Source organism: Atractosteus spatula, chromosome 3 (genome assembly GCF_055471065.1).
Source record: "Atractosteus spatula isolate fAtrSpa1 chromosome 3, fAtrSpa1.hap1, whole genome shotgun sequence".
Taxonomy (NCBI): Eukaryota; Metazoa; Chordata; class Actinopteri; order Semionotiformes; family Lepisosteidae; genus Atractosteus; species Atractosteus spatula.
The window spans coordinates 68751422-68856814 of NC_142708.1; the positions used below are offsets into that span (position 1 = coordinate 68751422).

A 105393-nucleotide genomic window follows, 5' to 3' on the forward strand; every position below is an offset into this window, starting at 1 on the left:
CAAGTGTGGCAGTCTTGTAGTGAATTACTACTGGCAGTAGTGATAGCCAGAAGTGGGCTGCTGTCTAATTAACCGGTTGGCTTTTCATACTGAGAAAGTGGACCTAGATTAATGCCACCTGCTACAACAATTCAGGACTCAGATTAGTTCCCTCACTCCATCACCTTAAACCAGTGGTTCTCAAAGTTCTTTGACCAAGTACCACCCCTCATCAAACCAAAGCATCCAGCTACCCCCCATGAGTCATTTCCTCATAGGAACCACAAATCTCAAAGACCAACATGAGCGCGTGTGCACATGCGTGTATAATATAAACAGCACTGGGCACTTACCGTTTCAGTGAGAGGGGTGAGCCTTGATACAATTCACAACAGTCGAACAGATCTTAAATCCTCAGGCAGTTTGACTGCCAAGGCCTCGTGGTAAATGCTGCAGTGCGTCCACTTCATATCTGGAGCAATGTCTCTAATTCGTGCAACTCCACCGCTGTGTCTGCCTGTTATCGCTCTAGCGCCGTCTGTGCAAACTCTGATGCATTTGTTCCAGTCGATGCCATTCTCTTTGATAAATTCATTCAGAACTGAAATATTTACTCTCCTATAGTTCTTGTTGGTAGTAGCTTATAGAACAGAAAGTGCTCATGGGCTGTGCCCTCAAACTCATGCCTATCATGAACTAGCAAATTGGCCAAACCAACGACATCTACAGAGTCCTCTAATTGCGGTGAAAAGCATCTGCTCCTTTTGACGTGCTCCATCAGCGTACTTTTGACATCCGCCATATCAAGAATTCTACGAGTGACTGTGTCATTTGAAAGAGGCAGCTTTTTCTCCACATGTAATACGTGTCCGCTCCTTTGCCAACGATAAACAAAGGTTCTTCACAAATAATGTGGGGCTTACCTGCCTGAGCACTCCGCAAGCTTGCGTTTTCCCCGTTTCCATTTCAGAACTTAAAAGAAGTTATGTATTTTTCTCAAATAAACCTAGAAGTGTCCTTAAGTATTTTTCTGCTGCCTATCACGCTTTCCTGTGCTCACAAGCCTGGCAGTGTTCCAAAATCACGCACATTCTCCTCTCTCCCTGTTTGCTGGTCATATAATTTTTAAATACAATTGCCTGAAATTCAGACCAGCCCCCCTATTTAATGTTTTACCACAAGGGCAAAGTTTAAGGCTGTCAGCGCATCGTGTCTCATCTCATTTTGTAAAAACAAAATGCCTGTGCTGAACGCTGGGGGCACGAATTTCTGTGCATCACTTCCAACAATGATCATTGTTGGTGGTATCGGAAATTCATTGTTTCATCGGACTATTTACAAAAAACAAGCACTTCCTTCCAATATTTACTACAATAGACTGGTGTCCCATCCTGGGTGTACCCCACTCTGGGCCTCGATGGATTATCTATGGATGGATTAGACAATTCCTATTACACTACAGATGTAGCTTTTGTGTGTAAAATACAGGTTTAAGCAAGTAAAGTTGGAGATTCACAGATCAGTTTGACAAGAAAAGCTGCGTTTACCCAGCTGTCCAAACACAGAGCCCAACAGAGAGTGGAGACCAGCCGGTTCCTAACCCAACACACAATGGACCATCAGATGTGGGGGGGGGGAGTAGCTAGTTCGGCTGGTTCACCGTGACAGCACGTACAGTATTTGGATGGTGGGGTGAAAATGGAGAGCTTGCAAACTCCCCCAGAAGAAAGCCCACCACGAATCGAACCCAGGACCCCAGAGCTGCAACAAAGCCATGCTAACAGAGAAGCATGCGTGCAGCCCGTTTTTAATCCGTTGCAAACGATCAAGCGCGGCTGCTAATGGAAAGAGCAGCAACGCCAGGCGCCTGTTTCGCTCCTGGATCGGAAGGTGTGAGAACAGTTGTCTGCGCTCCGCGCGCGTCCGACATTTTCGCTGGGACAAAGCGTGTCTGCACTGCACGCAGATCCGGAGAAGGAAATATCACGTCGAGTTTCTCCCTTTTCACCCCGGGGACATAGTTAAAACACGAAAGATGTCGTTTTAGGCTTTTAATTCTTGAAATCGTTCACCCAGCGCTTTTCCTCCAAATTGACCGGCGAAGCAGAAGAACATTCGAACGAAAACAAAGAAGGAGTTTTATCATTTACAAGACTGTAACTATACAATGGTCATTTTGGCAGAAGGAGACATTCACAGTTTTAATTCAATAATAATCTTATAGTCGATGTGAATTCAGACGTGTCGGGACTAGCGCTTATCTTATTCATTTTTTACATCTTGCCAGTAGCAACAGCTGTAACAGGAAATTTTAGATACCGTGACCGCAAAATATAGCGAAGATCCTAGTTTCTAATATTCATTGTAAACAATCAGCAGTCTACTCAGGAGAAATTAGTCTTCACTATTGGCAATAGACACTCTTCAGATCAGTCCACCTCTCTAAATCGACTTCAAATGACAATGTGTGTGTGCTATCGTCAAGACTTAAAGTAAAGCCATTCGTGTTTTCAACTGTAGAAGACTGACTCCAGCAGTCCCCACAACCAACATTTCCACTGGGACACAGCTGGGGGACAAAACACGTGTCGTCACTGCACACAGATCTGGAGAAGGAAATACTGTATCACTACGAGTTTGTCTTTTCACTAGAGGGACACATTCAATCCACGAAATATCTCATTTTCGGCAAATTCATTGAAATCATTTGTGCAAACCTTTCCTACATATCAACCGCCACAAAGGAGAAACACTCCGACGAAAATAAACGAGGAAGTGGAGTTCGCTGATTTAGAAGGTTTTAGAAATACAATTTGTAAGGAATAATAGCAGGCATATCCTAATAAGACATTTAAGTAAGAAGTCAATAATGAGATCTTATGATGTACTGTATGTAAAGTGAGACGTTTTCGGACCAGGTCTTATCTTTTCTCACTAGTTCACCTCTGATCAGATCATTCTCAACATCTGGTGGTCAGCAGGCAAAAGCTCTAACAGGAAATATTAGATGTACGTACCACAAAATACAGCCAGCGTCCTAGGGTAACTGACCGGGGTAAAGTTAGCTTGAAGTTCGAAAACGGTTTTGGCACGCCTGTATCGCTTTCACGAAACCTCCTAGGGTTACGAAAACACTTGCTTTGTGTATAAAGTACATTGTGACTGTTTTAACAGCCTTCATATTGTCGTTTTTATCACTTTTTCTGACCACGCACGAATATTCTTTTGTCCATATCTTCGCAATGGAAGCACAGAACGCCTTCAAACCAAATGCATTTTAAAGAGCACGACTTGTGGAAATTTCCACAGCCTCTACATCAAACTATCAGTGAGCTAATGATCTTTTTTGATAAAAAAGTTTTTTGAAACTGCTCAATAAGGCTTCGTGCGAAAAACCCGTATATCACCATAGGAAGCAGAGCAGCGCAGTCTCCAATTACCCAGACTGTAAGCACGGGAATAAAGTTTGGTTTGATTTCTGAAACCCTTTCTTTATGTCCTGTTTTCACTCAGGTAAGGGTCAACTATATTCACAATACCGACAGCAGAAAGATTCCAATATTCTTTACTCAGCAGCTTATTAAAAACAGCTCCCATGATTTTCAAACCGATTTTTGACACAGAAGACCGACACAGCTTTGCGTTCTGACTCTCTTTTTCTCGTGCTTCTATTTAATGTGGCACTATGCACTGGGATAGGGGAGTGCTGTTCACAAGCCAATAGCTCGGTGACCTAAGAGGTGTCGTGAAAACGCTACAGGCGTGCCAAAATCGTCTTCTAACTTCAAGCTAACTTTACCCCGGTGTTTAACCGTAAGTATTCACTGTAAACAATGACCCGTCTTTTCAGGAGAAATTAGTCTCCATGATCCTCCTTCACTTGAACTATAACGGCTTTTCCACGGGGTTGATTCAATATCCTGTCCTCCTGCGTGTGAGCTGACAGAGTTCGGGTCCTCGTGAAAATCTTCACTCTGCGAACCTGAACGTCATCACGTGCGAAAGTCTCGGTGGCTTTAAAAGGAAGGAGCTCGCAAACAGCAGGTATCGTGGTTTTGCGAGGTGTTTTCATTTCGAGATGGGGTTTTCTAGTGGTCTTTCCTTTCGGCTGTTGACCTTGCTGTTCCTCGCAGTTCTGTGTGACGCTGCGCAATGGCGCGCCCGCGCTAACGTCCAATCCGGCATCAGGCGCAAGGGGGTCGCCTTTCTGGACTCGCCTCTGCTGCCGCGGCAGCAGAAGCAGCAGGTTATCCGGGCTGTGTCGGCGCAGTGCGGGGAGAGTACGATCGTGGTGCAGGTCAAGACGGACCTGTTCGGCACGGGGCAGCTGATCAACGCCTCGGATCTCAGCCTGGGAGACTGTGCGGTCACCCGGCAGGACACCGCGGCGCAGCTCCTGATCTTCGAGGCTGAGCTGCAGGCGTGTCGCAGTGTGCTGACGGTAAGTGGTTCTGCGGTTGGGCTGCTTTTGGTTCTCGGCTGTTGGGTGACTGGATCTGTGATCTGTCTAGACCGTGGATGAGCAACTGGTGTACGGCTTCTCTCTCCACTACACCCCGAAGCCGGTGGCCAACACCCCCATAGTGAGAACGAATGGCGCTGTTGTGGGTATCGAGTGTCACTACATGAGGTGAGTCCTGGAGGAGCAGCAGGGCTGACTGCCTGGAGCTTGACTCCCTGCTGACACCTGCCTCCTGTCTGCTAGGCTCTACAATGTGAGCAGCAATGCCCTGAAGCCCACCTGGGTCCCCTACACCTCCACCAAGTCTGCTGAGGATCTGCTGGACTTCTCCCTGAGCCTCATGAGTGGTAGGTCTCCCCCTGAGACGAGTCACGGTGTAGTTGGGTCAATGGGATGTGTGCTTGAGATTGGGGTTCCCTTCTCATCCAGATGACTGGAGCTCCCGGAGGTCCTCCAATGTGTTCTACCTGGGGGACGTCCTGAACATCGAAGCCTCCGTCACCCAGGCCAACCACCAACCCCTGCGGCTCTTTGTGGACAGCTGTGTGGCCACCTTGGTCCCTGACCAGACCTCCACTCCCAGCTACTCCTTCATTGCGAACTATGGGTGGGTGTGACCTCGGGTGGCTTGAGCTAGTGAACACTGCCTGCCGTCTCTCCAGTTCTACACTGCCTTCTCTCCTTTCAGGTGCCTGACTGATGCCAAATCCACAGGCTCCAGCTCGCGGTTCATGCCAAGAACCCAGGACACCAAGCTGCAGATGAAGCTGGATGCCTTCAGGTTCTATCAGGATGCCAGGAGCTCAGTGAGTACTTGATCCTGATCCCTTCTGCTTTCATGGGTTTGTGCCGGTTGTGAGAACAGCATGTCCATTACAAGCCCAAGATGGAGGCCTGGGTGTAGCTTGATCCACTCGTGCTCTTGGCAGATCTACATCACCTGCCACCTGAAGGTGACTCCTGCTTCCCAGAGTGTGGACCCCCTGAACAAGGACTGCTACACTGAGGGCAGCAGGTCAGTGAGGAGGCAGGGAGCTGCTGTGTCCAGCTGGTGCTCAGTTGAGGGAGCTGCTCTGACCCTGTGTCCCTGCTGTAGGTGGAGATCAGTGGATGGGAGTGACCAGGTCTGCAGCTGCTGTGACTCCAGCTGTGTGCCTACTGTACGATCCAGGTATTGGGGTGGCAGGAGCAGGAGGGACCTGGCTTCTACAGGGGGTAAGGCACCCTTCCTCTGCCACTCATGGCATGGATCTCCTCAGGGTAGTGGGGGTCAAGAAGTGGTCTACAGCCAGGCTTGTCCTGCTCTTGTTGCAGCTCCTGAGTGGGGAGCTGATGCCACTGTTGGTCCCGTGCTTGTGCTGCAAGAGCAGGTTGCTGAGAGGCCAGTGGAGGCAGAAGGCCAGAGCTCCCAGCTAAGAGCAGAGGAGGACAAAGCCGCAGGTACTGGCAGGAGGTGCTGTCATGTCAGCTGGCCCCTCTCTGTGGCAGTGCCCACTTGCTGAGGCTCCTCTGTGCTTTCTTTCCAGGCCTGCCTGTGGAGGCTGTGATCCTGGCTGGTGTGGTGACTGCTGTGGGGCTGGTCTGTGCTGCTCTGCTGGGGACAGTCCTGCACAGGAGGAAGCAACACAAACCCATGAACTGACTTGATGTGAATGAGGAATAAACTGGTTTGCAAAGTGTCTCTTGTACGGAGCTGCTTCTTTCCTAAGGGGAGTTTTGGGGACTGGTGAAGTTGGGTGGGAATGCAGTACTGTCTAGGATTCCTGCTTCTGCACACTGAGGGTGGTCAGCTGCTCAAGCAAGCAGTTGGGTAGAAAGTGTCAGTTCGGTATTGCTTCTCCCAGACTGTAGCATAGCAACTGAAATCACTAGTAAAAATACCCTGGGAGTGACCGAGTCCAGTGTCTGCGTTCTTCCCGGGAAAAGCAGGGCTCTCTTCAGGAAACGGGAGCAGCCTGAGCCGTGACGTATCGGATCGTACAGGTTTTAAAACGGCGCCACAGGCAGGAGTTCTTTGATGTCGGCTGCCAGAACGAGAGCCCCTCCATGCCTTTAAGGCAATGGATGAATTTATCAACTCTCGCATCTCCGAAGGTCCCCTATTCCGCGAAGAGGAGAAACGGGCACCGCCAATACTTCGTTGGGAAAGCAGTATGTGAACTCGACGTAAAAGGCTTCAGCATATGTACCCAGCATCCTAAATCAAGCGTGTTGTACTTGCGCTGTACGTTAGTTGGACATAAATCCTATTTTAAAGATGAACAGGTTTATAGGCTTTTAAAACGGCCAAGGAAAAGATTACAGGATCTAAACACGTGCATTATTAGTCCACCACACCATGGCCTTTTCCCTATTGCCGTAATTAACGGTGCCCTTTAATGAAGTTTGGTCTTTTCCTCGACGTGTTTGTTTAAAGCGCAAAATGTCTGGGTTTTTCTTGCTCAACATAACGGTCCAAAAGGGGCCGTATCGCCGGCTTAACGGCAAAGGCCAATTTCCAGTGGCCGATGAGCAATACTGTGTTTAAAACAATCTGAAAGTACCGCTATTCTAAAGCGCCTCATAAAAGTGAATACAGACATTAATCGCGAACTAGACATGTGATGCTCCATGTGGACGGAATCGCTAAAACGATAAAGCCCTTTACATCCCTAAAACCAAAATGTGCTCCGTTCATTTGAAATTGATCATTTGAAGCTGCTGTCCACCACAGTAGTTTTTGAGTAGAACATTCGTTTATATTTTTGTTAGCTAAAATATTGTAATTGATCAAACGTGAACGCTAACGTAGTGTATTAACAGCACATATTTGTAAGCTAGACTTCTGCTCTTTCAGGGGGAAATTGCAAAACTTCGCTGGTTTCAGTGTTTAGGGAAAAACTGTAGAATACGAATGACACAAGGCAGAAAAACTCAACTGTACCGAACAGCTCGTCTGTCTCGGTCACAATCTCCGTAACTCACTAATTTGAACGTGCCAGCAAAACGTCTTTGGAGTGTAATGCTTCTGCCTCTGCGTGCTTGTTTTTCCAAGACAATGCAAGAGACTCCTCGTTTGGATGACTGTAAGAGCAGCTGTATGCCCCTTTTATTATTTACATCTGTACATGAATATCACTGCCAACGATGAAGCTAGTGTGCATTGGTATTTCTATCAGTTAAAAACTGAAAACCGGATTTTTTTTGGCATATAACCAGAAAGTGAACCAACCGAAAATATCCCAAACTGCACATCTCTGTTTATACCGCTCCTCTGTACCGTCAGTTCTTCTCTGAATCGGCTGATGGCACAGAGCGCTTAGAGACGGATGCAGCTCTTTACTCGATAAGAGGTCAAACACATCGTGTTGAGATATTAGTCTAACCCGCATGAGAGCTCGTTCCAGTCGAACAGGACGCTCCGTGATGAATCAGCTGACTCGGGTGTCGCTCTGAGTGTCCGAAGTCCTCGTGCGCGCGCTACAGCCCTCCAATCGCCGCCCTCAGCCAATCAGGGCGCAGCGAGTATTTCAGGAGCTGAGCGCCGCTTGTCTGCAGTTCCTCGGCGAGTTTCACGATGGAGAAGTCAATGAGCAGAGGGAGGATGGGGTTGTACATTGTGTTGTTTTTGCTATCGTTGGATTGTTCTTTAGCTCAGGTTCAGAAGTGCCTGGTTAATGACAGTGACAAGATAGCATGTGGTGACTTGACTATCGGTAAAAGTGACTGTGAAGCTAAAAATTGCTGCTTTGATCCGTCCAGCCAAAATCGCTGTTACTATGGGAATGAAGGTGGGTTTTTGGATCTTGAGCGTCTTCTATGATGAGCTTAACGGGCTTGGTTTACCAGCTCTTGCTTTCCTCCAGTGACTGTCCAGTGCACCAGGGATGGCCAGTTTGTGGTGGTCGTGTCCAGGAATGCCACCAGCCCTCAGCTGAGCCTGGATTCAGTCAGCCTGCAGGGGGGCAGGAGTGCCCCCTGTGGCCCTGTTGGCACCACTGCTGGCTTTGCCATGTTCCAGTTCCCAGTCAGTGCCTGTGGCACCAGCATGAAGGTGAGGGGCTTGATCCTTCAGCTGAGGATGTTGTTCCTGTGGGGATTCCTGACCTTGTTCATGTGTCCTTCCTCCAGATTGAAGGTGGTGCCGTGGTGTATGAGAACATGATGTCCTCAACCTTTGCTGTGATTGGGGGACCTGCTGGCTCCATCACAAGGGACAGTTTCTACAAGTGAGTGAGCGGCTGCTGCTTCCCAGAGTGCTCTGGTCTTGCTGGATCCCATGACTGCCTGCTTCTCTCTCTCCAGGCTGTTCTTCCAGTGCAGGTATGCAGACGATGACCTTGTTCCAGTGCAGGCTGTGGTCTACACGGTCTCCCCGCCCCCTCCGGCAGTGTCTCCAGGACCTCTCCGTGTGGAGCTCAGGATTGCAAGAGGTAGCTGTCAGGCCTTGGGCTGTGTGAGCCGAGTGTGTGGGGCTCCTGCTGAACCCCGCTGCTGCTCTCGTCCTCAGGAGAGCTGTATGACTCCTACTACAGTGACCTGGACTACCCTGTGACCAAGGTGCTGCGGGATCCTGTGTATGTGGAGGTCCACATCTTGAACAGGACTGACCCCAACATTGTCCTGACCCTGGGGGACTGCTGGGCCACTTCCACTCCCAGTCCTCTCAGCCAGCCCAGCTGGAGCCTTCTGGTTGCTGGGTAACCTGACCCCTGTGGCTCCGACTGGCTTGTCTCTGTAGTGTCCCCTTGTGGAAGAGCTCACCCTCCCTGTTGCTGTCCTTGCAGGTGTCCCTACAGAGGTGACAACTACCGGACCACCTTGATCCCTGTGGGTGGCTCCTCAGGGCTGCCGTACCCAACGCACTACCAGCGCTTCATGATTCAGATGTTCACTTTTGTGGATCCTGCCTCTCAGGTGCCTCTGATGGAGAAGGTAGGGAGCAGCTTGTGGGGAAGGAGGTGGTGGCTGGTCCTGGGCTGTGCAGTGACCCTTGCTCTGCTCTCTCCAGGTGTTCATCCACTGTAGTGCAGCAGTGTGCCAGCCGACTGCTACTGAGCGCTGTGTGCCCACCTGTGGCAGGAGGAGTGAGTTCTGTCGGGACGGGGCGGTTGTGTGCCAGTCAGCTGTGTGTATCCTTTCCTGATGCTGTTGTCCTGTCCTCTTGCAGGAAGAGCTGTTGCTCGCGTGGCAGAGGACTCCTCCAGAGAAACTGTGCTGGTGTCCAGTGGGGAAGTGATCCTGGTTGGATCTGAGCTTCCAGCTCTGGATCAGCTGGATTCCCATCCTGAAGGTGAGGGAGGGGGATGGAGGCTGAGTGTCTGATCCTGTTCCCTGTGTCTGACCCCTCACTAAAGCTCTTCTCTCCACAGCACCCCGGTTCCTGAGCTATGGGCTGCCGGTAGTAGCTGCCTCCACTGTGCTTGTGGTCTCTTCTCTGGTGTTGGTGGCTGTGTGGAGATCTAGACCTCGCATCCAGAATACCAAGCTGAATCTGGAGTATGAATAAAGGCCTTGTTCTGAACTCCCTTGTGTACTGTTTTGGATGCTTCCCTCTTCCGTCAGCATGAAGTGCTGTAGTTCAGTGTCTATGTGAAGATGTCCCTGTAAGCCTCTTCAATGGCAGTGTTTTTCCATCTTTCATAGACAAGTACTTGCACTAGTTCTTGGCCAATGCTTTTTCTTGGAGGCTGTGGTCTTAATGATATTCCTTCAACGGGCCTGGGTTCTAATTGACTGCACTTTGGAAGACCAAAGTGGGGGGGGGGCTCATCAGGGCTATAGGGCTCATAAACAATTCCTCTTTCATTCTCAGCCCCGTGCGCAAGTTGACAAACTAGCTCCCGCTCCCATTCCCTTCTGAGTGAGTTCAGCCCACGCCCTCCTGTTCTACTTCTTTAGAACAACACACCAGGACCCAGCCAGCCAAACATTTCTAGTTTGATTACAATTAGTTTTTCCTTCAGCTACCTGTCAAAGCAAAAATTAAACCATGATTTAACTTGGGGACTAGTGCTGTGCATGAACAAAATGGTTGTAACTTTCACCCACTTCTCTACAGCCTGAGTCCAATAAAAGTGGTGGAGATGAGCCAGTTCCTAGCATAACTGAACATGCAAACTCCCCCGGAATGTACACTAGTCAGGAGTCCAACCCAATAGACACTCTTCAGATCAGTCCAGCTCTCTAAATCGACTTCAAATGACAATGTGTGTGTGCTATCGTCAAGACTTAAAGTAAAGCCATTTACTCCAGTAGTCCCCACAACCAACATTTCCACTGGGACACAGCTGGGGGACAAAACACGTGTCGTCACTGCACACAGATCTGGAGAAGGAAATACTGTATCACTACGAGTTTGTCTTTTCACTAGAGCGACACATTCAATCCACGAAATATCTCATTTTCGGCAAATTCATTGAAATCATTTGTGCAAACCTTTCCTACATATCAACCGCCACAAAGGAGAAACACTTCGACGAAAATAAACGAGGAAGTAGAGTTCGCTGATTTAGAAGGTTTTAGAAATACAATTTGTAAGGAATAACAGCAGGCATATCCTAATAAGACATTTAAGTAAGAAGTCAATAATGAGATCTTATGATGTACTGTATGTAAAGTGAGACGTTTTCGGACCAGGTCTTATCTTTTCTCACTAGTTCACCTCTGATCAGATCATTCTCAACATCTGGTGGTCAGCAGGCAAAAGCTCTAACAGGAAATATTAGATGTACGTACCACAAAATACAGCCAGCGTCCTAGGGTAACTGACCGGGGTAAAGTTAGCTTGAAGTTCGAAAACGGTTTTGGCACGCCTGTATCGCTTTCACGAAACCTCCTAGGGTTACGAAAACACTTGCTTTGTGTATAAAGTACATTGTGACTGTTTTAACAGCCTTCATATTGTCGTTTTTATCACTTTTTCTGACCACGCACGAATATTCTTTTGTCCATATCTTCGCAATGGAAGCACAGAACGCCTTCAAACCAAATGCATTTTAAAGAGCACGACTTGTGGAAATTTCCACAGCCTCTACATCAAACTATCAGTGAGCTAATGATCTTTTTTGATAAAAAAGTTTTTTGAAACTGCTCAATACGGCTTCGTGCGAAAAACCCGTATATCACCATAGGAAGCAGAGCAGCGCAGTCTCCAATTACCCAGACTGTAAGCACGGGAATAAAGTTTGGTTTGATTTCTGAAACCCTTTCTTTATGTCCTGTTTTCACTCAGGTAAGGGTCAACTATATTCACAATACCGACAGCAGAAAGATTCCAATATTCTTTACTCAGCAGCTTATTAAAAACAGCTCCCATGATTTTCAAACCGATTTTTGACACAGAAGACCGACACAGCTTTGCGTTCTGACTCTCTTTTTCTCGTGCTTCTATTTAATGTGGCACTATGCACTGGGATAGGGGAGTGCTGTTCACAAGCCAATAGCTCGGTGACCTAAGAGGTGTCGTGAAAACGCTACAGGCGTGCCAAAATCGTCTTCGAACTTCAAGCTAACTTTACCCCGGTGTTTAACCGTAAGTATTCACTGTAAACAATGACCCGTCTTTTCAGGAGAAATTAGTCTCCATGATCCTCCTTCACTTGAACTATAACGGCTTTTCCACGGGGTTGATTCAATATCCTGTCCTCCTGCGTGTGAGCGGACAGAGTTCGGGTCCTCGTGAAAATCTTCACTCTGCGAACCTGAACGTCATCACGTGCGAAAGTCTCGGTGGCTTTAAAAGGAAGGAGCTCGCAAACAGCAGGTATCGTGGTTTTGCGAGGTGTTTTCATTTCGAGATGGGGTTTTCTAGTGGTCTTTCCTTTCGGCTGTTGACCTTGCTGTTCCTCGCAGTTCTGTGTGACGCTGCGCAATGGCGCGCCCGCGCTAACGTCCAATCCGGCATCAGGCGCAAGGGGGTCGCCTTTCTGGACTCGCCTCTGCTGCCGCGGCAGCAGAAGCAGCAGGTTATCCGGGCTGTGTCGGCGCAGTGCGGGGAGAGTACGATCGTGGTGCAGGTCAAGACGGACCTGTTCGGCACGGGGCAGCTGATCAACGCCTCGGATCTCAGCCTGGGAGACTGTGCGGTCACCCGGCAGGACACCGCGGCGCAGCTCCTGATCTTCGAGGCTGAGCTGCAGGCGTGTCGCAGTGTGCTGACGGTAAGTGGTTCTGCGGTTGGGCTGCTTTTGGTTCTCGGCTGTTGGGTGACTGGATCTGTGATCTGTCTAGACCGTGGATGAGCAACTGGTGTACGGCTTCTCTCTCCACTACACCCCGAAGCCAGTGGCCAACACCCCCATAGTGAGAACGAATGGCGCTGTTGTGGGTATCGAGTGTCACTACATGAGGTGAGTCCTGGAGGAGCAGCAGGGCTGACTGCCTGGAGCTTGACTCCCTGCTGACACCTGCCTCCTGTCTGCTAGGCTCTACAATGTGAGCAGCAATGCCCTGAAGCCCACCTGGGTCCCCTACACCTCCACCAAGTCTGCTGAGGATCTGCTGGACTTCTCCCTGAGCCTCATGAGTGGTAGGTCTCCCCCTGAGACGAGTCACGGTGTAGTTGGGTCAATGGGATGTGTGCTTGAGATTGGGGTTCCCTTCTCATCCAGATGACTGGAGCTCCCGGAGGTCCTCCAATGTGTTCTACCTGGGGGACGTCCTGAACATCGAAGCCTCCGTCACCCAGGCCAACCACCAACCCCTGCGGCTCTTTGTGGACAGCTGTGTGGCCACCTTGGTCCCTGACCAGACCTCCACTCCCAGCTACTCCTTCATTGCGAACTATGGGTGGGTGTGACCTCGGGTGGCTTGAGCTAGTGAACACTGCCTGCCGTCTCTCCAGTTCTACACTGCCTTCTCTCCTTTCAGGTGCCTGACTGATGCCAAATCCACAGGCTCCAGCTCGCGGTTCATGCCAAGAACCCAGGACACCAAGCTGCAGATGAAGCTGGATGCCTTCAGGTTCTATCAGGATGCCAGGAGCTCAGTGAGTACTTGATCCTGATCCCTTCTGCTTTCATGGGTTTGTGCCGGTTGTGAGAACAGCATGTCCATTACAAGCCCAAGATGGAGGCCTGGGTGTAGCTTGATCCACTCGTGCTCTTGGCAGATCTACATCACCTGCCACCTGAAGGTGACTCCTGCTTCCCAGAGTGTGGACCCCCTGAACAAGGACTGCTACACTGAGGGCAGCAGGTCAGTGAGGAGGCAGGGAGCTGCTGTGTCCAGCTGGTGCTCAGTTGAGGGAGCTGCTCTGACCCTGTGTCCCTGCTGTAGGTGGAGATCAGTGGATGGGAGTGACCAGGTCTGCAGCTGCTGTGACTCCAGCTGTGTGCCTACTGTACGATCCAGGTATTGGGGTGGCAGGAGCAGGAGGGACCTGGCTTCTACAGGGGGTAAGGCACCCTTCCTCTGCCACTCATGGCATGGATCTCCTCAGGGTAGTGGGGGTCAAGAAGTGGTCTACAGCCAGGCTTGTCCTGCTCTTGTTGCAGCTCCTGAGTGGGGAGCTGATGCCACTGTTGGTCCCGTGCTTGTGCTGCAAGAGCAGGTTGCTGAGAGGCCAGTGGAGGCAGAAGGCCAGAGCTCCCAGCTAAGAGCAGAGGAGGACAAAGCCGCAGGTACTGGCAGGAGGTGCTGTCATGTCAGCTGGCCCCTCTCTGTGGCAGTGCCCACTTGCTGAGGCTCCTCTGTGCTTTCTTTCCAGGCCTGCCTGTGGAGGCTGTGATCCTGGCTGGTGTGGTGACTGCTGTGGGGCTGGTCTGTGCTGCTCTGCTGGGGACAGTCCTGCACAGGAGGAAGCAACACAAACCCATGAACTGACTTGATGTGAATGAGGAATAAACTGGTTTGCAAAGTGTCTCTTGTACGGAGCTGCTTCTTTCCTAAGGGGAGTTTTGGGGACTGGTGAAGTTGGGTGGGAATGCAGTACTGTCTAGGATTCCTGCTTCTGCACACTGAGGGTGGTCAGCTGCTCAAGCAAGCAGTTGGGTAGAAAGTGTCAGTTCGGTATTGCTTCTCCCAGACTGTAGCATAGCAACTGAAATCACTAGTAAAAATACCCTGGGAGTGACCGAGTCCAGTGTCTGCGTTCTTCCCGGGAAAAGCAGGGCTCTCTTCAGGAAACGGGAGCAGCCTGAGCCGTGACGTATCGGATCGTACAGGTTTTAAAACGGCGCCACAGGCAGGAGTTCTTTGATGTCGGCTGCCAGAACGAGAGCCCCTCCATGCCTTTAAGGCAATGGATGAATTTATCAACTCTCGCATCTCCGAAGGTCCCCTATTCCGCGAAGAGGAGAAACGGGCACCGCCAATACTTCGTTGGGAAAGCAGTATGTGAACTCGACGTAAAAGGCTTCAGCATATGTACCCAGCATCCTAAATCAAGCGTGTTGTACTTGCGCTGTACGTTAGTTGGACATAAATCCTATTTTAAAGATGAACAGGTTTATAGGCTTTTAAAACGGCCAAGGAAAAGATTACAGGATCTAAACACGTGCATTATTAGTCCACCACACCATGGCCTTTTCCCTATTGCCGTAATTAACGGTGCCCTTTAATGAAGTTTGGTCTTTTCCTCGACGTGTTTGTTTAAAGCGCAAAATGTCTGGGTTTTTCTTGCTCAACATAACGGTCCAAAAGGGGCCGTATCGCCGGCTTAACGGCAAAGGCCAATTTCCAGTGGCCGATGAGCAATACTGTGTTTAAAACAATCTGAAAGTACCGCTATTCTAAAGCGCCTCATAAAAGTGAATACAGACATTAATCGCGAACTAGACATGTGATGCTCCATGTGGACGGAATCGCTAAAACGATAAAGCCCTTTACATCCCTAAAACCAAAATGTGCTCCGTTCATTTGAAATTGATCATTTGAAGCTGCTGTCCACCACAGTAGTTTTTGAGTAGAACATTCGTTTATATTTTTGTTAGCTAAAATATTGTAATTGATCAAACGTGAACGCTAACGTAGTGTATTAACAGCACATATTTGTAAGCTAGACTTCTGCTCTTTCAGGGGGAAATTGCAAAACTTCGCTGGTTTCAGTGTTTAGGGAAAAACTGTAGAATACGAATGACACAAGGCAGAAAAACTCAACTGTACCGAACAGCTCGTCTGTCTCGGTCACAATCTCCGTAACTCACTAATTTGAACGTGCCAGCAAAACGTCTTTGGAGTGTAATGCTTCTGCCTCTGCGTGCTTGTTTTTCCAAGACAATGCAAGAGACTCCTCGTTTGGATGACTGTAAGAGCAGCTGTATGCCCCTTTTATTATTTACATCTGTACATGAATATCACTGCCAACGATGAAGCTAGTGTGCATTGGTATTTCTATCAGTTAAAAACTGAAAACCGGATTTTTTTTGGCATATAACCAGAAAGTGAACCAACCGAAAATATCCCAAACTGCACATCTCTGTTTATACCGCTCCTCTGTACCGTCAGTTCTTCTCTGAATCGGCTGATGGCACAGAGCGCTTAGAGACGGATGCAGCTCTTTACTCGATAAGAGGTCAAACACATCGTGTTGAGATATTAGTCTAAGCCTCGCGATAGCTCGTTCCAGTCGAACAGGACGCTCCGTGATGAATCAGCTGACTCGGGTGTCGCTCTGAGTGTCCGAAGTCCTCGTGCGCGCGCTACAGCCCTCCAATCGCCGCCCTCAGCCAATCAGGGCGCAGCGAGTATTTCAGGAGCTGAGCGCCGCTTGTCTGCAGTTCCTCGGCGAGTTTCACGATGGAGAAGTCAATGAGCAGAGGGAGGATGGGGTTGTACATTGTGTTGTTTTTGCTATCGTTGGATTGTTCTTTAGCTCAGGTTCAGAAGTGCCTGGTTAATGACAGTGACAAGATAGCATGTGGTGACTTGACTATCGGTAAAAGTGACTGTGAAGCTAAAAATTGCTGCTTTGATCCGTCCAGCCAAAATCGCTGTTACTATGGGAATGAAGGTGGGTTTTTGGATCTTGAGCATCTTCTATGATGAGCTTAACGGGCTTGGTTTACCAGCTCTTGCTTTCCTCCAGTGACTGTCCAGTGCACCAGGGATGGCCAGTTTGTGGTGGTCGTGTCCAGGAATGCCACCAGCCCTCAGCTGAGCCTGGATTCAGTCAGCCTGCAGGGGGGCAGGAGTGCCCCCTGTGGCCCTGTTGGCACCACTGCTGGCTTTGCCATGTTCCAGTTCCCAGTCAGTGCCTGTGGCACCAGCATGAAGGTGAGGGGCTTGATCCTTCAGCTGAGGATGTTGTTCCTGTGGGGATTCCTGACCTTGTTCATGTGTCCTTCCTCCAGATTGAAGGTGGTGCCGTGGTGTATGAGAACATGATGTCCTCAACCTTTGCTGTGATTGGGGGACCTGCTGGCTCCATCACAAGGGACAGTTTCTACAAGTGAGTGAGCGGCTGCTGCTTCCCAGAGTGCTCTGGTCTTGCTGGATCCCATGACTGCCTGCTTCTCTCTCTCCAGGCTGTTCTTCCAGTGCAGGTATGCAGACGATGACCTTGTTCCAGTGCAGGCTGTGGTCTACACGGTCTCCCCGCCCCCTCCGGCAGTGTCTCCAGGACCTCTCCGTGTGGAGCTCAGGATTGCAAGAGGTAGCTGTCAGGCCTTGGGCTGTGTGAGCCGAGTGTGTGGGGCTCCTGCTGAACCCCGCTGCTGCTCTCGTCCTCAGGAGAGCTGTATGACTCCTACTACAGTGACCTGGACTACCCTGTGACCAAGGTGCTGCGGGATCCTGTGTATGTGGAGGTCCACATCTTGAACAGGACTGACCCCAACATTGTCCTGACCCTGGGGGACTGCTGGGCCACTTCCACTCCCAGTCCTCTCAGCCAGCCCAGCTGGAGCCTTCTGGTTGCTGGGTAACCTGACCCCTGTGGCTCCGACTGGCTTGTCTCTGTAGTGTCCCCTTGTGGAAGAGCTCACCCTCCCTGTTGCTGTCCTTGCAGGTGTCCCTACAGAGGTGACAACTACCGGACCACCTTGATCCCTGTGGGTGGCTCCTCAGGGCTGCCGTACCCAACGCACTACCAGCGCTTCATGATTCAGATGTTCACTTTTGTGGATCCTGCCTCTCAGGTGCCTCTGATGGAGAAGGTAGGGAGCAGCTTGTGGGGAAGGAGGTGGTGGCTGGTCCTGGGCTGTGCAGTGACCCTTGCTCTGCTCTCTCCAGGTGTTCATCCACTGTAGTGCAGCAGTGTGCCAGCCGACTGCTACTGAGCGCTGTGTGCCCACCTGTGGCAGGAGGAGTGAGTTCTGTCGGGACGGGGCGGTTGTGTGCCAGTCAGCTGTGTGTATCCTTTCCTGATGCTGTTGTCCTGTCCTCTTGCAGGAAGAGCTGTTGCTCGCGTGGCAGAGGACTCCTCCAGAGAAACTGTGCTGGTGTCCAGTGGGGAAGTGATCCTGGTTGGATCTGAGCTTCCAGCTCTGGATCAGCTGGATTCCCATCCTGAAGGTGAGGGAGGGGGATGGAGGCTGAGTGTCTGATCCTGTTCCCTGTGTCTGACCCCTCACTAAAGCTCTTCTCTCCACAGCACCCCGGTTCCTGAGCTATGGGCTGCCGGTAGTAGCTGCCTCCACTGTGCTTGTGGTCTCTTCTCTGGTGTTGGTGGCTGTGTGGAGATCTAGACCTCGCATCCAGAATACCAAGCTGAATCTGGAGTATGAATAAAGGCCTTGTTCTGAACTCCCTTGTGTACTGTTTTGGATGCTTCCCTCTTCCGTCAGCATGAAGTGCTGTAGTTCAGTGTCTATGTGAAGATGTCCCTGTAAGCCTCTTCAATGGCAGTGTTTTTCCATCTTTCATAGACAAGTACTTGCACTAGTCCTTGGCCAATGCTTTTTCTTGGAGGCTGTGGTCTTAATGATATTCCTTCAACGGGCCTGGGTTCTAATTGACTGCACTTTGGAAGACCAAAGTGGGGGGGGGGCTCATCAGGGCTATAGGGCTCATAAACAATTCCTCTTTCATTCTCAGCCCCGTGCGCAAGTTGACAAACTAGCTCCCGCTCCCATTCCCTTCTGAGTGAGTTCAGCCCACGCCCTCCTGTTCTACTTCTTTAGAACAACACACCAGGACCCAGCCAGCCAAACATTTCTAGTTTGATTACAATTAGTTTTTCCTTCAGCTACCTGTCAAAGCAAAAATTAAACCATGATTTAACTTGGGGACTAGTGCTGTGCATGAACAAAATGGTTGTAACTTTCACCCACTTCTCTACAGCCTGAGTCCAATAAAAGTGGTGGAGATGAGCCAGTTCCTAGCATAACTGAACATGCAAACTCCCCCGGAATGTACACTAGTCAGGAGTCCAACCCAATAGACACTCTTCAGATCAGTCCAGCTCTCTAAATCGACTTCAAATGACAATGTGTGTGTGCTATCGTCAAGACTTAAAGTAAAGCCATTTACTCCAGTAGTCCCCACAACCAACATTTCCACTGGGACACAGCTGGGGGACAAAACACGTGTCGTCACTGCACACAGATCTGGAGAAGGAAATACTGTATCACTACGAGTTTGTCTTTTCACTAGAGCGACACATTCAATCCACGAAATATCTCATTTTCGGCAAATTCATTGAAATCATTTGTGCAAACCTTTCCTACATATCAACCGCCACAAAGGAGAAACACTCCGACGAAAATAAACGAGGAAGTAGAGTTCGCTGATTTAGAAGGTTTTAGAAATACAATTTGTAAGGAATAACAGCAGGCATATCCTAATAAGACATTTAAGTAAGAAGTCAATAATGAGATCTTATGATGTACTGTATGTAAAGTGAGACGTTTTCGGACCAGGTCTTATCTTTTCTCACTAGTTCACCTCTGATCAGATCATTCTCAACATCTGGTGGTCAGCAGGCAAAAGCTCTAACAGGAAATATTAGATGTACGTACCACAAAATACAGCCAGCGTCCTAGGGTAACTGACCGGGGTAAAGTTAGCTTGAAGTTCGAAAACGGTTTTGGCACGCCTGTATCGCTTTCACGAAACCTCCTAGGGTTACGAAAACACTTGCTTTGTGTATAAAGTACATTGTGACTGTTTTAACAGCCTTCATATTGTCGTTTTTATCACTTTTTCTGACCACGCACGAATATTCTTTTGTCCATATCTTCGCAATGGAAGCACAGAACGCCTTCAAACCAAATGCATTTTAAAGAGCACGACTTGTGGAAATTTCCACAGCCTCTACATCAAACTATCAGTGAGCTAATGATCTTTTTTGATAAAAAAGTTTTTTGAAACTGCTCAATACGGCTTCGTGCGAAAAACCCGTATATCACCATAGGAAGCAGAGCAGCGCAGTCTCCAATTACCCAGACTGTAAGCACGGGAATAAAGTTTGGTTTGATTTCTGAAACCCTTTCTTTATGTCCTGTTTTCACTCAGGTAAGGGTCAACTATATTCACAATACCGACAGCAGAAAGATTCCAATATTCTTTACTCAGCAGCTTATTAAAAACAGCTCCCATGATTTTCAAACCGATTTTTGACACAGAAGACCGACACAGCTTTGCGTTCTGACTCTCTTTTTCTCGTGCTTCTATTTAATGTGGCACTATGCACTGGGATAGGGGAGTGCTGTTCACAAGCCAATAGCTCGGTGACCTAAGAGGTGTCGTGAAAACGCTACAGGCGTGCCAAAATCGTCTTCGAACTTCAAGCTAACTTTACCCCGGTGTTTAACCGTAAGTATTCACTGTAAACAATGACCCGTCTTTTCAGGAGAAATTAGTCTCCATGATCCTCCTTCACTTGAACTATAACGGCTTTTCCACGGGGTTGATTCAATATCCTGTCCTCCTGCGTGTGAGCTGACAGAGTTCGGGTCCTCGTGAAAATCTTCACTCTGCGAACCTGAACGTCATCACGTGCGAAAGTCTCGGTGGCTTTAAAAGGAAGGAGCTCGCAAACAGCAGGTATCGTGGTTTTGCGAGGTGTTTTCATTTCGAGATGGGGTTTTCTAGTGGTCTTTCCTTTCGGCTGTTGACCTTGCTGTTCCTCGCAGTTCTGTGTGACGCTGCGCAATGGCGCGCCCGCGCTAACGTCCAATCCGGCATCAGGCGCAAGGGGGTCGCCTTTCTGGACTCGCCTCTGCTGCCGCGGCAGCAGAAGCAGCAGGTTATCCGGGCTGTGTCGGCGCAGTGCGGGGAGAGTACGACCGTGGTGCAGGTCAAGACGGACCTGTTCGGTACGGGGCAGCTGATCAACGCCTCGGATCTCAGCCTGGGAGACTGTGCGGTCACCCGGCAGGACACCGCGGCGCAGCTCCTGATCTTCGAGGCTGAGCTGCAGGCGTGTCGCAGTGTGCTGACGGTAAGTGGTTCTGCGGTTGGGCTGCTTTTGGTTCTCGGCTGTTGGGTGACTGGATCTGTGATCTGTCTAGACCGTGGATGAGCAACTGGTGTACGGCTTCTCTCTCCACTACACCCCGAAGCCGGTGGCCAACACCCCCATAGTGAGAACGAATGGCGCTGTTGTGGGTATCGAGTGTCACTACATGAGGTGAGTCCTGGAGGAGCAGCAGGGCTGACTGCCTGGAGCTTGACTCCCTGCTGACACCTGCCTCCTGTCTGCTAGGCTCTACAATGTGAGCAGCAATGCCCTGAAGCCCACCTGGGTCCCCTACACCTCCACCAAGTCTGCTGAGGATCTGCTGGACTTCTCCCTGAGCCTCATGAGTGGTAGGTCTCCCCCTGAGACGAGTCACGGTGTAGTTGGGTCAATGGGATGTGTGCTTGAGATTGGGGTTCCCTTCTCATCCAGATGACTGGAGCTCCCGGAGGTCCTCCAATGTGTTCTACCTGGGGGACGTCCTGAACATCGAAGCCTCCGTCACCCAGGCCAACCACCAACCCCTGCGGCTCTTTGTGGACAGCTGTGTGGCCACCTTGGTCCCTGACCAGACCTCCACTCCCAGCTACTCCTTCATTGCGAACTATGGGTGGGTGTGACCTCGGGTGGCTTGAGCTAGTGAACACTGCCTGCCGTCTCTCCAGTTCTACACTGCCTTCTCTCCTTTCAGGTGCCTGACTGATGCCAAATCCACAGGCTCCAGCTCGCGGTTCATGCCAAGAACCCAGGACACCAAGCTGCAGATGAAGCTGGATGCCTTCAGGTTCTATCAGGATGCCAGGAGCTCAGTGAGTACTTGATCCTGATCCCTTCTGCTTTCATGGGTTTGTGCCGGTTGTGAGAACAGCATGTCCATTACAAGCCCAAGATGGAGGCCTGGGTGTAGCTTGATCCACTCGTGCTCTTGGCAGATCTACATCACCTGCCACCTGAAGGTGACTCCTGCTTCCCAGAGTGTGGACCCCCTGAACAAGGACTGCTACACTGAGGGCAGCAGGTCAGTGAGGAGGCAGGGAGCTGCTGTGTCCAGCTGGTGCTCAGTTGAGGGAGCTGCTCTGACCCTGTGTCCCTGCTGTAGGTGGAGATCAGTGGATGGGAGTGACCAGGTCTGCAGCTGCTGTGACTCCAGCTGTGTGCCTACTGTACGATCCAGGTATTGGGGTGGCAGGAGCAGGAGGGACCTGGCTTCTACAGGGGGTAAGGCACCCTTCCTCTGCCACTCATGGCATGGATCTCCTCAGGGTAGTGGGGGTCAAGAAGTGGTCTACAGCCAGGCTTGTCCTGCTCTTGTTGCAGCTCCTGAGTGGGGAGCTGATGCCACTGTTGGTCCCGTGCTTGTGCTGCAAGAGCAGGTTGCTGAGAGGCCAGTGGAGGCAGAAGGCCAGAGCTCCCAGCTAAGAGCAGAGGAGGACAAAGCCGCAGGTACTGGCAGGAGGTGCTGTCATGTCAGCTGGCCCCTCTCTGTGGCAGTGCCCACTTGCTGAGGCTCCTCTGTGCTTTCTTTCCAGGCCTGCCTGTGGAGGCTGTGATCCTGGCTGGTGTGGTGACTGCTGTGGGGCTGGTCTGTGCTGCTCTGCTGGGGACAGTCCTGCACAGGAGGAAGCAACACAAACCCATGAACTGACTTGATGTGAATGAGGAATAAACTGGTTTGCAAAGTGTCTCTTGTACGGAGCTGCTTCTTTCCTAAGGGGAGTTTTGGGGACTGGTGAAGTTGGGTGGGAATGCAGTACTGTCTAGGATTCCTGCTTCTGCACACTGAGGGTGGTCAGCTGCTCAAGCAAGCAGTTGGGTAGAAAGTGTCAGTTCGGTATTGCTTCTCCCAGACTGTAGCATAGCAACTGAAATCACTAGTAAAAATACCCTGGGAGTGACCGAGTCCAGTGTCTGCGTTCTTCCCGGGAAAAGCAGGGCTCTCTTCAGGAAACGGGAGCAGCCTGAGCCGTGACGTATCGGATCGTACAGGTTTTAAAACGGCGCCACAGGCAGGAGTTCTTTGATGTCGGCTGCCAGAACGAGAGCCCCTCCATGCCTTTAAGGCAATGGATGAATTTATCAACTCTCGCATCTCCGAAGGTCCCCTATTCCGCGAAGAGGAGAAACGGGCACCGCCAATACTTCGTTGGGAAAGCAGTATGTGAACTCAACGTAAAAGGCTTCAGCATATGTACCCAGCATCCTAAATCAAGCGTGTTGTACTTGCGCTGTACGTTAGTTGGACATAAATCCTATTTTAAAGATGAACAGGTTTATAGGCTTTTAAAACGGCCAAGGAAAAGATTACAGGATCTAAACACGTGCATTATTAGTCCACCACACCATGGCCTTTTCCCTATTGCCGTAATTAACGGTGCCCTTTAATGAAGTTTGGTCTTTTCCTCGACGTGTTTGTTTAAAGCGCAAAATGTCTGGGTTTTTCTTGCTCAACATAACGGTCCAAAAGGGGCCGTATCGCCGGCTTAACGGCAAAGGCCAATTTCCAGTGGCCGATGAGCAATACTGTGTTTAAAACAATCTGAAAGTACCGCTATTCTAAAGCGCCTCATAAAAGTGAATACAGACATTAATCGCGAACTAGACATGTGATGCTCCATGTGGACGGAATCGCTAAAACGATAAAGCCCTTTACATCCCTAAAACCAAAATGTGCTCCGTTCATTTGAAATTGATCATTTGAAGCTGCTGTCCACCACAGTAGTTTTTGAGTAGAACATTCGTTTATATTTTTGTTAGCTAAAATATTGTAATTGATCAAACGTGAACGCTAACGTAGTGTATTAACAGCACATATTTGTAAGCTAGACTTCTGCTCTTTCAGGGGGAAATTGCAAAACTTCGCTGGTTTCAGTGTTTAGGGAAAAACTGTAGAATACGAATGACACAAGGCAGAAAAACTCAACTGTACCGAACAGCTCGTCTGTCTCGGTCACAATCTCCGTAACTCACTAATTTGAACGTGCCAGCAAAACGTCTTTGGAGTGTAATGCTTCTGCCTCTGCGTGCTTGTTTTTCCAAGACAATGCAAGAGACTCCTCGTTTGGATGACTGTAAGAGCAGCTGTATGCCCCTTTTATTATTTACATCTGTACATGAATATCACTGCCAACGATGAAGCTAGTGTGCATTGGTATTTCTATCAGTTAAAAACTGAAAACCGGATTTTTTTTGGCATATAACCAGAAAGTGAACCAACCGAAAATATCCCAAACTGCACATCTCTGTTTATACCGCTCCTCTGTACCGTCAGTTCTTCTCTGAATCGGCTGATGGCACAGAGCGCTTAGAGACGGATGCAGCTCTTTACTCGATAAGAGGTCAAACACATCGTGTTGAGATATTAGTCTAAGCCTCGCGATAGCTCGTTCCAGTCGAACAGGACGCTCCGTGATGAATCAGCTGACTCGGGTGTCGCTCTGAGTGTCCGAAGTCCTCGTGCGCGCGCTACAGCCCTCCAATCGCCGCCCTCAGCCAATCAGGGCGCAGCGAGTATTTCAGGAGCTGAGCGCCGCTTGTCTGCAGTTCCTCGGCGAGTTTCACGATGGAGAAGTCAATGAGCAGAGGGAGGATGGGGTTGTACATTGTGTTGTTTTTGCTATCGTTGGATTGTTCTTTAGCTCAGGTTCAGAAGTGCCTGGTTAATGACAGTGACAAGATAGCATGTGGTGACTTGACTATCGGTAAAAGTGACTGTGAAGCTAAAAATTGCTGCTTTGATCCGTCCAGCCAAAATCGCTGTTACTATGGGAATGAAGGTGGGTTTTTGGATCTTGAGCGTCTTCTATGATGAGCTTAACGGGCTTGGTTTACCAGCTCTTGCTTTCCTCCAGTGACTGTCCAGTGCACCAGGGATGGCCAGTTTGTGGTGGTCGTGTCCAGGAATGCCACCAGCCCTCAGCTGAGCCTGGATTCAGTCAGCCTGCAGGGGGGCAGGAGTGCCCCCTGTGGCCCTGTTGGCACCACTGCTGGCTTTGCCATGTTCCAGTTCCCAGTCAGTGCCTGTGGCACCAGCATGAAGGTGAGGGGCTTGATCCTTCAGCTGAGGATGTTGTTCCTGTGGGGATTCCTGACCTTGTTCATGTGTCCTTCCTCCAGATTGAAGGTGGTGCCGTGGTGTATGAGAACATGATGTCCTCAACCTTTGCTGTGATTGGGGGACCTGCTGGCTCCATCACAAGGGACAGTTTCTACAAGTGAGTGAGCGGCTGCTGCTTCCCAGAGTGCTCTGGTCTTGCTGGATCCCATGACTGCCTGCTTCTCTCTCTCCAGGCTGTTCTTCCAGTGCAGGTATGCAGACGATGACCTTGTTCCAGTGCAGGCTGTGGTCTACACGGTCTCCCCGCCCCCTCCGGCAGTGTCTCCAGGACCTCTCCGTGTGGAGCTCAGGATTGCAAGAGGTAGCTGTCAGGCCTTGGGCTGTGTGAGCCGAGTGTGTGGGGCTCCTGCTGAACCCCGCTGCTGCTCTCGTCCTCAGGAGAGCTGTATGACTCCTACTACAGTGACCTGGACTACCCTGTGACCAAGGTGCTGCGGGATCCTGTGTATGTGGAGGTCCACATCTTGAACAGGACTGACCCCAACATTGTCCTGACCCTGGGGGACTGCTGGGCCACTTCCACTCCCAGTCCTCTCAGCCAGCCCAGCTGGAGCCTTCTGGTTGCTGGGTAACCTGACCCCTGTGGCTCCGACTGGCTTGTCTCTGTAGTGTCCCCTTGTGGAAGAGCTCACCCTCCCTGTTGCTGTCCTTGCAGGTGTCCCTACAGAGGTGACAACTACCGGACCACCTTGATCCCTGTGGGTGGCTCCTCAGGGCTGCCGTACCCAACGCACTACCAGCGCTTCATGATTCAGATGTTCACTTTTGTGGATCCTGCCTCTCAGGTGCCTCTGATGGAGAAGGTAGGGAGCAGCTTGTGGGGAAGGAGGTGGTGGCTGGTCCTGGGCTGTGCAGTGACCCTTGCTCTGCTCTCTCCAGGTGTTCATCCACTGTAGTGCAGCAGTGTGCCAGCCGACTGCTACTGAGCGCTGTGTGCCCACCTGTGGCAGGAGGAGTGAGTTCTGTCGGGACGGGGCGGTTGTGTGCCAGTCAGCTGTGTGTATCCTTTCCTGATGCTGTTGTCCTGTCCTCTTGCAGGAAGAGCTGTTGCTCGCGTGGCAGAGGACTCCTCCAGAGAAACTGTGCTGGTGTCCAGTGGGGAAGTGATCCTGGTTGGATCTGAGCTTCCAGCTCTGGATCAGCTGGATTCCCATCCTGAAGGTGAGGGAGGGGGGTGGAGGCTGAGTGTCTGATCCTGTTCCCTGTGTCTGACCCCTCACTAAAGCTCTTCTCTCCACAGCACCCCGGTTCCTGAGCTATGGGCTGCCGGTAGTAGCTGCCTCCACTGTGCTTGTGGTCTCTTCTCTGGTGTTGGTGGCTGTGTGGAGATCTAGACCTCGCATCCAGAATACCAAGCTGAATCTGGAGTATGAATAAAGGCCTTGTTCTGAACTCCCTTGTGTACTGTTTTGGATGCTTCCCTCTTCCGTCAGCATGAAGTGCTGTAGTTCAGTGTCTATGTGAAGATGTCCCTGTAAGCCTCTTCAATGGCAGTGTTTTTCCATCTTTCATAGACAAGTACTTGCACTAGTTCTTGGCCAATGCTTTTTCTTGGAGGCTGTGGTCTTAATGATATTCCTTCAACGGGCCTGGGTTCTAATTGACTGCACTTTGGAAGACCAAAGTGGGGGGGGGGCTCATCAGGGCTATAGGGCTCATAAACAATTCCTCTTTCATTCTCAGCCCCGTGCGCAAGTTGACAAACTAGCTCCCGCTCCCATTCCCTTCTGAGTGAGTTCAGCCCACGCCCTCCTGTTCTACTTCTTTAGAACAACACACCAGGACCCAGCCAGCCAAACATTTCTAGTTTGATTACAATTAGTTTTTCCTTCAGCTACCTGTCAAAGCAAAAATTAAACCATGATTTAACTTGGGGACTAGTGCTGTGCATGAACAAAATGGTTGTAACTTTCACCCACTTCTCTACAGCCTGAGTCCAATAAAAGTGGTGGAGATGAGCCAGTTCCTAGCATAACTGAACATGCAAACTCCCCCGGAATGTACACTAGTCAGGAGTCCAACCCAATAGACACTCTTCAGATCAGTCCAGCTTTCTAAATCGACTTCAAATGACAATGTGTGTGTGCTATCGTCAAGACTTAAAGTAAAGCCATTTACTCCAGTAGTCCCCACAACCAACATTTCCACTGGGACACAGCTGGGGGACAAAACACGTGTCGTCACTGCACACAGATCTGGAGAAGGAAATACTGTATCACTACGAGTTTGTCTTTTCACTAGAGCGACACATTCAATCCACGAAATATCTCATTTTCGGCAAATTCATTGAAATCATTTGTGCAAACCTTTCCTACATATCAACCGCCACAAAGGAGAAACACTTCGACGAAAATAAACGAGGAAGTAGAGTTCGCTGATTTAGAAGGTTTTAGAAATACAATTTGTAAGGAATAACAGCAGGCATATCCTAATAAGACATTTAAGTAAGAAGTCAATAATGAGATCTTATGATGTACTGTATGTAAAGTGAGACGTTTTCGGACCAGGTCTTATCTTTTCTCACTAGTTCACCTCTGATCAGATCATTCTCAACATCTGGTGGTCAGCAGGCAAAAGCTCTAACAGGAAATATTAGATGTACGTACCACAAAATACAGCCAGCGTCCTAGGGTAACTGACCGGGGTAAAGTTAGCTTGAAGTTCGAAAACGGTTTTGGCACGCCTGTATCGCTTTCACGAAACCTCCTAGGGTTACGAAAACACTTGCTTTGTGTATAAAGTACATTGTGACTGTTTTAACAGCCTTCATATTGTCGTTTTTATCACTTTTTCTGACCACGCACGAATATTCTTTTGTCCATATCTTCGCAATGGAAGCACAGAACGCCTTCAAACCAAATGCATTTTAAAGAGCACGACTTGTGGAAATTTCCACAGCCTCTACATCAAACTATCAGTGAGCTAATGATCTTTTTTGATAAAAAAGTTTTTTGAAACTGCTCAATACGGCTTCGTGCGAAAAACCCGTATATCACCATAGGAAGCAGAGCAGCGCAGTCTCCAATTACCCAGACTGTAAGCACGGGAATAAAGTTTGGTTTGATTTCTGAAACCCTTTCTTTATGTCCTGTTTTCACTCAGGTAAGGGTCAACTATATTCACAATACCGACAGCAGAAAGATTCCAATATTCTTTACTCAGCAGCTTATTAAAAACAGCTCCCATGATTTTCAAACCGATTTTTGACACAGAAGACCGACACAGCTTTGCGTTCTGACTCTCTTTTTCTCGTGCTTCTATTTAATGTGGCACTATGCACTGGGATAGGGGAGTGCTGTTCACAAGCCAATAGCTCGGTGACCTAAGAGGTGTCGTGAAAACGCTACAGGCGTGCCAAAATCGTCTTCGAACTTCAAGCTAACTTTACCCCGGTGTTTAACCGTAAGTATTCACTGTAAACAATGACCCGTCTTTTCAGGAGAAATTAGTCTCCATGATCCTCCTTCACTTGAACTATAACGGCTTTTCCACGGGGTTGATTCAATATCCTGTCCTCCTGCGTGTGAGCTGACAGAGTTCGGGTCCTCGTGAAAATCTTCACTCTGCGAACCTGAACGTCATCACGTGCGAAAGTCTCGGTGGCTTTAAAAGGAAGGAGCTCGCAAACAGCAGGTATCGTGGTTTTGCGAGGTGTTTTCATTTCGAGATGGGGTTTTCTAGTGGTCTTTCCTTTCGGCTGTTGACCTTGCTGTTCCTCGCAGTTCTGTGTGACGCTGCGCAATGGCGCGCCCGCGCTAACGTCCAATCCGGCATCAGGCGCAAGGGGGTCGCCTTTCTGGACTCGCCTCTGCTGCCGCGGCAGCAGAAGCAGCAGGTTATCCGGGCTGTGTCGGCGCAGTGCGGGGAGAGTACGATCGTGGTGCAGGTCAAGACGGACCTGTTCGGCACGGGGCAGCTGATCAACGCCTCGGATCTCAGCCTGGGAGACTGTGCGGTCACCCGGCAGGACACCGCGGCGCAGCTCCTGATCTTCGAGGCTGAGCTGCAGGCGTGTCGCAGTGTGCTGACGGTAAGTGGTTCTGCGGTTGGGCTGCTTTTGGTTCTCGGCTGTTGGGTGACTGGATCTGTGATCTGTCTAGACCGTGGATGAGCAACTGGTGTACGGCTTCTCTCTCCACTACACCCCGAAGCCGGTGGCCAACACCCCCATAGTGAGAACGAATGGCGCTGTTGTGGGTATCGAGTGTCACTACATGAGGTGAGTCCTGGAGGAGCAGCAGGGCTGACTGCCTGGAGCTTGACTCCCTGCTGACACCTGCCTCCTGTCTGCTAGGCTCTACAATGTGAGCAGCAATGCCCTGAAGCCCACCTGGGTCCCCTACACCTCCACCAAGTCTGCTGAGGATCTGCTGGACTTCTCCCTGAGCCTCATGAGTGGTAGGTCTCCCCCTGAGACGAGTCACGGTGTAGTTGGGTCAATGGGATGTGTGCTTGAGATTGGGGTTCCCTTCTCATCCAGATGACTGGAGCTCCCGGAGGTCCTCCAATGTGTTCTACCTGGGGGACGTCCTGAACATCGAAGCCTCCGTCACCCAGGCCAACCACCAACCCCTGCGGCTCTTTGTGGACAGCTGTGTGGCCACCTTGGTCCCTGACCAGACCTCCACTCCCAGCTACTCCTTCATTGCGAACTATGGGTGGGTGTGACCTCGGGTGGCTTGAGCTAGTGAACACTGCCTGCCGTCTCTCCAGTTCTACACTGCCTTCTCTCCTTTCAGGTGCCTGACTGATGCCAAATCCACAGGCTCCAGCTCGCGGTTCATGCCAAGAACCCAGGACACCAAGCTGCAGATGAAGCTGGATGCCTTCAGGTTCTATCAGGATGCCAGGAGCTCAGTGAGTACTTGATCCTGATCCCTTCTGCTTTCATGGGTTTGTGCCGGTTGTGAGAACAGCATGTCCATTACAAGCCCAAGATGGAGGCCTGGGTGTAGCTTGATCCACTCGTGCTCTTGGCAGATCTACATCACCTGCCACCTGAAGGTGACTCCTGCTTCCCAGAGTGTGGACCCCCTGAACAAGGACTGCTACACTGAGGGCAGCAGGTCAGTGAGGAGGCAGGGAGCTGCTGTGTCCAGCTGGTGCTCAGTTGAGGGAGCTGCTCTGACCCTGTGTCCCTGCTGTAGGTGGAGATCAGTGGATGGGAGTGACCAGGTCTGCAGCTGCTGTGACTCCAGCTGTGTGCCTACTGTACGATCCAGGTATTGGGGTGGCAGGAGCAGGAGGGACCTGGCTTCTACAGGGGGTAAGGCACCCTTCCTCTGCCACTCATGGGATGGATCTCCTCAGGGTAGTGGGGGTCAAGAAGTGGTCTACAGCCAGGCTTGTCCTGCTCTTGTTGCAGCTCCTGAGTGGGGAGCTGATGCCACTGTTGGTCCCGTGCTTGTGCTGCAAGAGCAGGTTGCTGAGAGGCCAGTGGAGGCAGAAGGCCAGAGCTCCCAGCTAAGAGCAGAGGAGGACAAAGCCGCAGGTACTGGCAGGAGGTGCTGTCATGTCAGCTGGCCCCTCTCTGTGGCAGTGCCCACTTGCTGAGGCTCCTCTGTGCTTTCTTTCCAGGCCTGCCTGTGGAGGCTGTGATCCTGGCTGGTGTGGTGACTGCTGTGGGGCTGGTCTGTGCTGCTCTGCTGGGGACAGTCCTGCACAGGAGGAAGCAACACAAACCCATGAACTGACTTGATGTGAATGAGGAATAAACTGGTTTGCAAAGTGTCTCTTGTACGGAGCTGCTTCTTTCCTAAGGGGAGTTTTGGGGACTGGTGAAGTTGGGTGGGAATGCAGTACTGTCTAGGATTCCTGCTTCTGCACACTGAGGGTGGTCAGCTGCTCAAGCAAGCAGTTGGGTAGAAAGTGTCAGTTCGGTATTGCTTCTCCCAGACTGTAGCATAGCAACTGAAATCACTAGTAAAAATACCCTGGGAGTGACCGAGTCCAGTGTCTGCGTTCTTCCCGGGAAAAGCAGGGCTCTCTTCAGGAAACGGGAGCAGCCTGAGCCGTGACGTATCGGATCGTACAGGTTTTAAAACGGCGCCACAGGCAGGAGTTCTTTGATGTCGGCTGCCAGAACGAGAGCCCCTCCATGCCTTTAAGGCAATGGATGAATTTATCAACTCTCGCATCTCCGAAGGTCCCCTATTCCGCGAAGAGGAGAAACGGGCACCGCCAATACTTCGTTGGGAAAGCAGTATGTGAACTCAACGTAAAAGGCTTCAGCATATGTACCCAGCATCCTAAATCAAGCGTGTTGTACTTGCGCTGTACGTTAGTTGGACATAAATCCTATTTTAAAGATGAACAGGTTTATAGGCTTTTAAAACGGCCAAGGAAAAGATTACAGGATCTAAACACGTGCATTATTAGTCCACCACACCATGGCCTTTTCCCTATTGCCGTAATTAACGGTGCCCTTTAATGAAGTTTGGTCTTTTCCTCGACGTGTTTGTTTAAAGCGCAAAATGTCTGGGTTTTTCTTGCTCAACATAACGGTCCAAAAGGGGCCGTATCGCCGGCTTAACGGCAAAGGCCAATTTCCAGTGGCCGATGAGCAATACTGTGTTTAAAACAATCTGAAAGTACCGCTATTCTAAAGCGCCTCATAAAAGTGAATACAGACATTAATCGCGAACTAGACATGTGATGCTCCATGTGGACGGAATCGCTAAAACGATAAAGCCCTTTACATCCCTAAAACCAAAATGTGCTCCGTTCATTTGAAATTGATCATTTGAAGCTGCTGTCCACCACAGTAGTTTTTGAGTAGAACATTCGTTTATATTTTTGTTAGCTAAAATATTGTAATTGATCAAACGTGAACGCTAACGTAGTGTATTAACAGCACATATTTGTAAGCTAGACTTCTGCTCTTTCAGGGGGAAATTGCAAAACTTCGCTGGTTTCAGTGTTTAGGGAAAAACTGTAGAATACGAATGACACAAGGCAGAAAAACTCAACTGTACCGAACAGCTCGTCTGTCTCGGTCACAATCTCCGTAACTCACTAATTTGAACGTGCCAGCAAAACGTCTTTGGAGTGTAATGCTTCTGCCTCTGCGTGCTTGTTTTTCCAAGACAATGCAAGAGACTCCTCGTTTGGATGACTGTAAGAGCAGCTGTATGCCCCTTTTATTATTTACATCTGTACATGAATATCACTGCCAACGATGAAGCTAGTGTGCATTGGTATTTCTATCAGTTAAAAACTGAAAACCGGATTTTTTTTGGCATATAACCAGAAAGTGAACCAACCGAAAATATCCCAAACTGCACATCTCTGTTTATACCGCTCCTCTGTACCGTCAGTTCTTCTCTGAATCGGCTGATGGCACAGAGCGCTTAGAGACGGATGCAGCTCTTTACTCGATAAGAGGTCAAACACATCGTGTTGAGATATTAGTCTAAGCCTCGCGATAGCTCGTTCCAGTCGAACAGGACGCTCCGTGATGAATCAGCTGACTCGGGTGTCGCTCTGAGTGTCCGAAGTCCTCGTGCGCGCGCTACAGCCCTCCAATCGCCGCCCTCAGCCAATCAGGGCGCAGCGAGTATTTCAGGAGCTGAGCGCCGCTTGTCTGCAGTTCCTCGGCGAGTTTCACGATGGAGAAGTCAATGAGCAGAGGGAGGATGGGGTTGTACATTGTGTTGTTTTTGCTATCGTTGGATTGTTCTTTAGCTCAGGTTCAGAAGTGCCTGGTTAATGACAGTGACAAGATAGCATGTGGTGACTTGACTATCGGTAAAAGTGACTGTGAAGCTAAAAATTGCTGCTTTGATCCGTCCAGCCAAAATCGCTGTTACTATGGGAATGAAGGTGGGTTTTTGGATCTTGAGCGTCTTCTATGATGAGCTTAACGGGCTTGGTTTACCAGCTCTTGCTTTCCTCCAGTGACTGTCCAGTGCACCAGGGATGGCCAGTTTGTGGTGGTCGTGTCCAGGAATGCCACCAGCCCTCAGCTGAGCCTGGATTCAGTCAGCCTGCAGGGGGGCAGGAGTGCCCCCTGTGGCCCTGTTGGCACCACTGCTGGCTTTGCCATGTTCCAGTTCCCAGTCAGTGCCTGTGGCACCAGCATGAAGGTGAGGGGCTTGATCCTTCAGCTGAGGATGTTGTTCCTGTGGGGATTCCTGACCTTGTTCATGTGTCCTTCCTCCAGATTGAAGGTGGTGCCGTGGTGTATGAGAACATGATGTCCTCAACCTTTGCTGTGATTGGGGGACCTGCTGGCTCCATCACAAGGGACAGTTTCTACAAGTGAGTGAGCGGCTGCTGCTTCCCAGAGTGCTCTGGTCTTGCTGGATCCCATGACTGCCTGCTTCTCTCTCTCCAGGCTGTTCTTCCAGTGCAGGTATGCAGACGATGACCTTGTTCCAGTGCAGGCTGTGGTCTACACGGTCTCCCCGCCCCCTCCGGCAGTGTCTCCAGGACCTCTCCGTGTGGAGCTCAGGATTGCAAGAGGTAGCTGTCAGGCCTTGGGCTGTGTGAGCCGAGTGTGTGGGGCTCCTGCTGAACCCCGCTGCTGCTCTCGTCCTCAGGAGAGCTGTATGACTCCTACTACAGTGACCTGGACTACCCTGTGACCAAGGTGCTGCGGGATCCTGTGTATGTGGAGGTCCACATCTTGAACAGGACTGACCCCAACATTGTCCTGACCCTGGGGGACTGCTGGGCCACTTCCACTCCCAGTCCTCTCAGCCAGCCCAGCTGGAGCCTTCTGGTTGCTGGGTAACCTGACCCCTGTGGCTCCGACTGGCTTGTCTCTGTAGTGTCCCCTTGTGGAAGAGCTCACCCTCCCTGTTGCTGTCCTTGCAGGTGTCCCTACAGAGGTGACAACTACCGGACCACCTTGATCCCTGTGGGTGGCTCCTCAGGGCTGCCGTACCCAACGCACTACCAGCGCTTCATGATTCAGATGTTCACTTTTGTGGATCCTGCCTCTCAGGTGCCTCTGATGGAGAAGGTAGGGAGCAGCTTGTGGGGAAGGAGGTGGTGGCTGGTCCTGGGCTGTGCAGTGACCCTTGCTCTGCTCTCTCCAGGTGTTCATCCACTGTAGTGCAGCAGTGTGCCAGCCGACTGCTACTGAGCGCTGTGTGCCCACCTGTGGCAGGAGGAGTGAGTTCTGTCGGGACGGGGCGGTTGTGTGCCAGTCAGCTGTGTGTATCCTTTCCTGATGCTGTTGTCCTGTCCTCTTGCAGGAAGAGCTGTTGCTCGCGTGGCAGAGGACTCCTCCAGAGAAACTGTGCTGGTGTCCAGTGGGGAAGTGATCCTGGTTGGATCTGAGCTTCCAGCTCTGGATCAGCTGGATTCCCATCCTGAAGGTGAGGGAGGGGGGTGGAGGCTGAGTGTCTGATCCTGTTCCCTGTGTCTGACCCCTTACTAAAGCTCTTCTCTCCACAGCACCCCGGTTCCTGAGCTATGGGCTGCCGGTAGTAGCTGCCTCCACTGTGCTTGTGGTCTCTGTTCTGGTGCTGATGGCTGTGTGGAGATCTAGACCTCGGTTACAGATGGTCAAACTGTGATCTCGTGTAATAAAGAGGTTTTGTATGCAACTCCAGTCCCTGCTGTCTGTTAAGACTAACTTTCTTTTCCTAGTATCTAAAACCTAAAGCAGAGCTAGCAATTGTCTAAATGTAAAACCTAGTTATATGGAGGGGGTGGGATGCCTTTCTCCTGCTCCAGTTGCATGTGGCTCACGGGTGGACCTGGTACAAGTAATCTGGGTTTCCCCTAATGCTTTGTGTGAAGCTTGATCAGTTCAAACTGTTGCATCCTGTTTTCCTTGTAGGGTGATGTTCTGAGTGAGGTCTTTTAAGTCAAGTTCCTGTTTGTCATTACACTCATACAGGTATATGGTATTATCAAATGCTATTTAGCTATCTCTCGGACGATAAGTAGTACAAAGAAAAACAACACTACAATTGTATAACAAAAAGACGGAGACAACAGGCAGTGTGCAAAACAACAAAAAGGTAATAGATAATTTGCATCAACAGAATGAAATTATAGGGAGTGAGCTTTTTGACATGTAAGGCAGAGGTAGATTTCAATGTGTGTTTGAGTCTTTGGTAAGAAAGAAGGCACTGTGAGGTTCAGATCATAGGTGAGAGAGGCTGGGAGTTTGATAGTTCGGGGGTAAAAACTGTCTCTGAGGTTGGTAGTCTGGGACCGAATGCTGCGGTACCGTTTTCCAGATGGTAGAGGGTCATACAGTCTGTAGCTGGGGTGTGTGGGGTCTTTGATGCTAAGAGCTTTCCTCAAGCATTGTCCGTTATAAATGTCCTGTATAGATGGGAGGGCAACCCCAGTGATGGAATGTTTTCACCACCCGCTGTAGGGCTTTGCGGTCAGCAGTACTGCAGTTGCCATACCACACTGTGATGCAGCCTGTCGGTGTGCTTTCTGTACTGCATCTGTAAATGTTAGTGAGGATCTGGGGACATATCTTAGCCTTCTTCCTCCATCTTAGGAGGTACAGGTGCCGTTGTGCTTTCTTGATCAGACAGGTGGTGTTGAGAGACCATGTGAGGTCCTCGGTGATATGGACGACAAGGAATTGAAAGTTACTGACCCTTTCCACTATAGTCCCGTTGCTGTGGATAGGGGCATGTCCGTTTTGCAGTTTCCTGAAAGCAATGATCGGCTCCTCGGATTTGCTGACATTGAGGGTGAGGTTGTTGTCCTCACACCACGTTGTAAGGAGATTGACCTTGTTGTAATGGAAAGAATAAGGTTCTGGATCCCGAGATGGAGTCAAACGGATGACTTTATTGCATGCAAGGAACAATAAAGCTGAAATCTTGTTTCCCGCAAGAAATGACAAAACGGAAGTGTTGTTCAAAGTGCCGGTACAAACTTTAGGCTTATATAGTCCTTCCTTGCTTCTCTGATTCGTCATTCGTTATTATGGTAAAGGGGGGAGGTCACGTGTTTGACCAGTTTACAGCTTTTTGGCCAAATGGTCAGGGATTAGTCTCCAGGGGTTCCCTAGCTCGCATCTGGAATCCTTATCAGTTAACCCCCTTCCTGCCATAAACTCCAGCCTTAGAAGTCTAATCTTCATGCAGAAAGGACTTAAAATTAACCCCATCTTCACATCTTACTTTAACCTCCTCTCTGTAGGCCCTCTCATCATTGTCATCAGACCTACAACTGTGGTGTCATCGGCAAACTTGATGATGGGGTTGGTGTTATGTTTGGCCTTACAGTCGTGGGTGTAGAGGGAGTAGAGTAATGGACTAAGCACACACCCCTGGGGGCCCCCAGTGTTCAGGGTTAGTGTGCCGGAGGTGTGGTTTCCAAGCCTGACAGCCTGAGGTCTGCCTGTCAGAAAGTCCCAAATCCAGTTGCAGAGGGTGGTGTTGAGACCCAGTGCACTGAGTTTCTTGACTAGCTTCTCTGGAATGATAGTGTTAAAAGCTGAGCTGAAGTCGATGAATAGTCTTGCGTATGTGTTCTTTTTGTCCAGATGGGATAGGGCAGTGTGTATGGCAGTGAAGATTGCGTCATCTGTGGATCTTTTGAGCTGGTAGGCAAACGGGTACGGGTCCAGTGTGTTTGGAATGGTGTCCTTAATGTGCTTCATGACCAGCCTCTCAAAGCACTTCATGATGACAGATGTTAGTGCCACTGGTCGGTAGTCATTAAGACAAGTCACTGTGGTTTTCTTTGGTATTGGGATGATGGTGGTTGTCTTGAAGCAGGTGGGGACTATGGCTTGGGCCAGAGACATGTTGAAAATGTCTGTGAATACACCCGCCAGTTGATTGGTGCAGGCTCTGAGGATGCGACTGGGTCCTTTTTAGCAGAGATCTCCTCACCTCATCTGCAGATAGTGAGAGCAGCTGGTCAGCTGCGGAGGGTGCAGCTCTGTTGACTGGTTCTGTGTTGGCTTCAAACCGAGCATAGAAGGTGTTGAGCTCGTTAGGCAGGGAGGCATCATGGGGAGGTGCACAGATGTTCTTCCTCTTGTAGTCTGTGAGGGCCTGTATACCTTGCCACATGCGCCTTGGGCCATTAGTGGTGAAGTGTTTCTCTAATTCCTGTTTGAGCGTGTTTTTTGCATGTTTAATACCATTGTTTAGATTGATCCTGGCTGCCTTAGTTCTGATTTATTGCTCGATTAAGCTTCATTTCTCATCCAATATCTGAAAGACAACCTGTGTGTAAGCCCAAGGTTAATTCTGTGCATTTCACACTTGGATACAACTGCCTTCCCTTCATAGGATCTTCCTGGGCTCTATGCGGACTCCAATTTCAGGGGCAGTGGGACAGTAACCATTCTAACACCTAGGTAGATAATTCAATGTTTACTTGCACACTCCTCTGTTTAACCATTTTGTAATCAAAATGCCTGTATTTCCTTGCTACTGAAATGTATCAACATTGACAGGTGCATACATAGGAGTATCTGGTTCTTGTCAAACTGTAGCTTGCTGGGGTGTGCTTGGGCTCTCTTCTCGAGTTCCATCTGGACTACACCCCTGCTCCCAGCTGTATTGTTTTGCCTGTCTGGTATTACTGGTTGTCCAATAGACAACAGGTTTATCAATTTGTAACGAGTTGTCTGTTTAGTGCCTGCTCACAAATTGAGTCACAAGTGTGGCAGTCTTGTAGTGAATTACTACTGGCAGTAGTGATAGCCAGAAGTGGGCTGCTGTCTAATTAACCGGTTGGCTTTTCATACTGAGAAAGTGGACCTAGATTAATGCCACCTGCTACAACAATTCAGGACTCAGATTAGTTCCCTCACTCCATCACCTTAAACCAGTGGTTCTCAAAGTTCTTTGACCAAGTACCACCCCTCATCAAACCAAAGCATCCAGCTACCCCCCATGAGTCATTTCCTCATAGGAACCACAAATCTCAAAGACCAACATGAGCGCGTGTGCACATGCGTGTATAATATAAACAGCACTGGGCACTTACCGTTTCAGTGAGAGGGGTGAGCCTTGATACAATTCACAACAGTCGAACAGATCTTAAATCCTCAGGCAGTTTGACTGCCAAGGCCTCGTGGTAAATGCTGCAGTGCGTCCACTTCATATCTGGAGCAATGTCTCTAATTCGTGCAACTCCACCGCTGTGTCTGCCTGTTATCGCTCTAGCGCCGTCTGTGCAAACTCTGATGCATTTGTTCCAGTCGATGCCATTCTCTTTGATAAATTCATTCAGAACTGAAATATTTACTCTCCTATAGTTCTTGTTGGTAGTAGCTTATAGAACAGAAAGTGCTCATGGGCTGTGCCCTCAAACTCATGCCTATCATGAACTAGCAAATTGGCCAAACCAACGACATCTACAGAGTCCTCTAATTGCGGTGAAAAGCATCTGCTCCTTTTGACGTGCTCCATCAGCGTACTTTTGACATCCGCCATATCAAGAATTCTACGAGTGACTGTGTCATTTGAAAGAGGCAGCTTTTTCTCCACATGTAATACGTGTCCGCTCCTTTGCCAACGATAAACAAAGGTTCTTCACAAATAATGTGGGGCTTACCTGCCTGAGCACTCCGCAAGCTTGCGTTTTCCCCGTTTCCATTTCAGAACTTAAAAGAAGTTATGTATTTTTCTCAAATAAACCTAGAAGTGTCCTTAAGTATTTTTCTGCTGCCTATCACGCTTTCCTGTGCTCACAAGCCTGGCAGTGTTCCAAAATCACGCACATTCTCCTCTCTCCCTGTTTGCTGGTCATATAATTTTTAAATACAATTGCCTGAAATTCAGACCAGCCCCCCTATTTAATGTTTTACCACAAGGGCAAAGTTTAAGGCTGTCAGCGCATCGTGTCTCATCTCATTTTGTAAAAACAAAATGCCTGTGCTGAACGCTGGGGGCACGAATTTCTGTGCATCACTTCCAACAATGATCATTGTTGGTGGTATCGGAAATTCATTGTTTCATCGGACTATTTACAAAAAACAAGCACTTCCTTCCAATATTTACTACAATAGACTGGTGTCCCATCCTGGGTGTACCCCACTCTGGGCCTCGATGGATTATCTATGGATGGATTAGACAATTCCTATTACACTACAGATGTAGCTTTTGTGTGTAAAATACAGGTTTAAGCAAGTAAAGTTGGAGATTCACAGATCAGTTTGACAAGAAAAGCTGCGTTTACCCAGCTGTCCAAACACAGAGCCCAACAGAGAGTGGAGACCAGCCGGTTCCTAACCCAACACACAATGGACCATCAGATGTGGGGGGGGGGAGTAGCTAGTTCGGCTGGTTCACCGTGACAGCACGTACAGTATTTGGATGGTGGGGTGAAAATGGAGAGCTTGCAAACTCCCCCAGAAGAAAGCCCACCACGAATCGAACCCAGGACCCCAGAGCTGCAACAAAGCCATGCTAACAGAGAAGCATGCGTGCAGCCCGTTTTTAATCCGTTGCAAACGATCAAGCGCGGCTGCTAATGGAAAGAGCAGCAACGCCAGGCGCCTGTTTCGCTCCTGGATCGGAAGGTGTGAGAACAGTTGTCTGCGCTCCGCGCGCGTCCGACATTTTCGCTGGGACAAAGCGTGTCTGCACTGCACGCAGATCCGGAGAAGGAAATATCACGTCGAGTTTCTCCCTTTTCACCCCGGGGACATAGTTAAAACACGAAAGATGTCGTTTTAGGCTTTTAATTCTTGAAATCGTTCACCCAGCGCTTTTCCTCCAAATTGACCGGCGAAGCAGAAGAACATTCGAACGAAAACAAAGAAGGAGTTTTATCATTTACAAGACTGTAACTATACAATGGTCATTTTGGCAGAAGGAGACATTCACAGTTTTAATTCAATAATAATCTTATAGTCGATGTGAATTCAGACGTGTCGGGACTAGCGCTTATCTTATTCATTTTTTACATCTTGCCAGTAGCAACAGCTGTAACAGGAAATTTTAGATACCGTGACCGCAAAATATAGCGAAGATCCTAGTTTCTAATATTCATTGTAAACAATCAGCAGTCTACTCAGGAGAAATTAGTCTTCACTATTGGCAATAGACACTCTTCAGATCAGTCCACCTCTCTAAATCGACTTCAAATGACAATGTGTGTGTGCTATCGTCAAGACTTAAAGTAAAGCCATTCGTGTTTTCAACTGTAGAAGACTGACTCCAGCAGTCCCCACAACCAACATTTCCACTGGGACACAGCTGGGGGACAAAACACGTGTCGTCACTGCACACAGATCTGGAGAAGGAAATACTGTATCACTACGAGTTTGTCTTTTCACTAGAGGGACACATTCAATCCACGAAATATCTCATTTTCGGCAAATTCATTGAAATCATTTGTGCAAACCTTTCCTACATATCAACCGCCACAAAGGAGAAACACTCCGACGAAAATAAACGAGGAAGTGGAGTTCGCTGATTTAGAAGGTTTTAGAAATACAATTTGTAAGGAATAATAGCAGGCATATCCTAATAAGACATTTAAGTAAGAAGTCAATAATGAGATCTTATGATGTACTGTATGTAAAGTGAGACGTTTTCGGACCAGGTCTTATCTTTTCTCACTAGTTCACCTCTGATCAGATCATTCTCAACATCTGGTGGTCAGCAGGCAAAAGCTCTAACAGGAAATATTAGATGTACGTACCACAAAATACAGCCAGCGTCCTAGGGTAACTGACCGGGGTAAAGTTAGCTTGAAGTTCGAAAACGGTTTTGGCACGCCTGTATCGCTTTCACGAAACCTCCTAGGGTTACGAAAACACTTGCTTTGTGTATAAAGTACATTGTGACTGTTTTAACAGCCTTCATATTGTCGTTTTTATCACTTTTTCTGACCACGCACGAATATTCTTTTGTCCATATCTTCGCAATGGAAGCACAGAACGCCTTCAAACCAAATGCATTTTAAAGAGCACGACTTGTGGAAATTTCCACAGCCTCTACATCAAACTATCAGTGAGCTAATGATCTTTTTTGATAAAAAAGTTTTTTGAAACTGCTCAATAAGGCTTCGTGCGAAAAACCCGTATATCACCATAGGAAGCAGAGCAGCGCAGTCTCCAATTACCCAGACTGTAAGCACGGGAATAAAGTTTGGTTTGATTTCTGAAACCCTTTCTTTATGTCCTGTTTTCACTCAGGTAAGGGTCAACTATATTCACAATACCGACAGCAGAAAGATTCCAATATTCTTTACTCAGCAGCTTATTAAAAACAGCTCCCATGATTTTCAAACCGATTTTTGACACAGAAGACCGACACAGCTTTGCGTTCTGACTCTCTTTTTCTCGTGCTTCTATTTAATGTGGCACTATGCACTGGGATAGGGGAGTGCTGTTCACAAGCCAATAGCTCGGTGACCTAAGAGGTGTCGTGAAAACGCTACAGGCGTGCCAAAATCGTCTTCTAACTTCAAGCTAACTTTACCCCGGTGTTTAACCGTAAGTATTCACTGTAAACAATGACCCGTCTTTTCAGGAGAAATTAGTCTCCATGATCCTCCTTCACTTGAACTATAACGGCTTTTCCACGGGGTTGATTCAATATCCTGTCCTCCTGCGTGTGAGCTGACAGAGTTCGGGTCCTCGTGAAAATCTTCACTCTGCGAACCTGAACGTCATCACGTGCGAAAGTCTCGGTGGCTTTAAAAGGAAGGAGCTCGCAAACAGCAGGTATCGTGGTTTTGCGAGGTGTTTTCATTTCGAGATGGGGTTTTCTAGTGGTCTTTCCTTTCGGCTGTTGACCTTGCTGTTCCTCGCAGTTCTGTGTGACGCTGCGCAATGGCGCGCCCGCGCTAACGTCCAATCCGGCATCAGGCGCAAGGGGGTCGCCTTTCTGGACTCGCCTCTGCTGCCGCGGCAGCAGAAGCAGCAGGTTATCCGGGCTGTGTCGGCGCAGTGCGGGGAGAGTACGATCGTGGTGCAGGTCAAGACGGACCTGTTCGGCACGGGGCAGCTGATCAACGCCTCGGATCTCAGCCTGGGAGACTGTGCGGTCACCCGGCAGGACACCGCGGCGCAGCTCCTGATCTTCGAGGCTGAGCTGCAGGCGTGTCGCAGTGTGCTGACGGTAAGTGGTTCTGCGGTTGGGCTGCTTTTGGTTCTCGGCTGTTGGGTGACTGGATCTGTGATCTGTCTAGACCGTGGATGAGCAACTGGTGTACGGCTTCTCTCTCCACTACACCCCGAAGCCGGTGGCCAACACCCCCATAGTGAGAACGAATGGCGCTGTTGTGGGTATCGAGTGTCACTACATGAGGTGAGTCCTGGAGGAGCAGCAGGGCTGACTGCCTGGAGCTTGACTCCCTGCTGACACCTGCCTCCTGTCTGCTAGGCTCTACAATGTGAGCAGCAATGCCCTGAAGCCCACCTGGGTCCCCTACACCTCCACCAAGTCTGCTGAGGATCTGCTGGACTTCTCCCTGAGCCTCATGAGTGGTAGGTCTCCCCCTGAGACGAGTCACGGTGTAGTTGGGTCAATGGGATGTGTGCTTGAGATTGGGGTTCCCTTCTCATCCAGATGACTGGAGCTCCCGGAGGTCCTCCAATGTGTTCTACCTGGGGGACGTCCTGAACATCGAAGCCTCCGTCACCCAGGCCAACCACCAACCCCTGCGGCTCTTTGTGGACAGCTGTGTGGCCACCTTGGTCCCTGACCAGACCTCCACTCCCAGCTACTCCTTCATTGCGAACTATGGGTGGGTGTGACCTCGGGTGGCTTGAGCTAGTGAACACTGCCTGCCGTCTCTCCAGTTCTACACTGCCTTCTCTCCTTTCAGGTGCCTGACTGATGCCAAATCCACAGGCTCCAGCTCGCGGTTCATGCCAAGAACCCAGGACACCAAGCTGCAGATGAAGCTGGATGCCTTCAGGTTCTATCAGGATGCCAGGAGCTCAGTGAGTACTTGATCCTGATCCCTTCTGCTTTCATGGGTTTGTGCCGGTTGTGAGAACAGCATGTCCATTACAAGCCCAAGATGGAGGCCTGGGTGTAGCTTGATCCACTCGTGCTCTTGGCAGATCTACATCACCTGCCACCTGAAGGTGACTCCTGCTTCCCAGAGTGTGGACCCCCTGAACAAGGACTGCTACACTGAGGGCAGCAGGTCAGTGAGGAGGCAGGGAGCTGCTGTGTCCAGCTGGTGCTCAGTTGAGGGAGCTGCTCTGACCCTGTGTCCCTGCTGTAGGTGGAGATCAGTGGATGGGAGTGACCAGGTCTGCAGCTGCTGTGACTCCAGCTGTGTGCCTACTGTACGATCCAGGTATTGGGGTGGCAGGAGCAGGAGGGACCTGGCTTCTACAGGGGGTAAGGCACCCTTCCTCTGCCACTCATGGCATGGATCTCCTCAGGGTAGTGGGGGTCAAGAAGTGGTCTACAGCCAGGCTTGTCCTGCTCTTGTTGCAGCTCCTGAGTGGGGAGCTGATGCCACTGTTGGTCCCGTGCTTGTGCTGCAAGAGCAGGTTGCTGAGAGGCCAGTGGAGGCAGAAGGCCAGAGCTCCCAGCTAAGAGCAGAGGAGGACAAAGCCGCAGGTACTGGCAGGAGGTGCTGTCATGTCAGCTGGCCCCTCTCTGTGGCAGTGCCCACTTGCTGAGGCTCCTCTGTGCTTTCTTTCCAGGCCTGCCTGTGGAGGCTGTGATCCTGGCTGGTGTGGTGACTGCTGTGGGGCTGGTCTGTGCTGCTCTGCTGGGGACAGTCCTGCACAGGAGGAAGCAACACAAACCCATGAACTGACTTGATGTGAATGAGGAATAAACTGGTTTGCAAAGTGTCTCTTGTACGGAGCTGCTTCTTTCCTAAGGGGAGTTTTGGGGACTGGTGAAGTTGGGTGGGAATGCAGTACTGTCTAGGATTCCTGCTTCTGCACACTGAGGGTGGTCAGCTGCTCAAGCAAGCAGTTGGGTAGAAAGTGTCAGTTCGGTATTGCTTCTCCCAGACTGTAGCATAGCAACTGAAATCACTAGTAAAAATACCCTGGGAGTGACCGAGTCCAGTGTCTGCGTTCTTCCCGGGAAAAGCAGGGCTCTCTTCAGGAAACGGGAGCAGCCTGAGCCGTGACGTATCGGATCGTACAGGTTTTAAAACGGCGCCACAGGCAGGAGTTCTTTGATGTCGGCTGCCAGAACGAGAGCCCCTCCATGCCTTTAAGGCAATGGATGAATTTATCAACTCTCGCATCTCCGAAGGTCCCCTATTCCGCGAAGAGGAGAAACGGGCACCGCCAATACTTCGTTGGGAAAGCAGTATGTGAACTCGACGTAAAAGGCTTCAGCATATGTACCCAGCATCCTAAATCAAGCGTGTTGTACTTGCGCTGTACGTTAGTTGGACATAAATCCTATTTTAAAGATGAACAGGTTTATAGGCTTTTAAAACGGCCAAGGAAAAGATTACAGGATCTAAACACGTGCATTATTAGTCCACCACACCATGGCCTTTTCCCTATTGCCGTAATTAACGGTGCCCTTTAATGAAGTTTGGTCTTTTCCTCGACGTGTTTGTTTAAAGCGCAAAATGTCTGGGTTTTTCTTGCTCAACATAACGGTCCAAAAGGGGCCGTATCGCCGGCTTAACGGCAAAGGCCAATTTCCAGTGGCCGATGAGCAATACTGTGTTTAAAACAATCTGAAAGTACCGCTATTCTAAAGCGCCTCATAAAAGTGAATACAGACATTAATCGCGAACTAGACATGTGATGCTCCATGTGGACGGAATCGCTAAAACGATAAAGCCCTTTACATCCCTAAAACCAAAATGTGCTCCGTTCATTTGAAATTGATCATTTGAAGCTGCTGTCCACCACAGTAGTTTTTGAGTAGAACATTCGTTTATATTTTTGTTAGCTAAAATATTGTAATTGATCAAACGTGAACGCTAACGTAGTGTATTAACAGCACATATTTGTAAGCTAGACTTCTGCTCTTTCAGGGGGAAATTGCAAAACTTCGCTGGTTTCAGTGTTTAGGGAAAAACTGTAGAATACGAATGACACAAGGCAGAAAAACTCAACTGTACCGAACAGCTCGTCTGTCTCGGTCACAATCTCCGTAACTCACTAATTTGAACGTGCCAGCAAAACGTCTTTGGAGTGTAATGCTTCTGCCTCTGCGTGCTTGTTTTTCCAAGACAATGCAAGAGACTCCTCGTTTGGATGACTGTAAGAGCAGCTGTATGCCCCTTTTATTATTTACATCTGTACATGAATATCACTGCCAACGATGAAGCTAGTGTGCATTGGTATTTCTATCAGTTAAAAACTGAAAACCGGATTTTTTTTGGCATATAACCAGAAAGTGAACCAACCGAAAATATCCCAAACTGCACATCTCTGTTTATACCGCTCCTCTGTACCGTCAGTTCTTCTCTGAATCGGCTGATGGCACAGAGCGCTTAGAGACGGATGCAGCTCTTTACTCGATAAGAGGTCAAACACATCGTGTTGAGATATTAGTCTAACCCGCATGAGAGCTCGTTCCAGTCGAACAGGACGCTCCGTGATGAATCAGCTGACTCGGGTGTCGCTCTGAGTGTCCGAAGTCCTCGTGCGCGCGCTACAGCCCTCCAATCGCCGCCCTCAGCCAATCAGGGCGCAGCGAGTATTTCAGGAGCTGAGCGCCGCTTGTCTGCAGTTCCTCGGCGAGTTTCACGATGGAGAAGTCAATGAGCAGAGGGAGGATGGGGTTGTACATTGTGTTGTTTTTGCTATCGTTGGATTGTTCTTTAGCTCAGGTTCAGAAGTGCCTGGTTAATGACAGTGACAAGATAGCATGTGGTGACTTGACTATCGGTAAAAGTGACTGTGAAGCTAAAAATTGCTGCTTTGATCCGTCCAGCCAAAATCGCTGTTACTATGGGAATGAAGGTGGGTTTTTGGATCTTGAGCGTCTTCTATGATGAGCTTAACGGGCTTGGTTTACCAGCTCTTGCTTTCCTCCAGTGACTGTCCAGTGCACCAGGGATGGCCAGTTTGTGGTGGTCGTGTCCAGGAATGCCACCAGCCCTCAGCTGAGCCTGGATTCAGTCAGCCTGCAGGGGGGCAGGAGTGCCCCCTGTGGCCCTGTTGGCACCACTGCTGGCTTTGCCATGTTCCAGTTCCCAGTCAGTGCCTGTGGCACCAGCATGAAGGTGAGGGGCTTGATCCTTCAGCTGAGGATGTTGTTCCTGTGGGGATTCCTGACCTTGTTCATGTGTCCTTCCTCCAGATTGAAGGTGGTGCCGTGGTGTATGAGAACATGATGTCCTCAACCTTTGCTGTGATTGGGGGACCTGCTGGCTCCATCACAAGGGACAGTTTCTACAAGTGAGTGAGCGGCTGCTGCTTCCCAGAGTGCTCTGGTCTTGCTGGATCCCATGACTGCCTGCTTCTCTCTCTCCAGGCTGTTCTTCCAGTGCAGGTATGCAGACGATGACCTTGTTCCAGTGCAGGCTGTGGTCTACACGGTCTCCCCGCCCCCTCCGGCAGTGTCTCCAGGACCTCTCCGTGTGGAGCTCAGGATTGCAAGAGGTAGCTGTCAGGCCTTGGGCTGTGTGAGCCGAGTGTGTGGGGCTCCTGCTGAACCCCGCTGCTGCTCTCGTCCTCAGGAGAGCTGTATGACTCCTACTACAGTGACCTGGACTACCCTGTGACCAAGGTGCTGCGGGATCCTGTGTATGTGGAGGTCCACATCTTGAACAGGACTGACCCCAACATTGTCCTGACCCTGGGGGACTGCTGGGCCACTTCCACTCCCAGTCCTCTCAGCCAGCCCAGCTGGAGCCTTCTGGTTGCTGGGTAACCTGACCCCTGTGGCTCCGACTGGCTTGTCTCTGTAGTGTCCCCTTGTGGAAGAGCTCACCCTCCCTGTTGCTGTCCTTGCAGGTGTCCCTACAGAGGTGACAACTACCGGACCACCTTGATCCCTGTGGGTGGCTCCTCAGGGCTGCCGTACCCAACGCACTACCAGCGCTTCATGATTCAGATGTTCACTTTTGTGGATCCTGCCTCTCAGGTGCCTCTGATGGAGAAGGTAGGGAGCAGCTTGTGGGGAAGGAGGTGGTGGCTGGTCCTGGGCTGTGCAGTGACCCTTGCTCTGCTCTCTCCAGGTGTTCATCCACTGTAGTGCAGCAGTGTGCCAGCCGACTGCTACTGAGCGCTGTGTGCCCACCTGTGGCAGGAGGAGTGAGTTCTGTCGGGACGGGGCGGTTGTGTGCCAGTCAGCTGTGTGTATCCTTTCCTGATGCTGTTGTCCTGTCCTCTTGCAGGAAGAGCTGTTGCTCGCGTGGCAGAGGACTCCTCCAGAGAAACTGTGCTGGTGTCCAGTGGGGAAGTGATCCTGGTTGGATCTGAGCTTCCAGCTCTGGATCAGCTGGATTCCCATCCTGAAGGTGAGGGAGGGGGATGGAGGCTGAGTGTCTGATCCTGTTCCCTGTGTCTGACCCCTCACTAAAGCTCTTCTCTCCACAGCACCCCGGTTCCTGAGCTATGGGCTGCCGGTAGTAGCTGCCTCCACTGTGCTTGTGGTCTCTTCTCTGGTGTTGGTGGCTGTGTGGAGATCTAGACCTCGCATCCAGAATACCAAGCTGAATCTGGAGTATGAATAAAGGCCTTGTTCTGAACTCCCTTGTGTACTGTTTTGGATGCTTCCCTCTTCCGTCAGCATGAAGTGCTGTAGTTCAGTGTCTATGTGAAGATGTCCCTGTAAGCCTCTTCAATGGCAGTGTTTTTCCATCTTTCATAGACAAGTACTTGCACTAGTTCTTGGCCAATGCTTTTTCTTGGAGGCTGTGGTCTTAATGATATTCCTTCAACGGGCCTGGGTTCTAATTGACTGCACTTTGGAAGACCAAAGTGGGGGGGGGGCTCATCAGGGCTATAGGGCTCATAAACAATTCCTCTTTCATTCTCAGCCCCGTGCGCAAGTTGACAAACTAGCTCCCGCTCCCATTCCCTTCTGAGTGAGTTCAGCCCACGCCCTCCTGTTCTACTTCTTTAGAACAACACACCAGGACCCAGCCAGCCAAACATTTCTAGTTTGATTACAATTAGTTTTTCCTTCAGCTACCTGTCAAAGCAAAAATTAAACCATGATTTAACTTGGGGACTAGTGCTGTGCATGAACAAAATGGTTGTAACTTTCACCCACTTCTCTACAGCCTGAGTCCAATAAAAGTGGTGGAGATGAGCCAGTTCCTAGCATAACTGAACATGCAAACTCCCCCGGAATGTACACTAGTCAGGAGTCCAACCCAATAGACACTCTTCAGATCAGTCCAGCTCTCTAAATCGACTTCAAATGACAATGTGTGTGTGCTATCGTCAAGACTTAAAGTAAAGCCATTTACTCCAGTAGTCCCCACAACCAACATTTCCACTGGGACACAGCTGGGGGACAAAACACGTGTCGTCACTGCACACAGATCTGGAGAAGGAAATACTGTATCACTACGAGTTTGTCTTTTCACTAGAGCGACACATTCAATCCACGAAATATCTCATTTTCGGCAAATTCATTGAAATCATTTGTGCAAACCTTTCCTACATATCAACCGCCACAAAGGAGAAACACTTCGACGAAAATAAACGAGGAAGTAGAGTTCGCTGATTTAGAAGGTTTTAGAAATACAATTTGTAAGGAATAACAGCAGGCATATCCTAATAAGACATTTAAGTAAGAAGTCAATAATGAGATCTTATGATGTACTGTATGTAAAGTGAGACGTTTTCGGACCAGGTCTTATCTTTTCTCACTAGTTCACCTCTGATCAGATCATTCTCAACATCTGGTGGTCAGCAGGCAAAAGCTCTAACAGGAAATATTAGATGTACGTACCACAAAATACAGCCAGCGTCCTAGGGTAACTGACCGGGGTAAAGTTAGCTTGAAGTTCGAAAACGGTTTTGGCACGCCTGTATCGCTTTCACGAAACCTCCTAGGGTTACGAAAACACTTGCTTTGTGTATAAAGTACATTGTGACTGTTTTAACAGCCTTCATATTGTCGTTTTTATCACTTTTTCTGACCACGCACGAATATTCTTTTGTCCATATCTTCGCAATGGAAGCACAGAACGCCTTCAAACCAAATGCATTTTAAAGAGCACGACTTGTGGAAATTTCCACAGCCTCTACATCAAACTATCAGTGAGCTAATGATCTTTTTTGATAAAAAAGTTTTTTGAAACTGCTCAATACGGCTTCGTGCGAAAAACCCGTATATCACCATAGGAAGCAGAGCAGCGCAGTCTCCAATTACCCAGACTGTAAGCACGGGAATAAAGTTTGGTTTGATTTCTGAAACCCTTTCTTTATGTCCTGTTTTCACTCAGGTAAGGGTCAACTATATTCACAATACCGACAGCAGAAAGATTCCAATATTCTTTACTCAGCAGCTTATTAAAAACAGCTCCCATGATTTTCAAACCGATTTTTGACACAGAAGACCGACACAGCTTTGCGTTCTGACTCTCTTTTTCTCGTGCTTCTATTTAATGTGGCACTATGCACTGGGATAGGGGAGTGCTGTTCACAAGCCAATAGCTCGGTGACCTAAGAGGTGTCGTGAAAACGCTACAGGCGTGCCAAAATCGTCTTCGAACTTCAAGCTAACTTTACCCCGGTGTTTAACCGTAAGTATTCACTGTAAACAATGACCCGTCTTTTCAGGAGAAATTAGTCTCCATGATCCTCCTTCACTTGAACTATAACGGCTTTTCCACGGGGTTGATTCAATATCCTGTCCTCCTGCGTGTGAGCGGACAGAGTTCGGGTCCTCGTGAAAATCTTCACTCTGCGAACCTGAACGTCATCACGTGCGAAAGTCTCGGTGGCTTTAAAAGGAAGGAGCTCGCAAACAGCAGGTATCGTGGTTTTGCGAGGTGTTTTCATTTCGAGATGGGGTTTTCTAGTGGTCTTTCCTTTCGGCTGTTGACCTTGCTGTTCCTCGCAGTTCTGTGTGACGCTGCGCAATGGCGCGCCCGCGCTAACGTCCAATCCGGCATCAGGCGCAAGGGGGTCGCCTTTCTGGACTCGCCTCTGCTGCCGCGGCAGCAGAAGCAGCAGGTTATCCGGGCTGTGTCGGCGCAGTGCGGGGAGAGTACGATCGTGGTGCAGGTCAAGACGGACCTGTTCGGCACGGGGCAGCTGATCAACGCCTCGGATCTCAGCCTGGGAGACTGTGCGGTCACCCGGCAGGACACCGCGGCGCAGCTCCTGATCTTCGAGGCTGAGCTGCAGGCGTGTCGCAGTGTGCTGACGGTAAGTGGTTCTGCGGTTGGGCTGCTTTTGGTTCTCGGCTGTTGGGTGACTGGATCTGTGATCTGTCTAGACCGTGGATGAGCAACTGGTGTACGGCTTCTCTCTCCACTACACCCCGAAGCCAGTGGCCAACACCCCCATAGTGAGAACGAATGGCGCTGTTGTGGGTATCGAGTGTCACTACATGAGGTGAGTCCTGGAGGAGCAGCAGGGCTGACTGCCTGGAGCTTGACTCCCTGCTGACACCTGCCTCCTGTCTGCTAGGCTCTACAATGTGAGCAGCAATGCCCTGAAGCCCACCTGGGTCCCCTACACCTCCACCAAGTCTGCTGAGGATCTGCTGGACTTCTCCCTGAGCCTCATGAGTGGTAGGTCTCCCCCTGAGACGAGTCACGGTGTAGTTGGGTCAATGGGATGTGTGCTTGAGATTGGGGTTCCCTTCTCATCCAGATGACTGGAGCTCCCGGAGGTCCTCCAATGTGTTCTACCTGGGGGACGTCCTGAACATCGAAGCCTCCGTCACCCAGGCCAACCACCAACCCCTGCGGCTCTTTGTGGACAGCTGTGTGGCCACCTTGGTCCCTGACCAGACCTCCACTCCCAGCTACTCCTTCATTGCGAACTATGGGTGGGTGTGACCTCGGGTGGCTTGAGCTAGTGAACACTGCCTGCCGTCTCTCCAGTTCTACACTGCCTTCTCTCCTTTCAGGTGCCTGACTGATGCCAAATCCACAGGCTCCAGCTCGCGGTTCATGCCAAGAACCCAGGACACCAAGCTGCAGATGAAGCTGGATGCCTTCAGGTTCTATCAGGATGCCAGGAGCTCAGTGAGTACTTGATCCTGATCCCTTCTGCTTTCATGGGTTTGTGCCGGTTGTGAGAACAGCATGTCCATTACAAGCCCAAGATGGAGGCCTGGGTGTAGCTTGATCCACTCGTGCTCTTGGCAGATCTACATCACCTGCCACCTGAAGGTGACTCCTGCTTCCCAGAGTGTGGACCCCCTGAACAAGGACTGCTACACTGAGGGCAGCAGGTCAGTGAGGAGGCAGGGAGCTGCTGTGTCCAGCTGGTGCTCAGTTGAGGGAGCTGCTCTGACCCTGTGTCCCTGCTGTAGGTGGAGATCAGTGGATGGGAGTGACCAGGTCTGCAGCTGCTGTGACTCCAGCTGTGTGCCTACTGTACGATCCAGGTATTGGGGTGGCAGGAGCAGGAGGGACCTGGCTTCTACAGGGGGTAAGGCACCCTTCCTCTGCCACTCATGGCATGGATCTCCTCAGGGTAGTGGGGGTCAAGAAGTGGTCTACAGCCAGGCTTGTCCTGCTCTTGTTGCAGCTCCTGAGTGGGGAGCTGATGCCACTGTTGGTCCCGTGCTTGTGCTGCAAGAGCAGGTTGCTGAGAGGCCAGTGGAGGCAGAAGGCCAGAGCTCCCAGCTAAGAGCAGAGGAGGACAAAGCCGCAGGTACTGGCAGGAGGTGCTGTCATGTCAGCTGGCCCCTCTCTGTGGCAGTGCCCACTTGCTGAGGCTCCTCTGTGCTTTCTTTCCAGGCCTGCCTGTGGAGGCTGTGATCCTGGCTGGTGTGGTGACTGCTGTGGGGCTGGTCTGTGCTGCTCTGCTGGGGACAGTCCTGCACAGGAGGAAGCAACACAAACCCATGAACTGACTTGATGTGAATGAGGAATAAACTGGTTTGCAAAGTGTCTCTTGTACGGAGCTGCTTCTTTCCTAAGGGGAGTTTTGGGGACTGGTGAAGTTGGGTGGGAATGCAGTACTGTCTAGGATTCCTGCTTCTGCACACTGAGGGTGGTCAGCTGCTCAAGCAAGCAGTTGGGTAGAAAGTGTCAGTTCGGTATTGCTTCTCCCAGACTGTAGCATAGCAACTGAAATCACTAGTAAAAATACCCTGGGAGTGACCGAGTCCAGTGTCTGCGTTCTTCCCGGGAAAAGCAGGGCTCTCTTCAGGAAACGGGAGCAGCCTGAGCCGTGACGTATCGGATCGTACAGGTTTTAAAACGGCGCCACAGGCAGGAGTTCTTTGATGTCGGCTGCCAGAACGAGAGCCCCTCCATGCCTTTAAGGCAATGGATGAATTTATCAACTCTCGCATCTCCGAAGGTCCCCTATTCCGCGAAGAGGAGAAACGGGCACCGCCAATACTTCGTTGGGAAAGCAGTATGTGAACTCGACGTAAAAGGCTTCAGCATATGTACCCAGCATCCTAAATCAAGCGTGTTGTACTTGCGCTGTACGTTAGTTGGACATAAATCCTATTTTAAAGATGAACAGGTTTATAGGCTTTTAAAACGGCCAAGGAAAAGATTACAGGATCTAAACACGTGCATTATTAGTCCACCACACCATGGCCTTTTCCCTATTGCCGTAATTAACGGTGCCCTTTAATGAAGTTTGGTCTTTTCCTCGACGTGTTTGTTTAAAGCGCAAAATGTCTGGGTTTTTCTTGCTCAACATAACGGTCCAAAAGGGGCCGTATCGCCGGCTTAACGGCAAAGGCCAATTTCCAGTGGCCGATGAGCAATACTGTGTTTAAAACAATCTGAAAGTACCGCTATTCTAAAGCGCCTCATAAAAGTGAATACAGACATTAATCGCGAACTAGACATGTGATGCTCCATGTGGACGGAATCGCTAAAACGATAAAGCCCTTTACATCCCTAAAACCAAAATGTGCTCCGTTCATTTGAAATTGATCATTTGAAGCTGCTGTCCACCACAGTAGTTTTTGAGTAGAACATTCGTTTATATTTTTGTTAGCTAAAATATTGTAATTGATCAAACGTGAACGCTAACGTAGTGTATTAACAGCACATATTTGTAAGCTAGACTTCTGCTCTTTCAGGGGGAAATTGCAAAACTTCGCTGGTTTCAGTGTTTAGGGAAAAACTGTAGAATACGAATGACACAAGGCAGAAAAACTCAACTGTACCGAACAGCTCGTCTGTCTCGGTCACAATCTCCGTAACTCACTAATTTGAACGTGCCAGCAAAACGTCTTTGGAGTGTAATGCTTCTGCCTCTGCGTGCTTGTTTTTCCAAGACAATGCAAGAGACTCCTCGTTTGGATGACTGTAAGAGCAGCTGTATGCCCCTTTTATTATTTACATCTGTACATGAATATCACTGCCAACGATGAAGCTAGTGTGCATTGGTATTTCTATCAGTTAAAAACTGAAAACCGGATTTTTTTTGGCATATAACCAGAAAGTGAACCAACCGAAAATATCCCAAACTGCACATCTCTGTTTATACCGCTCCTCTGTACCGTCAGTTCTTCTCTGAATCGGCTGATGGCACAGAGCGCTTAGAGACGGATGCAGCTCTTTACTCGATAAGAGGTCAAACACATCGTGTTGAGATATTAGTCTAAGCCTCGCGATAGCTCGTTCCAGTCGAACAGGACGCTCCGTGATGAATCAGCTGACTCGGGTGTCGCTCTGAGTGTCCGAAGTCCTCGTGCGCGCGCTACAGCCCTCCAATCGCCGCCCTCAGCCAATCAGGGCGCAGCGAGTATTTCAGGAGCTGAGCGCCGCTTGTCTGCAGTTCCTCGGCGAGTTTCACGATGGAGAAGTCAATGAGCAGAGGGAGGATGGGGTTGTACATTGTGTTGTTTTTGCTATCGTTGGATTGTTCTTTAGCTCAGGTTCAGAAGTGCCTGGTTAATGACAGTGACAAGATAGCATGTGGTGACTTGACTATCGGTAAAAGTGACTGTGAAGCTAAAAATTGCTGCTTTGATCCGTCCAGCCAAAATCGCTGTTACTATGGGAATGAAGGTGGGTTTTTGGATCTTGAGCATCTTCTATGATGAGCTTAACGGGCTTGGTTTACCAGCTCTTGCTTTCCTCCAGTGACTGTCCAGTGCACCAGGGATGGCCAGTTTGTGGTGGTCGTGTCCAGGAATGCCACCAGCCCTCAGCTGAGCCTGGATTCAGTCAGCCTGCAGGGGGGCAGGAGTGCCCCCTGTGGCCCTGTTGGCACCACTGCTGGCTTTGCCATGTTCCAGTTCCCAGTCAGTGCCTGTGGCACCAGCATGAAGGTGAGGGGCTTGATCCTTCAGCTGAGGATGTTGTTCCTGTGGGGATTCCTGACCTTGTTCATGTGTCCTTCCTCCAGATTGAAGGTGGTGCCGTGGTGTATGAGAACATGATGTCCTCAACCTTTGCTGTGATTGGGGGACCTGCTGGCTCCATCACAAGGGACAGTTTCTACAAGTGAGTGAGCGGCTGCTGCTTCCCAGAGTGCTCTGGTCTTGCTGGATCCCATGACTGCCTGCTTCTCTCTCTCCAGGCTGTTCTTCCAGTGCAGGTATGCAGACGATGACCTTGTTCCAGTGCAGGCTGTGGTCTACACGGTCTCCCCGCCCCCTCCGGCAGTGTCTCCAGGACCTCTCCGTGTGGAGCTCAGGATTGCAAGAGGTAGCTGTCAGGCCTTGGGCTGTGTGAGCCGAGTGTGTGGGGCTCCTGCTGAACCCCGCTGCTGCTCTCGTCCTCAGGAGAGCTGTATGACTCCTACTACAGTGACCTGGACTACCCTGTGACCAAGGTGCTGCGGGATCCTGTGTATGTGGAGGTCCACATCTTGAACAGGACTGACCCCAACATTGTCCTGACCCTGGGGGACTGCTGGGCCACTTCCACTCCCAGTCCTCTCAGCCAGCCCAGCTGGAGCCTTCTGGTTGCTGGGTAACCTGACCCCTGTGGCTCCGACTGGCTTGTCTCTGTAGTGTCCCCTTGTGGAAGAGCTCACCCTCCCTGTTGCTGTCCTTGCAGGTGTCCCTACAGAGGTGACAACTACCGGACCACCTTGATCCCTGTGGGTGGCTCCTCAGGGCTGCCGTACCCAACGCACTACCAGCGCTTCATGATTCAGATGTTCACTTTTGTGGATCCTGCCTCTCAGGTGCCTCTGATGGAGAAGGTAGGGAGCAGCTTGTGGGGAAGGAGGTGGTGGCTGGTCCTGGGCTGTGCAGTGACCCTTGCTCTGCTCTCTCCAGGTGTTCATCCACTGTAGTGCAGCAGTGTGCCAGCCGACTGCTACTGAGCGCTGTGTGCCCACCTGTGGCAGGAGGAGTGAGTTCTGTCGGGACGGGGCGGTTGTGTGCCAGTCAGCTGTGTGTATCCTTTCCTGATGCTGTTGTCCTGTCCTCTTGCAGGAAGAGCTGTTGCTCGCGTGGCAGAGGACTCCTCCAGAGAAACTGTGCTGGTGTCCAGTGGGGAAGTGATCCTGGTTGGATCTGAGCTTCCAGCTCTGGATCAGCTGGATTCCCATCCTGAAGGTGAGGGAGGGGGATGGAGGCTGAGTGTCTGATCCTGTTCCCTGTGTCTGACCCCTCACTAAAGCTCTTCTCTCCACAGCACCCCGGTTCCTGAGCTATGGGCTGCCGGTAGTAGCTGCCTCCACTGTGCTTGTGGTCTCTTCTCTGGTGTTGGTGGCTGTGTGGAGATCTAGACCTCGCATCCAGAATACCAAGCTGAATCTGGAGTATGAATAAAGGCCTTGTTCTGAACTCCCTTGTGTACTGTTTTGGATGCTTCCCTCTTCCGTCAGCATGAAGTGCTGTAGTTCAGTGTCTATGTGAAGATGTCCCTGTAAGCCTCTTCAATGGCAGTGTTTTTCCATCTTTCATAGACAAGTACTTGCACTAGTCCTTGGCCAATGCTTTTTCTTGGAGGCTGTGGTCTTAATGATATTCCTTCAACGGGCCTGGGTTCTAATTGACTGCACTTTGGAAGACCAAAGTGGGGGGGGGGCTCATCAGGGCTATAGGGCTCATAAACAATTCCTCTTTCATTCTCAGCCCCGTGCGCAAGTTGACAAACTAGCTCCCGCTCCCATTCCCTTCTGAGTGAGTTCAGCCCACGCCCTCCTGTTCTACTTCTTTAGAACAACACACCAGGACCCAGCCAGCCAAACATTTCTAGTTTGATTACAATTAGTTTTTCCTTCAGCTACCTGTCAAAGCAAAAATTAAACCATGATTTAACTTGGGGACTAGTGCTGTGCATGAACAAAATGGTTGTAACTTTCACCCACTTCTCTACAGCCTGAGTCCAATAAAAGTGGTGGAGATGAGCCAGTTCCTAGCATAACTGAACATGCAAACTCCCCCGGAATGTACACTAGTCAGGAGTCCAACCCAATAGACACTCTTCAGATCAGTCCAGCTCTCTAAATCGACTTCAAATGACAATGTGTGTGTGCTATCGTCAAGACTTAAAGTAAAGCCATTTACTCCAGTAGTCCCCACAACCAACATTTCCACTGGGACACAGCTGGGGGACAAAACACGTGTCGTCACTGCACACAGATCTGGAGAAGGAAATACTGTATCACTACGAGTTTGTCTTTTCACTAGAGCGACACATTCAATCCACGAAATATCTCATTTTCGGCAAATTCATTGAAATCATTTGTGCAAACCTTTCCTACATATCAACCGCCACAAAGGAGAAACACTCCGACGAAAATAAACGAGGAAGTAGAGTTCGCTGATTTAGAAGGTTTTAGAAATACAATTTGTAAGGAATAACAGCAGGCATATCCTAATAAGACATTTAAGTAAGAAGTCAATAATGAGATCTTATGATGTACTGTATGTAAAGTGAGACGTTTTCGGACCAGGTCTTATCTTTTCTCACTAGTTCACCTCTGATCAGATCATTCTCAACATCTGGTGGTCAGCAGGCAAAAGCTCTAACAGGAAATATTAGATGTACGTACCACAAAATACAGCCAGCGTCCTAGGGTAACTGACCGGGGTAAAGTTAGCTTGAAGTTCGAAAACGGTTTTGGCACGCCTGTATCGCTTTCACGAAACCTCCTAGGGTTACGAAAACACTTGCTTTGTGTATAAAGTACATTGTGACTGTTTTAACAGCCTTCATATTGTCGTTTTTATCACTTTTTCTGACCACGCACGAATATTCTTTTGTCCATATCTTCGCAATGGAAGCACAGAACGCCTTCAAACCAAATGCATTTTAAAGAGCACGACTTGTGGAAATTTCCACAGCCTCTACATCAAACTATCAGTGAGCTAATGATCTTTTTTGATAAAAAAGTTTTTTGAAACTGCTCAATACGGCTTCGTGCGAAAAACCCGTATATCACCATAGGAAGCAGAGCAGCGCAGTCTCCAATTACCCAGACTGTAAGCACGGGAATAAAGTTTGGTTTGATTTCTGAAACCCTTTCTTTATGTCCTGTTTTCACTCAGGTAAGGGTCAACTATATTCACAATACCGACAGCAGAAAGATTCCAATATTCTTTACTCAGCAGCTTATTAAAAACAGCTCCCATGATTTTCAAACCGATTTTTGACACAGAAGACCGACACAGCTTTGCGTTCTGACTCTCTTTTTCTCGTGCTTCTATTTAATGTGGCACTATGCACTGGGATAGGGGAGTGCTGTTCACAAGCCAATAGCTCGGTGACCTAAGAGGTGTCGTGAAAACGCTACAGGCGTGCCAAAATCGTCTTCGAACTTCAAGCTAACTTTACCCCGGTGTTTAACCGTAAGTATTCACTGTAAACAATGACCCGTCTTTTCAGGAGAAATTAGTCTCCATGATCCTCCTTCACTTGAACTATAACGGCTTTTCCACGGGGTTGATTCAATATCCTGTCCTCCTGCGTGTGAGCTGACAGAGTTCGGGTCCTCGTGAAAATCTTCACTCTGCGAACCTGAACGTCATCACGTGCGAAAGTCTCGGTGGCTTTAAAAGGAAGGAGCTCGCAAACAGCAGGTATCGTGGTTTTGCGAGGTGTTTTCATTTCGAGATGGGGTTTTCTAGTGGTCTTTCCTTTCGGCTGTTGACCTTGCTGTTCCTCGCAGTTCTGTGTGACGCTGCGCAATGGCGCGCCCGCGCTAACGTCCAATCCGGCATCAGGCGCAAGGGGGTCGCCTTTCTGGACTCGCCTCTGCTGCCGCGGCAGCAGAAGCAGCAGGTTATCCGGGCTGTGTCGGCGCAGTGCGGGGAGAGTACGACCGTGGTGCAGGTCAAGACGGACCTGTTCGGTACGGGGCAGCTGATCAACGCCTCGGATCTCAGCCTGGGAGACTGTGCGGTCACCCGGCAGGACACCGCGGCGCAGCTCCTGATCTTCGAGGCTGAGCTGCAGGCGTGTCGCAGTGTGCTGACGGTAAGTGGTTCTGCGGTTGGGCTGCTTTTGGTTCTCGGCTGTTGGGTGACTGGATCTGTGATCTGTCTAGACCGTGGATGAGCAACTGGTGTACGGCTTCTCTCTCCACTACACCCCGAAGCCGGTGGCCAACACCCCCATAGTGAGAACGAATGGCGCTGTTGTGGGTATCGAGTGTCACTACATGAGGTGAGTCCTGGAGGAGCAGCAGGGCTGACTGCCTGGAGCTTGACTCCCTGCTGACACCTGCCTCCTGTCTGCTAGGCTCTACAATGTGAGCAGCAATGCCCTGAAGCCCACCTGGGTCCCCTACACCTCCACCAAGTCTGCTGAGGATCTGCTGGACTTCTCCCTGAGCCTCATGAGTGGTAGGTCTCCCCCTGAGACGAGTCACGGTGTAGTTGGGTCAATGGGATGTGTGCTTGAGATTGGGGTTCCCTTCTCATCCAGATGACTGGAGCTCCCGGAGGTCCTCCAATGTGTTCTACCTGGGGGACGTCCTGAACATCGAAGCCTCCGTCACCCAGGCCAACCACCAACCCCTGCGGCTCTTTGTGGACAGCTGTGTGGCCACCTTGGTCCCTGACCAGACCTCCACTCCCAGCTACTCCTTCATTGCGAACTATGGGTGGGTGTGACCTCGGGTGGCTTGAGCTAGTGAACACTGCCTGCCGTCTCTCCAGTTCTACACTGCCTTCTCTCCTTTCAGGTGCCTGACTGATGCCAAATCCACAGGCTCCAGCTCGCGGTTCATGCCAAGAACCCAGGACACCAAGCTGCAGATGAAGCTGGATGCCTTCAGGTTCTATCAGGATGCCAGGAGCTCAGTGAGTACTTGATCCTGATCCCTTCTGCTTTCATGGGTTTGTGCCGGTTGTGAGAACAGCATGTCCATTACAAGCCCAAGATGGAGGCCTGGGTGTAGCTTGATCCACTCGTGCTCTTGGCAGATCTACATCACCTGCCACCTGAAGGTGACTCCTGCTTCCCAGAGTGTGGACCCCCTGAACAAGGACTGCTACACTGAGGGCAGCAGGTCAGTGAGGAGGCAGGGAGCTGCTGTGTCCAGCTGGTGCTCAGTTGAGGGAGCTGCTCTGACCCTGTGTCCCTGCTGTAGGTGGAGATCAGTGGATGGGAGTGACCAGGTCTGCAGCTGCTGTGACTCCAGCTGTGTGCCTACTGTACGATCCAGGTATTGGGGTGGCAGGAGCAGGAGGGACCTGGCTTCTACAGGGGGTAAGGCACCCTTCCTCTGCCACTCATGGCATGGATCTCCTCAGGGTAGTGGGGGTCAAGAAGTGGTCTACAGCCAGGCTTGTCCTGCTCTTGTTGCAGCTCCTGAGTGGGGAGCTGATGCCACTGTTGGTCCCGTGCTTGTGCTGCAAGAGCAGGTTGCTGAGAGGCCAGTGGAGGCAGAAGGCCAGAGCTCCCAGCTAAGAGCAGAGGAGGACAAAGCCGCAGGTACTGGCAGGAGGTGCTGTCATGTCAGCTGGCCCCTCTCTGTGGCAGTGCCCACTTGCTGAGGCTCCTCTGTGCTTTCTTTCCAGGCCTGCCTGTGGAGGCTGTGATCCTGGCTGGTGTGGTGACTGCTGTGGGGCTGGTCTGTGCTGCTCTGCTGGGGACAGTCCTGCACAGGAGGAAGCAACACAAACCCATGAACTGACTTGATGTGAATGAGGAATAAACTGGTTTGCAAAGTGTCTCTTGTACGGAGCTGCTTCTTTCCTAAGGGGAGTTTTGGGGACTGGTGAAGTTGGGTGGGAATGCAGTACTGTCTAGGATTCCTGCTTCTGCACACTGAGGGTGGTCAGCTGCTCAAGCAAGCAGTTGGGTAGAAAGTGTCAGTTCGGTATTGCTTCTCCCAGACTGTAGCATAGCAACTGAAATCACTAGTAAAAATACCCTGGGAGTGACCGAGTCCAGTGTCTGCGTTCTTCCCGGGAAAAGCAGGGCTCTCTTCAGGAAACGGGAGCAGCCTGAGCCGTGACGTATCGGATCGTACAGGTTTTAAAACGGCGCCACAGGCAGGAGTTCTTTGATGTCGGCTGCCAGAACGAGAGCCCCTCCATGCCTTTAAGGCAATGGATGAATTTATCAACTCTCGCATCTCCGAAGGTCCCCTATTCCGCGAAGAGGAGAAACGGGCACCGCCAATACTTCGTTGGGAAAGCAGTATGTGAACTCAACGTAAAAGGCTTCAGCATATGTACCCAGCATCCTAAATCAAGCGTGTTGTACTTGCGCTGTACGTTAGTTGGACATAAATCCTATTTTAAAGATGAACAGGTTTATAGGCTTTTAAAACGGCCAAGGAAAAGATTACAGGATCTAAACACGTGCATTATTAGTCCACCACACCATGGCCTTTTCCCTATTGCCGTAATTAACGGTGCCCTTTAATGAAGTTTGGTCTTTTCCTCGACGTGTTTGTTTAAAGCGCAAAATGTCTGGGTTTTTCTTGCTCAACATAACGGTCCAAAAGGGGCCGTATCGCCGGCTTAACGGCAAAGGCCAATTTCCAGTGGCCGATGAGCAATACTGTGTTTAAAACAATCTGAAAGTACCGCTATTCTAAAGCGCCTCATAAAAGTGAATACAGACATTAATCGCGAACTAGACATGTGATGCTCCATGTGGACGGAATCGCTAAAACGATAAAGCCCTTTACATCCCTAAAACCAAAATGTGCTCCGTTCATTTGAAATTGATCATTTGAAGCTGCTGTCCACCACAGTAGTTTTTGAGTAGAACATTCGTTTATATTTTTGTTAGCTAAAATATTGTAATTGATCAAACGTGAACGCTAACGTAGTGTATTAACAGCACATATTTGTAAGCTAGACTTCTGCTCTTTCAGGGGGAAATTGCAAAACTTCGCTGGTTTCAGTGTTTAGGGAAAAACTGTAGAATACGAATGACACAAGGCAGAAAAACTCAACTGTACCGAACAGCTCGTCTGTCTCGGTCACAATCTCCGTAACTCACTAATTTGAACGTGCCAGCAAAACGTCTTTGGAGTGTAATGCTTCTGCCTCTGCGTGCTTGTTTTTCCAAGACAATGCAAGAGACTCCTCGTTTGGATGACTGTAAGAGCAGCTGTATGCCCCTTTTATTATTTACATCTGTACATGAATATCACTGCCAACGATGAAGCTAGTGTGCATTGGTATTTCTATCAGTTAAAAACTGAAAACCGGATTTTTTTTGGCATATAACCAGAAAGTGAACCAACCGAAAATATCCCAAACTGCACATCTCTGTTTATACCGCTCCTCTGTACCGTCAGTTCTTCTCTGAATCGGCTGATGGCACAGAGCGCTTAGAGACGGATGCAGCTCTTTACTCGATAAGAGGTCAAACACATCGTGTTGAGATATTAGTCTAAGCCTCGCGATAGCTCGTTCCAGTCGAACAGGACGCTCCGTGATGAATCAGCTGACTCGGGTGTCGCTCTGAGTGTCCGAAGTCCTCGTGCGCGCGCTACAGCCCTCCAATCGCCGCCCTCAGCCAATCAGGGCGCAGCGAGTATTTCAGGAGCTGAGCGCCGCTTGTCTGCAGTTCCTCGGCGAGTTTCACGATGGAGAAGTCAATGAGCAGAGGGAGGATGGGGTTGTACATTGTGTTGTTTTTGCTATCGTTGGATTGTTCTTTAGCTCAGGTTCAGAAGTGCCTGGTTAATGACAGTGACAAGATAGCATGTGGTGACTTGACTATCGGTAAAAGTGACTGTGAAGCTAAAAATTGCTGCTTTGATCCGTCCAGCCAAAATCGCTGTTACTATGGGAATGAAGGTGGGTTTTTGGATCTTGAGCGTCTTCTATGATGAGCTTAACGGGCTTGGTTTACCAGCTCTTGCTTTCCTCCAGTGACTGTCCAGTGCACCAGGGATGGCCAGTTTGTGGTGGTCGTGTCCAGGAATGCCACCAGCCCTCAGCTGAGCCTGGATTCAGTCAGCCTGCAGGGGGGCAGGAGTGCCCCCTGTGGCCCTGTTGGCACCACTGCTGGCTTTGCCATGTTCCAGTTCCCAGTCAGTGCCTGTGGCACCAGCATGAAGGTGAGGGGCTTGATCCTTCAGCTGAGGATGTTGTTCCTGTGGGGATTCCTGACCTTGTTCATGTGTCCTTCCTCCAGATTGAAGGTGGTGCCGTGGTGTATGAGAACATGATGTCCTCAACCTTTGCTGTGATTGGGGGACCTGCTGGCTCCATCACAAGGGACAGTTTCTACAAGTGAGTGAGCGGCTGCTGCTTCCCAGAGTGCTCTGGTCTTGCTGGATCCCATGACTGCCTGCTTCTCTCTCTCCAGGCTGTTCTTCCAGTGCAGGTATGCAGACGATGACCTTGTTCCAGTGCAGGCTGTGGTCTACACGGTCTCCCCGCCCCCTCCGGCAGTGTCTCCAGGACCTCTCCGTGTGGAGCTCAGGATTGCAAGAGGTAGCTGTCAGGCCTTGGGCTGTGTGAGCCGAGTGTGTGGGGCTCCTGCTGAACCCCGCTGCTGCTCTCGTCCTCAGGAGAGCTGTATGACTCCTACTACAGTGACCTGGACTACCCTGTGACCAAGGTGCTGCGGGATCCTGTGTATGTGGAGGTCCACATCTTGAACAGGACTGACCCCAACATTGTCCTGACCCTGGGGGACTGCTGGGCCACTTCCACTCCCAGTCCTCTCAGCCAGCCCAGCTGGAGCCTTCTGGTTGCTGGGTAACCTGACCCCTGTGGCTCCGACTGGCTTGTCTCTGTAGTGTCCCCTTGTGGAAGAGCTCACCCTCCCTGTTGCTGTCCTTGCAGGTGTCCCTACAGAGGTGACAACTACCGGACCACCTTGATCCCTGTGGGTGGCTCCTCAGGGCTGCCGTACCCAACGCACTACCAGCGCTTCATGATTCAGATGTTCACTTTTGTGGATCCTGCCTCTCAGGTGCCTCTGATGGAGAAGGTAGGGAGCAGCTTGTGGGGAAGGAGGTGGTGGCTGGTCCTGGGCTGTGCAGTGACCCTTGCTCTGCTCTCTCCAGGTGTTCATCCACTGTAGTGCAGCAGTGTGCCAGCCGACTGCTACTGAGCGCTGTGTGCCCACCTGTGGCAGGAGGAGTGAGTTCTGTCGGGACGGGGCGGTTGTGTGCCAGTCAGCTGTGTGTATCCTTTCCTGATGCTGTTGTCCTGTCCTCTTGCAGGAAGAGCTGTTGCTCGCGTGGCAGAGGACTCCTCCAGAGAAACTGTGCTGGTGTCCAGTGGGGAAGTGATCCTGGTTGGATCTGAGCTTCCAGCTCTGGATCAGCTGGATTCCCATCCTGAAGGTGAGGGAGGGGGGTGGAGGCTGAGTGTCTGATCCTGTTCCCTGTGTCTGACCCCTCACTAAAGCTCTTCTCTCCACAGCACCCCGGTTCCTGAGCTATGGGCTGCCGGTAGTAGCTGCCTCCACTGTGCTTGTGGTCTCTTCTCTGGTGTTGGTGGCTGTGTGGAGATCTAGACCTCGCATCCAGAATACCAAGCTGAATCTGGAGTATGAATAAAGGCCTTGTTCTGAACTCCCTTGTGTACTGTTTTGGATGCTTCCCTCTTCCGTCAGCATGAAGTGCTGTAGTTCAGTGTCTATGTGAAGATGTCCCTGTAAGCCTCTTCAATGGCAGTGTTTTTCCATCTTTCATAGACAAGTACTTGCACTAGTTCTTGGCCAATGCTTTTTCTTGGAGGCTGTGGTCTTAATGATATTCCTTCAACGGGCCTGGGTTCTAATTGACTGCACTTTGGAAGACCAAAGTGGGGGGGGGGCTCATCAGGGCTATAGGGCTCATAAACAATTCCTCTTTCATTCTCAGCCCCGTGCGCAAGTTGACAAACTAGCTCCCGCTCCCATTCCCTTCTGAGTGAGTTCAGCCCACGCCCTCCTGTTCTACTTCTTTAGAACAACACACCAGGACCCAGCCAGCCAAACATTTCTAGTTTGATTACAATTAGTTTTTCCTTCAGCTACCTGTCAAAGCAAAAATTAAACCATGATTTAACTTGGGGACTAGTGCTGTGCATGAACAAAATGGTTGTAACTTTCACCCACTTCTCTACAGCCTGAGTCCAATAAAAGTGGTGGAGATGAGCCAGTTCCTAGCATAACTGAACATGCAAACTCCCCCGGAATGTACACTAGTCAGGAGTCCAACCCAATAGACACTCTTCAGATCAGTCCAGCTTTCTAAATCGACTTCAAATGACAATGTGTGTGTGCTATCGTCAAGACTTAAAGTAAAGCCATTTACTCCAGTAGTCCCCACAACCAACATTTCCACTGGGACACAGCTGGGGGACAAAACACGTGTCGTCACTGCACACAGATCTGGAGAAGGAAATACTGTATCACTACGAGTTTGTCTTTTCACTAGAGCGACACATTCAATCCACGAAATATCTCATTTTCGGCAAATTCATTGAAATCATTTGTGCAAACCTTTCCTACATATCAACCGCCACAAAGGAGAAACACTTCGACGAAAATAAACGAGGAAGTAGAGTTCGCTGATTTAGAAGGTTTTAGAAATACAATTTGTAAGGAATAACAGCAGGCATATCCTAATAAGACATTTAAGTAAGAAGTCAATAATGAGATCTTATGATGTACTGTATGTAAAGTGAGACGTTTTCGGACCAGGTCTTATCTTTTCTCACTAGTTCACCTCTGATCAGATCATTCTCAACATCTGGTGGTCAGCAGGCAAAAGCTCTAACAGGAAATATTAGATGTACGTACCACAAAATACAGCCAGCGTCCTAGGGTAACTGACCGGGGTAAAGTTAGCTTGAAGTTCGAAAACGGTTTTGGCACGCCTGTATCGCTTTCACGAAACCTCCTAGGGTTACGAAAACACTTGCTTTGTGTATAAAGTACATTGTGACTGTTTTAACAGCCTTCATATTGTCGTTTTTATCACTTTTTCTGACCACGCACGAATATTCTTTTGTCCATATCTTCGCAATGGAAGCACAGAACGCCTTCAAACCAAATGCATTTTAAAGAGCACGACTTGTGGAAATTTCCACAGCCTCTACATCAAACTATCAGTGAGCTAATGATCTTTTTTGATAAAAAAGTTTTTTGAAACTGCTCAATACGGCTTCGTGCGAAAAACCCGTATATCACCATAGGAAGCAGAGCAGCGCAGTCTCCAATTACCCAGACTGTAAGCACGGGAATAAAGTTTGGTTTGATTTCTGAAACCCTTTCTTTATGTCCTGTTTTCACTCAGGTAAGGGTCAACTATATTCACAATACCGACAGCAGAAAGATTCCAATATTCTTTACTCAGCAGCTTATTAAAAACAGCTCCCATGATTTTCAAACCGATTTTTGACACAGAAGACCGACACAGCTTTGCGTTCTGACTCTCTTTTTCTCGTGCTTCTATTTAATGTGGCACTATGCACTGGGATAGGGGAGTGCTGTTCACAAGCCAATAGCTCGGTGACCTAAGAGGTGTCGTGAAAACGCTACAGGCGTGCCAAAATCGTCTTCGAACTTCAAGCTAACTTTACCCCGGTGTTTAACCGTAAGTATTCACTGTAAACAATGACCCGTCTTTTCAGGAGAAATTAGTCTCCATGATCCTCCTTCACTTGAACTATAACGGCTTTTCCACGGGGTTGATTCAATATCCTGTCCTCCTGCGTGTGAGCTGACAGAGTTCGGGTCCTCGTGAAAATCTTCACTCTGCGAACCTGAACGTCATCACGTGCGAAAGTCTCGGTGGCTTTAAAAGGAAGGAGCTCGCAAACAGCAGGTATCGTGGTTTTGCGAGGTGTTTTCATTTCGAGATGGGGTTTTCTAGTGGTCTTTCCTTTCGGCTGTTGACCTTGCTGTTCCTCGCAGTTCTGTGTGACGCTGCGCAATGGCGCGCCCGCGCTAACGTCCAATCCGGCATCAGGCGCAAGGGGGTCGCCTTTCTGGACTCGCCTCTGCTGCCGCGGCAGCAGAAGCAGCAGGTTATCCGGGCTGTGTCGGCGCAGTGCGGGGAGAGTACGATCGTGGTGCAGGTCAAGACGGACCTGTTCGGCACGGGGCAGCTGATCAACGCCTCGGATCTCAGCCTGGGAGACTGTGCGGTCACCCGGCAGGACACCGCGGCGCAGCTCCTGATCTTCGAGGCTGAGCTGCAGGCGTGTCGCAGTGTGCTGACGGTAAGTGGTTCTGCGGTTGGGCTGCTTTTGGTTCTCGGCTGTTGGGTGACTGGATCTGTGATCTGTCTAGACCGTGGATGAGCAACTGGTGTACGGCTTCTCTCTCCACTACACCCCGAAGCCGGTGGCCAACACCCCCATAGTGAGAACGAATGGCGCTGTTGTGGGTATCGAGTGTCACTACATGAGGTGAGTCCTGGAGGAGCAGCAGGGCTGACTGCCTGGAGCTTGACTCCCTGCTGACACCTGCCTCCTGTCTGCTAGGCTCTACAATGTGAGCAGCAATGCCCTGAAGCCCACCTGGGTCCCCTACACCTCCACCAAGTCTGCTGAGGATCTGCTGGACTTCTCCCTGAGCCTCATGAGTGGTAGGTCTCCCCCTGAGACGAGTCACGGTGTAGTTGGGTCAATGGGATGTGTGCTTGAGATTGGGGTTCCCTTCTCATCCAGATGACTGGAGCTCCCGGAGGTCCTCCAATGTGTTCTACCTGGGGGACGTCCTGAACATCGAAGCCTCCGTCACCCAGGCCAACCACCAACCCCTGCGGCTCTTTGTGGACAGCTGTGTGGCCACCTTGGTCCCTGACCAGACCTCCACTCCCAGCTACTCCTTCATTGCGAACTATGGGTGGGTGTGACCTCGGGTGGCTTGAGCTAGTGAACACTGCCTGCCGTCTCTCCAGTTCTACACTGCCTTCTCTCCTTTCAGGTGCCTGACTGATGCCAAATCCACAGGCTCCAGCTCGCGGTTCATGCCAAGAACCCAGGACACCAAGCTGCAGATGAAGCTGGATGCCTTCAGGTTCTATCAGGATGCCAGGAGCTCAGTGAGTACTTGATCCTGATCCCTTCTGCTTTCATGGGTTTGTGCCGGTTGTGAGAACAGCATGTCCATTACAAGCCCAAGATGGAGGCCTGGGTGTAGCTTGATCCACTCGTGCTCTTGGCAGATCTACATCACCTGCCACCTGAAGGTGACTCCTGCTTCCCAGAGTGTGGACCCCCTGAACAAGGACTGCTACACTGAGGGCAGCAGGTCAGTGAGGAGGCAGGGAGCTGCTGTGTCCAGCTGGTGCTCAGTTGAGGGAGCTGCTCTGACCCTGTGTCCCTGCTGTAGGTGGAGATCAGTGGATGGGAGTGACCAGGTCTGCAGCTGCTGTGACTCCAGCTGTGTGCCTACTGTACGATCCAGGTATTGGGGTGGCAGGAGCAGGAGGGACCTGGCTTCTACAGGGGGTAAGGCACCCTTCCTCTGCCACTCATGGGATGGATCTCCTCAGGGTAGTGGGGGTCAAGAAGTGGTCTACAGCCAGGCTTGTCCTGCTCTTGTTGCAGCTCCTGAGTGGGGAGCTGATGCCACTGTTGGTCCCGTGCTTGTGCTGCAAGAGCAGGTTGCTGAGAGGCCAGTGGAGGCAGAAGGCCAGAGCTCCCAGCTAAGAGCAGAGGAGGACAAAGCCGCAGGTACTGGCAGGAGGTGCTGTCATGTCAGCTGGCCCCTCTCTGTGGCAGTGCCCACTTGCTGAGGCTCCTCTGTGCTTTCTTTCCAGGCCTGCCTGTGGAGGCTGTGATCCTGGCTGGTGTGGTGACTGCTGTGGGGCTGGTCTGTGCTGCTCTGCTGGGGACAGTCCTGCACAGGAGGAAGCAACACAAACCCATGAACTGACTTGATGTGAATGAGGAATAAACTGGTTTGCAAAGTGTCTCTTGTACGGAGCTGCTTCTTTCCTAAGGGGAGTTTTGGGGACTGGTGAAGTTGGGTGGGAATGCAGTACTGTCTAGGATTCCTGCTTCTGCACACTGAGGGTGGTCAGCTGCTCAAGCAAGCAGTTGGGTAGAAAGTGTCAGTTCGGTATTGCTTCTCCCAGACTGTAGCATAGCAACTGAAATCACTAGTAAAAATACCCTGGGAGTGACCGAGTCCAGTGTCTGCGTTCTTCCCGGGAAAAGCAGGGCTCTCTTCAGGAAACGGGAGCAGCCTGAGCCGTGACGTATCGGATCGTACAGGTTTTAAAACGGCGCCACAGGCAGGAGTTCTTTGATGTCGGCTGCCAGAACGAGAGCCCCTCCATGCCTTTAAGGCAATGGATGAATTTATCAACTCTCGCATCTCCGAAGGTCCCCTATTCCGCGAAGAGGAGAAACGGGCACCGCCAATACTTCGTTGGGAAAGCAGTATGTGAACTCAACGTAAAAGGCTTCAGCATATGTACCCAGCATCCTAAATCAAGCGTGTTGTACTTGCGCTGTACGTTAGTTGGACATAAATCCTATTTTAAAGATGAACAGGTTTATAGGCTTTTAAAACGGCCAAGGAAAAGATTACAGGATCTAAACACGTGCATTATTAGTCCACCACACCATGGCCTTTTCCCTATTGCCGTAATTAACGGTGCCCTTTAATGAAGTTTGGTCTTTTCCTCGACGTGTTTGTTTAAAGCGCAAAATGTCTGGGTTTTTCTTGCTCAACATAACGGTCCAAAAGGGGCCGTATCGCCGGCTTAACGGCAAAGGCCAATTTCCAGTGGCCGATGAGCAATACTGTGTTTAAAACAATCTGAAAGTACCGCTATTCTAAAGCGCCTCATAAAAGTGAATACAGACATTAATCGCGAACTAGACATGTGATGCTCCATGTGGACGGAATCGCTAAAACGATAAAGCCCTTTACATCCCTAAAACCAAAATGTGCTCCGTTCATTTGAAATTGATCATTTGAAGCTGCTGTCCACCACAGTAGTTTTTGAGTAGAACATTCGTTTATATTTTTGTTAGCTAAAATATTGTAATTGATCAAACGTGAACGCTAACGTAGTGTATTAACAGCACATATTTGTAAGCTAGACTTCTGCTCTTTCAGGGGGAAATTGCAAAACTTCGCTGGTTTCAGTGTTTAGGGAAAAACTGTAGAATACGAATGACACAAGGCAGAAAAACTCAACTGTACCGAACAGCTCGTCTGTCTCGGTCACAATCTCCGTAACTCACTAATTTGAACGTGCCAGCAAAACGTCTTTGGAGTGTAATGCTTCTGCCTCTGCGTGCTTGTTTTTCCAAGACAATGCAAGAGACTCCTCGTTTGGATGACTGTAAGAGCAGCTGTATGCCCCTTTTATTATTTACATCTGTACATGAATATCACTGCCAACGATGAAGCTAGTGTGCATTGGTATTTCTATCAGTTAAAAACTGAAAACCGGATTTTTTTTGGCATATAACCAGAAAGTGAACCAACCGAAAATATCCCAAACTGCACATCTCTGTTTATACCGCTCCTCTGTACCGTCAGTTCTTCTCTGAATCGGCTGATGGCACAGAGCGCTTAGAGACGGATGCAGCTCTTTACTCGATAAGAGGTCAAACACATCGTGTTGAGATATTAGTCTAAGCCTCGCGATAGCTCGTTCCAGTCGAACAGGACGCTCCGTGATGAATCAGCTGACTCGGGTGTCGCTCTGAGTGTCCGAAGTCCTCGTGCGCGCGCTACAGCCCTCCAATCGCCGCCCTCAGCCAATCAGGGCGCAGCGAGTATTTCAGGAGCTGAGCGCCGCTTGTCTGCAGTTCCTCGGCGAGTTTCACGATGGAGAAGTCAATGAGCAGAGGGAGGATGGGGTTGTACATTGTGTTGTTTTTGCTATCGTTGGATTGTTCTTTAGCTCAGGTTCAGAAGTGCCTGGTTAATGACAGTGACAAGATAGCATGTGGTGACTTGACTATCGGTAAAAGTGACTGTGAAGCTAAAAATTGCTGCTTTGATCCGTCCAGCCAAAATCGCTGTTACTATGGGAATGAAGGTGGGTTTTTGGATCTTGAGCGTCTTCTATGATGAGCTTAACGGGCTTGGTTTACCAGCTCTTGCTTTCCTCCAGTGACTGTCCAGTGCACCAGGGATGGCCAGTTTGTGGTGGTCGTGTCCAGGAATGCCACCAGCCCTCAGCTGAGCCTGGATTCAGTCAGCCTGCAGGGGGGCAGGAGTGCCCCCTGTGGCCCTGTTGGCACCACTGCTGGCTTTGCCATGTTCCAGTTCCCAGTCAGTGCCTGTGGCACCAGCATGAAGGTGAGGGGCTTGATCCTTCAGCTGAGGATGTTGTTCCTGTGGGGATTCCTGACCTTGTTCATGTGTCCTTCCTCCAGATTGAAGGTGGTGCCGTGGTGTATGAGAACATGATGTCCTCAACCTTTGCTGTGATTGGGGGACCTGCTGGCTCCATCACAAGGGACAGTTTCTACAAGTGAGTGAGCGGCTGCTGCTTCCCAGAGTGCTCTGGTCTTGCTGGATCCCATGACTGCCTGCTTCTCTCTCTCCAGGCTGTTCTTCCAGTGCAGGTATGCAGACGATGACCTTGTTCCAGTGCAGGCTGTGGTCTACACGGTCTCCCCGCCCCCTCCGGCAGTGTCTCCAGGACCTCTCCGTGTGGAGCTCAGGATTGCAAGAGGTAGCTGTCAGGCCTTGGGCTGTGTGAGCCGAGTGTGTGGGGCTCCTGCTGAACCCCGCTGCTGCTCTCGTCCTCAGGAGAGCTGTATGACTCCTACTACAGTGACCTGGACTACCCTGTGACCAAGGTGCTGCGGGATCCTGTGTATGTGGAGGTCCACATCTTGAACAGGACTGACCCCAACATTGTCCTGACCCTGGGGGACTGCTGGGCCACTTCCACTCCCAGTCCTCTCAGCCAGCCCAGCTGGAGCCTTCTGGTTGCTGGGTAACCTGACCCCTGTGGCTCCGACTGGCTTGTCTCTGTAGTGTCCCCTTGTGGAAGAGCTCACCCTCCCTGTTGCTGTCCTTGCAGGTGTCCCTACAGAGGTGACAACTACCGGACCACCTTGATCCCTGTGGGTGGCTCCTCAGGGCTGCCGTACCCAACGCACTACCAGCGCTTCATGATTCAGATGTTCACTTTTGTGGATCCTGCCTCTCAGGTGCCTCTGATGGAGAAGGTAGGGAGCAGCTTGTGGGGAAGGAGGTGGTGGCTGGTCCTGGGCTGTGCAGTGACCCTTGCTCTGCTCTCTCCAGGTGTTCATCCACTGTAGTGCAGCAGTGTGCCAGCCGACTGCTACTGAGCGCTGTGTGCCCACCTGTGGCAGGAGGAGTGAGTTCTGTCGGGACGGGGCGGTTGTGTGCCAGTCAGCTGTGTGTATCCTTTCCTGATGCTGTTGTCCTGTCCTCTTGCAGGAAGAGCTGTTGCTCGCGTGGCAGAGGACTCCTCCAGAGAAACTGTGCTGGTGTCCAGTGGGGAAGTGATCCTGGTTGGATCTGAGCTTCCAGCTCTGGATCAGCTGGATTCCCATCCTGAAGGTGAGGGAGGGGGGTGGAGGCTGAGTGTCTGATCCTGTTCCCTGTGTCTGACCCCTTACTAAAGCTCTTCTCTCCACAGCACCCCGGTTCCTGAGCTATGGGCTGCCGGTAGTAGCTGCCTCCACTGTGCTTGTGGTCTCTGTTCTGGTGCTGATGGCTGTGTGGAGATCTAGACCTCGGTTACAGATGGTCAAACTGTGATCTCGTGTAATAAAGAGGTTTTGTATGCAACTCCAGTCCCTGCTGTCTGTTAAGACTAACTTTCTTTTCCTAGTATCTAAAACCTAAAGCAGAGCTAGCAATTGTCTAAATGTAAAACCTAGTTATATGGAGGGGGTGGGATGCCTTTCTCCTGCTCCAGTTGCATGTGGCTCACGGGTGGACCTGGTACAAGTAATCTGGGTTTCCCCTAATGCTTTGTGTGAAGCTTGATCAGTTCAAACTGTTGCATCCTGTTTTCCTTGTAGGGTGATGTTCTGAGTGAGGTCTTTTAAGTCAAGTTCCTGTTTGTCATTACACTCATACAGGTATATGGTATTATCAAATGCTATTTAGCTATCTCTCGGACGATAAGTAGTACAAAGAAAAACAACACTACAATTGTATAACAAAAAGACGGAGACAACAGGCAGTGTGCAAAACAACAAAAAGGTAATAGATAATTTGCATCAACAGAATGAAATTATAGGGAGTGAGCTTTTTGACATGTAAGGCAGAGGTAGATTTCAATGTGTGTTTGAGTCTTTGGTAAGAAAGAAGGCACTGTGAGGTTCAGATCATAGGTGAGAGAGGCTGGGAGTTTGATAGTTCGGGGGTAAAAACTGTCTCTGAGGTTGGTAGTCTGGGACCGAATGCTGCGGTACCGTTTTCCAGATGGTAGAGGGTCATACAGTCTGTAGCTGGGGTGTGTGGGGTCTTTGATGCTAAGAGCTTTCCTCAAGCATTGTCCGTTATAAATGTCCTGTATAGATGGGAGGGCAACCCCAGTGATGGAATGTTTTCACCACCCGCTGTAGGGCTTTGCGGTCAGCAGTACTGCAGTTGCCATACCACACTGTGATGCAGCCTGTCGGTGTGCTTTCTGTACTGCATCTGTAAATGTTAGTGAGGATCTGGGGACATATCTTAGCCTTCTTCCTCCATCTTAGGAGGTACAGGTGCCGTTGTGCTTTCTTGATCAGACAGGTGGTGTTGAGAGACCATGTGAGGTCCTCGGTGATATGGACGACAAGGAATTGAAAGTTACTGACCCTTTCCACTATAGTCCCGTTGCTGTGGATAGGGGCATGTCCGTTTTGCAGTTTCCTGAAAGCAATGATCGGCTCCTCGGATTTGCTGACATTGAGGGTGAGGTTGTTGTCCTCACACCACGTTGTAAGGAGATTGACCTTGTTGTAATGGAAAGAATAAGGTTCTGGATCCCGAGATGGAGTCAAACGGATGACTTTATTGCATGCAAGGAACAATAAAGCTGAAATCTTGTTTCCCGCAAGAAATGACAAAACGGAAGTGTTGTTCAAAGTGCCGGTACAAACTTTAGGCTTATATAGTCCTTCCTTGCTTCTCTGATTCGTCATTCGTTATTATGGTAAAGGGGGGAGGTCACGTGTTTGACCAGTTTACAGCTTTTTGGCCAAATGGTCAGGGATTAGTCTCCAGGGGTTCCCTAGCTCGCATCTGGAATCCTTATCAGTTAACCCCCTTCCTGCCATAAACTCCAGCCTTAGAAGTCTAATCTTCATGCAGAAAGGACTTAAAATTAACCCCATCTTCACATCTTACTTTAACCTCCTCTCTGTAGGCCCTCTCATCATTGTCATCAGACCTACAACTGTGGTGTCATCGGCAAACTTGATGATGGGGTTGGTGTTATGTTTGGCCTTACAGTCGTGGGTGTAGAGGGAGTAGAGTAATGGACTAAGCACACACCCCTGGGGGCCCCCAGTGTTCAGGGTTAGTGTGCCGGAGGTGTGGTTTCCAAGCCTGACAGCCTGAGGTCTGCCTGTCAGAAAGTCCCAAATCCAGTTGCAGAGGGTGGTGTTGAGACCCAGTGCACTGAGTTTCTTGACTAGCTTCTCTGGAATGATAGTGTTAAAAGCTGAGCTGAAGTCGATGAATAGTCTTGCGTATGTGTTCTTTTTGTCCAGATGGGATAGGGCAGTGTGTATGGCAGTGAAGATTGCGTCATCTGTGGATCTTTTGAGCTGGTAGGCAAACGGGTACGGGTCCAGTGTGTTTGGAATGGTGTCCTTAATGTGCTTCATGACCAGCCTCTCAAAGCACTTCATGATGACAGATGTTAGTGCCACTGGTCGGTAGTCATTAAGACAAGTCACTGTGGTTTTCTTTGGTATTGGGATGATGGTGGTTGTCTTGAAGCAGGTGGGGACTATGGCTTGGGCCAGAGACATGTTGAAAATGTCTGTGAATACACCCGCCAGTTGATTGGTGCAGGCTCTGAGGATGCGACTGGGTCCTTTTTAGCAGAGATCTCCTCACCTCATCTGCAGATAGTGAGAGCAGCTGGTCAGCTGCGGAGGGTGCAGCTCTGTTGACTGGTTCTGTGTTGGCTTCAAACCGAGCATAGAAGGTGTTGAGCTCGTTAGGCAGGGAGGCATCATGGGGAGGTGCACAGATGTTCTTCCTCTTGTAGTCTGTGAGGGCCTGTATACCTTGCCACATGCGCCTTGGGCCATTAGTGGTGAAGTGTTTCTCTAATTCCTGTTTGAGCGTGTTTTTTGCATGTTTAATACCATTGTTTAGATTGATCCTGGCTGCCTTAGTTCTGATTTATTGCTCGATTAAGCTTCATTTCTCATCCAATATCTGAAAGACAACCTGTGTGTAAGCCCAAGGTTAATTCTGTGCATTTCACACTTGGATACAACTGCCTTCCCTTCATAGGATCTTCCTGGGCTCTATGCGGACTCCAATTTCAGGGGCAGTGGGACAGTAACCATTCTAACACCTAGGTAGATAATTCAATGTTTACTTGCACACTCCTCTGTTTAACCATTTTGTAATCAAAATGCCTGTATTTCCTTGCTACTGAAATGTATCAACATTGACAGGTGCATACATAGGAGTATCTGGTTCTTGTCAAACTGTAGCTTGCTGGGGTGTGCTTGGGCTCTCTTCTCGAGTTCCATCTGGACTACACCCCTGCTCCCAGCTGTATTGTTTTGCCTGTCTGGTATTACTGGTTGTCCAATAGACAACAGGTTTATCAATTTGTAACGAGTTGTCTGTTTAGTGCCTGCTCACAAATTGAGTCACAAGTGTGGCAGTCTTGTAGTGAATTACTACTGGCAGTAGTGATAGCCAGAAGTGGGCTGCTGTCTAATTAACGGGTTGGCTTTTCATACTGAGAAAGTGGACCTAGATTAATGCCACCTGCTACAACAATTCAGGACTCAGATTAGTTCCCTCACTCCATCACCTTAAACCAGTGGTTCTCAAAGTTCTTTGACCAAGTACCACCCCTCATCAAACCAAAGCATCCAGCTACCCCCCATGAGTCATTTCCTCATAGGAACCACAAATCTCAAAGACCAACATGAGCGCGTGTGCACATGCGTGTATAATATAAACAGCACTGGGCACTTACCGTTTCAGTGAGAGGGGTGAGCCTTGATACAATTCACAACAGTCGAACAGATCTTAAATCCTCAGGCAGTTTGACTGCCAAGGCCTCGTGGTAAATGCTGCAGTGCGTCCACTTCATATCTGGAGCAATGTCTCTAATTCGTGCAACTCCACCGCTGTGTCTGCCTGTTATCGCTCTAGCGCCGTCTGTGCAAACTCTGATGCATTTGTTCCAGTCGATGCCATTCTCTTTGATAAATTCATTCAGAACTGAAATATTTACTCTCCTATAGTTCTTGTTGGTAGTAGCTTATAGAACAGAAAGTGCTCATGGGCTGTGCCCTCAAACTCATGCCTATCATGAACTAGCAAATTGGCCAAACCAACGACATCTACAGAGTCCTCTAATTGCGGTGAAAAGCATCTGCTCCTTTTGACGTGCTCCATCAGCGTACTTTTGACATCCGCCATATCAAGAATTCTACGAGTGACTGTGTCATTTGAAAGAGGCAGCTTTTTCTCCACATGTAATACGTGTCCGCTCCTTTGCCAACGATAAACAAAGGTTCTTCACAAATAATGTGGGGCTTACCTGCCTGAGCACTCCGCAAGCTTGCGTTTTCCCCGTTTCCATTTCAGAACTTAAAAGAAGTTATGTATTTTTCTCAAATAAACCTAGAAGTGTCCTTAAGTATTTTTCTGCTGCCTATCACGCTTTCCTGTGCTCACAAGCCTGGCAGTGTTCCAAAATCACGCACATTCTCCTCTCTCCCTGTTTGCTGGTCATATAATTTTTAAATACAATTGCCTGAAATTCAGACCAGCCCCCCTATTTAATGTTTTACCACAAGGGCAAAGTTTAAGGCTGTCAGCGCATCGTGTCTCATCTCATTTTGTAAAAACAAAATGCCTGTGCTGAACGCTGGGGGCACGAATTTCTGTGCATCACTTCCAACAATGATCATTGTTGGTGGTATCGGAAATTCATTGTTTCATCGGACTATTTACAAAAAACAAGCACTTCCTTCCAATATTTACTACAATAGACTGGTGTCCCATCCTGGGTGTACCCCACTCTGGGCCTCGATGGATTATCTATGGATGGATTAGACAATTCCTATTACACTACAGATGTAGCTTTTGTGTGTAAAATACAGGTTTAAGCAAGTAAAGTTGGAGATTCACAGATCAGTTTGACAAGAAAAGCTGCGTTTACCCAGCTGTCCAAACACAGAGCCCAACAGAGAGTGGAGACCAGCCGGTTCCTAACCCAACACACAATGGACCATCAGATGTGGGGGGGGGGAGTAGCTAGTTCGGCTGGTTCACCGTGACAGCACGTACAGTATTTGGATGGTGGGGTGAAAATGGAGAGCTTGCAAACTCCCCCAGAAGAAAGCCCACCACGAATCGAACCCAGGACCCCAGAGCTGCAACAAAGCCATGCTAACAGAGAAGCATGCGTGCAGCCCGTTTTTAATCCGTTGCAAACGATCAAGCGCGGCTGCTAATGGAAAGAGCAGCAACGCCAGGCGCCTGTTTCGCTCCTGGATCGGAAGGTGTGAGAACAGTTGTCTGCGCTCCGCGCGCGTCCGACATTTTCGCTGGGACAAAGCGTGTCTGCACTGCACGCAGATCCGGAGAAGGAAATATCACGTCGAGTTTCTCCCTTTTCACCCCGGGGACATAGTTAAAACACGAAAGATGTCGTTTTAGGCTTTTAATTCTTGAAATCGTTCACCCAGCGCTTTTCCTCCAAATTGACCGGCGAAGCAGAAGAACATTCGAACGAAAACAAAGAAGGAGTTTTATCATTTACAAGACTGTAACTATACAATGGTCATTTTGGCAGAAGGAGACATTCACAGTTTTAATTCAATAATAATCTTATAGTCGATGTGAATTCAGACGTGTCGGGACTAGCGCTTATCTTATTCATTTTTTACATCTTGCCAGTAGCAACAGCTGTAACAGGAAATTTTAGATACCGTGACCGCAAAATATAGCGAAGATCCTAGTTTCTAATATTCATTGTAAACAATCAGCAGTCTACTCAGGAGAAATTAGTCTTCACTATTGGCAATAGACACTCTTCAGATCAGTCCACCTCTCTAAATCGACTTCAAATGACAATGTGTGTGTGCTATCGTCAAGACTTAAAGTAAAGCCATTCGTGTTTTCAACTGTAGAAGACTGACTCCAGCAGTCCCCACAACCAACATTTCCACTGGGACACAGCTGGGGGACAAAACACGTGTCGTCACTGCACACAGATCTGGAGAAGGAAATACTGTATCACTACGAGTTTGTCTTTTCACTAGAGGGACACATTCAATCCACGAAATATCTCATTTTCGGCAAATTCATTGAAATCATTTGTGCAAACCTTTCCTACATATCAACCGCCACAAAGGAGAAACACTCCGACGAAAATAAACGAGGAAGTGGAGTTCGCTGATTTAGAAGGTTTTAGAAATACAATTTGTAAGGAATAATAGCAGGCATATCCTAATAAGACATTTAAGTAAGAAGTCAATAATGAGATCTTATGATGTACTGTATGTAAAGTGAGACGTTTTCGGACCAGGTCTTATCTTTTCTCACTAGTTCACCTCTGATCAGATCATTCTCAACATCTGGTGGTCAGCAGGCAAAAGCTCTAACAGGAAATATTAGATGTACGTACCACAAAATACAGCCAGCGTCCTAGGGTAACTGACCGGGGTAAAGTTAGCTTGAAGTTCGAAAACGGTTTTGGCACGCCTGTATCGCTTTCACGAAACCTCCTAGGGTTACGAAAACACTTGCTTTGTGTATAAAGTACATTGTGACTGTTTTAACAGCCTTCATATTGTCGTTTTTATCACTTTTTCTGACCACGCACGAATATTCTTTTGTCCATATCTTCGCAATGGAAGCACAGAACGCCTTCAAACCAAATGCATTTTAAAGAGCACGACTTGTGGAAATTTCCACAGCCTCTACATCAAACTATCAGTGAGCTAATGATCTTTTTTGATAAAAAAGTTTTTTGAAACTGCTCAATAAGGCTTCGTGCGAAAAACCCGTATATCACCATAGGAAGCAGAGCAGCGCAGTCTCCAATTACCCAGACTGTAAGCACGGGAATAAAGTTTGGTTTGATTTCTGAAACCCTTTCTTTATGTCCTGTTTTCACTCAGGTAAGGGTCAACTATATTCACAATACCGACAGCAGAAAGATTCCAATATTCTTTACTCAGCAGCTTATTAAAAACAGCTCCCATGATTTTCAAACCGATTTTTGACACAGAAGACCGACACAGCTTTGCGTTCTGACTCTCTTTTTCTCGTGCTTCTATTTAATGTGGCACTATGCACTGGGATAGGGGAGTGCTGTTCACAAGCCAATAGCTCGGTGACCTAAGAGGTGTCGTGAAAACGCTACAGGCGTGCCAAAATCGTCTTCGAACTTCAAGCTAACTTTACCCCGGTGTTTAACCGTAAGTATTCACTGTAAACAATGACCCGTCTTTTCAGGAGAAATTAGTCTCCATGATCCTCCTTCACTTGAACTATAACGGCTTTTCCACGGGGTTGATTCAATATCCTGTCCTCCTGCGTGTGAGCTGACAGAGTTCGGGTCCTCGTGAAAATCTTCACTCTGCGAACCTGAACGTCATCACGTGCGAAAGTCTCGGTGGCTTTAAAAGGAAGGAGCTCGCAAACAGCAGGTATCGTGGTTTTGCGAGGTGTTTTCATTTCGAGATGGGGTTTTCTAGTGGTCTTTCCTTTCGGCTGTTGACCTTGCTGTTCCTCGCAGTTCTGTGTGACGCTGCGCAATGGCGCGCCCGCGCTAACGTCCAATCCGGCGTCAGGCGCAAGGGGGTCGCCTTTCTGGACTCGCCTCTGCTGCCGCGGCAGCAGAAGCAGCAGGTTATCCGGGCTGTGTCGGCGCAGTGCGGGGAGAGTACGATCGTGGTGCAGGTCAAGACGGACCTGTTCGGCACGGGGCAGCTGATCAACGCCTCGGATCTCAGCCTGGGAGACTGTGCGGTCACCCGGCAGGACACCGCGGCGCAGCTCCTGATCTTCGAGGCTGAGCTGCAGGCGTGTCGCAGTGTGCTGACGGTAAGTGGTTCTGCGGTTGGGCTGCTTTTGGTTCTCGGCTGTTGGGTGACTGGATCTGTGATCTGTCTAGACCGTGGATGAGCAACTGGTGTACGGCTTCTCTCTCCACTACACCCCGAAGCCGGTGGCCAACACCCCCATAGTGAGAACGAATGGCGCTGTTGTGGGTATCGAGTGTCACTACATGAGGTGAGTCCTGGAGGAGCAGCAGGGCTGACTGCCTGGAGCTTGACTCCCTGCTGACACCTGCCTCCTGTCTGCTAGGCTCTACAATGTGAGCAGCAATGCCCTGAAGCCCACCTGGGTCCCCTACACCTCCACCAAGTCTGCTGAGGATCTGCTGGACTTCTCCCTGAGCCTCATGAGTGGTAGGTCTCCCCCTGAGACGAGTCACGGTGTAGTTGGGTCAATGGGATGTGTGCTTGAGATTGGGGTTCCCTTCTCATCCAGATGACTGGAGCTCCCGGAGGTCCTCCAATGTGTTCTACCTGGGGGACGTCCTGAACATCGAAGCCTCCGTCACCCAGGCCAACCACCAACCCCTGCGGCTCTTTGTGGACAGCTGTGTGGCCACCTTGGTCCCTGACCAGACCTCCACTCCCAGCTACTCCTTCATTGCGAACTATGGGTGGGTGTGACCTCGGGTGGCTTGAGCTAGTGAACACTGCCTGCCGTCTCTCCAGTTCTACACTGCCTTCTCTCCTTTCAGGTGCCTGACTGATGCCAAATCCACAGGCTCCAGCTCGCGGTTCATGCCAAGAACCCAGGACACCAAGCTGCAGATGAAGCTGGATGCCTTCAGGTTCTATCAGGATGCCAGGAGCTCAGTGAGTACTTGATCCTGATCCCTTCTGCTTTCATGGGTTTGTGCCGGTTGTGAGAACAGCATGTCCATTACAAGCCCAAGATGGAGGCCTGGGTGTAGCTTGATCCACTCGTGCTCTTGGCAGATCTACATCACCTGCCACCTGAAGGTGACTCCTGCTTCCCAGAGTGTGGACCCCCTGAACAAGGACTGCTACACTGAGGGCAGCAGGTCAGTGAGGAGGCAGGGAGCTGCTGTGTCCAGCTGGTGCTCAGTTGAGGGAGCTGCTCTGACCCTGTGTCCCTGCTGTAGGTGGAGATCAGTGGATGGGAGTGACCAGGTCTGCAGCTGCTGTGACTCCAGCTGTGTGCCTACTGTACGATCCAGGTATTGGGGTGGCAGGAGCAGGAGGGACCTGGCTTCTACAGGGGGTAAGGCACCCTTCCTCTGCCACTCATGGCATGGATCTCCTCAGGGTAGTGGGGGTCAAGAAGTGGTCTACAGCCAGGCTTGTCCTGCTCTTGTTGCAGCTCCTGAGTGGGGAGCTGATGCCACTGTTGGTCCCGTGCTTGTGCTGCAAGAGCAGGTTGCTGAGAGGCCAGTGGAGGCAGAAGGCCAGAGCTCCCAGCTAAGAGCAGAGGAGGACAAAGCCGCAGGTACTGGCAGGAGGTGCTGTCATGTCAGCTGGCCCCTCTCTGTGGCAGTGCCCACTTGCTGAGGCTCCTCTGTGCTTTCTTTCCAGGCCTGCCTGTGGAGGCTGTGATCCTGGCTGGTGTGGTGACTGCTGTGGGGCTGGTCTGTGCTGCTCTGCTGGGGACAGTCCTGCACAGGAGGAAGCAACACAAACCCATGAACTGACTTGATGTGAATGAGGAATAAACTGGTTTGCAAAGTGTCTCTTGTACGGAGCTGCTTCTTTCCTAAGGGGAGTTTTGGGGACTGGTGAAGTTGGGTGGGAATGCAGTACTGTCTAGGATTCCTGCTTCTGCACACTGAGGGTGGTCAGCTGCTCAAGCAAGCAGTTGGGTAGAAAGTGTCAGTTCGGTATTGCTTCTCCCAGACTGTAGCATAGCAACTGAAATCACTAGTAAAAATACCCTGGGAGTGACCGAGTCCAGTGTCTGCGTTCTTCCCGGGAAAAGCAGGGCTCTCTTCAGGAAACGGGAGCAGCCTGAGCCGTGACGTATCGGATCGTACAGGTTTTAAAACGGCGCCACAGGCAGGAGTTCTTTGATGTCGGCTGCCAGAACGAGAGCCCCTCCATGCCTTTAAGGCAATGGATGAATTTATCAACTCTCGCATCTCCGAAGGTCCCCTATTCCGCGAAGAGGAGAAACGGGCACCGCCAATACTTCGTTGGGAAAGCAGTATGTGAACTCAACGTAAAAGGCTTCAGCATATGTACCCAGCATCCTAAATCAAGCGTGTTGTACTTGCGCTGTACGTTAGTTGGACATAAATCCTATTTTAAAGATGAACAGGTTTATAGGCTTTTAAAACGGCCAAGGAAAAGATTACAGGATCTAAACACGTGCATTATTAGTCCACCACACCATGGCCTTTTCCCTATTGCCGTAATTAACGGTGCCCTTTAATGAAGTTTGGTCTTTTCCTCGACGTGTTTGTTTAAAGCGCAAAATGTCTGGGTTTTTCTTGCTCAACATAACGGTCCAAAAGGGGCCGTATCGCCGGCTTAACGGCAAAGGCCAATTTCCAGTGGCCGATGAGCAATACTGTGTTTAAAACAATCTGAAAGTACCGCTATTCTAAAGCGCCTCATAAAAGTGAATACAGACATTAATCGCGAACTAGACATGTGATGCTCCATGTGGACGGAATCGCTAAAACGATAAAGCCCTTTACATCCCTAAAACCAAAATGTGCTCCGTTCATTTGAAATTGATCATTTGAAGCTGCTGTCCACCACAGTAGTTTTTGAGTAGAACATTCGTTTATATTTTTGTTAGCTAAAATATTGTAATTGATCAAACGTGAACGCTAACGTAGTGTATTAACAGCACATATTTGTAAGCTAGACTTCTGCTCTTTCAGGGGGAAATTGCAAAACTTCGCTGGTTTCAGTGTTTAGGGAAAAACTGTAGAATACGAATGACACAAGGCAGAAAAACTCAACTGTACCGAACAGCTCGTCTGTCTCGGTCACAATCTCCGTAACTCACTAATTTGAACGTGCCAGCAAAACGTCTTTGGAGTGTAATGCTTCTGCCTCTGCGTGCTTGTTTTTCCAAGACAATGCAAGAGACTCCTCGTTTGGATGACTGTAAGAGCAGCTGTATGCCCCTTTTATTATTTACATCTGTACATGAATATCACTGCCAACGATGAAGCTAGTGTGCATTGGTATTTCTATCAGTTAAAAACTGAAAACCGGATTTTTTTTGGCATATAACCAGAAAGTGAACCAACCGAAAATATCCCAAACTGCACATCTCTGTTTATACCGCTCCTCTGTACCGTCAGTTCTTCTCTGAATCGGCTGATGGCACAGAGCGCTTAGAGACGGATGCAGCTCTTTACTCGATAAGAGGTCAAACACATCGTGTTGAGATATTAGTCTAAGCCTCGCGATAGCTCGTTCCAGTCGAACAGGACGCTCCGTGATGAATCAGCTGACTCGGGTGTCGCTCTGAGTGTCCGAAGTCCTCGTGCGCGCGCTACAGCCCTCCAATCGCCGCCCTCAGCCAATCAGGGCGCAGCGAGTATTTCAGGAGCTGAGCGCCGCTTGTCTGCAGTTCCTCGGCGAGTTTCACGATGGAGAAGTCAATGAGCAGAGGGAGGATGGGGTTGTACATTGTGTTGTTTTTGCTATCGTTGGATTGTTCTTTAGCTCAGGTTCAGAAGTGCCTGGTTAATGACAGTGACAAGATAGCATGTGGTGACTTGACTATCGGTAAAAGTGACTGTGAAGCTAAAAATTGCTGCTTTGATCCGTCCAGCCAAAATCGCTGTTACTATGGGAATGAAGGTGGGTTTTTGGATCTTGAGCGTCTTCTATGATGAGCTTAACGGGCTTGGTTTACCAGCTCTTGCTTTCCTCCAGTGACTGTCCAGTGCACCAGGGATGGCCAGTTTGTGGTGGTCGTGTCCAGGAATGCCACCAGCCCTCAGCTGAGCCTGGATTCAGTCAGCCTGCAGGGGGGCAGGAGTGCCCCCTGTGGCCCTGTTGGCACCACTGCTGGCTTTGCCATGTTCCAGTTCCCAGTCAGTGCCTGTGGCACCAGCATGAAGGTGAGGGGCTTGATCCTTCAGCTGAGGATGTTGTTCCTGTGGGGATTCCTGACCTTGTTCATGTGTCCTTCCTCCAGATTGAAGGTGGTGCCGTGGTGTATGAGAACATGATGTCCTCAACCTTTGCTGTGATTGGGGGACCTGCTGGCTCCATCACAAGGGACAGTTTCTACAAGTGAGTGAGCGGCTGCTGCTTCCCAGAGTGCTCTGGTCTTGCTGGATCCCATGACTGCCTGCTTCTCTCTCTCCAGGCTGTTCTTCCAGTGCAGGTATGCAGACGATGACCTTGTTCCAGTGCAGGCTGTGGTCTACACGGTCTCCCCGCCCCCTCCGGCAGTGTCTCCAGGACCTCTCCGTGTGGAGCTCAGGATTGCAAGAGGTAGCTGTCAGGCCTTGGGCTGTGTGAGCCGAGTGTGTGGGGCTCCTGCTGAACCCCGCTGCTGCTCTCGTCCTCAGGAGAGCTGTATGACTCCTACTACAGTGACCTGGACTACCCTGTGACCAAGGTGCTGCGGGATCCTGTGTATGTGGAGGTCCACATCTTGAACAGGACTGACCCCAACATTGTCCTGACCCTGGGGGACTGCTGGGCCACTTCCACTCCCAGTCCTCTCAGCCAGCCCAGCTGGAGCCTTCTGGTTGCTGGGTAACCTGACCCCTGTGGCTCCGACTGGCTTGTCTCTGTAGTGTCCCCTTGTGGAAGAGCTCACCCTCCCTGTTGCTGTCCTTGCAGGTGTCCCTACAGAGGTGACAACTACCGGACCACCTTGATCCCTGTGGGTGGCTCCTCAGGGCTGCCGTACCCAACGCACTACCAGCGCTTCATGATTCAGATGTTCACTTTTGTGGATCCTGCCTCTCAGGTGCCTCTGATGGAGAAGGTAGGGAGCAGCTTGTGGGGAAGGAGGTGGTGGCTGGTCCTGGGCTGTGCAGTGACCCTTGCTCTGCTCTCTCCAGGTGTTCATCCACTGTAGTGCAGCAGTGTGCCAGCCGACTGCTACTGAGCGCTGTGTGCCCACCTGTGGCAGGAGGAGTGAGTTCTGTCGGGACGGGGCGGTTGTGTGCCAGTCAGCTGTGTGTATCCTTTCCTGATGCTGTTGTCCTGTCCTCTTGCAGGAAGAGCTGTTGCTCGCGTGGCAGAGGACTCCTCCAGAGAAACTGTGCTGGTGTCCAGTGGGGAAGTGATCCTGGTTGGATCTGAGCTTCCAGCTCTGGATCAGCTGGATTCCCATCCTGAAGGTGAGGGAGGGGGATGGAGGCTGAGTGTCTGATCCTGTTCCCTGTGTCTGACCCCTCACTAAAGCTCTTCTCTCCACAGCACCCCGGTTCCTGAGCTATGGGCTGCCGGTAGTAGCTGCCTCCACTGTGCTTGTGGTCTCTTCTCTGGTGTTGGTGGCTGTGTGGAGATCTAGACCTCGCATCCAGAATACCAAGCTGAATCTGGAGTATGAATAAAGGCCTTGTTCTGAACTCCCTTGTGTACTGTTTTGGATGCTTCCCTCTTCCGTCAGCATGAAGTGCTGTAGTTCAGTGTCTATGTGAAGATGTCCCTGTAAGCCTCTTCAATGGCAGTGTTTTTCCATCTTTCATAGACAAGTACTTGCACTAGTTCTTGGCCAATGCTTTTTCTTGGAGGCTGTGGTCTTAATGATATTCCTTCAACGGGCCTGGGTTCTAATTGACTGCACTTTGGAAGACCAAAGTGGGGGGGGGGCTCATCAGGGCTATAGGGCTCATAAACAATTCCTCTTTCATTCTCAGCCCCGTGCGCAAGTTGACAAACTAGCTCCCGCTCCCATTCCCTTCTGAGTGAGTTCAGCCCACGCCCTCCTGTTCTACTTCTTTAGAACAACACACCAGGACCCAGCCAGCCAAACATTTCTAGTTTGATTACAATTAGTTTTTCCTTCAGCTACCTGTCAAAGCAAAAATTAAACCATGATTTAACTTGGGGACTAGTGCTGTGCATGAACAAAATGGTTGTAACTTTCACCCACTTCTCTACAGCCTGAGTCCAATAAAAGTGGTGGAGATGAGCCAGTTCCTAGCATAACTGAACATGCAAACTCCCCCGGAATGTACACTAGTCAGGAGTCCAACCCAATAGACACTCTTCAGATCAGTCCAGCTCTCTAAATCGACTTCAAATGACAATGTGTGTGTGCTATCGTCAAGACTTAAAGTAAAGCCATTTACTCCAGTAGTCCCCACAACCAACATTTCCACTGGGACACAGCTGGGGGACAAAACACGTGTCGTCACTGCACACAGATCTGGAGAAGGAAATACTGTATCACTACGAGTTTGTCTTTTCACTAGAGCGACACATTCAATCCACGAAATATCTCATTTTCGGCAAATTCATTGAAATCATTTGTGCAAACCTTTCCTACATATCAACCGCCACAAAGGAGAAACACTTCGACGAAAATAAACGAGGAAGTAGAGTTCGCTGATTTAGAAGGTTTTAGAAATACAATTTGTAAGGAATAACAGCAGGCATATCCTAATAAGACATTTAAGTAAGAAGTCAATAATGAGATCTTATGATGTACTGTATGTAAAGTGAGACGTTTTCGGACCAGGTCTTATCTTTTCTCACTAGTTCACCTCTGATCAGATCATTCTCAACATCTGGTGGTCAGCAGGCAAAAGCTCTAACAGGAAATATTAGATGTACGTACCACAAAATACAGCCAGCGTCCTAGGGTAACTGACCGGGGTAAAGTTAGCTTGAAGTTCGAAAACGGTTTTGGCACGCCTGTATCGCTTTCACGAAACCTCCTAGGGTTACGAAAACACTTGCTTTGTGTATAAAGTACATTGTGACTGTTTTAACAGCCTTCATATTGTCGTTTTTATCACTTTTTCTGACCACGCACGAATATTCTTTTGTCCATATCTTCGCAATGGAAGCACAGAACGCCTTCAAACCAAATGCATTTTAAAGAGCACGACTTGTGGAAATTTCCACAGCCTCTACATCAAACTATCAGTGAGCTAATGATCTTTTTTGATAAAAAAGTTTTTTGAAACTGCTCAATACGGCTTCGTGCGAAAAACCCGTATATCACCATAGGAAGCAGAGCAGCGCAGTCTCCAATTACCCAGACTGTAAGCACGGGAATAAAGTTTGGTTTGATTTCTGAAACCCTTTCTTTATGTCCTGTTTTCACTCAGGTAAGGGTCAACTATATTCACAATACCGACAGCAGAAAGATTCCAATATTCTTTACTCAGCAGCTTATTAAAAACAGCTCCCATGATTTTCAAACCGATTTTTGACACAGAAGACCGACACAGCTTTGCGTTCTGACTCTCTTTTTCTCGTGCTTCTATTTAATGTGGCACTATGCACTGGGATAGGGGAGTGCTGTTCACAAGCCAATAGCTCGGTGACCTAAGAGGTGTCGTGAAAACGCTACAGGCGTGCCAAAATCGTCTTCGAACTTCAAGCTAACTTTACCCCGGTGTTTAACCGTAAGTATTCACTGTAAACAATGACCCGTCTTTTCAGGAGAAATTAGTCTCCATGATCCTCCTTCACTTGAACTATAACGGCTTTTCCACGGGGTTGATTCAATATCCTGTCCTCCTGCGTGTGAGCGGACAGAGTTCGGGTCCTCGTGAAAATCTTCACTCTGCGAACCTGAACGTCATCACGTGCGAAAGTCTCGGTGGCTTTAAAAGGAAGGAGCTCGCAAACAGCAGGTATCGTGGTTTTGCGAGGTGTTTTCATTTCGAGATGGGGTTTTCTAGTGGTCTTTCCTTTCGGCTGTTGACCTTGCTGTTCCTCGCAGTTCTGTGTGACGCTGCGCAATGGCGCGCCCGCGCTAACGTCCAATCCGGCATCAGGCGCAAGGGGGTCGCCTTTCTGGACTCGCCTCTGCTGCCGCGGCAGCAGAAGCAGCAGGTTATCCGGGCTGTGTCGGCGCAGTGCGGGGAGAGTACGATCGTGGTGCAGGTCAAGACGGACCTGTTCGGCACGGGGCAGCTGATCAACGCCTCGGATCTCAGCCTGGGAGACTGTGCGGTCACCCGGCAGGACACCGCGGCGCAGCTCCTGATCTTCGAGGCTGAGCTGCAGGCGTGTCGCAGTGTGCTGACGGTAAGTGGTTCTGCGGTTGGGCTGCTTTTGGTTCTCGGCTGTTGGGTGACTGGATCTGTGATCTGTCTAGACCGTGGATGAGCAACTGGTGTACGGCTTCTCTCTCCACTACACCCCGAAGCCGGTGGCCAACACCCCCATAGTGAGAACGAATGGCGCTGTTGTGGGTATCGAGTGTCACTACATGAGGTGAGTCCTGGAGGAGCAGCAGGGCTGAGTGCCTGGAGCTTGACTCCCTGCTGACACCTGCCTCCTGTCTGCTAGGCTCTACAATGTGAGCAGCAATGCCCTGAAGCCCACCTGGGTCCCCTACACCTCCACCAAGTCTGCTGAGGATCTGCTGGACTTCTCCCTGAGCCTCATGAGTGGTAGGTCTCCCCCTGAGACGAGTCACGGTGTAGTTGGGTCAATGGGATGTGTGCTTGAGATTGGGGTTCCCTTCTCATCCAGATGACTGGAGCTCCCGGAGGTCCTCCAATGTGTTCTACCTGGGGGACGTCCTGAACATCGAAGCCTCCGTCACCCAGGCCAACCACCAACCCCTGCGGCTCTTTGTGGACAGCTGTGTGGCCACCTTGGTCCCTGACCAGACCTCCACTCCCAGCTACTCCTTCATTGCGAACTATGGGTGGGTGTGACCTCGGGTGGCTTGAGCTAGTGAACACTGCCTGCCGTCTCTCCAGTTCTACACTGCCTTCTCTCCTTTCAGGTGCCTGACTGATGCCAAATCCACAGGCTCCAGCTCGCGGTTCATGCCAAGAACCCAGGACACCAAGCTGCAGATGAAGCTGGATGCCTTCAGGTTCTATCAGGATGCCAGGAGCTCAGTGAGTACTTGATCCTGATCCCTTCTGCTTTCATGGGTTTGTGCCGGTTGTGAGAACAGCATGTCCATTACAAGCCCAAGATGGAGGCCTGGGTGTAGCTTGATCCACTCGTGCTCTTGGCAGATCTACATCACCTGCCACCTGAAGGTGACTCCTGCTTCCCAGAGTGTGGACCCCCTGAACAAGGACTGCTACACTGAGGGCAGCAGGTCAGTGAGGAGGCAGGGAGCTGCTGTGTCCAGCTGGTGCTCAGTTGAGGGAGCTGCTCTGACCCTGTGTCCCTGCTGTAGGTGGAGATCAGTGGATGGGAGTGACCAGGTCTGCAGCTGCTGTGACTCCAGCTGTGTGCCTACTGTACGATCCAGGTATTGGGGTGGCAGGAGCAGGAGGGACCTGGCTTCTACAGGGGGTAAGGCACCCTTCCTCTGCCACTCATGGCATGGATCTCCTCAGGGTAGTGGGGGTCAAGAAGTGGTCTACAGCCAGGCTTGTCCTGCTCTTGTTGCAGCTCCTGAGTGGGGAGCTGATGCCACTGTTGGTCCCGTGCTTGTGCTGCAAGAGCAGGTTGCTGAGAGGCCAGTGGAGGCAGAAGGCCAGAGCTCCCAGCTAAGAGCAGAGGAGGACAAAGCCGCAGGTACTGGCAGGAGGTGCTGTCATGTCAGCTGGCCCCTCTCTGTGGCAGTGCCCACTTGCTGAGGCTCCTCTGTGCTTTCTTTCCAGGCCTGCCTGTGGAGGCTGTGATCCTGGCTGGTGTGGTGACTGCTGTGGGGCTGGTCTGTGCTGCTCTGCTGGGGACAGTCCTGCACAGGAGGAAGCAACACAAACCCATGAACTGACTTGATGTGAATGAGGAATAAACTGGTTTGCAAAGTGTCTCTTGTACGGAGCTGCTTCTTTCCTAAGGGGAGTTTTGGGGACTGGTGAAGTTGGGTGGGAATGCAGTACTGTCTAGGATTCCTGCTTCTGCACACTGAGGGTGGTCAGCTGCTCAAGCAAGCAGTTGGGTAGAAAGTGTCAGTTCGGTATTGCTTCTCCCAGACTGTAGCATAGCAACTGAAATCACTAGTAAAAATACCCTGGGAGTGACCGAGTCCAGTGTCTGCGTTCTTCCCGGGAAAAGCAGGGCTCTCTTCAGGAAACGGGAGCAGCCTGAGCCGTGACGTATCGGATCGTACAGGTTTTAAAACGGCGCCACAGGCAGGAGTTCTTTGATGTCGGCTGCCAGAACGAGAGCCCCTCCATGCCTTTAAGGCAATGGATGAATTTATCAACTCTCGCATCTCCGAAGGTCCCCTATTCCGCGAAGAGGAGAAACGGGCACCGCCAATACTTCGTTGGGAAAGCAGTATGTGAACTCAACGTAAAAGGCTTCAGCATATGTACCCAGCATCCTAAATCAAGCGTGTTGTACTTGCGCTGTACGTTAGTTGGACATAAATCCTATTTTAAAGATGAACAGGTTTATAGGCTTTTAAAACGGCCAAGGAAAAGATTACAGGATCTAAACACGTGCATTATTAGTCCACCACACCATGGCCTTTTCCCTATTGCCGTAATTAACGGTGCCCTTTAATGAAGTTTGGTCTTTTCCTCGACGTGTTTGTTTAAAGCGCAAAATGTCTGGGTTTTTCTTGCTCAACATAACGGTCCAAAAGGGGCCGTATCGCCGGCTTAACGGCAAAGGCCAATTTCCAGTGGCCGATGAGCAATACTGTGTTTAAAACAATCTGAAAGTACCGCTATTCTAAAGCGCCTCATAAGTGAATACAGACATTAATCGCGAACTAGACATGTGATGCTCCATGTGGACGGAATCGCTAAAACGATAAAGCCCTTTACATCCCTAAAACCAAAATGTGCTCCGTTCATTTGAAATTGATCATTTGAAGCTGCTGTCCACCACAGTAGTTTTTGAGTAGAACATTCGTTTATATTTTTGTTAGCTAAAATATTGTAATTGATCAAACGTGAACGCTAACGTAGTGTATTAACAGCACATATTTGTAAGCTAGACTTCTGCTCTTTCAGGGGGAAATTGCAAAACTTCGCTGGTTTCAGTGTTTAGGGAAAAACTGTAGAATACGAATGACACAAGGCAGAAAAACTCAACTGTACCGAACAGCTCGTCTGTCTCGGTCACAATCTCCGTAACTCACTAATTTGAACGTGCCAGCAAAACGTCTTTGGAGTGTAATGCTTCTGCCTCTGCGTGCTTGTTTTTCCAAGACAATGCAAGAGACTCCTCGTTTGGATGACTGTAAGAGCAGCTGTATGCCCCTTTTATTATTTACATCTGTACATGAATATCACTGCCAACGATGAAGCTAGTGTGCATTGGTATTTCTATCAGTTAAAAACTGAAAACCGGATTTTTTTTGGCATATAACCAGAAAGTGAACCAACCGAAAATATCCCAAACTGCACATCTCTGTTTATACCGCTCCTCTGTACCGTCAGTTCTTCTCTGAATCGGCTGATGGCACAGAGCGCTTAGAGACGGATGCAGCTCTTTACTCGATAAGAGGTCAAACACATCGTGTTGAGATATTAGTCTAAGCCTCGCGATAGCTCGTTCCAGTCGAACAGGACGCTCCGTGATGAATCAGCTGACTCGGGTGTCGCTCTGAGTGTCCGAAGTCCTCGTGCGCGCGCTACAGCCCTCCAATCGCCGCCCTCAGCCAATCAGGGCGCAGCGAGTATTTCAGGAGCTGAGCGCCGCTTGTCTGCAGTTCCTCGGCGAGTTTCACGATGGAGAAGTCAATGAGCAGAGGGAGGATGGGGTTGTACATTGTGTTGTTTTTGCTATCGTTGGATTGTTCTTTAGCTCAGGTTCAGAAGTGCCTGGTTAATGACAGTGACAAGATAGCATGTGGTGACTTGACTATCGGTAAAAGTGACTGTGAAGCTAAAAATTGCTGCTTTGATCCGTCCAGCCAAAATCGCTGTTACTATGGGAATGAAGGTGGGTTTTTGGATCTTGAGCGTCTTCTATGATGAGCTTAACGGGCTTGGTTTACCAGCTCTTGCTTTCCTCCAGTGACTGTCCAGTGCACCAGGGATGGCCAGTTTGTGGTGGTCGTGTCCAGGAATGCCACCAGCCCTCAGCTGAGCCTGGATTCAGTCAGCCTGCAGGGGGGCAGGAGTGCCCCCTGTGGCCCTGTTGGCACCACTGCTGGCTTTGCCATGTTCCAGTTCCCAGTCAGTGCCTGTGGCACCAGCATGAAGGTGAGGGGCTTGATCCTTCAGCTGAGGATGTTGTTCCTGTGGGGATTCCTGACCTTGTTCATGTGTCCTTCCTCCAGATTGAAGGTGGTGCCGTGGTGTATGAGAACATGATGTCCTCAACCTTTGCTGTGATTGGGGGACCTGCTGGCTCCATCACAAGGGACAGTTTCTACAAGTGAGTGAGCGGCTGCTGCTTCCCAGAGTGCTCTGGTCTTGCTGGATCCCATGACTGCCTGCTTCTCTCTCTCCAGGCTGTTCTTCCAGTGCAGGTATGCAGACGATGACCTTGTTCCAGTGCAGGCTGTGGTCTACACAGTCTCCCCGCCCCCTCCGGCAGTGTCTCCAGGACCTCTCCGTGTGGAGCTCAGGATTGCAAGAGGTAGCTGTCAGGCCTTGGGCTGTGTGAGCCGAGTGTGTGGGGCTCCTGCTGAACCCCGCTGCTGCTCTCGTCCTCAGGAGAGCTGTATGACTCCTACTACAGTGACCTGGACTACCCTGTGACCAAGGTGCTGCGGGATCCTGTGTATGTGGAGGTCCACATCTTGAACAGGACTGACCCCAACATTGTCCTGACCCTGGGGGACTGCTGGGCCACTTCCACTCCCAGTCCTCTCAGCCAGCCCAGCTGGAGCCTTCTGGTTGCTGGGTAACCTGACCCCTGTGGCTCCGACTGGCTTGTCTCTGTAGTGTCCCCTTGTGGAAGAGCTCACCCTCCCTGTTGCTGTCCTTGCAGGTGTCCCTACAGAGGTGACAACTACCAGACCACCTTGATCCCTGTGGGTGGCTCCTCAGGGCTGCCGTACCCAACGCACTACCAGCGCTTCATGATTCAGATGTTCACTTTTGTGGATCCTGCCTCTCAGGTGCCTCTGATGGAGAAGGTAGGGAGCAGCTTGTGGGGAAGGAGGTGGTGGCTGGTCCTGGGCTGTGCAGTGACCCTTGCTCTGCTCTCTCCAGGTGTTCATCCACTGTAGTGCAGCAGTGTGCCAGCCGACTGCTACTGAGCGCTGTGTGCCCACCTGTGGCAGGAGGAGTGAGTTCTGTCGGGACGGGGCGGTTGTGTGCCAGTCAGCTGTGTGTATCCTTTCCTGATGCTGTTGTCCTGTCCTCTTGCAGGAAGAGCTGTTGCTCGCGTGGCAGAGGACTCCTCCAGAGAAACTGTGCTGGTGTCCAGTGGGGAAGTGATCCTGGTTGGATCTGAGCTTCCAGCTCTGGATCAGCTGGATTCCCATCCTGAAGGTGAGGGAGGGGGGTGGAGGCTGAGTGTCTGATCCTGTTCCCTGTGTCTGACCCCTTACTAAAGCTCTTCTCTCCACAGCACCCCGGTTCCTGAGCTATGGGCTGCCGGTAGTAGCTGCCTCCACTGTGCTTGTGGTCTCTGTTCTGGTGCTGATGGCTGTGTGGAGATCTAGACCTCGGTTACAGATGGTCAAACTGTGATCTCGTGTAATAAAGAGGTTTTGTATGCAACTCCAGTCCCTGCTGTCTGTTAAGACTAACTTTCTTTTCCTAGTATCTAAAACCTAAAGCAGAGCTAGCAATTGTCTAAATGTAAAACCTAGTTATATGGAGGGGGTGGGATGCCTTTCTCCTGCTCCAGTTGCATGTGGCTCACGGGTGGACCTGGTACAAGTAATCTGGGTTTCCCCTAATGCTTTGTGTGAAGCTTGATCAGTTCAAACTGTTGCATCCTGTTTTCCTTGTAGGGTGATGTTCTGAGTGAGGTCTTTTAAGTCAAGTTCCTGTTTGTCATTACACTCATACAGGTATATGGTATTATCAAATGCTATTTAGCTATCTCTCGGACGATAAGTAGTACAAAGAAAAACAACACTACAATTGTATAACAAAAAGACGGAGACAACAGGCAGTGTGCAAAACAACAAAAAGGTAATAGATAATTTGCATCAACAGAATGAAATTATAGGGAGTGAGCTTTTTGACATGTAAGGCAGAGGTAGATTTCAATGTGTGTTTGAGTCTTTGGTAAGAAAGAAGGCACTGTGAGGTTCAGATCATAGGTGAGAGAGGCTGGGAGTTTGATAGTTCGGGGGTAAAAACTGTCTCTGAGGTTGGTAGTCTGGGACCGAATGCTGCGGTACCGTTTTCCAGATGGTAGAGGGTCATACAGTCTGTAGCTGGGGTGTGTGGGGTCTTTGATGCTAAGAGCTTTCCTCAAGCATTGTCCGTTATAAATGTCCTGTATAGATGGGAGGGCAACCCCAGTGATGGAATGTTTTCACCACCCGCTGTAGGGCTTTGCGGTCAGCAGTACTGCAGTTGCCATACCACACTGTGATGCAGCCTGTCGGTGTGCTTTCTGTACTGCATCTGTAAATGTTAGTGAGGATCTGGGGACATATCTTAGCCTTCTTCCTCCATCTTAGGAGGTACAGGTGCCGTTGTGCTTTCTTGATCAGACAGGTGGTGTTGAGAGACCATGTGAGGTCCTCGGTGATATGGACGACAAGGAATTGAAAGTTACTGACCCTTTCCACTATAGTCCCGTTGCTGTGGATAGGGGCATGTCCGTTTTGCAGTTTCCTGAAAGCAATGATCGGCTCCTCGGATTTGCTGACATTGAGGGTGAGGTTGTTGTCCTCACACCACGTTGTAAGGAGATTGACCTTGTTGTAATGGAAAGAATAAGGTTCTGGATCCCGAGATGGAGTCAAACGGATGACTTTATTGCATGCAAGGAACAATAAAGCTGAAATCTTGTTTCCCACAAGAAATGACAAAACGGAAGTGTTGTTCAAAGTGCCGGTACAAACTTTAGGCTTATATAGTCCTTCCTTGCTTCTCTGATTCGTCATTCGTTATTATGGTAAAGGGGGGAGGTCACGTGTTTGACCAGTTTACAGCTTTTTGGCCAAATGGTCAGGGATTAGTCTCCAGGGGTTCCCTAGCTCGCATCTGGAATCCTTATCAGTTAACCCCCTTCCTGCCATAAACTCCAGCCTTAGAAGTCTAATCTTCATGCAGAAAGGACTTAAAATTAACCCCATCTTCACATCTTACTTTAACCTCCTCTCTGTAGGCCCTCTCATCATTGTCATCAGACCTACAACTGTGGTGTCATCGGCAAACTTGATGATGGGGTTGGTGTTATGTTTGGCCTTACAGTCGTGGGTGTAGAGGGAGTAGAGTAATGGACTAAGCACACACCCCTGGGGGCCCCCAGTGTTCAGGGTTAGTGTGCCGGAGGTGTGGTTTCCAAGCCTGACAGCCTGAGGTCTGCCTGTCAGAAAGTCCCAAATCCAGTTGCAGAGGGTGGTGTTGAGACCCAGTGCACTGAGTTTCTTGACTAGCTTCTCTGGAATGATAGTGTTAAAAGCTGAGCTGAAGTCGATGAATAGTCTTGCGTATGTGTTCTTTTTGTCCAGATGGGATAGGGCAGTGTGTATGGCAGTGAAGATTGCGTCATCTGTGGATCTTTTGAGCTGGTAGGCAAACGGGTACGGGTCCAGTGTGTTTGGAATGGTGTCCTTAATGTGCTTCATGACCAGCCTCTCAAAGCACTTCATGATGACAGATGTTAGTGCCACTGGTCGGTAGTCATTAAGACAAGTCACTGTGGTTTTCTTTGGTATTGGGATGATGGTGGTTGTCTTGAAGCAGGTGGGGACTATGGCTTGGGCCAGAGACATGTTGAAAATGTCTGTGAATACACCCGCCAGTTGATTGGTGCAGGCTCTGAGGATGCGACTGGGTCCTTTTTAGCAGAGATCTCCTCACCTCATCTGCAGATAGTGAGAGCAGCTGGTCAGCTGCGGAGGGTGCAGCTCTGTTGACTGGTTCTGTGTTGGCTTCAAACCGAGCATAGAAGGTGTTGAGCTCGTTAGGCAGGGAGGCATCATGGGGAGGTGCACAGATGTTCTTCCTCTTGTAGTCTGTGAGGGCCTGTATACCTTGCCACATGCGCCTTGGGCCATTAGTGGTGAAGTGTTTCTCTAATTCCTGTTTGAGCGTGTTTTTTGCATGTTTAATACCATTGTTTAGATTGATCCTGGCTGCCTTAGTTCTGATTTATTGCTCGATTAAGCTTCATTTCTCATCCAATATCTGAAAGACAACCTGTGTGTAAGCCCAAGGTTAATTCTGTGCATTTCACACTTGGATACAACTGCCTTCCCTTCATAGGATCTTCCTGGGCTCTATGCGGACTCCAATTTCAGGGGCAGTGGGACAGTAACCATTCTAACACCTAGGTAGATAATTCAATGTTTACTTGCACACTCCTCTGTTTAACCATTTTGTAATCAAAATGCCTGTATTTCCTTGCTACTGAAATGTATCAACATTGACAGGTGCATACATAGGAGTATCTGGTTCTTGTCAAACTGTAGCTTGCTGGGGTGTGCTTGGGCTCTCTTCTCGAGTTCCATCTGGACTACACCCCTGCTCCCAGCTGTATTGTTTTGCCTGTCTGGTATTACTGGTTGTCCAATAGACAACAGGTTTATCAATTTGTAACGAGTTGTCTGTTTAGTGCCTGCTCACAAATTGAGTCACAAGTGTGGCAGTCTTGTAGTGAATTACTACTGGCAGTAGTGATAGCCAGAAGTGGGCTGCTGTCTAATTAACCGGTTGGCTTTTCATACTGAGAAAGTGGACCTAGATTAATGCCACCTGCTACAACAATTCAGGACTCAGATTAGTTCCCTCACTCCATCACCTTAAACCAGTGGTTCTCAAAGTTCTTTGACCAAGTACCACCCCTCATCAAACCAAAGCATCCAGCTACCCCCCATGAGTCATTTCCTCATAGGAACCACAAATCTCAAAGACCAACATGAGCGCGTGTGCACATGCGTGTATAATATAAACAGCACTGGGCACTTACCGTTTCAGTGAGAGGGGTGAGCCTTGATACAATTCACAACAGTCGAACAGATCTTAAATCCTCAGGCAGTTTGACTGCCAAGGCCTCGTGGTAAATGCTGCAGTGCGTCCACTTCATATCTGGAGCAATGTCTCTAATTCGTGCAACTCCACCGCTGTGTCTGCCTGTTATCGCTCTAGCGCCGTCTGTGCAAACTCTGATGCATTTGTTCCAGTCGATGCCATTCTCTTTGATAAATTCATTCAGAACTGAAATATTTACTCTCCTATAGTTCTTGTTGGTAGTAGCTTATAGAACAGAAAGTGCTCATGGGCTGTGCCCTCAAACTCATGCCTATCATGAACTAGCAAATTGGCCAAACCAACGACATCTACAGAGTCCTCTAATTGCGGTGAAAAGCATCTGCTCCTTTTGACGTGCTCCATCAGCGTACTTTTGACATCCGCCATATCAAGAATTCTACGAGTGACTGTGTCATTTGAAAGAGGCAGCTTTTTCTCCACATGTAATACGTGTCCGCTCCTTTGCCAACGATAAACAAAGGTTCTTCACAAATAATGTGGGGCTTACCTGCCTGAGCACTCCGCAAGCTTGCGTTTTCCCCGTTTCCATTTCAGAACTTAAAAGAAGTTATGTATTTTTCTCAAATAAACCTAGAAGTGTCCTTAAGTATTTTTCTGCTGCCTATCACGCTTTCCTGTGCTCACAAGCCTGGCAGTGTTCCAAAATCACGCACATTCTCCTCTCTCCCTGTTTGCTGGTCATATAATTTTTAAATACAATTGCCTGAAATTCAGACCAGCCCCCCTATTTAATGTTTTACCACAAGGGCAAAGTTTAAGGCTGTCAGCGCATCGTGTCTCATCTCATTTTGTAAAAACAAAATGCCTGTGCTGAACGCTGGGGGCACGAATTTCTGTGCATCACTTCCAACAATGATCATTGTTGGTGGTATCGGAAATTCATTGTTTCATCGGACTATTTACAAAAAACAAGCACTTCCTTCCAATATTTACTACAATAGACTGGTGTCCCATCCTGGGTGTACCCCACTCTGGGCCTCGATGGATTATCTATGGATGGATTAGACAATTCCTATTACACTACAGATGTAGCTTTTGTGTGTAAAATACAGGTTTAAGCAAGTAAAGTTGGAGATTCACAGATCAGTTTGACAAGAAAAGCTGCGTTTACCCAGCTGTCCAAACACAGAGCCCAACAGAGAGTGGAGACCAGCCGGTTCCTAACCCAACACACAATGGACCATCAGATGTGGGGGGGGGGAGTAGCTAGTTCGGCTGGTTCACCGTGACAGCACGTACAGTATTTGGATGGTGGGGTGAAAATGGAGAGCTTGCAAACTCCCCCAGAAGAAAGCCCACCACGAATCGAACCCAGGACCCCAGAGCTGCAACAAAGCCATGCTAACAGAGAAGCATGCGTGCAGCCCGTTTTTAATCCGTTGCAAACGATCAAGCGCGGCTGCTAATGGAAAGAGCAGCAACGCCAGGCGCCTGTTTCGCTCCTGGATCGGAAGGTGTGAGAACAGTTGTCTGCGCTCCGCGCGCGTCCGACATTTTCGCTGGGACAAAGCGTGTCTGCACTGCACGCAGATCCGGAGAAGGAAATATCACGTCGAGTTTCTCCCTTTTCACCCCGGGGACATAGTTAAAACACGAAAGATGTCGTTTTAGGCTTTTAATTCTTGAAATCGTTCACCCAGCGCTTTTCCTCCAAATTGACCGGCGAAGCAGAAGAACATTCGAACGAAAACAAAGAAGGAGTTTTATCATTTACAAGACTGTAACTATACAATGGTCATTTTGGCAGAAGGAGACATTCACAGTTTTAATTCAATAATAATCTTATAGTCGATGTGAATTCAGACGTGTCGGGACTAGCGCTTATCTTATTCATTTTTTACATCTTGCCAGTAGCAACAGCTGTAACAGGAAATTTTAGATACCGTGACCGCAAAATATAGCGAAGATCCTAGTTTCTAATATTCATTGTAAACAATCAGCAGTCTACTCAGGAGAAATTAGTCTTCACTATTGGCAATAGACACTCTTCAGATCAGTCCACCTCTCTAAATCGACTTCAAATGACAATGTGTGTGTGCTATCGTCAAGACTTAAAGTAAAGCCATTCGTGTTTTCAACTGTAGAAGACTGACTCCAGCAGTCCCCACAACCAACATTTCCACTGGGACACAGCTGGGGGACAAAACACGTGTCGTCACTGCACACAGATCTGGAGAAGGAAATACTGTATCACTACGAGTTTGTCTTTTCACTAGAGGGACACATTCAATCCACGAAATATCTCATTTTCGGCAAATTCATTGAAATCATTTGTGCAAACCTTTCCTACATATCAACCGCCACAAAGGAGAAACACTCCGACGAAAATAAACGAGGAAGTGGAGTTCGCTGATTTAGAAGGTTTTAGAAATACAATTTGTAAGGAATAATAGCAGGCATATCCTAATAAGACATTTAAGTAAGAAGTCAATAATGAGATCTTATGATGTACTGTATGTAAAGTGAGACGTTTTCGGACCAGGTCTTATCTTTTCTCACTAGTTCACCTCTGATCAGATCATTCTCAACATCTGGTGGTCAGCAGGCAAAAGCTCTAACAGGAAATATTAGATGTACGTACCACAAAATACAGCCAGCGTCCTAGGGTAACTGACCGGGGTAAAGTTAGCTTGAAGTTCGAAAACGGTTTTGGCACGCCTGTATCGCTTTCACGAAACCTCCTAGGGTTACGAAAACACTTGCTTTGTGTATAAAGTACATTGTGACTGTTTTAACAGCCTTCATATTGTCGTTTTTATCACTTTTTCTGACCACGCACGAATATTCTTTTGTCCATATCTTCGCAATGGAAGCACAGAACGCCTTCAAACCAAATGCATTTTAAAGAGCACGACTTGTGGAAATTTCCACAGCCTCTACATCAAACTATCAGTGAGCTAATGATCTTTTTTGATAAAAAAGTTTTTTGAAACTGCTCAATACGGCTTCGTGCGAAAAACCCGTATATCACCATAGGAAGCAGAGCAGCGCAGTCTCCAATTACCCAGACTGTAAGCACGGGAATAAAGTTTGGTTTGATTTCTGAAACCCTTTCTTTATGTCCTGTTTTCACTCAGGTAAGGGTCAACTATATTCACAATACCGACAGCAGAAAGATTCCAATATTCTTTACTCAGCAGCTTATTAAAAACAGCTCCCATGATTTTCAAACCGATTTTTGACACAGAAGACCGACACAGCTTTGCGTTCTGACTCTCTTTTTCTCGTGCTTCTATTTAATGTGGCACTATGCACTGGGATAGGGGAGTGCTGTTCACAAGCCAATAGCTCGGTGACCTAAGAGGTGTCGTGAAAACGCTACAGGCGTGCCAAAATCGTCTTCGAACTTCAAGCTAACTTTACCCCGGTGTTTAACCGTAAGTATTCACTGTAAACAATGACCCGTCTTTTCAGGAGAAATTAGTCTCCATGATCCTCCTTCACTTGAACTATAACGGCTTTTCCACGGGGTTGATTCAATATCCTGTCCTCCTGCGTGTGAGCTGACAGAGTTCGGGTCCTCGTGAAAATCTTCACTCTGCGAACCTGAACGTCATCACGTGCGAAAGTCTCGGTGGCTTTAAAAGGAAGGAGCTCGCAAACAGCAGGTATCGTGGTTTTGCGAGGTGTTTTCATTTCGAGATGGGGTTTTCTAGTGGTCTTTCCTTTCGGCTGTTGACCTTGCTGTTCCTCGCAGTTCTGTGTGACGCTGCGCAATGGCGCGCCCGCGCTAACGTCCAATCCGGCATCAGGCGCAAGGGGGTCGCCTTTCTGGACTCGCCTCTGCTGCCGCGGCAGCAGAAGCAGCAGGTTATCCGGGCTGTGTCGGCGCAGTGCGGGGAGAGTACGATCGTGGTGCAGGTCAAGACGGACCTGTTCGGCACGGGGCAGCTGATCAACGCCTCGGATCTCAGCCTGGGAGACTGTGCGGTCACCCGGCAGGACACCGCGGCGCAGCTCCTGATCTTCGAGGCTGAGCTGCAGGCGTGTCGCAGTGTGCTGAAGGTAAGTGGTTCTGCGGTTGGGCTGCTTTTGGTTCTCGGCTGTTGGGTGACTGGATCTGTGATCTGTCTAGACCGTGGATGAGCAACTGGTGTACGGCTTCTCTCTCCACTACACCCCGAAGCCGGTGGCCAACACCCCCATAGTGAGAACGAATGGCGCTGTTGTGGGTATCGAGTGTCACTACATGAGGTGAGTCCTGGAGGAGCAGCAGGGCTGACTGCCTGGAGCTTGACTCCCTGCTGACACCTGCCTCCTGTCTGCTAGGCTCTACAATGTGAGCAGCAATGCCCTGAAGCCCACCTGGGTCCCCTACACCTCCACCAAGTCTGCTGAGGATCTGCTGGACTTCTCCCTGAGCCTCATGAGTGGTAGGTCTCCCCCTGAGATGAGTCACGGTGTAGTTGGGTCAATGGGATGTGTGCTTGAGATTGGGGTTCCCTTCTCATCCAGATGACTGGAGCTCCCGGAGGTCCTCCAATGTGTTCTACCTGGGGGACGTCCTGAACATCGAAGCCTCCGTCACCCAGGCCAACCACCAACCCCTGCGGCTCTTTGTGGACAGCTGTGTGGCCACCTTGGTCCCTGACCAGACCTCCACTCCCAGCTACTCCTTCATTGCGAACTATGGGTGGGTGTGACCTCGGGTGGCTTGAGCTAGTGAACACTGCCTGCCGTCTCTCCAGTTCTACACTGCCTTCTCTCCTTTCAGGTGCCTGACTGATGCCAAATCCACAGGCTCCAGCTCGCGGTTCATGCCAAGAACCCAGGACACCAAGCTGCAGATGAAGCTGGATGCCTTCAGGTTCTATCAGGATGCCAGGAGCTCAGTGAGTACTTGATCCTGATCCCTTCTGCTTTCATGGGTTTGTGCCGGTTGTGAGAACAGCATGTCCATTACAAGCCCAAGATGGAGGCCTGGGTGTAGCTTGATCCACTCGTGCTCTTGGCAGATCTACATCACCTGCCACCTGAAGGTGACTCCTGCTTCCCAGAGTGTGGACCCCCTGAACAAGGACTGCTACACTGAGGGCAGCAGGTCAGGGAGGAGGCAGGGAGCTGCTGTGTCCAGCTGGTGCTCAGTTGAGGGAGCTGCTCTGACCCTGTGTCCCTGCTGTAGGTGGAGATCAGTGGATGGGAGTGACCAGGTCTGCAGCTGCTGTGACTCCAGCTGTGTGCCTACTGTACGATCCAGGTATTGGGGTGGCAGGAGCAGGAGGGACCTGGCTTCTACAGGGGGTAAGGCACCCTTCCTCTGCCACTCATGGCATGGATCTCCTCAGGGTAGTGGGGGTCAAGAAGTGGTCTACAGCCAGGCTTGTCCTGCTCTTGTTGCAGCTCCTGAGTGGGGAGCTGACGCCACTGTTGGTCCCGTGCTTGTGCTGCAAGAGCAGGTTGCTGAGAGGCCAGTGGAGGCAGAAGGCCAGAGCTCCCAGCTAAGAGCAGAGGAGGACAAAGCCGCAGGTACTGGCAGGAGGTGCTGTCATGTCAGCTGGCCCCTCTCTGTGGCAGTGCCCGCTTGCTGAGGCTCCTCTGTGCTTTCTTTCCAGGCCTGCCTGTGGAGGCTGTGATCCTGGCTGGTGTGGTGACTGCTGTGGGGCTGGTCTGTGCTGCTCTGCTGGGGACAGTCCTGCACAGGAGGAAGCAACACAAACCCATGAACTGACTTGATGTGAATGAGGAATAAACTGGTTTGCAAAGTGTCTCTTGTACGGAGCTGCTTCTTTCCTAAGGGGAGTTTTGGGGACTGGTGAAGTTGGGTGGGAATGCAGTACTGTCTAGGATTCCTGCTTCTGCACACTGAGGGTGGTCAGCTGCTCAAGCAAGCAGTTGGGTAGAAAGTGTCAGTTCGGTATTGCTTCTCCCAGACTGTAGCATAGCAACTGAAATCACTAGTAAAAATACCCTGGGAGTGACCGAGTCCAGTGTCTGCGTTCTTCCCGGGAAAAGCAGGGCTCTCTTCAGGAAACGGGAGCAGCCTGAGCCGTGACGTATCGGATCGTACAGGTTTTAAAACGGCGCCACAGGCAGGAGTTCTTTGATGTCGGCTGCCAGAACGAGAGCCCCTCCATGCCTTTAAGGCAATGGATGAATTTATCAACTCTCGCATCTCCGAAGGTCCCCTATTCCGCGAAGAGGAGAAACGGGCACCGCCAATACTTCGTTGGGAAAGCAGTATGTGAACTCAACGTAAAAGGCTTCAGCATATGTACCCAGCATCCTAAATCAAGCGTGTTGTACTTGCGCTGTACGTTTCCAGTGGGCAAAAGACGTATAATATACGTCTATTAAACGCATACCTTAGACGTCTAAATGTGGTCTAAAATTCGTCTAGAATGAAATTCTAATATACGTCCAAAGTTATACGTCTATGTTTAGACGTTCATTATACATAAATGGTTGGAGTTCTATTATACGGATAAATTTAGAGGACTATTATACATATATGGTTGGAGTTCCGGATAACTTTAGAGGTCTATTATACGGATAACTTTAGACGTCTATTATACGTATATGGTTAGAGGTCTATTATACGTATATGGGTAGAGGTCTATTATACATCAAAGATAGGTTTTATAGGTGTAGAAACAAGTAAACCAAGCCAATGATTTGGTTTAGAAATTTATTCTGAAAATACACATTCACACCTGAAAAATTAAATTATACATTGTATGCAATCAATCAACAATCAACATATGGGCAATAATCATAAAAAAAAAACACAACTAGTCTTAAACTTCAACTACAAATTCTGGTAACATCAATATACAGTATAGTAATGACAAACACAAACTAATTACATTAACACACTAACTCAAAACCACATTTTGATTCAAATATAAATTTTAAAATGTACAACTTATATATTTCCAAAAAAAACAAATATTACAATGGAAGTTAAGACGATTTTTGTCCACCATTTGCAAACCCTGTCTAATTGTCCTAACAGGACCAGAAACCTATTATTTTCAGTGTCCAGATCTCCTGGCCCCCTGCCTTGCATATGTATTCTTCAAGTAACGCATTGCGTGCTCCTTTATATCTTTTTCTTTCGATGTAGGGTGGGACTTCAGCACTGCAGCTAGGAGAAAATTATATAATATTACTACTCAAATAAATGATGGTTAATATCTTCTTGAGTATAATCTAAAAAATGAACCATTAAGGTTTACTAAGCTCAAAGCTGAAATAAACGGATAAAATTAGAGAAACGGCAAAACGATTTTGTGTAATCTTCCCCTTCACACTATTTTTATGTGCCATTTTTTGCTTATTAACATACTATTTTAATCTAAATAATATTAAGTAAGATCTGTATGTATTCAGATAGTATTATTATTATTATTTATACTTACTCGTCAAAAGAGGATTGCTGAGATATTTGCGGATATACTTCTACGTTTGAAAAACGTGTCCAAAATGGCGACCAACGAATACTAGCAATGCATTGTGGTATATAACCGGAAAATATGCTGGGTTAGATATTTTCTCAACGTATGCGTTTATTAATGTTGTCGATATTATGGTTGAAATTTAACATTGATAATACATCGCGGCTATGTGCCCCCTGCTATGTGCTGATGTGCAATTTTAACGCATACAGTTAGTAAGGATCGGTCACTGTTATTATATACAGTATAATGACATTATGGAAAAGGATTGGGAACAGGCCTGGCGTCACGGGGGGAGGAGTGTCGTCCCTTCAGTTTTGGGCAAAAGGATTTACTTAACTTAACTTGTGCCCTAAAAAAATAGTTGTACTTTGTCAATGGTCAGACAACACTAAATGACACTAACAGTCACTCTGACTGTTTGATGGGCAGGAGGGCTATCCGTCCAGGAACTGCACATATCAGTGTCGTTATTGAGTGTCAACATTACGATCCTGTTTGCTCAGTTGGACCGATTCCTTGCAGTAGTTTATCATTATACTTAAAATCGTTATATAACTAGGACTAGTTACAGCAGTCTGTGCTTTCTGTTGGTTTTACAACATTTTTTTCTTAACGATTCAGAACGTCCATGTAGCTGCAAAAATGAACGCTTATGGTACTTTTCGCTCCAGGCAATACAAACCGTGAGAGTGACGAAAAATGTGAAACTGAACTTCATCGCAAATACCAGATTGCTAGTCGTCTTCTATCATGAAGCACTAACCAATGGCATAGCTGCGAGATTTCATTTGGGTAGCTGCACCGTACAGCTCCGTTTCAACCGAAATATCACCCCCCCTCAGAATTTCAGACGCCCCCCTACAGATTTTTCCCCGGGCACCGCGCACTGATCGGGGGACGGGGTGTCCAGGAAATGGTATCAACTTTTCCCAAGAAAATAAAAATAGAAACTCTATAGGCACTCAAACATTTTACTGTTTTTTTTCAGGCAGGTGGCAAGACCCCCTCCGCAAAACCCATGTATGCCAAGCTGTGGGCATTGATTCGTCGAATATACGTATATATACGTCGCCTCGACGTATAATCAACGTCGAATTGCAACCGTAAAATCGACGACATGAATAAACGCATATATAACGTCGAAAACACATCTAACACAGTGCCTGAGGCTTTTTACTGTATGTATCGTGTGTGCCGCAACTAGGAGTATACGGCACTCTGCACAGTGTACGAAGTAAATTATTTTCGCAGTAATTAATTTATTATATTTACTATATTTATTATACACGTGTAAATTAATTACTGCGAAAATAATTTACTTCGTACACTGTGCACAGTGCCGTATACTCCTAGTTGCGGCACACACGATACATACTGTACAGTAAAAAGCCTCAGGCACTGTGTTAGATGTGTTTTCGACGTTATATATGCGTTTATTCATGTCGTCGATTTTACGGTTGCAATTCGACGTTGATTATACGTCGA

General features: G+C 49.4%; 21 protein-coding genes across 28 annotated transcripts; all 21 read left to right on the forward strand.

Annotated features, from left to right (window-relative positions):
• Positions 1 to 4057: 4057 nt before the first annotated feature.
• Positions 4058 to 6083, forward strand: LOC148838427 (zona pellucida sperm-binding protein 3-like). The gene is made up of 9 exons (XM_088911512.1): positions 4058 to 4420; positions 4491 to 4609; positions 4685 to 4788; positions 4871 to 5048; positions 5130 to 5247; positions 5371 to 5456; positions 5538 to 5656; positions 5756 to 5881; positions 5968 to 6083. Exons 1-9 carry the CDS (start codon positions 4058 to 4060, stop codon positions 6081 to 6083), a joined length of 1329 nt encoding a protein of 442 aa, XP_088767638.1.
• A 1914-nt stretch (positions 6084 to 7997) lies between these two features.
• LOC148838428 (zona pellucida sperm-binding protein 4-like) lies at positions 7998 to 9929 on the forward strand. Of its 2 annotated transcripts, none has more exons than XM_088911229.1 (9): positions 7998 to 8211; positions 8287 to 8474; positions 8552 to 8649; positions 8726 to 8853; positions 8931 to 9120; positions 9208 to 9355; positions 9432 to 9507; positions 9591 to 9713; positions 9778 to 9929. In XM_088911229.1, exons 1-9 carry the CDS (start codon positions 7998 to 8000, stop codon positions 9927 to 9929), a joined length of 1317 nt encoding a protein of 438 aa, XP_088767355.1. The 2 variants fall into 2 exon arrangements, with proteins under 2 accessions (XP_088767355.1, XP_088767356.1); XM_088911230.1 differs by having other exon boundaries at positions 9793 to 9929.
• Positions 9930 to 12219: 2290 nt separating this feature from the next.
• LOC148838429 (zona pellucida sperm-binding protein 3-like) lies at positions 12220 to 14245 on the forward strand. The gene is made up of 9 exons (XM_088911555.1): positions 12220 to 12582; positions 12653 to 12771; positions 12847 to 12950; positions 13033 to 13210; positions 13292 to 13409; positions 13533 to 13618; positions 13700 to 13818; positions 13918 to 14043; positions 14130 to 14245. The coding sequence occupies exons 1-9, from the start codon at positions 12220 to 12222 to the stop codon at positions 14243 to 14245; spliced, it is 1329 nt and encodes a 442-aa protein (XP_088767681.1).
• A 1914-nt stretch (positions 14246 to 16159) lies between these two features.
• Positions 16160 to 18091, forward strand: LOC148838430 (zona pellucida sperm-binding protein 4-like). 2 transcript variants are annotated; one of them, XM_088911257.1, is made up of 9 exons: positions 16160 to 16373; positions 16449 to 16636; positions 16714 to 16811; positions 16888 to 17015; positions 17093 to 17282; positions 17370 to 17517; positions 17594 to 17669; positions 17753 to 17875; positions 17940 to 18091. In XM_088911257.1, the coding sequence occupies exons 1-9, from the start codon at positions 16160 to 16162 to the stop codon at positions 18089 to 18091; spliced, it is 1317 nt and encodes a 438-aa protein (XP_088767383.1). The 2 variants fall into 2 exon arrangements, with proteins under 2 accessions (XP_088767383.1, XP_088767384.1); XM_088911258.1 differs by having other exon boundaries at positions 17955 to 18091.
• Positions 18092 to 20381: 2290 nt separating this feature from the next.
• LOC148838431 (zona pellucida sperm-binding protein 3-like) lies at positions 20382 to 22407 on the forward strand. Its single transcript, XM_088912050.1, has 9 exons — positions 20382 to 20744; positions 20815 to 20933; positions 21009 to 21112; positions 21195 to 21372; positions 21454 to 21571; positions 21695 to 21780; positions 21862 to 21980; positions 22080 to 22205; positions 22292 to 22407. Exons 1-9 carry the CDS (start codon positions 20382 to 20384, stop codon positions 22405 to 22407), a joined length of 1329 nt encoding a protein of 442 aa, XP_088768176.1.
• Positions 22408 to 24321: 1914 nt separating this feature from the next.
• On the forward strand, positions 24322 to 26253 carry LOC148838432 (zona pellucida sperm-binding protein 4-like). 2 transcript variants are annotated; one of them, XM_088911271.1, is made up of 9 exons: positions 24322 to 24535; positions 24611 to 24798; positions 24876 to 24973; positions 25050 to 25177; positions 25255 to 25444; positions 25532 to 25679; positions 25756 to 25831; positions 25915 to 26037; positions 26102 to 26253. In XM_088911271.1, the coding sequence occupies exons 1-9, from the start codon at positions 24322 to 24324 to the stop codon at positions 26251 to 26253; spliced, it is 1317 nt and encodes a 438-aa protein (XP_088767397.1). The 2 variants fall into 2 exon arrangements, with proteins under 2 accessions (XP_088767397.1, XP_088767398.1); XM_088911272.1 differs by having other exon boundaries at positions 26117 to 26253.
• Positions 26254 to 28543: 2290 nt separating this feature from the next.
• LOC148838433 (zona pellucida sperm-binding protein 3-like) lies at positions 28544 to 30569 on the forward strand. Its single transcript, XM_088911579.1, has 9 exons — positions 28544 to 28906; positions 28977 to 29095; positions 29171 to 29274; positions 29357 to 29534; positions 29616 to 29733; positions 29857 to 29942; positions 30024 to 30142; positions 30242 to 30367; positions 30454 to 30569. The coding sequence occupies exons 1-9, from the start codon at positions 28544 to 28546 to the stop codon at positions 30567 to 30569; spliced, it is 1329 nt and encodes a 442-aa protein (XP_088767705.1).
• Positions 30570 to 32483: 1914 nt separating this feature from the next.
• Positions 32484 to 34400, forward strand: LOC148838434 (zona pellucida sperm-binding protein 4-like). Its single transcript, XM_088911177.1, has 9 exons — positions 32484 to 32697; positions 32773 to 32960; positions 33038 to 33135; positions 33212 to 33339; positions 33417 to 33606; positions 33694 to 33841; positions 33918 to 33993; positions 34077 to 34199; positions 34279 to 34400. The coding sequence occupies exons 1-9, from the start codon at positions 32484 to 32486 to the stop codon at positions 34398 to 34400; spliced, it is 1287 nt and encodes a 428-aa protein (XP_088767303.1).
• A 7131-nt stretch (positions 34401 to 41531) lies between these two features.
• On the forward strand, positions 41532 to 43557 carry LOC148838435 (zona pellucida sperm-binding protein 3-like). The gene is made up of 9 exons (XM_088911619.1): positions 41532 to 41894; positions 41965 to 42083; positions 42159 to 42262; positions 42345 to 42522; positions 42604 to 42721; positions 42845 to 42930; positions 43012 to 43130; positions 43230 to 43355; positions 43442 to 43557. The coding sequence occupies exons 1-9, from the start codon at positions 41532 to 41534 to the stop codon at positions 43555 to 43557; spliced, it is 1329 nt and encodes a 442-aa protein (XP_088767745.1).
• A 1914-nt stretch (positions 43558 to 45471) lies between these two features.
• Positions 45472 to 47403, forward strand: LOC148838436 (zona pellucida sperm-binding protein 4-like). 2 transcript variants are annotated; one of them, XM_088911283.1, is made up of 9 exons: positions 45472 to 45685; positions 45761 to 45948; positions 46026 to 46123; positions 46200 to 46327; positions 46405 to 46594; positions 46682 to 46829; positions 46906 to 46981; positions 47065 to 47187; positions 47252 to 47403. In XM_088911283.1, the coding sequence occupies exons 1-9, from the start codon at positions 45472 to 45474 to the stop codon at positions 47401 to 47403; spliced, it is 1317 nt and encodes a 438-aa protein (XP_088767409.1). The 2 variants fall into 2 exon arrangements, with proteins under 2 accessions (XP_088767409.1, XP_088767410.1); XM_088911284.1 differs by having other exon boundaries at positions 47267 to 47403.
• Positions 47404 to 49693: 2290 nt separating this feature from the next.
• Positions 49694 to 51719, forward strand: LOC148838437 (zona pellucida sperm-binding protein 3-like). The gene is made up of 9 exons (XM_088911618.1): positions 49694 to 50056; positions 50127 to 50245; positions 50321 to 50424; positions 50507 to 50684; positions 50766 to 50883; positions 51007 to 51092; positions 51174 to 51292; positions 51392 to 51517; positions 51604 to 51719. Exons 1-9 carry the CDS (start codon positions 49694 to 49696, stop codon positions 51717 to 51719), a joined length of 1329 nt encoding a protein of 442 aa, XP_088767744.1.
• A 1914-nt stretch (positions 51720 to 53633) lies between these two features.
• Positions 53634 to 55565, forward strand: LOC148838438 (zona pellucida sperm-binding protein 4-like). Of its 2 annotated transcripts, none has more exons than XM_088911291.1 (9): positions 53634 to 53847; positions 53923 to 54110; positions 54188 to 54285; positions 54362 to 54489; positions 54567 to 54756; positions 54844 to 54991; positions 55068 to 55143; positions 55227 to 55349; positions 55414 to 55565. In XM_088911291.1, the coding sequence occupies exons 1-9, from the start codon at positions 53634 to 53636 to the stop codon at positions 55563 to 55565; spliced, it is 1317 nt and encodes a 438-aa protein (XP_088767417.1). The 2 variants fall into 2 exon arrangements, with proteins under 2 accessions (XP_088767417.1, XP_088767418.1); XM_088911292.1 differs by having other exon boundaries at positions 55429 to 55565.
• A 2290-nt stretch (positions 55566 to 57855) lies between these two features.
• Positions 57856 to 59881, forward strand: LOC148838439 (zona pellucida sperm-binding protein 3-like). The gene is made up of 9 exons (XM_088911178.1): positions 57856 to 58218; positions 58289 to 58407; positions 58483 to 58586; positions 58669 to 58846; positions 58928 to 59045; positions 59169 to 59254; positions 59336 to 59454; positions 59554 to 59679; positions 59766 to 59881. Exons 1-9 carry the CDS (start codon positions 57856 to 57858, stop codon positions 59879 to 59881), a joined length of 1329 nt encoding a protein of 442 aa, XP_088767304.1.
• Positions 59882 to 61795: 1914 nt separating this feature from the next.
• LOC148838440 (zona pellucida sperm-binding protein 4-like) lies at positions 61796 to 63727 on the forward strand. 2 transcript variants are annotated; one of them, XM_088911289.1, is made up of 9 exons: positions 61796 to 62009; positions 62085 to 62272; positions 62350 to 62447; positions 62524 to 62651; positions 62729 to 62918; positions 63006 to 63153; positions 63230 to 63305; positions 63389 to 63511; positions 63576 to 63727. In XM_088911289.1, exons 1-9 carry the CDS (start codon positions 61796 to 61798, stop codon positions 63725 to 63727), a joined length of 1317 nt encoding a protein of 438 aa, XP_088767415.1. The 2 variants fall into 2 exon arrangements, with proteins under 2 accessions (XP_088767415.1, XP_088767416.1); XM_088911290.1 differs by having other exon boundaries at positions 63591 to 63727.
• Positions 63728 to 66017: 2290 nt separating this feature from the next.
• On the forward strand, positions 66018 to 68043 carry LOC148838441 (zona pellucida sperm-binding protein 3-like). The gene is made up of 9 exons (XM_088911653.1): positions 66018 to 66380; positions 66451 to 66569; positions 66645 to 66748; positions 66831 to 67008; positions 67090 to 67207; positions 67331 to 67416; positions 67498 to 67616; positions 67716 to 67841; positions 67928 to 68043. Exons 1-9 carry the CDS (start codon positions 66018 to 66020, stop codon positions 68041 to 68043), a joined length of 1329 nt encoding a protein of 442 aa, XP_088767779.1.
• A 1914-nt stretch (positions 68044 to 69957) lies between these two features.
• On the forward strand, positions 69958 to 71874 carry LOC148838442 (zona pellucida sperm-binding protein 4-like). The gene is made up of 9 exons (XM_088911181.1): positions 69958 to 70171; positions 70247 to 70434; positions 70512 to 70609; positions 70686 to 70813; positions 70891 to 71080; positions 71168 to 71315; positions 71392 to 71467; positions 71551 to 71673; positions 71753 to 71874. The coding sequence occupies exons 1-9, from the start codon at positions 69958 to 69960 to the stop codon at positions 71872 to 71874; spliced, it is 1287 nt and encodes a 428-aa protein (XP_088767307.1).
• Positions 71875 to 79005: 7131 nt separating this feature from the next.
• Positions 79006 to 81031, forward strand: LOC148838443 (zona pellucida sperm-binding protein 3-like). Its single transcript, XM_088911725.1, has 9 exons — positions 79006 to 79368; positions 79439 to 79557; positions 79633 to 79736; positions 79819 to 79996; positions 80078 to 80195; positions 80319 to 80404; positions 80486 to 80604; positions 80704 to 80829; positions 80916 to 81031. The coding sequence occupies exons 1-9, from the start codon at positions 79006 to 79008 to the stop codon at positions 81029 to 81031; spliced, it is 1329 nt and encodes a 442-aa protein (XP_088767851.1).
• Positions 81032 to 82945: 1914 nt separating this feature from the next.
• Positions 82946 to 84877, forward strand: LOC148838444 (zona pellucida sperm-binding protein 4-like). 2 transcript variants are annotated; one of them, XM_088911312.1, is made up of 9 exons: positions 82946 to 83159; positions 83235 to 83422; positions 83500 to 83597; positions 83674 to 83801; positions 83879 to 84068; positions 84156 to 84303; positions 84380 to 84455; positions 84539 to 84661; positions 84726 to 84877. In XM_088911312.1, the coding sequence occupies exons 1-9, from the start codon at positions 82946 to 82948 to the stop codon at positions 84875 to 84877; spliced, it is 1317 nt and encodes a 438-aa protein (XP_088767438.1). The 2 variants fall into 2 exon arrangements, with proteins under 2 accessions (XP_088767438.1, XP_088767439.1); XM_088911313.1 differs by having other exon boundaries at positions 84741 to 84877.
• Positions 84878 to 87167: 2290 nt separating this feature from the next.
• Positions 87168 to 89193, forward strand: LOC148838445 (zona pellucida sperm-binding protein 3-like). Its single transcript, XM_088911782.1, has 9 exons — positions 87168 to 87530; positions 87601 to 87719; positions 87795 to 87898; positions 87981 to 88158; positions 88240 to 88357; positions 88481 to 88566; positions 88648 to 88766; positions 88866 to 88991; positions 89078 to 89193. Exons 1-9 carry the CDS (start codon positions 87168 to 87170, stop codon positions 89191 to 89193), a joined length of 1329 nt encoding a protein of 442 aa, XP_088767908.1.
• Positions 89194 to 91105: 1912 nt separating this feature from the next.
• On the forward strand, positions 91106 to 93022 carry LOC148838446 (zona pellucida sperm-binding protein 4-like). The gene is made up of 9 exons (XM_088911377.1): positions 91106 to 91319; positions 91395 to 91582; positions 91660 to 91757; positions 91834 to 91961; positions 92039 to 92228; positions 92316 to 92463; positions 92540 to 92615; positions 92699 to 92821; positions 92886 to 93022. Exons 1-9 carry the CDS (start codon positions 91106 to 91108, stop codon positions 93020 to 93022), a joined length of 1302 nt encoding a protein of 433 aa, XP_088767503.1.
• Positions 93023 to 100153: 7131 nt separating this feature from the next.
• On the forward strand, positions 100154 to 102179 carry LOC148838447 (zona pellucida sperm-binding protein 3-like). The gene is made up of 9 exons (XM_088911182.1): positions 100154 to 100516; positions 100587 to 100705; positions 100781 to 100884; positions 100967 to 101144; positions 101226 to 101343; positions 101467 to 101552; positions 101634 to 101752; positions 101852 to 101977; positions 102064 to 102179. Exons 1-9 carry the CDS (start codon positions 100154 to 100156, stop codon positions 102177 to 102179), a joined length of 1329 nt encoding a protein of 442 aa, XP_088767308.1.
• The last annotated feature ends 3214 nt before the right edge of the window (positions 102180 to 105393 follow it).

Excerpts from the sequence above, each read along its gene's own strand:
- LOC148838428 (XM_088911229.1), top strand. The coding sequence starts at position 7,998 with ATGGAGAAGTCAATGAGCAGAGGGAGGATGGGGTTGTACATTGTGTTG. Across the intron at positions 8,475-8,551 it reads CCTGTGGCACCAGCATGAAG|ATTGAAGGTGGTGCCGTGGT; the intron begins GTGAGGGGCTTG and ends TCCTTCCTCCAG. Across the intron at positions 9,356-9,431 it reads AGGTGCCTCTGATGGAGAAG|GTGTTCATCCACTGTAGTGC; the intron begins GTAGGGAGCAGC and ends TGCTCTCTCCAG.
- LOC148838445 (XM_088911782.1), top strand. The coding sequence starts at position 87,168 with ATGGGGTTTTCTAGTGGTCTTTCCTTTCGGCTGTTGACCTTGCTGTTC. Across the intron at positions 87,531-87,600 it reads CGTGTCGCAGTGTGCTGACG|ACCGTGGATGAGCAACTGGT; the intron begins GTAAGTGGTTCT and ends TGATCTGTCTAG. Across the intron at positions 88,159-88,239 it reads TCCTTCATTGCGAACTATGG|GTGCCTGACTGATGCCAAAT; the intron begins GTGGGTGTGACC and ends CTCTCCTTTCAG.
- LOC148838433 (XM_088911579.1), top strand. The coding sequence starts at position 28,544 with ATGGGGTTTTCTAGTGGTCTTTCCTTTCGGCTGTTGACCTTGCTGTTC. Across the intron at positions 28,907-28,976 it reads CGTGTCGCAGTGTGCTGACG|ACCGTGGATGAGCAACTGGT; the intron begins GTAAGTGGTTCT and ends TGATCTGTCTAG. Across the intron at positions 30,143-30,241 it reads GGACCTGGCTTCTACAGGGG|CTCCTGAGTGGGGAGCTGAT; the intron begins GTAAGGCACCCT and ends CTCTTGTTGCAG.
- LOC148838444 (XM_088911312.1), top strand. The coding sequence starts at position 82,946 with ATGGAGAAGTCAATGAGCAGAGGGAGGATGGGGTTGTACATTGTGTTG. Across the intron at positions 83,160-83,234 it reads CTGTTACTATGGGAATGAAG|TGACTGTCCAGTGCACCAGG; the intron begins GTGGGTTTTTGG and ends GCTTTCCTCCAG. Across the intron at positions 83,598-83,673 it reads ACAAGGGACAGTTTCTACAA|GCTGTTCTTCCAGTGCAGGT; the intron begins GTGAGTGAGCGG and ends CTCTCTCTCCAG.
- LOC148838430 (XM_088911257.1), top strand. The coding sequence starts at position 16,160 with ATGGAGAAGTCAATGAGCAGAGGGAGGATGGGGTTGTACATTGTGTTG. Across the intron at positions 16,637-16,713 it reads CCTGTGGCACCAGCATGAAG|ATTGAAGGTGGTGCCGTGGT; the intron begins GTGAGGGGCTTG and ends TCCTTCCTCCAG. Across the intron at positions 16,812-16,887 it reads ACAAGGGACAGTTTCTACAA|GCTGTTCTTCCAGTGCAGGT; the intron begins GTGAGTGAGCGG and ends CTCTCTCTCCAG.
- LOC148838436 (XM_088911283.1), top strand. The coding sequence starts at position 45,472 with ATGGAGAAGTCAATGAGCAGAGGGAGGATGGGGTTGTACATTGTGTTG. Across the intron at positions 45,949-46,025 it reads CCTGTGGCACCAGCATGAAG|ATTGAAGGTGGTGCCGTGGT; the intron begins GTGAGGGGCTTG and ends TCCTTCCTCCAG. Across the intron at positions 46,595-46,681 it reads TGGAGCCTTCTGGTTGCTGG|GTGTCCCTACAGAGGTGACA; the intron begins GTAACCTGACCC and ends CTGTCCTTGCAG.
- LOC148838427 (XM_088911512.1), top strand. The coding sequence starts at position 4,058 with ATGGGGTTTTCTAGTGGTCTTTCCTTTCGGCTGTTGACCTTGCTGTTC. Across the intron at positions 4,610-4,684 it reads ATCGAGTGTCACTACATGAG|GCTCTACAATGTGAGCAGCA; the intron begins GTGAGTCCTGGA and ends CCTGTCTGCTAG. Across the intron at positions 5,049-5,129 it reads TCCTTCATTGCGAACTATGG|GTGCCTGACTGATGCCAAAT; the intron begins GTGGGTGTGACC and ends CTCTCCTTTCAG.
- LOC148838442 (XM_088911181.1), top strand. The coding sequence starts at position 69,958 with ATGGAGAAGTCAATGAGCAGAGGGAGGATGGGGTTGTACATTGTGTTG. Across the intron at positions 71,081-71,167 it reads TGGAGCCTTCTGGTTGCTGG|GTGTCCCTACAGAGGTGACA; the intron begins GTAACCTGACCC and ends CTGTCCTTGCAG. Across the intron at positions 71,468-71,550 it reads GCCCACCTGTGGCAGGAGGA|GAAGAGCTGTTGCTCGCGTG; the intron begins GTGAGTTCTGTC and ends GTCCTCTTGCAG.
- LOC148838439 (XM_088911178.1), top strand. The coding sequence starts at position 57,856 with ATGGGGTTTTCTAGTGGTCTTTCCTTTCGGCTGTTGACCTTGCTGTTC. Across the intron at positions 58,408-58,482 it reads ATCGAGTGTCACTACATGAG|GCTCTACAATGTGAGCAGCA; the intron begins GTGAGTCCTGGA and ends CCTGTCTGCTAG. Across the intron at positions 59,255-59,335 it reads TGCTACACTGAGGGCAGCAG|GTGGAGATCAGTGGATGGGA; the intron begins GTCAGTGAGGAG and ends TCCCTGCTGTAG.
- LOC148838441 (XM_088911653.1), top strand. The coding sequence starts at position 66,018 with ATGGGGTTTTCTAGTGGTCTTTCCTTTCGGCTGTTGACCTTGCTGTTC. Across the intron at positions 66,749-66,830 it reads CTCCCTGAGCCTCATGAGTG|ATGACTGGAGCTCCCGGAGG; the intron begins GTAGGTCTCCCC and ends CTTCTCATCCAG. Across the intron at positions 67,842-67,927 it reads AGAGGAGGACAAAGCCGCAG|GCCTGCCTGTGGAGGCTGTG; the intron begins GTACTGGCAGGA and ends CTTTCTTTCCAG.
- LOC148838431 (XM_088912050.1), top strand. The coding sequence starts at position 20,382 with ATGGGGTTTTCTAGTGGTCTTTCCTTTCGGCTGTTGACCTTGCTGTTC. Across the intron at positions 21,113-21,194 it reads CTCCCTGAGCCTCATGAGTG|ATGACTGGAGCTCCCGGAGG; the intron begins GTAGGTCTCCCC and ends CTTCTCATCCAG. Across the intron at positions 21,981-22,079 it reads GGACCTGGCTTCTACAGGGG|CTCCTGAGTGGGGAGCTGAT; the intron begins GTAAGGCACCCT and ends CTCTTGTTGCAG.
- LOC148838440 (XM_088911289.1), top strand. The coding sequence starts at position 61,796 with ATGGAGAAGTCAATGAGCAGAGGGAGGATGGGGTTGTACATTGTGTTG. Across the intron at positions 62,652-62,728 it reads GGAGCTCAGGATTGCAAGAG|GAGAGCTGTATGACTCCTAC; the intron begins GTAGCTGTCAGG and ends TCTCGTCCTCAG. Across the intron at positions 63,306-63,388 it reads GCCCACCTGTGGCAGGAGGA|GAAGAGCTGTTGCTCGCGTG; the intron begins GTGAGTTCTGTC and ends GTCCTCTTGCAG.
- LOC148838438 (XM_088911291.1), top strand. The coding sequence starts at position 53,634 with ATGGAGAAGTCAATGAGCAGAGGGAGGATGGGGTTGTACATTGTGTTG. Across the intron at positions 53,848-53,922 it reads CTGTTACTATGGGAATGAAG|TGACTGTCCAGTGCACCAGG; the intron begins GTGGGTTTTTGG and ends GCTTTCCTCCAG. Across the intron at positions 55,350-55,413 it reads GCTGGATTCCCATCCTGAAG|CTCTTCTCTCCACAGCACCC; the intron begins GTGAGGGAGGGG and ends CCCTCACTAAAG.
- LOC148838435 (XM_088911619.1), top strand. The coding sequence starts at position 41,532 with ATGGGGTTTTCTAGTGGTCTTTCCTTTCGGCTGTTGACCTTGCTGTTC. Across the intron at positions 42,084-42,158 it reads ATCGAGTGTCACTACATGAG|GCTCTACAATGTGAGCAGCA; the intron begins GTGAGTCCTGGA and ends CCTGTCTGCTAG. Across the intron at positions 43,356-43,441 it reads AGAGGAGGACAAAGCCGCAG|GCCTGCCTGTGGAGGCTGTG; the intron begins GTACTGGCAGGA and ends CTTTCTTTCCAG.
- LOC148838437 (XM_088911618.1), top strand. The coding sequence starts at position 49,694 with ATGGGGTTTTCTAGTGGTCTTTCCTTTCGGCTGTTGACCTTGCTGTTC. Across the intron at positions 50,425-50,506 it reads CTCCCTGAGCCTCATGAGTG|ATGACTGGAGCTCCCGGAGG; the intron begins GTAGGTCTCCCC and ends CTTCTCATCCAG. Across the intron at positions 51,293-51,391 it reads GGACCTGGCTTCTACAGGGG|CTCCTGAGTGGGGAGCTGAT; the intron begins GTAAGGCACCCT and ends CTCTTGTTGCAG.
- LOC148838443 (XM_088911725.1), top strand. The coding sequence starts at position 79,006 with ATGGGGTTTTCTAGTGGTCTTTCCTTTCGGCTGTTGACCTTGCTGTTC. Across the intron at positions 79,737-79,818 it reads CTCCCTGAGCCTCATGAGTG|ATGACTGGAGCTCCCGGAGG; the intron begins GTAGGTCTCCCC and ends CTTCTCATCCAG. Across the intron at positions 80,196-80,318 it reads ATCAGGATGCCAGGAGCTCA|ATCTACATCACCTGCCACCT; the intron begins GTGAGTACTTGA and ends TGCTCTTGGCAG.
- LOC148838432 (XM_088911271.1), top strand. The coding sequence starts at position 24,322 with ATGGAGAAGTCAATGAGCAGAGGGAGGATGGGGTTGTACATTGTGTTG. Across the intron at positions 24,536-24,610 it reads CTGTTACTATGGGAATGAAG|TGACTGTCCAGTGCACCAGG; the intron begins GTGGGTTTTTGG and ends GCTTTCCTCCAG. Across the intron at positions 25,178-25,254 it reads GGAGCTCAGGATTGCAAGAG|GAGAGCTGTATGACTCCTAC; the intron begins GTAGCTGTCAGG and ends TCTCGTCCTCAG.
- LOC148838447 (XM_088911182.1), top strand. The coding sequence starts at position 100,154 with ATGGGGTTTTCTAGTGGTCTTTCCTTTCGGCTGTTGACCTTGCTGTTC. Across the intron at positions 100,885-100,966 it reads CTCCCTGAGCCTCATGAGTG|ATGACTGGAGCTCCCGGAGG; the intron begins GTAGGTCTCCCC and ends CTTCTCATCCAG. Across the intron at positions 101,753-101,851 it reads GGACCTGGCTTCTACAGGGG|CTCCTGAGTGGGGAGCTGAC; the intron begins GTAAGGCACCCT and ends CTCTTGTTGCAG.
- LOC148838429 (XM_088911555.1), top strand. The coding sequence starts at position 12,220 with ATGGGGTTTTCTAGTGGTCTTTCCTTTCGGCTGTTGACCTTGCTGTTC. Across the intron at positions 12,772-12,846 it reads ATCGAGTGTCACTACATGAG|GCTCTACAATGTGAGCAGCA; the intron begins GTGAGTCCTGGA and ends CCTGTCTGCTAG. Across the intron at positions 13,410-13,532 it reads ATCAGGATGCCAGGAGCTCA|ATCTACATCACCTGCCACCT; the intron begins GTGAGTACTTGA and ends TGCTCTTGGCAG.
- LOC148838446 (XM_088911377.1), top strand. The coding sequence starts at position 91,106 with ATGGAGAAGTCAATGAGCAGAGGGAGGATGGGGTTGTACATTGTGTTG. Across the intron at positions 91,583-91,659 it reads CCTGTGGCACCAGCATGAAG|ATTGAAGGTGGTGCCGTGGT; the intron begins GTGAGGGGCTTG and ends TCCTTCCTCCAG. Across the intron at positions 92,464-92,539 it reads AGGTGCCTCTGATGGAGAAG|GTGTTCATCCACTGTAGTGC; the intron begins GTAGGGAGCAGC and ends TGCTCTCTCCAG.
- LOC148838434 (XM_088911177.1), top strand. The coding sequence starts at position 32,484 with ATGGAGAAGTCAATGAGCAGAGGGAGGATGGGGTTGTACATTGTGTTG. Across the intron at positions 32,698-32,772 it reads CTGTTACTATGGGAATGAAG|TGACTGTCCAGTGCACCAGG; the intron begins GTGGGTTTTTGG and ends GCTTTCCTCCAG. Across the intron at positions 32,961-33,037 it reads CCTGTGGCACCAGCATGAAG|ATTGAAGGTGGTGCCGTGGT; the intron begins GTGAGGGGCTTG and ends TCCTTCCTCCAG.